General features: G+C 36.3%; 1 protein-coding gene across 1 annotated transcript; it reads left to right on the forward strand.

The window, feature by feature from the left end:
- Positions 1-14,189: 14,189 nt before the first annotated feature.
- LOC142343244 (uncharacterized) lies at positions 14,190-67,793 on the forward strand. The gene is made up of 15 exons (XM_075395020.1): positions 14,190-14,315; positions 14,659-14,741; positions 14,807-14,861; positions 31,637-31,711; positions 31,933-32,027; positions 32,366-32,434; positions 32,625-32,720; positions 34,978-35,104; positions 35,484-35,558; positions 40,673-40,803; positions 44,679-44,739; positions 45,144-45,197; positions 45,434-45,490; positions 49,109-49,321; positions 66,927-67,793. The coding sequence occupies exons 1-15, from the start codon at positions 14,232-14,234 to the stop codon at positions 67,026-67,028; spliced, it is 1,377 nt and encodes a 458-aa protein (XP_075251135.1). The 5' UTR covers positions 14,190-14,231; the 3' UTR covers positions 67,029-67,793.
- The last annotated feature ends 40,221 nt before the right edge of the window (positions 67,794-108,014 follow it).

Below are 108,014 nucleotides of genomic sequence, written 5' to 3' on the forward strand. Positions count from 1 at the left end.
TCATCTCGATGTTTCCGTAGCAATATGTAACTGGGTCTAGAACTGCCAGGTGCGGGTATGTCTCCTGAAGTGCTTTAATGTTAATGACATCGGCGCCTACATTCAAATTTTCCTTGACGTAAGGGCTTACTTTAAATGGTTCAAATGCTTGGTTGTCGCGTGGTGTTACAATTAGTTCAACTAACTTAGTGTCTACAACCTCCTCGGTATTTATACCCTTGACTGTCAGTTTCAATGCTGTACCGTGCAAACCAAGTCTATTTGCAAGATCATTGGACACCCAAGAGTTACTGCAAGCGGTATCGCACAAAACTAAAGCCGTGGTGTCTTTACCGGAAGGGCTCTTTAACTGTAATTCAGTCACCTGGAGGAGGCCTTTCACATTACTCACAGATGACAAAGTTGTGGTCTTACTCGATGATTGGACACTAGGAAGTTTACTTTGATTTGCGCCAGCATTAGAGTTACTGTTGTTGCCGTTTGAAGGGGATTTTGATGGATAAACCCTCTCAGCTCCATGGAGAAGTGTGTTATGGGAGCTGTTGCAACCGTCCTTCCTGCATTTCCTGGGATTTGGGCATTGCCTGAACATGTGCTTTTCTCTCAAACATGAGAAACACAGTTTTGCTTCAGCCACTACCTTTGCTCGCTGAGTGGGAGACTTTTCTTTAAATACCCTACACTCCTAGATGCGGTGGATACCTTTACACACAATGCAGCGAGGGGTTGCAGGCGTTGCCGATGTTGAGGCTGGTCTCTGAGTGCCCTTAGTTTGTGTATTAGCAGCAAAAGTTCTTGAGGCAACTTTGGTCTTTACTACTGAGTTGGTGTTATCCTCAGTTTTTGCTTTCGACGAAGTTTGTTTCATTAAATCATGTGCCTCGGCCTTCTCCTTCAACCAATCGTTGAAATCAAGGAGTGTTGGCTTAATCCAATGTTTCTTCACTGTGAAGAGTGACCAAGACTCTTTCAGATTGGGCGGCAATTTTTGCACAGCCGTATTGAGAAGTGAGGCGCTCTTAAGGTCTGCGTCATATGAAAGTGATTTAAAGACCCCAACAAGACTTGAAATTGTTGCAGAATAGTTTATGATGTTATCACTATTGTGCATCTTTAGTGGTGGAAAAGAGCTGAGTTTTTCTAAGTGTGCACTGACTACTGCCTGTGGTTGGCCAAATTTACGTTCGAGTGTCTTAAGTGCGTCCTTATACATTACACCACAGTATGCGAACTCAGCGATGGCGGTTTTAGCTTTTCCAGTTACAAGAGTTTTTAAGTATGTTAACTTGACATCATCAGTCAAGGACTGTGTGTCTATGGCGCTTTTAAATTGTCCGAACCTTTCGTGCCACTGCAGGGGATCACCTTTGTACTGTGACAACTTCCACTCGGGCAGTGGATTGTTCTTCTTACAAGTAATTGCGTCCGCCAACTGCTTTATCAAATCCGCAGAGTCCAAAGAAGGAGCCGAAGGTGTGGAATGCGGCGGGCCAAAGGTGGGGGCGGTACCTGTGGAAGAACTAAATGGATTCGCTTGCATGAAGTCTGATGTTACGTAATTTTGAGCGCCTGCTGCTGCTTGTGCATGAGGGGAGCGGTGCGATGTAGATATATGAGGGTTGATTAACGGGGCCGGTTGTGCGGTGTATAAATTTGTAGATGTACGTACAAGTGGTAATGCATTTGGTGGGACTGCTGCCGGAAAACGCCAGACATTTGGATCTGGAGGAGCAGGAGGTGCGTGGGTTATGGGCACAAAGTTTTGGGGCTGAAAATTCTTTTGTGGAGGTGCTGGATGATTTAATTGAGGTACGAAATTGTTTGCGGAGGAAATGAATGGTGCAGGCGGAGAATGGGGTAACAGATTGACATTATTCGCCACGGGGTTAGTGGCTTGCAGTGGGAGTGCTTGTGGCGGGGAAGGAGGAAAGCGGAATGCTGGTGAGATTAACGGAAAATGCGGTGGTGCGGGGTTTAGAACGGGGGATGGAGGGGCTGGTACATTTATGTGTGCTTGTTGCGGATTAAGTGCTAGCGGAGCATTAACAAGTGTGTTTAAAGGTAGTGAACGCGAAGGGCTGACTAAATTCAACTGTCCCGGCCTGCTCGACCTGCGAGGGAATTGATGATCTAACTGTAAACCATCGAAGTGCATTGTTGCTTGAGACAGTTGTCGGGCTGTGTTTGGGGCGTTTAGTTGAGTTGGCATACCAAAGTTTATTGGTGGTGATGGAGGCGTATATTGAGGCTGTCGCTGCTCTTGCATGATGTTGTTTGCAACATGTGCATCATTGGTTACATTGGTTCCACTACTTGGTTCATGGACAGGGAGGTTGATGTTGGCCTCAACTTGACCCTGTGTATTGAGATTGAAGTGTGAGTTAGGAAGTTGAGCTGAAGAAGGTCGTTGGACAATTGCTTGGTTGGATTGGGCGATGGAACCAGAAAAGTGCAAACTCGGTTCGTTTGCAACATCTGCCATGTTCCCGGCTGGTGACGAATTAACCCAATCTTGAACAAGTTTCTTGCTCTTCACTGAACTTCTTTCCGTAAAGAGCCCACTCATTTTGCCTGTACCAGACCCGTCCGCTGATGATTTTGTCATCAACTCAATTTCCTCAAGGGCTGCAGCAGCTACTTCCTTGCGATGATCTTCCTCAAGCTGTTCAATTTCTAATTCCCGCAATTTCGTTTGTTTTTCAATTTCAAGACGTTGTCTAGCAATGCGGAGTTTTGCCTCATGTTGTTTCTCAAGTTCCTCCCTTTAGAGTCTAGATAGTTCTAAGTCTCGATGACGCTGACTTGATCTTTTTGAGGAAGTCATATGTGAACCTGATCTTGATTGGTGAGAGGTATACAGCTCTGCTGTCTCTTTGTCATGGACCGAATTGATATACCCTCGAGCAGCAGCAATGAACTCATCAGTTTTCTTTGTTACAGTCTCTAACCATTTCTCAAGATTCTTACAGGCAGCGTCTGGATCTTCAGTCTTTTGTGCCAGATCAAAGAGCTCTTCATTCTTATCAACTACTCTAGTAAAAGCATCTTTGCACTTCACAATGAGACGTTCGAGCTTAACTTTCCTGTCTTGCTTATCAACAGCATTGTTAATTTCCCCATAGATGTTATTAAGTTCAGCCTCTAATTTTGCTCTTGCGCTATAAAGTTTGTTGAATTTGTCCTGCAATGTTGTCATGATCTTAAGAAAAACAGGAACCACAAGTTTAATTTGGTTCTAGTATAAAGTACACACACATATGCAACAACACAAATGGGTTATACCGAACCCTAGTGTGACGATTTGCCTAGCAAACCGCCAAAGAGCAAAGATGTTCGTCGAGTACAATAGTACCCGGCGAAAGAAAGAAAGAACGGTGCGCAGGAAGCGCGAAACGGGACAGGACGGGGGACGGGACGGACGGGAAGAGACGCCGAACGAATAACGCACGACGCAACGGGAAACCGGACGGACAAACGAGAGCGTCGGGCGAATGGCGCGCGACGAAACGGGAAAACGGCACGGGCGGGGCGGAAACGTCGGGCGGATGGCGCGCGACGAAACGGGAAAACGGCACGGGCGGGGCGGAAACGTCGGGCGGATGGCGCGCGACGAAACGAGAAAACTGGCACGGGCGGGTGCGGAAACGTCGGGCGGATGGCGCGCGACGAAACGGGAAAACTGGCACGGGCGGGGCGGAAACCACAAGCGAGGAGGCGGGAAGATCGATGCTAACAGACCACAGCAACAACTCAACCAAACAAGCTAGCCGTAACTCCAGAATAAACTTAAGTCACACCCTAGAAAGAAGGAGACGAGCTACTGCCAGGTACACTAGCACAAATCATTATGGGGCTTTAACAACGGCATCAAAACATTAAACATGAAACAATTTAGGGCAACAGTGTAGTATAACCAAAAGTCGAAAAGGTCAGGAACTTTACTAGCCGTAACTCCAGAACAAACTTAAGTCACACCCTAGCAAACCACCCTACCCAGACAACAAAAGTGCATACTACAAAATTAATAAAGGTACAACAAATTGCTAGCAAACAAGTGTGGTGAAAGTCACGAAACAAACCAGCCGTAACTCTAGAATGAACTTAAGTCACACCCTAGCAAGGAACGAGACTAAACAACAAACCAGCATACTAGCAAAAAGAAATTTTACTACAGCAAAACTCAACATACTACATCATACAACAAATAAAGGGGGAATAGAAAGAAACAAGAAGACACGGAAACAAAGAGGACGGAAACGGAAAATGAAACCAGATAACCTGCGGAAAACGAACGGTAGTGAATAACTCAAAATGGGGAGAGCGAAACGTGTAGTAAAGCGCTATTGGAAGGAATCAACCACAAACTAACCCGCGCAACAACGCAAGACTAAGAGACATTTAGGTTATTAAAGGCTTGAGTAAGTTCCGCCACCTCGTACGCATGGCGGTTGCGGAGCGTTTTTCGACGGCGCTTGGAAAGTTTTTTCGGTCGGGACCGTGTTATCAAGGACCGGAGGTTGTTCTTATGAGTTAAGACTATGGTCAGTGTTTTCAGCTCAAGCGCAGGCCTTTGGTGTAATGCTCTGTACTCTTTGAGTAAACTAAGATCTTTCTGTTTACGTCTAGACACAATGTCTTTCACTAAGTGTATGGTAACTAGAGTACTACGCTTGAGCTGATCAGAAATATCAGGAGTTCCCTCTCTGGGGCAATACACTATAGCTTCTATGCGCTCCTGATAGTTTTCAAGCACTGCAATAAGCTGTGAAGGTGTTAAAGGCTTATTGTTGTTGCTTCGATGACGTGAAAGCGAATTGTTCACTACATCATGCCATATAACTAGGCGCTTCTTATCATGAAAGAAATGACTCAACTGGAACTGCGCTGTTTTTCGGACTTTCAATGCGTTAGGGTTGAAACTTAAACCCGGTAATGCGTAAACGTTACGTTTGTAACGATTTTGTGTTACTTGAGGCGCAGTTTTTATGGCGTGATGAAGTGAACTCGCAGCTAATATAAAAACCATATAATGTTTTTACAACATAAATGATTTGAGCTTTGCTCAAACTCCGAACCTTGACGTTAAATGCACGATTTTCACGAGTTACCAAGAATAAGCGCTTAATTGAGAGAAAAAAAATCAGTTCCCTGATTCTTTTTTTCAAAATTTGAAAAAATTGACCAAACTCTAAATTGTACCCTTTTTTATACTACTGTTCGATCCGCAATCTATCGACGCTCTAAATGAAGTATTGCAAAATTTTCTCAAGTTTGGTTAATTTTTTCAGGTTTTTTTTTCGCTTTGCTTAAAAGTGTTATAGTCTTACCCAAGTACCAACCTTCACCCCGATTTGGTCAATTATAAATTTTGACCAAAAATTTTCAAAATTGATGTTTTTCAACAAAAGATGTGTATGGGTTGGGTTATCGGTGACCGGTGAACTCAAAAAATTTGTTATATGGGATAGGAAATGGGTTCTGTGGGCTAGATTTACCGGTTAGGGTTATCAAATTAACGGCTTTAAAGGAGTTTAATTCAGTTGAGTCTTACAAGTTTTTTTTCGTGTTGCTGCTACTCTGGAAGCCATCTCATTGGTATCTGACACTCTTTCTGTGGCTTGTTAAGGCTTGTTTTGTCGGTCATCCACGGTTTCTTTTTTTTTCTGAGTTTACTCTGTGCGGGTTGTTTCCGGATGCTGGAATGAGGAGGTTTGATCCCCCTGAATTGGGCTTCGGAGGTGGGTATCTATTCGATGGACCATTGGGTAATCTAGTTGGGGGGTTGGTTCCATAGCTAATTTGTTTTCTGCTTGATGAAAAGATGGCGATGTTTTCGATCATCACGGTGCAAAAGGTCACAAACAACGACATTCATTGCAACTGTACGGTGTAGTTACGTCAACTTCGGTTTGAGGTGTGGCCACCAACCCCAGGGTTTGATGCGTGAATCGGGGATCGGTTGGGTATCGCGGGAGGGGGAGAGAGAACCCTGGAAGAGATTTCAGATTGTGGACCCGCGCCTCCCCGCCCGCTACCACTCGCGTATTGGGATGTTGCAGTGACTGGTTTTTCCCTAAGTCCTGGGTATTCGAGCTCCCCCGTGGTGTTCGTTGGAATCCTGGATGACTCGTAGTTTCCGGTTGCCGAATTTTGGGAACCTGGGATCCGAGATAGGTCGAAGTTTCCAGACGTTGAGGATCCCGGGGTGATGTCCTGGAATCCTGATGCAGATGTATTTCTGGGATCCCGGGTCGCGGTACCAAAATAAAGCTGATAAAGCTCAGTCTTTCGCAACTTTTTTCAGTTCTATAAGCAAACCACGAATAACAACTGTCTTCTATCAACGTAAAAGGCCAAAGGCCTCTCTCAATGGCCCGGCAAATCTAGCTTGATCTTTTTTAGCAGGTATTTTGTCTGAGTCGATTTTCGACTCAGATTGGTCACCGATACGTTTTCGAAACATAAAAATATTAAGCCTAAAAAGAGCGCAATCGATTCAGTATATTAGTAGGCTCAACGAAAATTATGTTTAACGAACTTTTTCCGAGCTTTCTATGCCAAATAGAACGTATTTTGTGTGCATTTAATCTTTTTGTAAGGCTTACATGGTTAAGAGATATGACGTAATAAACTTTCTCGCTGGATAGATTGAATAGATTTCTCGCTTAGTTTTCTCGCTGCTTTATTTAAATAGCGCATTGTTCATTTACGCGGTAACAGTGTGAATAGCCGCATTTCTATAGGTGTGAAGAGACTTGAATTCGCTGAGACTAATCTCATTTTCTTCTCAGTTGGGTGTTGCTGTAGTAATGCTGCTCCTATGCCTGTGTTCGAAGCATCTGTTATTATGTAGAATGGTTTCGTAGTATCTGGCATTGTTAACTCTAAATTGTGTGTTATTGTTCTTTTCATTTGTTCGAAAATTGTTTGATGTTCTTTTGTCCATTTTAAGTCATTTTCTTTGTGCAGAAGGTTATATAAAGGTTGTAATATTGGTTGCATGCCGTACACATATTTTGCAAGAAAGTTTATTGTTCCGAGGTATCTTTGGAATGCTTTCATACTTGTTGGTGGTTCCAGTTTTTGGAGACCATCAATTCTTGAAGTTAGTGGTTTTACTTTCTTGTCTTCTATATTTTGTCCTTTTTTCAGCATGAAATATGTTTTATCAGGTGCTGCTTTAAGGTTTTCTTTCATTGTATTTTGTGATATTTTAACAGTGTTTCATACATCTGTTCGTATGAGTTGGTTTGGGTAAAAATGTCATCAACATAGGTGATCACTGTTCCTTTTCTGATTAAGGGGTAAAGAAAGTGTGTTAGTATTAATGCAAAGGCTGCGGGTTCTATTGATATTCCATAAAACAATCGTTTAAAGAAATATTGTTCATTGCCAATTGTGAAATGAGTGTATCTCATTGATTGTTCATCTAGTGGTATCTGGTTGTACGCACTATTGAGATCAGCTGTTGTAAATATTGTTCCGTTTATTCTTGTTAGTGCCACGTCAACAGGTTCAATGGGCCAATTGCCTTTGGATTTATCTATCATGCTTTTCAAGTATCGAGCGTCCAATACGATTTTTAAGGATTCTCCTTTTCGTAGTATTATTACGGGGTTTGTAAAGGTATTTCCCGTTGATAGTTAGTCTTTATTGACAGGTGCAATTATGTCATATTTTTCTATATTCGTCAAGTATTCTTTGAATTCCGTCTCGAAGGTGTATCGGTACTTTACTGATTCTTTGTTTTTTAAAGACTGCATCTTTTTTCATTGGTAGGTTCAGTTTTAATTTAGTTTTTCCGACGTCAAATTTTGTTGTTGCGTAAACTTGTTTGCATTCTAATATGATTGATACTACTTTTTCAGATCCTTCTTGTGTTAATCATGAGTGTTGGAAATCAAACATTTGGATGAACACCTTCTCTGTTTCCGTGTATTTGTTAATATTGAATTTGCATTTGAATTTAGATTTTCTTTCAAATGTTGCTACTTGTTCAATTGTTTCATTGTCTTGGATATTTAATATTTCATTGATATCGTTTTCTTTTTTGTATGTTAAATGGCATAATGCTGCAAATAATGCTTTTGAGTTTGTTTGGTACATTTCTTCGTTGTGTTTTCTAAAAGTGATGTTTTGATATATAAAGCCGAGTAATCCAGTGTTGATGGTTATTTTATGTCGATTTTTGTTGATTAGAAATATGTTGATAAAGTGTTTTTCTCTTGTGACAGATCTTTTATATCTGTGAATGATAAGTTGTGGTATTTGTTTATCGGTTCAAAAAAGTAGAATGATTTATTAATTGTTTTTCCACTTGATGTTTCCATTTCTTTGAAAATTGGTACTGGAAAGGTAATGCATTTGTGCCGGTTTTCCTCAATATACACTGGTTCTCTATTGAAGATTGGGTATAATCTAGAATAGTAGGGATATCCTTTTGTGCTTTTCATAAGAAAGTAATATCGTTATCTATAAATGTGTTAGTATTTATTGTTAGTTTATTTGTGTTCACATTAATGGTTTCTATATATTCTTTGAAGAACGGGTTCCAAGAATGTTATGATTGCTTTGTGTTATATGGAAATAGATATTAAAGTTTTGTTGAAGTTTATTTCTGCTGTTCGACGTTCGTTCTGGTGTTAAATTAAGTGTTACTGTCCCGAATGTTTCTATGGTGGTATTATCTGCTGCTGTAAGTGTTTTTTTAGCTTTTTCGAGTTGTATTTCTGGGTTGTTGTATTTTATTTCGTTCCATCTATCTTCGTTCAAGAGGTTTAATGTTGCTACAGAATCTAATAGGAAATCGATTTCGAGTATTGGTTTCTGCTTTCTAAAATCTTGTTCTAGTTTGTTATATGGGTACATCGGTAATATCCAGGTATGATTGCTTTCTAGTGTATTTATTACGGTATTGCATGTGTCTGTGTCTTCGTTTGCGTTGTAAAATTTATCTAATATTTCTTGGTCTTCATTAGATGATTCTAATGAGTACTCGTTCTCATCTATTCCAGGTGGATCATCATTTTGTGTTTGTCCTTCTATGTTGTCTATTCTGTTTTCATTGTAACTGCGATCTCTTGGTTGGTATCTATTGCTTTGTTCTCTATTTGATGAATTTGTTCTAATGTCTTTGTTTTTGTAAGAATAATGTCTATTGTTACTATAAGATCGTCGTCTTTATCTGTCACTTCTGTTTGAGTCTCTGCTATAGTTTCTTTGTCTGTTATATTTATTGTTGTTGTAATTATTGTTATTACTTCTGTTGTATGGTGAAATTTGTCTTGAAAAACTACGGTTCGAATATCTCGAGTTTGATCTACTATTGTTGTATCTGTTATAATTACTGTTTCTAATGTAGCTATTAGTTCTACTTCTATTATAATTGTTTCTATTATAGCTGCCACTTCTATCATTGTTAATTCTGTAAGAATTTGTGTATTTCTGTTATTTTTACTAATGGAATTATTGTAGTATCCATTTTGTGATTGTGATCTATATGGTGTTCTGCTTCGTGAATTGTTGTAGACCGGTGATTTTCATGGTAATTGTTGTCCATTAACATTGTTGGAATCAATTTTTCTATTTTGGTAGGTTCTGGTTGTTTCTCATTTGTCCATAGAATGACTTTTCTTTTAGTCGTGTAATGCTTTCTCGTCGTGGTCTTTTGAAACATCTGCCTTTTGTGTGTCCGTGCAAACTGCAATAGCTGCAAAATAGTGCAAACTTCGGTCTTGCTTTAAAGTTTTTTCTATCATATGTGTTGCTAATTCCGTTAAGAACCTTACAGATTGTTCCTTCAAACTGTTCCAAGTCATTCTGGTTTAGATCGTTAACAGTGTTACAAGCTGCGTTCATTTGTTTGAGATCTTCGGTGATATTTGATGTAGTTTGGTTGACTTCAAAAAATCTTTTATGATTACTTGTTTTTGTTCTTGTTATGTCCATTTGGTCAATTTTATCGACTAATGTTTTGAATGGCATTTCTGGTTCTCTTGGCGTTTGTTTATGGTTTGCATGTTTCTTCAAAGCTGATGTTTTTAATTCGTTGTCCAAGCATCTGATAAATGTTTGGTTCATTACATTATTTCTATAGTCCTCTGTTTAGAGTGAGTATGCTGTTTTTTTTAATGTTTCAATTCGTAATGCTAATGATCGTAGGGATTCTTTCGTATGTTTCTGTGGTTGTTGTATTACTATTTTTGCGTGTTGTTTTGATTTCTCTGAATCGAACATGTCTGAGAATTCTTTGCAGAATATTTCCCAGTCCAGTTTTGTTTCCCTTGGTAGAGTGGAGTACCACTTTTGAGCTGGTCCTTGTAGAGTATGTAAAATTAAAGCTGCTCTATTTACTTTCCAGTGGCGAGTTCCTGGTTTATTTACGGGTTCTATGCCACTACTAAGTATCATCGCTGCTACAATGCTATTTAAGTATTATTCAACAGTGTATGCTGGGTCTGTACCGTCGAAAGGTCTAATTGTTGTTGGTACTGAACCACTACTAATGTTCTGTTCTATTTGTGATTCTTCGTTTTTGCTCATTGATGTTAATTGTTTTCAGAATGGTAGAGGAGGTTCTACGACTGTTGTTTTTCTTTCTTCTGTTGTGATTGAATAAGTTCTTCGTGTACGATTTTCTTGTTGTCTATTATTTTGTATATTGTTATTTTCTGTGTTTCGGTTTTCTGTTCGTGGATTATTTTGTCTATTAATGTCATCTATGGTTCTTTCAATTCTGTTAAACACCATTTCCATTGCTTCTTCTTGTTTTCATTCTATGTTTTCATTTATTTGTCTAAATTTGTTTTCTAGGTTATCTATTACATTACTTGTATGATTTGTTACTTTTTCTGTTATTTCACATATAGTTCTTTATAATTGTGCATTTGTTGTTCCCAGTATAGTTTATGATTTTCACGGTTATCGTTTAATGAGCTATTGTATGTATTATTTCTATTATAATTATGTTGTGTTTGATACTGATTCTTCTTTCTACAGTTCTGATTTACTGATGGCGGTAGCCAGTTCCCAAATTGGAGATCTTTTTCATCTGAGTCAGAAATGTTTAATTCGTCTGCTATATTGTTTTGATGGCCAATTAAATTTGAGGTTAATGGTTTATCCGATTTTATTGTTGATTTTTAACTTGTATTTACCTGAACGTCTTTTGGTGTTGACGTTGATGTCAAACTTCTTGACAAATTAAATGAAGAAGAACATGCCTGTCTTTGGGATAATTTTACTAATCCTTTTATGTAATTCAAGCTGTCTGAACTTACTTTTAGTGTGCTTTCAAAGTGTGATGAATAGTTCTCACTGTTCCTGATGTGTTTGAGGTCGTCACATAAGTTTTCAATCTCTTCGTAAATTGTTTCTCCAAATTGTATTCTTTTGTCATTAATGTGTTCAAAATTATCTGACCAGAATAGGAATGTAAATTCTGAAATAATTTTTATTACATCTAATGTTGCTGTTTTTAATTCTGTTTTAAGTTCAATAATTTTTGTTAGCCAATTGTTGTAATTTATTATGTCAATTCGTAATTTATCATTTACTGTTTGTATTTGTTTTTGTTGTTCGGTTAAATATCCGGTTGTATTCAGTAGTATTTCGTTCATTGTGCTTGGTATTGCTCTTAGTTTTGTTCTATCTTGGGAATCTTCGTGTCTCCTCAAGCATTTTTGGAATATATCAGATAGTGTTGTTTCATTCTGGAAATCATAGAATATTTTTCTATTTCCTTTTTCATCTGTTAAGGTGAATGTGTAGTGTTTGTTAAGATGGTCTCTATCCATTAGTATTACTGGTAGATAATGAGCCAGATGATTTCTATGGATGTTAATTTGTTGTATATATTTTGTTTCTTTGAAGAGGTTATTCTTCGAATTTATTATTTTTCTGTAAACAATTTCACTGTTTTCTTGCGGCAATCGCTAGCAATTGTAAATGGTGTTAAGAAATGACTGTTAGAAATTTCATCGGGATTGGGTTTGCCAGTGATGGCTGTAATCAGTTCCGTTTTAATATGATTATCGATTGTGTCAAAATGTTGGTGCATATCTGGTGTTGTTCTGGACATGAATGTCAATTTACTTTGCAGGCCTTTGGTCAGACATGCGTAGGCAATCTGTGGTGATGTTTTGGGGAACTCTGCAAGTTTTTGTATCATGGTTATCATTTTCTCTGTGAAATCTTTCGTTTTCTCCGCGCAGGCTCTTCTTTCCCCATTTACTGATCCCAACAGACATTAAAAAAGCAAACAATTTGCATCCAAATTTGGAGTTCACCTTGGAAAAACTGAATTCAAAATGTGTGCCGATTTTCATCGATATTTCAGTCAACGAACAAAGAAAACTATCCTGTAAGTGGTACAATAAAATCCAACAGAAACGGGAGCAATTCTGAACTTCCGTAGCTGCACACCACTCCAGCAAAAATGAGTACAGGGTACTATCCATAAGCCTTTCGATCCACAAGCAACTGGCAATGCTTTCCTGCAGCCTTGAAATATATTGTGGAACAGTTTTTATCCCAAAAATTGGTCGTTGGGCATTGTAAATCAGACAATTGGGAAAGTTTTAAAAATATTCAGCGTCTCTAAAAACCCCTACAAAAACTGCTGAAGGAAGCAACTCGAAAGTTAGGCTAAACAGGAAGCAGATTCCCACTGTTCGTCTACAATATAGAAGGCGTTGTGTTTTCTCGACTTCGGTCGCAGGGTTCTTAGTTCCAGTCATCAAGTTTTAAAATATTCGCCACTTATTCCTACAGAAATGGCAATCACAGAACAGTTGGCATGTGCAAACGTTCTTTTCAGAGTAACTTTCCTCGACGAAACGCCACATTATTCTATTTTTCAGTCCGGCTTCGTTCTCAAATTCAACGTATTAGTCCACTCTATTCGCAAGTCGATAATTTTTGAAGACCCATTGCGACATTGCGACACCGACAAAGTCTACCTCCATGGATATCAAGTTTCACTTCTTACAACATGAAGAGACTACAAATCCAAAAACGACTCTTATCCGAAAAACCCACTAGTTATCGAAAACAAGAAGTTCTTAAACTTGAAAACCAATTGATAGAATCATCGGAACTGGACAGGATTGAATATCAGGAGAAAATCATGCGTGCAAGAAATACCGGTACAATCTTCAAACACATGAAAAGCCTGAAAAAATCACCCAGCCTTCCAAAATTACTAATCAAAGAAAATCAACAGAGCACAAAAATGCAAGAGCAAGTCGATGACCTAAAAATTCTTGCAGTGAAGAAAACGTTTTGGCAAGTTCAAAACGATCTCAATGGTATTGAACAGTGGGTAAACGAAAATAAAATGAAATTAGCCATGGACAAATGTGCAAAGCTGAGCATAAGAGGTCAAACACAAAATTAGGAGCTTATGGGCACTAAACTAGATTCATCCAAAGTCATCAAAGATCTCGGCATCTATGTTTCCCATGACCTGACGTGGAAGACACACATCGAAGAACGAATGAAAAAAGCGAACAAAGTACTCTACCTACTTCGACGAAACATAGCTCTTCAAGTAAGACAAGAGATCAAGCTCGGACTCTACAAGTCACTAATTTTGCCAGTACTCTTATATGGCTCTGCTTGCACAAATCCGAACCGAGGTGAGCTACAACAGCTTGAAAGATTTCAAAAGAAAGTAGTCAAATGGATCCTTGGACAAAAAGTCATGCCGTATCCAAATCAACTGAGACTTCTTAACATACTACCACTACCAATGTTCATGCAACTAAATGACATTCTACTTTTATCGAAATTGACAGAAGACGATAGCTTTTTACCAATGCTGAAACAAAATTCAGAAAAAGGGAGAACAAAAGAATTATTCAAGCTCCCGAAAACCAGAACTGAAAAGGCTAGAAATGACTTCTTTTTCCGTACATGCAGACTAGCAAATCGAATAGAAAAATACATTGAATTTAATACGAAAAAAGGCCTTAAAAATCGAGTTTTAATTTTCATGTGGAAGTTTGAAAACGAGCGATTCGACGAAAATAACATCTGTAGCTGGCATCTATGCTGTGACTGTCAGATCTGCAGAAATAATAGGACAATTTTCTAAGACGACGACTGGGACGAAAATCCCTTCAGTGAAAACTGTAAATCCCCAACAACAACAAAAATGTGATATTTCAGTTGTTAAATTATTTTTTTCCAGAAAATATGTTCTGTTCAAACTTGCTTAAAAAGCTGCTGTCATGGAGCTGACTCACCGAAATGGACACAGCAATGGCTCTGTGCCGTATCAAAACGGCAACTCCGTCCATTCTTCAAATGGAACAGTTAGTTGCGCATAGTGTGTTCTGGAATCTTAAATCTTGACCGGAACACTATTTTGATTGGATCTTCTGGGAGAATTTGTTGCATTGAAGTGTATTGTAAAGGGATTAAAGTGGGCAACATAAGTTTTCAAGTGATACTATGCAAAAAGTATTAAAAAGAATTGAATTGAACATTAGATATAGTTGCCATGGGTAGGTTGGGTAAATGTGCAATTTAATTAATGCCGAGTTGGAAAAGGTATCATTTGAGGTAATTATTTTAAAATTGGGTAACATAGCCGAATTTAAAATTTTTCCATGTTAAGCTATAACAGCGTTATTTCCATTTTAAAATTTGTTTTAGCTGGCGAACTACCGCATCGAGATTAGAACTACAAATATTACCTCTATCAACGACAACTGCATTCCTAGAGACATATATTTTAGGTGAGGAGAGCTTAAAGCTTTGGAAATCATAATCATGTCAGGTTTTCAAACTTTGAATTTTTCAGAATATTTTCCTTCCTGGACCTCACAAGTCTTTGTCGGTGTTCAGGGGTATGTCAGGTGAGTAGCTGTTATCAAGCGTAAGTTACCGAGCGAAAAGTACGAATTCATGGTTTTTTCATTGCCAGTTCCATTGTTGCACCAAACTTTGCGGTATTTGATTATATCCAAATAACTGACAAATGAAAGTCAGCAAAAATCGTTGGCAAATTGAACTTTGCTCAAAATGGATTTTAAAATTTTAAAGTTAGAGAGGAGTCACAGTGTTAAAATGACTTCCGTCAGTCTTTTTCTAAATGCTTGACTTTCATTACCTACTCACCTTCTTTTTTTTCTGTCACTGTAGCGGACATGTAAGCAAAAATTTTTCTCCGGAAAAATTGTGTTCAGAAGTTATGTCGCTGGTTAAGTTTATCCCACTCTGTATGGCAGCAATTTGATCAATTGCTACATTCAGTAAAACAAATGCATGGCGCGTCATATTCGGTTGCAGAAATTATAACATTAAAAAAAACACCGAAGTCTGAATGGTTGCAAAAGCTTGATGATCAAACTCTGAATTCTAATATACTCATACTATTACTGCTGTGCTGTAATAGCAAGATGAAGTACCTTGTCCTTGTGGTTTGCAGTTTAGAATAAACACTGGAGTTGAAATTGATAAGAATCAACAGAATTTGAAAAAAAGCTTATTGAATGGATTGATCCGCACTATTTTGAACCCCTATTTTAAGGTTGTCAATTTTATCAAGTCTTAGCTGGAAATTGACAACAGCTTACTTCTGTGTCGTATGAAAAAATTGAGCTTTTTAATTGCTCTAAATCACAGTAGCAATTGATAAAAATTGTTCATCGTTTACTTGAACGTTTTGAGTTCTGGCAGATCAATACGCATAAAACTTTTTACTAACTTACTACCAGAAATCGAAACGGTAGTGTTCACAGTGAACTATCCGAAAAGCAGAGATTTTCGAGTGGAGTTCACCAAGGCCAATTCGTCCTTGGGGCGACGCTTTGATATACATCAACGACCTCCTCAATGTCGTTTTTTGTCCATAACTCTACCTTTTGCCTAACAAGATTCGAAGATGCGCAATAGTAGTAGTAGGTCAGCAAGAGTGGGGGGGGGGGGGGGTAAAAGGACGTACCTATGTATAAAGATTACCTATAGCCTATTTTCATCAATTTTCCAAAGACGTACCTAAAAAAAGAGAGTGAGAACAATAGACCTGTCATCTTATCGTAATTACCCAGGGGTAATTATCTTAATTACCCCAGGGAAATGCATCCGCTCTAATGCACTTCAGCTAATCTTATCTACTTAACCTTTTTTGAAAGGAAATAATTATTTTTAAGTTTTTTTTATTTTTCTATTTTTCCACTTTTCAATTTTTGAAGTTTTTTATGTAAATTTTTTTATTTTAAATTTTTTTTTAAATTTAATTAAATCAATTTTGGTAGAAAAATGTCTTTTTTTTCGTAAGGTTTTTGATGAAAAATGCATAGTTTTCATTTTTTTTTCGAATTTTTGAGTTTAATTTAAAAAAATAATTATTTTTATAGAAATGATAATTTTTTTAGAACATTTTTTATTTAAAAAAAAGTTGTTTTTTACCTAAGGTTTGTAACAAAAAATGCAGATTTTTATGTTTTTTTATTTTTCTATTTTTCCATTTTTCAGCTTTTGAATTTTTTTATTTTATTTATTTTTGAAAAAGAAATCGTTTTTCTTAAAACATATTTCCTTCAAAAATGTCATTTTTTACATAAGATTTTTAACAAAAAATGCAGATTTTGATGTTTTTTACTTTTCTATTTTTTCAGTTTTTGAAGTTTTTTTTAATGGAATTTTTTTTTGAAAAATGTTTTACTATAATGAATTCTTTTAACCAATCATATCATTCGTATAATCTATGTTAAAATAAGCTAGGACCGAGAAACTCTGTTCATTTTGTGTTTAGTCTCAGTTGAATATCAGTGGCCTTAAAAAAATGCAAAATACTCCATCACTTCCTTTACTTCCTTCAACATCTTTTCTTTCGACATTTCATTCTGATTTAGATTTCGTTCCCAACAAAGAGGAATCGAAATTTAGAACAACAGTAACTGATAACAACATCGAATTATCCTTTGAGGTGGATTGCACAAGAGTAACAATAAAAACACAGACTACTAGCTTAACACTTCCGAAAGATTTGTGGAGAACTTTAGAGGCTGCTAGACATCATAACCTCCACATAGCAGAAGAAAAAGTCAACAATTCAGTACTTTCTCTTCCCACTTATTTCCAGGCCATTGAGAGAGTTCGAAAAGAACAAGGATTTCATCCACTGAAAGACTGCAAAGGTATTTTGTTCCCGTACTCTCGTGAAATAAATCACTACGGTGTATGGTGGGTAGAAGACATGTTCTCCAAACATGCTGATACAATTTCTACAAAATCAGAAACCTTCGATCTTCCCAATTTCCGAGATCTTATTCTTCCTCCTATCCAAGAAAATGACAATGATGAGAACCAATCACTTCATCAAAATGTTCCTTTCTCGAACTACAGGTGCTCTCCAATATAAGTCTTAATAGTTGCTTGTATTCTTTGCTAAATTCTCCCTCACGTGACAACATTTGTCACGTCACGTGATGTTACTAAAATTAGAAATGACATAACTATAACGTCATGATGAACACTCAAATCTCATTGGTTACGACTGCTTTTACGTGATCTCATTGGTTACGATGTCGCAATAATTCTCGTTCTTACTAAAATTTCATTGGTTCGATTTATGAAGCTCTTTCTTGAAGATAATTCATTCATTTGTTGCTTTTCGTTTTCAATATTCAGTTACCTTATTTATTCAATTCTTCCTTTCTTGCTTTAAAAACTCATCTTTTACTTACTTCACACGCCACAGATGGATCAAAGTTCAGTCTCAGCTGACTGCAAAAAACCCTACGCCTTCCCCTTCCGCAAACGAAACCATAAGGGAAAACCAGTTATTCCTTCCTCCCAGTTTGATTATCATAATGAAAGCATATATTCTTTGTTTACCGATACCAACGTGAAAGTTGAGGACACTGTTTGCAAACCAAATGAGGATCACCAAGGAAACAACAACCTTTGGTCTTTCCAAGAATACACTAACCGGAAATTTCAAATCAGCATCCCAGAGGAGACTATCAACACAACCTCGAATTGGACCCACTTGAAAGTCTTTCGCGAAAATGTCGAAGGTGAATTTGTTCTACATCAGTTTCTGATGCTGTCGGTCTGGGAATCGAAAATTTTCATTCAAAAACTACCTGAGATGTTGAAAGAAGCACTACAATTTGAACCCACAGAAGTTACTGCAAAATTGATGATTGACGAAACTTTGTTCCAGCCAACTGATGTGGAGGAAAAAGCAAAATTCGATGTGTTCTGGGAATTGAGTGAGACTGCTAGGCGAAAAGTATGTGTGACCAGAACATTTTACCAAGATGATCCGAATCGATGTTATTTCAGCATCAAGCTCTTCACTCGAGGGACTGAAAAGGACAGTTTTAGAAGGAAATGCTTCCTTTCTGTCAGAATTGGGGAGTTGCAGAAATTACATCGAATGAGCAATGAAATTATTTCAGTGCTGAACAAAGTCAAAAACCCGACAAAATCGCAAAGTGCATAGAAGTAATTGTAAATTTTTATAATGTAAGTGATGTCTGTATTTATTCACTTTTTGAATTAAATTCTTTCAGAACAGTTGCTTGATATGAATATTGAGGAAATTGTAGAGTTCGAAAAAGAAATCAGTCAACTTTTTGTTGGAAATACAAAAAGGAAAAATTATTTTTTGGCTGTCTGTCGAAGTTTTGACAAAAATGCAGATCTAGATAAAATTAACAGAGAAGCTCCCTTCGGAGGTCAAATAGGAGTTGGCGATTCAAAGTTAGAAAAACTTTTGAATTGGTCGAAAATTTTTCGTTTACATGCCACATTTCATGATGCAACGGGATACCTGAAAACAAATCTAAATATTGGTCCTGGGTACTGTTACATGGTTCCATTCCTTAATTCAAAATTTAACTTTTGTTTCTTGGGACATATAACAGGTCTAGCATATTGTTGTTTTCTGAAATTTTCACCACGATTCCATTCAATCAAAGTGTGAATCATTATTTCCTAAACACGAACAAAAATCAGTTGCACTCTAATGACAGATCATAACAATCACGCAGCTGACTTTATTTTCGATAATAACAATCAGGAGCGACCTCCTTGGAAAATTTGCGGACGCACTTGCTCTCGAACAGCTTTTTTGTCAATATTCCAGTGCTTAGTTGTTTTAATACTTCTTCTTTTTTCAATTATCAACCTTATTTTTGCTAGAACTTGTGACGAACGAACAGTTTGGATTGCTATTCTTTCAAGTGCTGTAGGTTACATACTTCCTAACCCCAGAGCATAAAATGAACAAGATTATATCAACAAAGGAACGCATTCTGATGTATCTTGTTGGGCCTTCCGGATCTGGGAAGACTGTTTTCATTAATGATATGCTGCAAATGAAAACTTTTCAACCCTCATTTGATCGAATTTTATACTTTTATAAGCACTTTCAGACAATTTACGATACAATGATGCAATCAATTGCAGGCATAGAATTCATTCAGGGTGTTGACTTTGAATTAATTGAGAACTTACCAGCTGACGGCACAAAATATTTACTTATATTCGATGACTCATTAGACATTCTTTCCAAGTCGGAAAAATTCAACGAAATTGCGACAGCCGGTAGACATCGAAATTTAAATTGTGTTTATATCAAACATAATCTCTTCCACAAAAATAAAACTGGACGTGACGCCGAGCTTCAGACTACTCACATTGTTTTGTTCAAATCACCCAGAGATGTTCAGCAAATTGATATATTGGGAAGACAACTGGGTCTGGGAAAACAACTAAAACAATGGTATAATGACGCAACACAAGAACCATATGGGCATCTTATGATAGATTTGAGACCATCTACACCTGATTTGTTAAGATATTGTTCAAATGTAACTTCATTTCCTTCAGAATTCTTCGTACCGAACAGTCGTGCTCGTATTAGTGATATTAATGATAAACGCACAGAATTATTATACTCTGAAGCTCTTTCAGAATCTCAACAAGAAATTTCAACCAGCTTTTCTTCTACATTGTCCTAAGGAATTCATCAGATTTCTCTGTGAGTGTATTGTAAACTTGATTAAAGGAAACCTCACAGGAGTAAGAAAAAAACAGTTTGTTCGCTTCCAAAAACAACTTAGAAAGCTCACTTCAAAATCAACAACTCTAAATTCCAGAAGACTTATATTGGGCTCGAAAGCTGGAATAACAATATTAAGTTACATATATCAACCTTGTATGAACAAATTTTCAACTTTCTTCAATGAGTGAGGTCAAAAAGTTTGTTCTTGTTCCAAAAGAACTGTGGGAGACCAGAAAACGGAAGTTACCGGAACCCTCCTGCGAGATCTATAAAAAGGAAGAAACTGTTTTTCCAGTTATCAAAAAAGCGAAAGAAGAAGTTAGTTCCGAAAAAACCGATCGTCCACCTAAAGAACTTAAGACAGATCTGGAGTTTCACTATAAGAACAGTCCTGAGACATTGAAAACTTTGAAAGAAGTTTACGAAAACAAACGGTTGAAAATTTCACTTTCCAATACAATTATTGTTGACAACGTTGACACAGGAGTTGATATAAAAACATTCCTTCATTCAATCAAATTGAAAAACGCTCCAGTTGATCCAAATTATTTCCTAATCCTTAAAGTTCTAAATCTGAGACCACATCTGGTTAAAAACAACATTTTGAGGACACAGTATGGCTCAGACTGGTTCAATTACAGTTTCAGATAGAATCAAATTGCAGAAGTTGTATAAAGGGAAGGGACCGACAGCTTTCGGTTCTATCAACAACCTAACAAAAGCAAGTGGAATCAGTCGCGAGAAAGTTACAGAATTTTTACAATCAAAAGACTCTTATACAAAATATAAAGGAATCAGACGAAAATTTCCCCGGCTAAATGCGCATGCTCGCTATATTGATGAGATTTGGTGCTTGGATCTTGCGCAAATGGATAAACTATCAAGATGGAATCGAGGTATCAACTTTTTACTCGTTACTGTAGATGTTTTTTCTCGATACCTGCGAGTAGAACCATTACGGAGAAAAGGAGCAGAGGCCGTGAAAGCAGCTTTTATCAAAATGTGTTCGAAAAAGAACGAACTCAATTTCCCAAAAAAATTATGGCTAGATCAGGGAAAAGAGTTTTTCGGAGATATGACCAATTTCTGCGAGGACGTGGGAATCAAATATTATCACACTTATAGTGAAACGAAAGTAGCTTTTGGCGAGAGAGCTATACGAACCCTGAAAGTTTTAATTTACCGCTACCTGGAAGAAAACGACACATTAACCTATATCAAAGAACTGCAAATGTTTGTTGACGTCATTAACTCAAGAATCAATCGGAATATTGGGTTGGCGCCCAAAGATGTAGTGAATGCTGACTTTTTGACTGTCATGTACAAGCGAATGAAGCTACGAAAAAATACAAAGCCCAAGTTTCAAGTAGGAGATAAAGTTAGGTTGGCATTAGCAGAGGGCAAATTTCAGAAAGGATATAAACCTCACTATACACATGAAATTTTCCTAGTTCGAAAAATAAATACTTCAGCGCCCTTCCCGACATATTTTGTTGTTGATCAGAAAGGAGAAAACATTGATGGAATCTTTTACGAACAAGAATTGTCAAAAGTTGCATAATCATTTTTCAATTAGTCGCGCTAGAAAATGGACGGTTACAATCTACCTTATTTTAAAGGAGTTCCTCGTCAGAGGGGGCGTGGCTTTGGAGCCTTGGCTAGAACAGTCGCTAGGACAACTCTTCCCATTCTCAAGAAATACGTTTTACCTGCAGCAAAAAAAATTGGACGAGATGTAATCGAGTCAGCCATTCCCGAAATTGGTGGTGTTTTATCAGGACAGACTTCGATTAAAAAAGCAGTAAAGAAGACTGCAAAATCAACAATACAGAAACAAGTTGGTGGTGGTATGAAAAAGAGGAAAAACACTAGACAAAGTGTCACTCGACAGAAAATTCGCAAAGACTTTTTGAAGAACCTTGACTAATCATTTTTCCAAACAAACGTCACACAGAACAGTCAAACATCATGGATTCGTTTTATCTAGAATTGGTATCCAACGCTTCCTCTCAAGTTTACCCTCAAAATGCAATGGCTTCGTTCACCAATTTTCTTCCCGACAAAATTGAACTGGATGGATCATGGGAAGTAGCTTTAGTCGAAGTATCATATCCCGGTATATGTTATAACATTGAAGGAGGATTGATGACATTTCACTATGATGAGAAATTTAAGCATGTATTCGCTATTCCACCAGCAGTTTTTAACTCTATGGACGAATTTGCGAAGAGTCTTACAGATATACCCAAAAAAGCACGTCATCCTAAAAACTTAGATCCTCAATTTTCTATCAACATCGACAAAAAAAGTCGAAGACTAACTTTTTGCAATAGAGGATCTCAAAATGTATCCTTCAGCAAAAGTTTGGCTGCTAACTTGGGCGTTGAAGCTGACAAACCTGTTATGCCACCTGATTCGAAAGGATCATACAACACCAAGTCCTGGGCAACGGCAGATCTCCCTTTTGATATTACTGGAACACATACAGTTTTACTCTACTTGGATATAGTTGAACCCAATTCAGTCGGTGATGTGAAATGTCCTCTTCTACGCTCGTTTCCGTTCAAACACCGAGAGTTCCATAATGATGAGATTTTTAAGAGATCGCAAGTTCTGAGTTATCGCAATTTCGAACACTTGAGATTCCATAAAGTAATCAAATCCAACTTCCACAGTATCCATGTAGAATTAAGAAACGCTGCTGGGCACCTTGTTCCCTTCTTCCCTATTGGTCAAGTTCAACTTACGTTATTATTCCAGAAAAAATCTTGATCATTTCCTCAATTGTCCTTATAAAAAACGGTCGGCTAAAATGCAAATGAACTCCTTGTCTCACTCTATGCTAGACTTTTTTGGGAAAGTTCCAATTCTAGACCCCATTCTTTGGTCCAATGAACAGCAAATATTTCCAACAAATTCCTTAAACGAGTCAACAATCGAATTTCAATTGGAAACTGATCGTAATATTTTTACTGACTTGCGCTCTACTCGATTATTCATCAGAGGAAGGGTTATTAAAGGAGATCGAACACGTTTAGATAATGCCGAAGAAACATTATTGGTAAACAACGCTCTTCATTCTCTTTTCTCTAATTGCGAAGTATATCTTAACAATGAACAAGTTCACAGTGCCAATTCTCTTTATGCTCATCAAGCTTTTGTCTCTGCTGAATTTTCAGGGACAAAAGGAACGAAGGAAAGCTTATCTCAATGCCAAGGATATCGATACGAGATTGAGCCGAACGATTTTACAAAAAGAGCATTTACAGATACTGTTTTTCAAAAAGATAAAGATGAATTTACTTTTTACGGTCCGTTGGCAATAGGTCTATTTGCTTGTGAAACTTTACTTCTCCCAAATGTCAACCTCAGACTGAAATTGATCCGATCATCTCCAGCGTTCTATATGATCGATACTGGTGGGCTGAACTCGGAAGCCTTAATTTTGGAAGCTTGCCTTTTTACTAGACAGGTAGCGATCTCAGATAACTGGATGAGAAGTTTTAAAAGTAGACTGCTGCGAGAACCTGCCATATTTTACTATAATGAAGAACTTCCAAAAACGTTTATCATTCCCGCAGGACAGAACCAGTTTATACAAGAAAATATATTTTCAAACAAACCAATTCGAATGATTGATAATGCTATGAATCTAAATAATGAGTTCAGTGGAACATACAACACTAATCCGTTCCATTTTCGTAAATTTGGTCTTCGACAAGTTAAAATTGTGCGTGGGAATCAAACTATTGTAAACTTGAAAACAGAAAATCACGTGAGAGCTTATGCTGAAACGATGAAAGCACTCAAATTTGATGATGACGGTCCTAACATTCAATACAAGGATTTTGAAAACCATTTTCATTTATTTTTCGATCTTACTTCAACACAGGAGGCCAATGTCGAAATGCATTTTCCTGATGTAGTTGGAGCAGGAATTCGTTTGGAGCTCTACTTTGCTAACAATTTGACCAATACTGTAGAATTATTTGTTAGTGGTGAACGTATAAGCTCAATTGCAATTGATAAGGAGGGATCAGTCACCAAAAATGGATAATCAACAACTCTTACATGTTGTCAACAGGTTCCCACACCTAAAGTTCAAATATCTCGGTTCCTTCCCAGCAGATCTTCGGCCAAAAAATTTACCTACAAACACGTTTTGTATAATCAACACAGATCCATCTACTCAACCGGGCTCCCACTGGATTTTGCTAGCCAATAAAAATGGAAAGTTGTTCTACGGTGATTCGATGGGAGAAGTTTTGGAAAAATATGGCATCAAGACGAAATCAAACTTTGGTTCATTAGTACAGGAAAAACTCCAAGATTCAGAATTGTGTGGTTTATATGCTATTTATTTTGCACATGTGTTATTTTCTAAAGTCTCGTCTAAATATTTAAATGATTTTCATATTTTGAAGTTCTTTGCTGATGTTTTGTAAGTTTTGACAACCAAAATCTTTAATTGTTTAAACATTAATCCGTAAAATGATGAAAATGGTTTTCAAAACTTTTTTTAAAAAAATTTGTAAATTTTGTACTTAATCATTTGTATGTGTATTTGTATCTAATTTAGTTATTTTATACAAGGATTTTTTTTCAAAAGAAATTTTGTGAGGTAAACAGTGAATTGAAAAAGATATAAAATGAAAGAAGGCTAAAAATTTACAAAATCTAAAGAAAATGACTTATATATCTAAAGGAGTAGTGTGAATTCCGTCTTCACAGACTTTACGCTTGGGATAAAAGTATGACAGTCCCACTTTTTTGAGTTCATATGTGCATACTTTCTGATTGTTGACTACGCGGAATCCCCTGTTCGTTGAATATACCCGCTCCTCATCAAACAATACTTTTCTGTATTTGGCTAAGGGTTCCTCGATGTTGTTTTTGTTGAGCCCCTTACTGGATAATTTTACAGTATCTGATTGCTCATCGTAGCAGCAATAAGTTTTTGAGCACAAAGCAATCATTTCTGAGCATCTAAATTCTTCTTTGAACAAGCCTGGAGTTCTCTTGTCAAAATTCGCATGCTTGTTGCAACATTCACGTGGGAAAAAGTTGCTGCTTGAGTTTGCTGCAAAATTATCACTGCAGTCGCTCTGTCTCATCCAGTACCACAATGATTGCATTTCTGGTCGAATGATTTTGTCAAGTTTTTCCTCACTAAGCGCCATGTACAAACTGTCGGTATCCATTTCAATGAGTTCGTACTTATTTTTGTCACAGAAAGTGGAGAAAAAATTGTACTTGAGTTGCAACATTGTAAGCTTAGCGTACTGCAGAATAAAAAAACCAACTATTATTGGTTCTTTATGAATGATACGTGTCTTGTTTAACTCCACTTCGTAAATCTCTTCTGGCAACTCATTTAGGGTCTTGAAAAATCTGTTGTTAATTAATTTATCCACTTGCGGTCCTTTGACATATTTTGTGTTTGTATGCCGACTACGGTCCATTATTTGATATCCGTAAGAACTGTTACCTATCAATTTCATGGTCTCCGCAACAACTGTTGAGTCTTTGTTTCGTTCTCCATTGCGGCGAGCATCAACAACGTTTTGCACAAAGGACTGGAAGCAGTGGCGGGGAGTGTATTGCAGGAACCAAAAAACGTCTCTTAGAATCACTCCTTTTTCCAGATAAAATAACAAAAGGGGAGTAATAATTGGTCCTCTGTCAAGCTTGAAACTAGAAATGAGCATTTTTCTTGGATTTGATAGTAACTTGTGTCGCTCAGCAAATTCTTTCATATGGTCCCCAATGTCGTCTCGTCCAACTTCACAATTCTTAAAAATAGGAGGAAAGTCTTCAAAGTAAGGGTACAAGTGCTCTGGGACTTCGAGGCTACAATCAACCACACCAAACAAATCGCCTCGTTTTATTTTTTCAATAAGAGCATTTTTGGAAAGGAATTGCTGAAATGGATATTTCTTGTTGACGAACTCTTTTACTCCATTTATGTTTTCCCTCCTCCACTTTTTCCACTGACATTCCCAAATTTCAACAACTGTGTATCCTAATCCCTGCAGATACTCTCTTCGGTCACTATCTCGTTCCCGTGTCTTTAATCCGTTCTCTATGTCTTCAAATAATAGAGGTTTTTCCTCCTGACAAGGACAAAAGTGAAAATAGCATCCCATTGCCTCAAACACTGTATTGCAATGAGAGCAGAAGCCATCGACGAGATAAGTTCCAATTCTTTTCTGTTTTTTGTGACTGAACTGTGACTGTATTAAACATTCTGGACGAGTGCTCTGCAAGTAATCGATTACCTGCTGCTCAAACAAACTCCTCCAATTCTTTTTTGGGTGAAACTTTGCAGTGTCATCATTGAACTCCCATTTTGTGTATAGTCCCGTAGGCATTTCCTTGGTCATTGAGAATGGGTAGAGTTGACTCGCATCAATGCCCACAATAGACTTGCACACATTTGCAGACTCTCTAATCTTCGTTTCGCCGACTTTTGCATATCGGGTGAAGATAATCGAGGGTCCTCCCGTCAGCCAATTTCTGATATAATTATCATATTCCTTGTCTTGCTCGCAGAATGGGAAAAATGCAGCATCTGTTGATGAATGGAGAAATCTGTTAGCCAAGTTGGGAAGCGTATAGCCCAGTTTCAACATATCAATTTGTTTTGAGTGGTAGAAATGAATCATCTTTGTCATCGCATCAAGAGTGGGCACGACGTCTTTGTTGTTATACCACTTGAGAAAATCATGGAATGTGTTCATGTTCTCCTTTTCCCAAATGTTTTGAAGTTCCCGGTAGTTCTCTTCTGCATTTTTGGGAACTGTTTTTAATTTCAGCTTCTTTAAAGCTTCCTTTTCTTCAATTCCCCTTTTTTTGCAATCCATGAACTTATCGTAATCGACTGACAAGACGTTATGGTTTTTCAACTTACTCCAGAAACTTTCAATTGGTGGCAGTTGGGTCTCATTCAACTTTTCAGCACTGTCAAACCACTCATAAGGGAAAAAACCCTTCTCTTCACTGGCTCCATACGCTTTCAGAAAATTATCCAGAGTTGTAGCTCCTCCCAGGAAATTCAAAATGTCGAGAAATTGCAAGCCAAGAAAGTTCATTCCAATATATTTGTTCCCCGTACGAATCACTTTGGGAACAACGTTTCTTTCTATTAACAGATGATGCAGAAGATATTCTTTAATCAGGTTTAAATCATACCGAGAGCTGTTGAAACCAAAAACGGGGATTGTACTGTAGTAGTTCTCGAAATCTTGTCTCAAACTCGATAGAATTTTGAGCTCTCTTCGCTCTCTTGTAGAATTGGAATCCTCTTCAACCTCCTCGCCAGTTTCTGCCTCATCATTGACGAGTCCTTCATTCTCTCGCACGGGAACTTTGTCTCGAGCCAGCCAATACTTTTCTTCAAGTCGAGAAATGAAGTGTTGCAATTTTTCTTTCATAAGGATTGCACTTTTTTGCGATATCAGCTCAAGGTTAGACACAAAATCTCGTATTAACTGGTTCGGATCTGAGTTGCAAAGGAAAATTGTCTCTTCAAGAAGGTTAGAAGATATCGACACACTAATGGGAACATGTTTCCCAATCCAAGAAGTCAATTCGGTGTTGTTGAGTGTCAAGTCAGTAACTGTTACTGACTCAAAATCGAAAACAATTAAGTGAGAAAATAATCTCAATTCTTCTGGAACCACAATATTGACGTCTTCCAGTCGATCGAAAACAGTCTCTGACAGCTGATAAGCTCCTGTGGGATACCTATGTTGTGTGTTTTCGGAACAATTCCTCAGATGGACCAACAAATTGTTTGATCTATCGAAAAAGTGATCACATATGTAGCAGCGGAATTTTTTGAGGAACTTGTTGATGTCCGCTGTCCCACAGATATGATTATCATATCTTAATAAAGATGTTGTCTGTGCTCGTTTTAAGCAGGATCGACGAGTAAGTTCAGCATACATTTCTGACTGATCGTCAACGAAAATAGTGTAAACTTGAATGCTTCGGTCAGTCAAGTCTTCAAGAATAGGAATATCATCTTCGTGTACTCCTGGAAAGCTTTTGCCATCTTTCCTTGTTGCTGAGAGAAACATCTGAGTCAATTTTTCTGTATTCTGCTGTAGATCAACGCTTCCATTTATTTCGTATGCCAACGCACGAAACATGCACAAGTTGTCTTGGTAAGGTTTCAGTTCGCAGTCGGATACAAAACATTTAACTAAAGGATTCCTAAGTAAAGATGGTGGAATTGATTGTTGAATGCAGCCAAGAGGAACTCCACTCAGGAGAAATACAAAAAAAGTGACATTTGTAACACAATAAAATTTCCATTTCGTATCTGGTCGCTGACTGATAAGATTAGGCAGAAACTCTTCACTTCTCAACCTCGATTTGATAAAATTGAGATCTGAGTCATCGGAGAGAACCATAGGATTTAAAAAAATGGGGTTGTTGTCTGCTGCGTAAAAGTATCGAAATTCGTCCGAGTTATGCACACTTTGAAGAACAAAACCAAAGGAAATGTTAATTTTCGCTGAACTGGGTAAGTCTTTGTAAACAAAATCCAATTTGTTCATTACTATTTCGTGGCTGAGTTCGACTAACTTGAAGTTATGCACTTTCTTTCTAGACAATTCAAGCACCGAGTCTTGTAAAAAGTGCTTGACGGTTTCGAGCTCACTATGAAGAGCGGAGGATTCTCCGTATATAGATAAGTCAACGTCATCGTAAGCCACTGGAGCAGAATGCTGGTGATTATTTCGTTTATGATGAATAAGTTGATAATACGTGGAGAACGATAGACTACAGCTTCTACATGAAAACTTCTTCTTTAGAATGAGAGGTGGTGCATGTTTAGAAGCAATGTGTTTCTGTAATTTGTATTCGTCAGGAAATGACTCGGTGCAATGTGGGCAAACTTTTGCGTGAAGCTTCTGATGTCTGCTCATATTGGATTTCAAAACGAGTTTGTCGCAAGACTTGCAAAGTTCTTTTTGGTCCGACTTTCGAGGCATCTCTGAAAATAAGTTGTAAGATTAGAAGTGAGAAAAGGAGGAGTAAAAAATGTTAAAATGGAAGTTGCAATGAAATTAAATAGTTGTCAGAAGTTGTAAAGATTATTGTAATCAACTGCACTCAATTCTGTAAATCAGGAAAATGAAAATAAACGGAAAGGAAAATTTCTTTGTTAAAAAACTTAATATGACGACATAATGACGTAATTGTGACGACATAATGAGGTAATCGTGACGTTATTATGACGTAATTATGACGACACTATGACGTAATTGTAAATTACAGTGACGTAATTGTAAAGTACTACGATGTAATCGTAATGTTATGAGTAATTGTGACGATAATAAAGTGACTAGTTGTCTAATCACGTGAGAGTTTTATGATTATTAATAGATGACGCACTAGATTTGTTATTAGGAGACTTCACAAAGCAGAGGTGATTTACCTCCAAACAAAAATAATGGAATCACGTGAGATTTCTTTATTACAATAAAGATTTTGAAACTTGTAAAGTTCTGAAATTACGAAATTGTGGGTCTAATGGGAGTAAATTAGAAAAATTTAAGAAAAATTTGAGTAAATTTCCTTGAATTTTGGGTAATTTTTCGAAATATGCTGATAAAACTAGTTATTTTCAGTTCAAACTGATTAACTTTTGTCAAGAATTGGGTATTTTTGCCAAGAATTGGGTATTTTTTGGGAAGAATTGGGTATTTTTTTGGGAAAAATTGGGTATTTTTTGCCAAGAATTGGGTATTTTTGGCCAGAATTGGGTATTTATTGGTCAGAATTGGCTATTTTTTGGGAAGAATTGGGTATTTTTTGCCAGGAATTGGGTATTTTTGGGAAGAATTGGGTATTTTTGCCAAGAATTGGGTATTTTTTGGGAAGAATTGGGTATTTTTTGGCCAGAATTGGGTATTTTTTGGCCAGAATTGGGTATTTTTTGGGAAGAATTGGGTATTTTCGTCAAGAATTGGGAATTTTTTGGGAAGAATTGGGCATTTTTGGGAAAAATTGGGTAGTTTTTGGGAAAAATTGGTTATTTTTTGGCAAGAATTGGGTATTTTTTGGTCAGAATTGGGTATTTTTTGGCAAGAATTGGGTATTTTTTGGTCAGAATTGGGTATTTTTTGGCAAAAAATGGTAAACTGGCAAAATTTACGTATATCAGCCCAAATCGGGTAAATTCTAGTAAAAATTGACTGAATTGCAATGAAAGATGATAAAATAATATTCTCCTTATGTAAATGAATGAAAAAAAGTTATAGTTGTAATAACTATGCGCGAATGAATAAAATGTGAAAATGATTAAAAGTAAAAGTTCTGCAGATATAATTTATTAAGTAGATAAGATTAGCTGAAGTGCATTAGAGCCGATGCATTTCCCTGGGGTAATTAAGATAATTACCCCTGGGTAATTACGATAAGATGACAGGTCTATTGTTCTCACTCTCTTTTTTTAGGTACGTCTTTGGAAAATTGATGAAAATAGGCTATAGGTAATCTTTATACATAGGTACGTCCTTTTACCCCCCCCCCACTCTTGCTGACCTACTACTACTCGCAATCCTTCTTCGGCACGGAGTGTCTAAGAAATGCAAGAAAAATTGTACACGTCGAAATATAAACGTTTCCACCAATGAATTTGCCCAAACATTTTCGACGGAGTGTCGAAGAACTTGCCTGGGATTTCTTAAATAAAAATGGAGTGAGAACAGACCTTGCACTTAAATTTCTCTGCTTTTTCGAAAATTGTCCGGTCAAGTCAAAACCAATATTGTAAGCTAGACAAGAATTTACCTTAGGTGATACCATTAAATTCATGAAGGTTTCATTTGCGTCAAGAAAGTTGTAAAAATTTTAGGGGAAAAACATTTTTAACCAATCAAATTAAGAATAGACCAATCAAAATAAACAAAAAATTGCTTTATGAAGTTTTTCGAAAAATACTAAGTCAAAGGCTCGAACTCCTCAACTTAAGTGATTAACGAGCAATATAATATCATCTTTTACTAAAACATTTAAACGATTCAATTGCTCAGTATGACGATGCTGAATTTTGATTGGTTGAAAAAGACTTTTGTAAACTTATACAGTACACTAGGCAACCCTGTTTATAATCATAAGACTAAAGGTTCGAAACCCATCGCCTCCGCTTTTTCTAAAGAGCCGTAATATGACGATGCTGAATTTTGATTTGTTGAAAAAGACTTTTGTAAACTTATACAGCACACATTTATTATCTTGAAATTCATACAGACGATTCTGCTCAGTACAGTTCAGTTGCTTACTAAATTACTTGAATTGAAAACTTGTAGCAGAAAAAGAGCGTTTTTACCGAACCCGCGCCCCGAATAGCACTTAGCAAAAACTTGCAATTAAAAGCCTTTATTAGAAAGGATACTGCAACGATAACTCTGTCTTCATACAATATAGCACTTGGCACTAGCACCTACACAGCCGCCTCTAAAAAGATAAAAAAGGAAGAAGCAAACTAAGAAGAGAGTTATCATACTCAGTTTAGTGTGCATGCTTTTCAAAGCTACGTTCAGTTCCTCGACAAAGATTAATGAAAATTTGTTGTTGAACATCATGATGTTCTAGAAATGGCGAGAGTTGGTGAAGGATGGTAAAAACTGGCAGTACCTGGACTTGTTCTCCTTTCAAGTGGCAGTCGAGGTCAGTACTCAATTACGATTTGGTTCCTCACTGGTGGAAGTTATAATAATCATATATTGTTGTCTGTAGCCAAGAATATTTAGAAGTATAGTACTCATTTATAAAATACACGTCAGCGACTATGTAGATATCAGAATTTGGTCATGCACCCGTTTTAAAGTGACTGGCAAAAGGATAATAATTGTCTACAAATTGAATTGGTTTTTGTGTTGTGATTGTAGAGTAATGTGATTGAGAACCTTTCTCGGAGAGCTGGACCATTCCTCAAGTCGCTCAATCTGAAAGGCTGCAAGAACATCGGCGATAATGCCATCAGGTTCTTTATTATCCATCTAATCTTCACATGCTTGACTCAGAAATTTTTATCTCCAGTTCATTATGGAGAAATACTAAGCATAGCTTAGGAATAATTCTAGTGTGCGAAATTAAAGGAATAAGAGCAAATATGGACACAAAAAAGAAATTAAATCGGGAATGAAATAGCAAAAAATGATGGCTAGATGTGATATGTGGTGTTTTATGATGATGGAGAATAAACTGAACATAGAGAATGTTGGAAAATTGGTTGTTGAATACGTTCGTGTTTTGGATGTGAAGAATCTAGTAAATTTTTTCCCGTACATATCAGATGCACAATAACTGTGACTGTTTCAGGATTTTTGCCAAACATTGCAATCAAATAGAAGAGCTCAATCTTCGAGAGTGCAGAGACATAACAGATGGGTCAGTTTCTCAAGTATCATCAAAACCAGTTTTGTTTTTTGAAAAGTTGGCAAAGTGTCCAATGTAAGAATATCACTTTTTAAGAGCCTCTGAGTGCACGATTGTTCTTTCTTTTATTCAAATTAACAAAGTGTTGATCTGTTTTTGATATATTAAAAAAGTAGGTTTGCAGAAGGGTTTTGTGTTTTAGTGCTTGTGCTGCTTTGGGCAAACATGCGAGGAACTTGAAAATACTAAATTTGGACTCTTGCGACAAACTAACCGACTATTCCTTAAACTCTGTCGGGTAAGTACTAACAGCCCATTTAATTTGAGCTATATCAATTTTTTCTGAACGATTTTTTCAGAGTGCTTATTTAAAAAGTGATTTCCTTCTATTGAATAAAACTGAAGATGAGGGAGAAGCGGAAGTGTTTTTGAATGACAGCGAGAAAAGTTGGTGTCAAAGTTTTTGCTAAGTGAGGAAATAATTTTGTTCACGTGCAGTTTCTACACCGCTGTTCATTTTTAACTTCAATTTGGGCTAAAGTTTTATTCTAGTAAGATAGAGCCTTAACCGACTCATCATCGGATTTTCATTCGAATTTACTTTGCTCTATTGTGTTGCACTTGGGTTTTTTAACAAATGCAAGAAATTGATTTGTTTTGTCGGCGCTGTCTTAAGGTTCGAAGCAGAATAATGGCTATTAGTTGCCCTCGAGCCAAGTTTGAACCTATAACTGTAGCCGTGTGTCTTGCAAAATTTTTGCTCAAATGATAAGTCGACTGAATTTTCTGCCCTTGACTTTAATTTAGATCACGCGACTTTGAGTTATGCGTGGTCTAAATTGGTGTCATATACTATTTAATGCCGCTGAACTCAATTGGCGGCAGTTTAAAACAAAACAATATAAAAAGTTTGCCGAAATTTAGTCTTTCGGTTCAAATCATTGCAGTGGCCCTTAATCTTAATGAACATCAAAGTAAGGGGCCACAAATTGCAAGGTCAAGAAATAAATCACACTGTTGCTGGTTTCAATGTTGAACCCAAGTTCAGTCAAACTGTTTGTTTATTAAATATAAATATGATTAATAGCCGCGTCAGCAATTCCAGGCGGCTATTACAGCGCTCCTATTTTTTTTACTTTGTCTAACAGATTTTTGTTGCGTCTTACCCTGACTTCTTAGAATTAACTTTTTCAATGACTTCAGTGACTTCTACTGCTTTGCAGTTAAAATTTGTTTTCGTGAGGTCATTTCTGCTTTTAGGTCAATTGCGTGACTTACCTCATTCAAAAAATGATTTTGAACGCACTTATGGAACTTTAAATTTTATGAACATTTACCAAATAAAGGTCAATAGTGTCCATCCAAGTAGTGCCAAACGTATATGCCCTAATTCCTGAGTAATAGAGTCTTGAGTTTTAATATCGACTATTATTTTTTAAAAAGCTTCATTAGGGCTTTTTCCTTGTAGAGCAAATGTGTCTCATAAAAATGACAGTCCGAATCTACCCAAAAGTCTAGTGGTCTTTTAAAAAGCTGGTGGTCGATCTGTCAATATTATTTCTTTAGTTGTTTCAATTCATGGTAGGCCACAAGCGTCTATCGCGGCTATATTCCGGCAATCTGCCGGCTATGTTTGAGTTACTGCACATGTCGGATCAGGTCCTGGCGAATTTTCAAAAAGATGTAAAGAGTTGATTCGGGTTTGAAAATAGATTAATAGCCGCACAGCGATAGCGTCACACATAACTGAAGTGCATGTGTGACGTCATGTGCGAGTTTTTTTCGTTCATTCGCGTGATTCGCGTAAATTTTTGGTCACATTTGTCTTACCCTCACTCTCAAAAATGACTTCCTCACTTTGAAATTGACTTTTATTTACTTTAATTCAAAGAGATAAGGTAAAATGGGTGTGTGTGTGTGTCACTCTAAATGAAGGTTATTTGAGAGCAACTAATAGAGGCAGCAAAAAATTGTACAGATTTTAATCAAAATATATATAACATATCAGCCTTCAATGAAAAGACGATTTTTTTTGGTCTGTCTTTTTTACTGTTTTTTTTGAGACTGCAGATCTACAAAGCTATTGCGGCTATTTTCTGGCAATCTGCCAGCTATGTTTTGATTTTTTGTTTCGTTTATTGTGAAAATGTAAATTATTAATTGCTCTCGAACAAAATTTGAAGCAATTATTTTAAATGAGTTGATCTTTTTAATGCAAATTGTTTGCTTGATCGTTCTGACTTTTGCGCCCAATACATTTCGTTTTGTTTGACCTAAATTTCGCTCTCATTCACAAGTGTCAGCAGCTGAACTCAAGTGGTGGCACTTCACTACTAAAAGTCAAATTAAAAGTGCGCCCAAATTGGTGCAATTTTTACTTTAATTTTTTATTGTGTTTAGTGGTATCTATTAACATCTATTGACGTCATTTGAAGCTCCCTTAGTGATTTTACTTAATACTTAAATTGATAAACCATGAAAGTGTCTTTGTGGCCTCATCTGTGCAGTATCATCTGTGCGAATTGAGTGTATGCATATAATTGGTTGTTGACTAGGAACGGCTGTAGCAATCTGGAAGATTTGGATGTGTCGTGGAACAAACACATAACACAGGATGGCTTTGCTGCTCTCACTGCCGGCTGTCCCAACATCCTCAGACTGAGATGCGCTGGGGTCGAAAAGGTACCCGACCACTTCACCCCATCCATTGCGCCCTTCTTTCTTATGCATTGCGTTGTTCTTCATCCAACCAACTAACTGGATATGTCTCCCGAAATGGATTCTGTTAACTCAATTCTGTTCCTAAAAATTTTGCCACAGGTTTTTTTGTATATTGGCTGTGTTACGTAACACATTTGTTAGTTATAGCATTGAAATATAACAGATTGTTTGCAAACAATTAAATCACTTAGATTCTATTGTCTGAAAATTTGGGCTCAAAGGGTTAGAAGTTGTATCAAGTGTTCAATTACTCTGGCGCTGGTATCCACGTGAATCTAAAATATCTTCAACCAGATAATTTTTTTAATTAGGATTTTCAATGGGTTCTTTGTTGTTTCAGTTCAACGATACGTGTCTGACGCTAATTGGACAGAGCCTAAACCGACTCATAGTCATCAACATTCTCAAGTGCTCTGTAAGTTTGGTTTCATTTTTAACGTCAAATTCCTTGCCCAAGAAGCAAAGTGAGAACTTGCATATTGATTCGACTTTGCTTTATTATAGCTGTGGAGAGGAAAGATGAGCGTGGCTCTATATTGTGGTATTCTTGGTTTTGACAATTAAAAGATTTGAATTAAAAGATTTGTTAGATTTGTATTGGGGCGGTGTCTTTACGATATCAAGAGGAGTACTAGTTACTAATTGCTCTCGAGCAAATTTTGAAGAAATTACTGTAGCCGAGTCTTCGCGAAATTTTGCATGACCAATTAATTTGACTTCTCAAATGACTTTTTGCGCATGCCTTTTTGAAAATGTTTTACACCGCTGGTCCACTACGCAGCTTGTTATCGTGGCTAGGCGTGATTTTGACACAAAACGTCAGACTAACTTACTTAGATATCCCGATGCCAAAAGACGAGCTTCATTTTTTCACTGTAAAAAAGATATTAAAACAACTTAAGAAATAATTCGCTGTTTCTGTTTCGAAGTTTGAACGGAAATGCAAATTTAATCAAAGTTGATCAAACAACGTAAATGAATAGCACAATTCGAGAAAACTTGCTTTTTAGTGTGAAAATGGCTGGGCTTCTTCCTTTTGACGATGAGATATCTCTTAAGTTTGATAGTTTTGCTTGAAAATCAATCTTAGCCAAGATCACTAGCGTAAGGGAATAGTGGTGAATTTTTTTCGTGAACCATTTGATTAAGTGGGGGCTATAAAGTGCAAATTTAGTTAGGGTGCTTAGTATAAGATCAATTGAAATCCCATAGTAAAGGTGAAACGCCCTTAAAATGAATATGCACTCGACTCTCCACCTGCCTCTAGCCATCTGCAAAGGAATTTAGCCCATGGTTGCCGTTCGAGAGTAATTCTTCCGACATGCGTTTATGTTCTATCTGTGCAATCTGCCGGCTTTGTTTTGAACTGCGAAAATTCAGAAATGAAGTCTTTTGCTAAAATAAAACCGATTTTGAGTTTAAACCATACGTAACAGGCGTTATAGAGTGGGTAATGTCGCGACGCTCATCCGAGATCATCCTAGTCAGAATTTTTTGCAACATAAAAGTTTCTCTCGTTTCGCCAGTTGTTCGAGAGCATTCGTCCGACCTTGGACGGTTTATGTATATAAAAAATTGCTTAAATTAAATCAACTTTGTCCGTCCTCACTTAAGATTAGCAAGAACCTTGCAAGTTAGACCTTACCCAACAAAATAGCTTCTGCACTTTGTACAACAAGTTCAGTTAAAAGTATTTTCAGGCCGATGAAATACTTTTGTCTAACAAAGGCCTATCGTGATAAGGTTTTGCGAGGATGATCTTCAACAAGTAAAATCCTTCTCTGTTAACCTTCTGTAAACAACATCGCTGGTTTCGTCAAACCAATTTTTGTGTTTATTAATCGTAACCGTTTCCTCTCAACTTTTATTATTTAGGCGAATATTTCTCCCTGAACCGGTTTTTTCTTGTGAATTTTTTCTCATAAAATCTAGGTTAATTTTTTGTCTGCCCGTATCTTCCTTATTTCTGTTGTCTTAGAAGTTTATCCCAATAATTTCAGGACCCATTGCTTGCTAATGAGGCCTACGGCAATCAAATTAATCGTATCAGCTCATAGCTAAATGTTTCTGTGACTTCAACACTTGTTGTTTTCAAAAAATGTTAGCGAATGTTTGGAGTTTGCCTGTATGCGTTGCTCACGTTGTTGTCTTCAATTGGACTTATTAAGGGCAGGTGTCATTGGTTGCGAATGAGGAACAAAGACCTAAATAATGTTTCAAGTGTTGAGCTAGTAGCTTTGACACTTTGTTTTTGAAAAAGGTTTAAGAACATTTGAATTTGTGAATTTTGTCTTATCAATTAATTTTATTAACGACACGTCTTACTGTTTGCTCCTGAGACATAAATATAATTACTTATTCAAATTTATACCAGTTGTTTTCATGACTTTAACACTCATTTTCTTATCAAAAAATGTTGGATTTTTGAGTTCTGCTGTTTATTGTTTTTCTTGCTGTCTCATCGTTTACTATCAATAATAACAGTTATCATCGTCCTTCTAGTGTCGTGTTGTTGTGTTCAATTAACCGACCTCGGTTCTTACAGATTATTTTTGATGGCTTAGTTATCAATTGATTTTGAATTGTTTGGTATTTTTTGAATTTTGCCTTCATTTGGTGTTCTCCTTTTTTCACCTAATTGAATTTTTAAAAAATACCGCAAATTTCTTCGTTCTGTTGTGGTGACTGATTTTTTTATATAGCTATACGGTTTTTTACTTTTGTGTCGCTATTTGCAAATGGACTGTGTTTTTTTTGCCAATTTTGGTTTTTGGGCTTTTGTCTATTTTTGGCATGGTTGTTCTTTAGTGCATGCATTCTAAGGATCATAATGTAAATAGTTAAATAAAGTGTTCTTTTGTCGTCGTTGCTTTTACCTCGCGTTGATTTGTCGTCGTTGCTTTTGCGTCGCTTTTTGGATAATTATGTTTTTAGTAGCCGCAGTGATAGCTGGGGCTATTATTGGCCTTCTCTTGGTTTTTTTATTGCTGTTAGTAGACCAGATTTTTGTTAGAGAAGATTTTTACGACCATATGACGTCACAACCATTTCGAATCTGCTTTTTGCTCATTCGATCATGCAATTTTAACTGAATTGCGCGCCTGACGTCATTTTCACCCTTATTGGCGCGAGTGTTTGTTCATTTGCTGAATTAAGATTTTGGTCACGCGTGACTTACCTCGCTCTCAAAAATGACTTCCTGACTCTGAAATATGACCTTTCTTTACTTTAATTCAAAGAGATAAGGTCATGTGAGTGCGTTTCAATGTAATGGAAGGTTATTTGAGAGCAGCTATTAGAAGCAGCAGTAAGTTTGACAGATTCTTAATCAAAATGTAACACCTGAGCATTTAATAAATTTTTCGTCTGTTTCTTTCATTTTTTCTTTTATTGAAACTGCAGATCTACAAAGCTATTGTGGCTATTTTCTGGCAATCTACCAGCTATGTTTAATTGCTCTGAAACGAAGTTTCTAGCAATTATATTGGTCCTGTCGGTCTTTTTTAATGCGATTTTCGCTCGACCGGTTGTTCGTCTGACACATTTGAATTTTCGTCCTCAAAAACAGGATAAATCGGTAGCTCCTAGCGGGCAATAAGTGCTCCTAGAGCTTTTCAGCTCTGTTTGAGCTCAAACTGTTTTGGAGACTTATAATTATGGTGTGAAGGGCGGTTCTTAGAGGTTGAAGACCCCCCGACTGTTGCCCCCACTCCCCCCGCTGTTGCTCCCCCCACTGTTATCCCACCCCCATCAGCACCCTGGCGAACCCACCCCCGTGGCTAGCTACTGACAAAGCCAACCGCTCATATAAGAGCAATTCGCCCGACGTTAGTCTGTTAAAGATTTAAAACATTTTGTCATTTTTTGCGCCTTCATTCATATGCTTTGTTGGCTGACAAAGTAACAACACTAATAATTGATGTTGCTATAAAATGGTTGATGTTAAGGTTATTCGTTGATTCTGTTCTGTAGATTGTGATGCAGGACTTGTCTTGCTGTTTTTTTCAATTTGCTTTACCTTTTTTCGTTTTACATAAGTCACCATTTTCACTTTTGACTCCTGACTTACCCCTCACTGTTTCAACTCAATGGATTTTAAATTTTTTCTTTTATTGAATTACGCAATTTTAGAGAAAACGGTCAAGGTCAAAAGAGCAAATGCAAATTCAAAAGAAACGGGATAAAGCACGGTAATATTGCTTTAGGTTATCGAAACTCAACAGAGCGATTGCTAGGTGGCATTACTATTAAGCTTAATAGCTTCCAGTTTAGCTGCTGGAAGTATTTTTTTGGCCTCTAATTGATACTGCAAACCAATTTAGAACTTTTTTGGACACTTAGAAGCAAATTAGAACACATTTTGTCAATTTTTCTGCTATTTGACGGCTATGTTACCCAAATTCGCACCTCTATTCGGAATTCTGTCGCTTTATTCTTTTTAGCAAAGTTTAGTATCCGTCGTTATATTGCAGGGGACTCTAAACCGGCTTTTGTCACTGATTTCCAGTTGATCCAATATTGGTTACTCTTATTATAGCTGCAAAGCTGTAACCTGAGCGGAGCTATATTGCGGTGCTCTTGGTTTTTTACAATTCAAGGAATTTGAATTGTATTGGCGTGCTGTCTTTTTTAAGATCTGTTCACACATTTTCATGATTTTTGGAGTCAAATTGGAGTTGTGATTTTGGTCACGCCGAAACAGGAAGTGGAGCGAAAAAGCGAGTGGTTTTGCGGCGTGAAATTTATCGCTCTAATTTTTAAGTAGAGTTAAAAAACGGTGTTTGAACAAAAATTCGCCTCCTCGGTTGTGGTTTTTGTTCTTGCGGCAATTTCACTTTGATTTTAACTGTTTTTTTTTCAATTTTTGGATCAATATTTTCAAAAGGTTTGCCCGATCCATTCATAGTTCATTCTAGGCCTAGTTTTTCATGTGAACCAAATTTCCATTTCTCGCTAGTGGTTTTTTGTTCACATGCCGCATTTTGACCTTGATTTTTTAAAATTTTTTTGATCTAATTGTTTTTCGAAATGGTTTTTCCAATTCACTCATAGTCTGTTCTAGGTCTACTTGTTTATTTAGTCAATGAAAATTCTTTGAACTGTACGTCAGGACTTGATTTTTTTGCGTGATTACATTTTGATCATACGTAACTTACCTCACGCAATGAAATGACTTTTGCACTTTAAAATTTTAGTTTTTTGAATTAGTTTAAGGTCAAAGGAACTCGTATGTGTGATAAAGGTCCCTAATTAAAAGGCTTCTGCGCAATGAATTTTAACAAGCTGTATTAATTTATCGCTGAATTTTTTACATAACTTTTTGAGCGGCGTCGATAACTTTTTCAACTTATATCTGTTTTGGTTTCTATCTCTATTATACGCCACGCAAGTCTATTCTTTGGCAGCTTATCCGGCAGTCTGCCGTCTATATATTTTTTTCAACTATTAGCCGATAGCTAAATTTAATTAAGTCTGGCAATTTTCCGGCGATCGCTGCTATTATCTATTCTATGGAATATTTTTTGCCAGAGAGTGACAGACGAGGGTGTGACACGAGTGTGTGAGGGCTGTCCTCAGCTGGAGACCGTCTGTCTCTCCCAGATCCCTGCCATCTCCGACCAGTCCCTCCTCGCGCTCGGCCAGAACTGTCTCAACATCAGGTCAGACCCAAAACCAATATCTCTACCAACACTACTTTAACGATCATTGTATCACTCACAAAGGAGTAGGAAACAGTTCTAGTGATACATGAAAGGAGTCTGTATTAATTATTTGGTTCTTGATGTTCCTTTAAATGCGTTTGGCTGTTTCATCGATTATTCTTCTGACCAATTTAACTATTCGACTTAAAACGGGATAAACTGATGAAGGTGTGGACATTAAGTCTCTACACAGCTGTCTTACAAGTTTAGTACGCTGGACGTGAACGGTTTGCGGAAGCCACTGATTGTAAACAAGTTTTTGAGGTCAATAATATTTTTTGCTTGCTGAATGTGAAGTGATTCACAATACTATTAATTGCTCTTGAACGAAGTTCATAGCAATTATTGTAAACGTGTCTTTTTTGTGCCAAATTTTTGCTTGACAATTTTGACTTTTCGAGTGACTTTTACGCCCCTGACTTTTTGCGTTTCGCGTGTTCTAAAATTCTTTCTCAATCACAATTTCAAGCAGCTAAACTCAATTGGCAGCAATTTAATACTAAAAGTCAAATTAAAAGTGCGCCGAAACTTGTGTCATTTTTTACTTTAAATCTTAATAGTGGTATATATTAACCTCTAATGTGGTTATTTGAAGCCCACTATTGAACTTCTTAGTCCCATTTAGGCTCCCCTCCCCCCCCCCCCCGACTGAAGCAGGCTGCAATTGATTAGAGCTCCCACTAGTCGTTCGAGAGCAATTCTTCCGACGTTTAGACGGTTATATTTAGTTAAGTTCATTTCTGTGTAACGATTTTGATTAGAATGGCGCCTTCAATTGCTCTCAGAAAAAGTTTATTGCATTTCGTGGGGTACTGTTGAATGTGACCAAATTTTCCTGATTGTGAGAACTTTTGTTCTAGTTTTATACTATCAATTTTCCAACTGATCGTTTTTTATTTGTCTCACCAATTGAATTTCCGTCCTCAAACATGGAATGAACTGGTATCGCCTGAGGACATTGATTTCTTTCAGATTGTTTCGGCTCACTCTTCTCTAAGCATGCAATTCACCAAAACTGTTTAAGAGACACAATTTCATGGTATTCCACTCCCCCTCGAACCTCTCCTCATGCTTCCCCCTTCAATTAACCTAAAGCTAGCCTCTCTAAGCCTCAGCTAACTAATGACCAAGCAAACAGATCGCCATTCGTTTGAGAGCTATACGTCCCACGTTGGTTGGTTTTTTATATGCGGTAGTTTTGAGCTTCGCTGGTATTTGGTGTTGATCGTGTTTAAATGCTCTTGAACGAAGTTCATAGCAATTATTGTAAACGTATGTTGTGTCTTTTTACGACTCGAAGAGGAGTATTGAGATTTACAGGTTTTTTTTAGCAAAAAGCAAGTTTGTTCATGATTTGAATTTTGACTTATTTCTGTTCGAGCATGTACCTCCGTTTTTGATTGTTGACTTCTGTTTTTCGAGCATTGGACTTTAATAGTAGCGTCGATTGTAATGTATTATAGTAATTAGGAACTGCTGATAATCTTCAAGGTGAAGAGGTCATTTTGGGATTTTTTTTCCTATATAAGTCACCCCTAATTTAAAAAAAAGACCGCACAAACCCCCCCCCCCCCGCAACCACCTATCTACCCCCAACACCTACCTACCCCCCCCCCCCCCACCTCCCCCGCACCCCCCCCCCCCAACTTACCCCCACCTACCCCTACCCCCTCCGTTCACCTAGCTACTCCCCCACCTAACCCCCCCCCCCCCCCCCCCCCCCTCCCAAACTACCCCAGCACTACCCTCCTCATCGACCTATCAAGCCACCCACCTACCTACACCCCCGCCCCAACTTACCCCCCCCCCCCCCCCACCTACCCCTACCCCCCTAACTACGCCCTCCCTTCACCTAAACTACCTCTCACCTACCCCCTCCCAACTACACCAGTACTACCCACCTCCCTAACCTATCTACCCGCCCACCCTACCAAGCTCCCCCGCACCTAAGAAAATTGCCGGCATTTTTAAAACACTTTAATGTGGTTTGTTGGGCTACTTTTGTTTTTTTTTCTCTCGTCAATTTTGATGTTCTGATTTCGGTAAGGTTTGGTTAGAGATTATGATGCACGACGATTCGAGTCGTTTCCGGGTATTCTACCGGCTATGTTTTTTTATGCCAAATTTTCGCTTGACAATTTAGACTTTTCGAGTGACTTCTACGCCGTTGACTTTTCGTTATGCGTGATCTAAAATTCTCTCTCAATCACTTTTTCAAGCAGCTGAAACTCAATTGGCGGCAATTCAATACTAAGGTCAAATGAAAAGTGCGCCGAAACTGGCGCCATTTCCACTTTAAATCTTAATAGTTGTATATGTTAGTCTCTAATGTGGTTATTTGAAGCCCACTATTGAACTTCTTAGACCCATTTAGGCTCCGTCCCCCGACTGAAGCAGGCTGCAATTGATTAGAGCTCCACTAGTCGTTCGAGAGCAATTCTTCTGACGTTTAGTTGGTTATGTTTTTCTAATTCGGTGCCTTTTTGGTTTTAGCTTGTAATCAGAGTTTTTTTTTTTAACTTCTTTGTTTAGTGATGTTTGATTGATATTACTATTTGATAGATATGGTATCCAATGGAAATTATTTTAGTTGCGTTTGATTCATTCTGACATTTCTTTTGAAACATTAGTAAAAATTGCTTTATAGGCAACTCTTATCTTTTGTCCGATGCGAAGCTAAGCTTATCTTCATTGTGGTATTCGTGGGTTTTGTATGCAGCTCATTTTAATCTGTTTCTCATCCTGACTTCATCTCGCTTTTTATTCACAAAATTTTGATTATACGTGACTTATATTACTCTATAATTTGACTCCTCAAAAGGATTGACTTAATGGATAGACTTTTAAAGAGACTCATTTGTGTAATGAAACTTCCTAATAGAAATGCTTCTCGTAAAATGAGAAAATCGTTTATTGCGCGCGTGAAGAAAGATTTATCCACCCTATACTAACAACAGACAACACCAATTACCTGCCCGCAGCTACGTCCCCAACCCACCCTAACCTACCTACCACTGAAAACTACCCAGCCCACCGCCGTGCCCCCAAGAAGACCCTCAACAGCAAACACTAAGCCCTCTTCACTGCACGCCACACCCCTCCTCATCCCTTACTCTACCTACACTGACCAGGACCCCTAAGCTATACGGTCTCTGTGTATTTTTAAAAAACGCTTTAAGTTTTATTGGGGTTTTGGTTTTTCTATATTTCTAATTAAGGCAAGTTTAGAATAATGATCATATTGCGCGACCGTTGAGTGGTTTTTGATACCGGTTGTGTTTTTAATGCAAAATTTTAGCTTGACTTTTTGAGTGATTTTACGCCCGTTACTTTTCCCTTTTGTGATCAAAATTTTGTTATTCACAGTTTTAAGCAGCTGAGCTCAATTGGCTGTAGTTAACTACTGAAAGCGAATTGAAAATTGCGCCGCAATTGGTCTCATTGTTTCACTTCAAGTCATTATATTGCTATATAAGAACCTGTAATGACGTCAATTGAAATTCTTGGTGGAATTCCCTTGTTTAGAAGTTTTTCAAGAAATTTTTCTGTAAAATTGTCTGGGTTGCGGAATATCACAATATATATCACATGCTGTTAGGCTCAATTACTTTGGAATGTAACGTTGATTGGTAATTTTTTGTCTCTTTTTTCACCAGAACTTTTCAACTATCTTTAAATTGATCAGTTAGCATTTTAGCTAATCAAGTTAGCAAGATTAGCATTTTAGCTAATTTTACTCAAGAGATTTTGTTATTAAGTGCACTAATCATAACTGTACGAATGATAAGCTACTATTATTCAGATTCATGTTTTACGCTTCCCTGTGTGTTCAGAAATCTGGAGCTGAACTCGTGTGCAGCAATCACAGATGCAGGCTTCAGTCACCTAACTCGAGTGAGCCGCTTTGCTTCTTTTAATTCAAACACACATACATACATTTGTTCAATCACTCCCTCAATGTTACCACCACGCCTCTGAAACGCGTGACGTCACAAACTATTCGCTCTGTTTGACCTCACCTGTTTATCTTCCTGTTTTGCTCAAATCACACTATTTATCCTTTAGCAATCACAGTACATAATGCAAGATTGCGTTTTTTCCCCAAGATTTTACAGTGCAGAATGTTCTGTCAACCTCATTAATAAGGCGTTCCTTAAAGTTTGAAAATTATAACGATGAAAAACATTTCTCTATTATTGCACTCACTGTTTTTAAAGTTTTTTTCTTGATTCTCCTAAACATGAATAATGAATCTATGTTGGAGATGAGTGAGATTGTTGTTGTTTGTGTTTGTGTAGCAGCGGACAGAGGAACACTACTTGGAGAAGCTGGACGTAGAAGAGTGCAATCAAGTAAGGAGACTTCTCACCTCTCACCCTAATTGGGATGAAATATACTGAAGGGTTTATGAATTGGCCAATAAAGCTGACCTAGTTTATTAGCACAAGCGTTTAAATTGCAATTGAGTGCCCATTATTTCAATGTGTTGTAGTGGTATGGCTCATCATATTTTGGGGGTGATATGTGGGTTAATTGTTCAAAAGCTTCCATTTTTCAAAATGCGTTCGAAACATTGCTCTTGTTTCAGTTGACGGATGCTACCTTGCAGAACTTTGCAGCCAACTGTCCTTTCATTAGAGAACTGGTAAGACGCTGGCTCAAAATTAGTGTCAAATGGTGGTCAAAGTACTTAACACTGAAGTTTTAATTACTTTCAAACGATGATCGTGGCTATTATTTGGGTCAGATTGAGCTTCTTGAGCTTTCACGTGTTTGCTTAATTAAATCTATATTAATTAATAGCCGCGCTCATCTTCTCAGCCGGCTATTATAGCTGCACTGATTATAACTCGAAGAGGAGTATGGGAAGCGTGTCTTTTTACCCACTAATTTTGGAGTGAATTGACTTCTGAACAAATTTGAAGAGTGGAGTGAAAAGGGAGTGGGTTTTTGTTTATACAGCTGTTTTTGAGAGCAAGAAAGTGACGTGAGAAAAAATTTCTCGAAGCGAGCGGCTTGTTCACCACGTGCGGCTTTTCGAAGCAGTTTTACGTTTTGACTAATTTTTGCCTATTTTTATCAATAGCAATAATGTTACGGTTGTTTTGAAAGTGTTTCAAAGGAGTCGGCTATTTTAATGAGTGTTTTTAATAGCCGCAAAGTGATAGCTGAGGCTCCTATTGGCCTTCTGCTTTTTTACAATTCGAAGAAAAGTATATTGGGGCGCTATCTTTTTTGTTCACATTTTCACCATTTTTGAAGTCAATTTTTTAAGCGATGATTTTGGTTACGCCGAAACAGGACGTGAAGCGAAAAAGCCAGCAGTTTTGCTGCCTGAATTCTTTGAACTGTAGGTCAAGACTTGTCCTGCTATATTTTTTATTAATTGCTCTTGAACGAAGTTCATAGCAATTATTGTAAAAGTGTGTCTTTTTATGCAAAATTTTCGCTTGACAATTTTGAGTTTTCGAGTGGCTTTTACGCCCTTGACTTTTTGAGTTTCGCGTGATCTAAAATTCTCTCTCAATCCCAATTTCAAGCAGCTGAACACAATTGGCGGCAATTTAATACTAAAAGTCAAATGAAAAGTGCGCCGAATCTGGTGCCATTTTTTAAAAATCTTAATAGTGGTATATGTTAACCTCTAATGTGGTTATTTGAAACCCACTATTGAACTTTTTAGTCCCCTTTAGGCTCCCCCCCCCCCCGACTGAAGCAGGCTGCAATTGATTAGAGCTCTCACTAGTGGTTCGAGAGCAATTCTTCCGACGTTTAGTCGGTTATGTTTTCGTCTAGATGTTTGTTACGACCGTATCACGTCACAATCACTTGGAATTTGCGTTTTGTTCACTCGTTCGTGCAATTTCAACTGATTTGCGTGCGCGACGTTATTTCTTAGCGGAGCGAGTTTTTCTGTTCATTCGAGTGAATAATTTTTTGGTCACACGTGACTTACATCACTCAAAAATGACTTCCTCACTCTGAAATTGACGCCTCTTTACAAAGAGATCAGGCCAAGTGAGTGTGTGTGTTTCTAATTGAAGGTTGTTGAGAGCAGATAATAGAAGCAGCTGTACGTTAGACAGATTCTTAATCAGAATCTAACATCTCAACGTTTAATGAAGAACTTTCGTTTTGGTCTGTTTTTTAAACTATCTTTTAAAGCTTAACAGGTCACGGATATTTTCTGCGAATCTGCCAGCTATTGTTGATTTGGATATTTTTTAGTTTTTTGGCCTCTAGGCTATTTTAGTTGTTTTTGCCCCTTGTTTCGATTTATTGCTTTTATTGGAAATTAAATAGAAGCTCAGAGACATTTGATTAATAATTTATTGCCGTTTTGGTGGTATAAATCAGACTCCTGTTGAGAAATTTCACAAAAATTTAAAGAACTTTAAATTGTTGTCATTTCAGTTATTAATTTTTCAGTTATTTAAAATCAGATAATTCTAGTAACCTGCTATTATTTGCTTAGCATCTAACCCTCAAATGTTTTGAAGTGCGTTAGAGAAAGAGTGTCGTTGTAATTTAAATGCTATCGACTGAGAAGCATTCATTATAAACGTGTGTGTTTTTATGCAAATTTCTTGCCTGACCGTTTTGCGCCTTTCTTCTTATATAATATTTGGCTTAAGTGACTTTTTCTTGATTTTTGAGTGATTTCAATTGCTCGCATTCCGAAATAAAGTTTTGTTGAAATAAAAGTGATCGTTAGAGAGTTCATAACAAGGCTCTAATAGCCGAGTGGATAACACCTACGTCGATGTAACGGAATCGGACTCAGGAGGTCGGGGTTCGAATCCTACCTTCGGCTGAAGTTTTTGCACCCATAAAGAAAAATTTATCTAGACTGCAGCCTCTGAATTAATTTGCGCCGCCTGTCATTCGAGAGCAGTTTTTCCGACGTCAGCCGGTTAATATTTTTCAGTTGTTTCATAAGAGTTATTTCAATATTTAATGCCGAGTCAGCAATTCCAGACGGCTATTATTGCGCTCCTAATTTTTTTTATCGTCTAATAACAGATTCTTGTTTCGTCTGACCCTGACATTTCGAATTATTAATTTTGAAAATAATCTCCATTAGGGCTTTTTCCTTCTAGAGAAAATGTGTCTCATAAAAATGACAGTCCGAATCTAACCCAAAAAGTCCAGTGGTCTAATAATAAGCTGGTGGTCGATCTTTCAATCTTATTTCTTTAGTTGTTATAGCTGCGAAGCTGTAAGCTGAGCGTAGCTATATTGTGGTGCTCTTGGTTTTTTTTTGTTTCGTCGTCTGACGCTCTTTTTTCGTTTTACATTTGTTCACACAGCAAAGCTGAAAAAGTCAAATTTTCTGAATGACTTCTTCCTCTCACTAACGGCATTTGCGCGCGTGACGTCATTTCTCACTCGCTTTAGCGAAAGTTTTTAGGTTATTTGCGTGATTAGATTTTGATCATACGTGACTTACCTCACTCAATAAAATGACTTTTGCACTTTAAAACTTAAGTTTAAATTGAATTTGTTTAAGGTCAAAGGAATTCATATGTGCAGTAAAGGTCCCTTAAAAAAGGCTTCTGTGGAATGAATTTTAACAAGATTTATTAATTTATAGCTGAATGCTTTTTAGCCTAGTTTTTTGAGCGGCGTCGATTTTTTTTTTCAATTTAGATCTGTATCTGTTTCTATCTCTATTATATGGCACACAGGTCTATTTTTTCGCAGCTATTCCGGCAATCTGCCGGCTATGTTTTCAATTCATGGTAGGCCACAAGCGTCTATCGCGGCTATTTTCCGGCAATCTGTTTTTCATCGTTATTTGAAGATCGCTTTTGATGATTAATTCTGTTTCTTTTTTATCTAATAGATGTTAGTTTTTAAAACGCTGGATTGTTCGCGATGATGACTCGTTGAGTCGATTCCGCAGTTCTTCCGCCTATACTTTGTCGAATAAAAATTGGTTTCAGTTTACGGCTTGATTACAGCTTGTTCAGCATTTTGCGTGAATTCTTTTTGACTTCTCTAGGCTAGTTATATTATTCGCTTACTCTGCTCTAATCCTTTCTAAACAGCAACGATATCAAGAATAGAAACGTTCTCAACCCATGAAGCCTAATTTTGGATGCCTGCTACTTGGACCATCTCTAACGCTTTTGGCATTGGTACTAGCCCCTGTGTCCCCTGTGATTTGAGCTATCGTCGACTTATTCAAAATATTGCGCAGTTATGTGATAATGGCTGGTAGAAAGAGAAACAAATAAATAAAGGTGATTGTGTTGTTTAGATTCTTTCGCACTGTGACCAGATAACAGACGAGGGAATGCGTGCACTGTGTGAGGGGAATGGGGCTCAGCAGCATTTAGAGAAGCTCAAGTTGGACAACTGTCCTCAAGTGTCCGATTCCTCCCTCGACTTCCTCTGTCTCTGTGTCCATCTGAAAGAGATAGACCTATTTGACTGTCAGCTCATCACAAGACAAGGCATCGCCTCACTGCGAGTAGGTTTTATTTGCTTTTGTTAAAATGTTAAGGTCATGGTCCTGAAAGTACAAAAGTATGCTTTGAGAAAAGGGTTTTTAAGTGCTCTGGAACAAAGTTTGACGCAATTATCGCCGATTTTCTGCTTCAACGTTTAATTTTCTGGACTGAATTCTTGACTTATGCACGATTTCAATTGCCCTCTCATTCGCCATTCTTAACAGCTGAAATCAATATAGCGGTCTCTATGTCTCTCGTTAACTCAATTGAACTCCCTTAGTACCACCCCAACAATTAGGTAAAATAGGATCAAGCCCCCGTCAGTCGTTGAAGAGCACTCCATATGATATAATCTAAAGGGTTATGTTAGCTATAGATGGACTGTTACTGAGGTACAATCTACCAGTGAACAAAATAACCTGCAAAAGCATTGAATAGATGATTAATAGCCGCGAAGCGATAGCGGCTATTATTGGGGACATCGTGGTTTTTTTACGACTCGAAGAGGAGCATTGGTTTTCTTGAGGTTTTTACGACTCGAAGAGGAGTATTGGAGAAGTGAATTTTTTTTAATCACTTTAGTTGGAGTGAATTTTGAAGCAGGAAATGAAACGCGTGAAAAATTTTAGAGTGGTTTGGGTGCTGAAGAAAATTGAAGAAGGGAGCGAAAAGAGAGTGGTTTTTTGTTCACTCCGCTGTTTTCGAGAGAGCGAGAAATTGAGATGTGAAAAAAATTTCTGTAAGCGAGCGAAATTTTGTGTTCACGTGCGGCTTTTTAAAGTTTTTTTGTTATTTTTTTGGTTTAGAAGTCTGATTATGATATTGTGTGATACTGAGGGTTGTTTTAATAGTGGTTCGTACGTTTCTGGTCATTAGTAAGAATTTTATACTATTTTGCTGGTTTTTCAGCTATTTTGCTGAATTTTAAGCGAATTTTAGCAATTTTTTGCCTTTTGTTTTGTTATAATGCTGTGTATGGGCTTTGAATAGACGCATGTTAGTTAGTGAGTCTTTAGATACCAAGTGATTACATTTTCTTAGGTTTTAAACGAATTTTTTGTTTAGAAAAATGACAATAAACTGAAAAATTTTTAATTATTTTTCTTAATTTTTTTGCTGTTTTTCGCTTTTTTCTAAACTTAGAGAATTTTTTCAGCCTATTCGACTTTCCTATTGTTTTAGAAGTCTTACAGTACTATATTCGCTCCAATTAACGTTTTTCGGGTCTATGTGCTCCCGTGAAATAAAAAAAAGCTCAATTTTTTCTATGATTTTTTTCAAGTTATTTTTTAATGCCCTTTGTGTTCTTCAATTTTTTATAGCATTTGGGAATGCCTATAGTTCAGATCAGTTGTTTTGATGCGTTTTCATGATTTTGATTTATTTTTAAGTCATTTTGTCAAGGATAATTGAGTAATTTTTATGAAGATTTCCGCAAATTTTTCCTGGTTTTTTTTGGAATTTTTGCTGAAATCTTCTGATTGTCTGCTTTTTGCTACTTTTTAGTGTTCTAACTTTTGACAGGAGCTTTTCTAGAGGTCTTGTTGGAATATATTTAGTGCACTTTTTAATGACAACTATAACTAACTTTTCTCAATCTCTAACTTTTTTTTCTATTTTTTTCGTTCTTCGTTTACTTTTATAGATAGACAATGATTTGGATTGGTGGACGCTTCACCAGATGTACTAAAAAATTTTTTTTTGAAATAATGATTTTAATTCAGCATAATGGTACTTGATTCATAATTTTTGGCCAATTTTTTTCTTTTTTTACAGAGAATATTTTTGGTTTTGTTTTTCATTTCCTTTCTTTTACCTTCGTTTATTCTACTTGAAAATTTGTGTTGGGTTTTTGTCTCAATTTGCTTTGATTCAATGAAATAAAACTAAACCTATTGCATGGGTTTTCGCCAATAGTTGTATTTTTGATGGCCGCCCTCATCTTCTCAGCCGGCTATTATAGCGGTCCAATTTTTTTTCACTTCGTCGAACTTTTTTTCGCTTTACCCATTTTGCCGCTTTTTCGACATTTTGCGTGAAATCTTTTTGACTTCTCTAGGCTAGTTTCACTCTACTGTCATTCTGCTCAAAGTCCTTTTAAACAGCAGCTGCTCAGCAAAGCAATTCAAAATGAAGAGAGTCAGTATTAAAAAAATCAAAGTCAGAAATAGAAACGGGATAAACCCATAAAGCCCATTTTTAGATGCCCGGTACTTGAACTTTGTTCTCATAATTTTTAGTTACTATCTATAATGCTTATTGGTATTTGATACTGGACCCTGTAGCCTCACACTGAGAGACAGGAGTATGTTCAATCACGAAATGACAAAATAAATCGCACTTAAAAATGTTTTTATACAAAAATCAGTTTTTGTTGATATTTTCTTCTCTTTCAATCCCAATAGAGTTATGAGAATCCATGGCGGCTATTTTCCGGCAGTCTGCCGGGTATGTTTAAACTTGCAACTCAATGTAAAATTTTTATCGCGTGCTTTATCGTCTTTTCTGTTCAGTTATTTTTCATTGTTCTTTTTCATTTTTTTTAAAGTGACAAGTGTTATTCAGTAGGATGAGCATTATGTTAGTTATTGTGGTCAATCAGTAGAATAAGTTTTATGTTTGTTAGGGGCGTTAGTTTTTTCCTTCGAGTCGTTTCCGGAATTCTTCCGGCTATGTTTTTTTTTACCGGAAGTACTATTCGTTCAGACGCTGTTTTGACCTAAAAGTGAAAATGAGTAAAATTGCCGTATGAACTAATTTTTTCTGAGCGAGAGAAGTTTTTTTATCATGCGCTGCGTTTAGTGAATGACTTTTTGACTTTGAAAAGTAGTTTTTGGCGGAATGGCACATAGATAACCGTTTTTAGCCGTTTTTTTCGTCGAAGTGGCCCAATTTTTTTGCTTGTAATTTGGTTTTTTGTAGAAATGATTTTTCTTCGATGCTATTTTGAAATGTAAACCTGGGAATTTAAAATCACCGTGCTTTGCAGAGCCTGAAAACGCGTTTCAAGTTCAAAATAGGCACCTATTTCTTTATTTTTTAATTTATTTTTGGCATTTTTCCTATTAATTTCTTCATTTTTGGATCTTTAGCCGTCTTTTTGTCAAAAATCGGTTAATATGGCAACTTCATGTTGAGAATTCATATGCTCAAAGCCTCTTTCTACCTCGATGTATTTTTGTTTTAATAAAATTTTACATATGCTAATCCGATTTTTGTAGCTGTTTTCTGTTTTTTGTCTGTATTTTTGTTGTAATAACAAGAATTAGTCTTTTTCTGCAACATGAGGGGATTCAATTTTGTTTCAGTAAAAACTTCAATCATTTTTAGCGTTAAATTTATGAAAAAAACAGTTTTTTATGAAATGCAGTCCTAAATATTTTTACAATAATTTTTCTGCAAAATGTTCCAATGTTTCGTATGTTTGCTTTCTGCTTTTTCTTTTTTAGTTCAATTCAGGGGGATGGATCTTTGTCTCGGATGGGTCACTGTCTTCTATGTCTCGAATGCTGAAAAATGAAATGTTCCGTTTTTCTTGTTTTTTTTAACTTTTATTTTTTTACGTTCAAAAATCAAGAATTAGTATTTGTTACTGTGTTCCCTACATTGTGTCTAAGTTCTTCACATTCTAGTTTGTTTCATTCCAGCTCTGTCTTGGCACCTGCATTTATATTGGTTATATTGATTTCTTCAGTTATTAAATAATTGAGTGATGTCAGCTTTTTCTTAGATTTTCGTAATTTCCTTGGTTTGCAATTTTTTCATTGAACATAAGGCAGCGCTGATAATTTGCTAGCAAGCATTTTCCGAAATTCCCACATCATTTTTTGTTGTCTTTTTTGTTCTGGCATTGGTTTTGTTCTTAAACGTTTTGTTGCCTTTGAATGTTATTTTGTCGCTTTTCTATGATTATTTTAATTCTTAAATTAGTTTGAAATCATGTTGTCTAGCATATATATGATAAGGAAGACTATATGTAGTTTTAGTGTTAATTGCATGGATCAGAAATCTTACTGTTGTAGTTTTCTGATTCTTAAGTTTATTATGATTCTTAAGCATTATTTTTTGAAAAATTTAACTTAATTTCTTTACTTAAAATATTATTATCTGCCGTTTGCTTTTTGAGATTATGATCATTAATTATTTGAGGGCAATTGATAGCCCTGTCAGCTTTTTCAGCCTATCAGTGTTTTGACCATCCTAATTATGTTGCACTTTTTCTAACGTTACCAAACGTTTTCAATATATTTTTGCTGCATTTTGTTTCTTTTAGTGACAGTGGTTTAAATTTCTCCAAATTTTAGATCAGACCGGGGGATGAGTTTATGGTTTGATACAAAAGGTACTGACTTCAGCTGCAATTTCGGTTTTTTAAGTTTTTAGCCTTCGGGTTGCTTCCGGAATTCTTCCGGCTATGTTTTTTAATTCGTCGTCTCCATCGATGATTCTTACGACCTGACTTCTTGGAACTGACTTCAGTGACTTCTATTGCGTTGCAGTTAAAATTTGTGTGCGTGACGTCATTTCTGCTTTTAGGTCAATTGCTTGACTTACCTCACTCAAAAAATGACTTCTGAACTCACTTATGGTATGAACATTTTATTTAAAGATCAATAGAGTGCATCTAAGTAGTGCCAAACTTATGTGCACTAATATTTGAGTTTTTGATTTCGAATATCAATTTTGAAAAAGCTCTCTGAACACTTTTTCCTTATAGACCGGTTGTGTCATAAAATTGACAGTCCGAATCTAACCCTAGTGGTCTATTAAAGGAGTTGTAGTCGATCTGTCTATCTTATTTCTTTGGTTGTTTCATTTCATGGAAGGCCACCAGCGTCTATCGCGGCTATTTTCCGGCAATCTGCCGGCTATGTTTTGACATGTTTTTTGAGTTGCTATTAACAAAAGATCAGATAAAACTTATAATTATTTTCGCTTATTTTTTTTTCGCTTATTTTTTGCATAATCTCTTTTATTCGAGTCAAATCTTTAACTGATTGATTTGTTTATATTGCAGCCAAGATGAACGCAGCTATATTGCGGTTCTTAGATTAGGGTAGAATGATAGAATATTGCTCACCTTATGTGATTAATAGCCGCCGTCAGCTCAACGGCCATTATTTAGGCGCTCTCCTTTTTACAATTAAAAGAATTTGATGGGGCGCTGTCTTTTGTAAGATCTGTTCACACATTTTCATGATTTTTGAAGTCAAATTGGAGTAGTGATTTTGGTGACACCGAAAAAGAAAACGGAGCGAGCGAGCGAGTGGTTTTGAGGCGTGAAAGTTTCTCACTCTAATTTTAAAGCAGAGAGAAAACGGTGTTTGAAAAAAAAAATTTGCTGTCCCGCTATGGTTTTTGTTGATACTTTGAGAATATGGTTTTAGCTGTTCTTTACAATTTTTTGATCTTATATTTTTCGAAATGGTTTTTCCAATCTATTCATGGTCCATTCTAGGTTTATTCTATTTTGGTTTAGTCAAACGAAGTTTGTAGCAATTATATTAGTCCTGTCGGTCTTTTTTATGCAATTTTTTGCTTGACAGATTTTTCGTCTGACGCTTTTGACTTTTCGTCCTCAAAAACGGGATAAAAAGGCAGCGCCCAGTGGGCATTAAGTGCTCTTAGAGCCTTTCAGCTTTGTTTCACAGCTCAAACTGTTTTGCAGACTTGTACTTATACTTATGGTGTGAAGGTCGGTTCTTAGAGGTTGATAAACCCCACCCCCCCCCTATTGCCTCCACCCCCACCGCGCTGTTACCCCCCCCCCGTGGCTAGCTACTGACGAAGCCAACCGCTCGCCGGTCGTTTGAGAGCAATTCGCCCGACGTTAGTCGGTTGTTTTTGAATTGTGGCTCAGGACTTGTCCTGCTATGTTTTTTATTCCATCTAGATTTTGGTTACGATCGTATTATGTCACAATCACTTATCTACTTTTTTCATTCGTTCATGCAGTTTCAACTGAATTGACGTTATTTCTCACTGTTAGTGGAGCGAGTTTTTTTCTGTTCATTCGCGTGAATAATTGTTTGGCCAGACGTTACTTACATCACTCTCAAAAATGACTTCCTCACTCTGAAATTGACGTCTTTTCTAACAAAGAAATATAGCCAGCTGAGTGTTTCTTGCTAATTGAAGGTTTGGTGGTATAAATCAGACTCCTGCTGAGAATTTTGACAAAAAAATATGAGAACTTCAAATTTTTGTTGTCTTTTTTCAGTTTTTTTTTTAAAATTTTCAGGTGTTTTTTTGAGACTGCAGATCTAAAGCTATTGCGGCTGTTTTCTGGCAGTCTGCCAGCTATGTTGTTTTTGTTTGAGTTTTTTTTCAATTTTTGTGTCAATGAATTTTTTTATCTGGAAGGTGGTTTACTAGATAGTTTCCATAGACCTAGAATTGGTTTTACACATTTAAAGGCCCCAATTTTTGACTTATTTTCAAAAAGTACAATTTTATCAATTTTCAAAATTGTTCATTTTCTGTACGAAAAGTACATTTTTTATGCTAAAGTTTTATGTTTTTTTCGTTGTTTATACCAACTTTAACAACAAAGTCAAAGCTTTTTTGCTAATTTCTTCGAATACTAAGTTTTTTGATTTTTTTTCGGTTTTTTGAGTTATTACAATTTTTTTCATTCTTGGCTTCTCTAGTAACTTTTTCCATGACTTGTTCTTGATCTTTGATTGATTTCAATTGCTCTCACTCCGAAATAGAACTTGTTGTTTAAATGAGACAGATTGTTAGAGATATAGCCACGTGGGTGTTTCTTGCTAATTGAAGGTCGTTTGAGAGCAGCTAATAGAAGCAGCATTGGGCGGAATCCTTATCCTAATCAGAATCTAACATATCAGCATTTAATAGAGAAATCTCGTTTTGGTCTTTCTTTTACTATCTTTTTAATCCAAAAAGGCATTGAGGCTATACTCTTTTGAAATCTTCCAGCTATGCTGGTGTTTTAGGAATTTTTTCATTGAGTGGATTTCTCGGCTATTTTAGTGCTTTTCACCCGTTTTTTGATTTATTGCTTTTATTGGAAAATAAATGGACGCTCAAGAGACAATTTGATTACCAGTTGATTGCAGTTTTGGCGGTATAAATCAGATTAATGCTGAGAATTTTGACAAAAAAATATGAGAAATTTAAACTTTTTGGTCATTTCTTCAGTTTTTAAATTTTCAGGTGTTTTTTTTGAGACTGCAGATCTACAAAGCTATTGCGGCTGTTTTCTGGCAGTCTGCCAGCTATGTTGTTTTTGTTTGAGTTGTTTTCGATTTTGGTGTCAATGAATTTTTTTAAATCTGAAGATGGTTTACTAGATAGTTTCTATAGACCTAGAATTGGTTTTACACATTTAAAGGCCCCAATTTTTGGCTTATTTTCAAAAATTACTATTTTATCAATTTTCAAAATCGGTCATTTTCTGTAAGAAAAGTAAAGTTTTTATGCTAAAGTTTTATGTTTTTTCGTTGTTTATGCCAACTTAAACAACAAAGTCAAACGTTTTTTGCTAATTTTTTCGTATACTAAGTTTTTTGATTTTTTTTGTGATTTTTGAGTTATTACAATTTTTTTCATTCTTGGCTTCTCTAGTAACTTTTTCCTTGACTTGTTCTTGATCTTTGATTGATTTCTTTTGCTCTCACTCCGAAATAAAACTTGTTGTTTAAATGAGACAGATTGTTAGAGATATAGCCAGGTAAGTGTTTCTTGCGAATTGAAGGTCGTTTGAGAGCAGCTAATAGAAGCAGCGTTAGGCGGAATCCTTATCCTAATCAAAATCTAACATATCAGCATTTAATAGAGAAATCTCGTTATGGTCTTTCTTTAACTATCTTTTTCATCTAAAAAGGCATTGAGGCTTTACTCTTGAGATCTTCCAACTATGTTGGTGTTTTAGGAACTTTTTCAGTGAGTGGATTTCTCGGCTATTTTAGTGTTTTTTGCCCCTTGTTTCGATTTAATGCTTTTATTGGAAAATAAATAGACGCTCAAGAGACATTTTGATTACCAGTTGAGTGCAGTTTTGGTGGTATAAATCAGACTCCTGTTGAGAATTCTGACAAAAAAATATGAGAACTTCAAATTTTTTTGTCTTTTTTCAGTTTTTTTAAAAATTTTCGGGTGTTTTTTTGAGACTGCAGATCTACAAAGCTATTGCGGCTGTTTTCTGGCAGTCTGCCAGCTATGTTGTTTTTGTTTGAGTTTTTTTTCAATTTTTGTGTCAATGAATTTTTTTTATCTGGAAGATGGTTTACTAGATAGTTTCTATAGACCTAGAATTGGTTTTACACATTTAAAGGCCCCAATTTTTGACTTATTTTCAAATAGTACAATTTTATCAATTTTCAAAATTGTTCATTTTCTGTACGAAAAGTACATTTTTTATGCTAAAGTTTTATGTTTTTTTCGTTGTTTATACCAACTTTAACAACAAAGTCAAAGCTTTTTTGCTAATTTCATCGAATACTAAGGTTTTTGATTTTTTTTTGTGATATTTGAGTTATTACAATTTTTTTTCATTCTTGGCTTCTCTAGTAACTTTTTCCTTGACTTGTTCTTGATCTTTGATTGATTTCATTTGCTCTCACTCCGAAATAAAATTAGTTGTTTAAATGAGACAGATTGTTAGAAATAGAGCCAGGTAAGTGTTTCTTGCTAATTGAAGGTCATTTGAGAGCAGCTAATAGAAGCAGCATTAGGCGGAATCCTTATCCTAATCAGAATCTAACATAGCATTTAATAGAGAAATCTCGTTTTGGTCTTTCTTTTACTATCTTTTTAATCCAAAAAGGCATTGAGGCTATACTCTTGAAATCTCCCAGCTATGCTGGTGTTTTAGGAATTTTTTCAGTGAGTGGATTTCTCGGCCATTTTAGTGCTTTTCGCCCATTGTTTTGATTTATTGCTTTTATTAGAAAATAAATGGACGCTAGAGAGACAATTTGATTACCAGTTGACTGCAGTTTTGGTGGTAGAAATCAGACTCATGCTGAGAATTTTGACAAAAAAATGTGAGAAATTCAAACTTTTTGGTCATTTTTTCAGTTTTTTTCAAATTTTCAGGTGTTTTTTTGAGACTGCAGATCTACAAAGCTATTGCGGCTGTTTTCTGGCAGTCTGCCAGCTATACTGTTTTTTTTTAGTTGTTTTCGATTTTTGTGTTAATGAAATTTTATCTGAAGATGGTTTACTAGATAGTTTTTATAGACCTAGAATTGGTTTTACACATTTAAAGGCCCCAATTTTTGGCTTATTTCCAAAAATTACTATTTTATCAATTTTCAAAATTGGTCATTTTCTGTAAGAAAAGTACAGTTTTTATGCTAAAGTTTTATATTTTTTTCGTTGTTTATGCCAACTTAAACAACAAAGTCAAAGCTTTTTTGCTAATTTTTTCGAATACTAAGTTCTTTGATTTTTTTGTTATTTTTGAGTTATTACAATTTTTTTCATTCTTGGCTTTTTCCTTGACTTGTTCTTGGTCTTTGATTGATTTCATTTGCTCTCACGCCGAAATAAAATTAGTTGTTTAAATGAGACAGATTGTTAGAGATAGAGCCAGGTGAGTGTTTCTTGCTAATTGAAGGTTGTTTGAGAGCAGCTTATAGAAGCAGCGTTAGGCGGAATCCTTGTCCTAATCAGAATCTAACATATCAGCATTTAATAGAGAAATGTCGTTTTGGTCTTTCTCTAACTATCTTTTTTATCTAAAAAGGCATTGAGGCTATACTCATGAAATCTTCCAGCTATGTTGGTGTTTTAGGAACTTTTTCAGTGAGTGGTCTCTCGGCTATTTTAGTGTTTTTCGTCCTTGTTTCGATTTATTGCTTTTATTGGAAAATAATTAGACGCTCAAGAGACAATTTGATTACCAGTTGATTGCAGTTTTGGTGGTATGAATCAGACTCATGCTGAGAATTTTGACAAAAAAATATTAGAAATTCAAACTTTTTGGTCATTTTTTCAGTTTTTTTTAAATTTTCAGGTGTTTTTTTTTGAGACTGCAGATCTAAAAAGCTATTGCGGCTGTTTTCTGGCAGTCTGCCAGCTATGCTGTTTTTGTTTGAGTTGTTTTCAATTTTTGTGTCAATGAATTTTTTTTTATCTGGAAGATGGTTTACTAGATAGTTTCTATAGACCTAGAATTGGTTTTACACATTTAAAGGCCCCAGTTTTTGGCTTATTTTCAAAAATTACAATTTTATTAATTTTCAAAATTGTTCATTTTCTGTTCGAAAAGTACATTTTTTATGCTAAAGTTTTATGTTTATTTCGTTGTTTATGCCAACTTTAACAACAAAGTCAAAGCTTTTCTGCTAATTTTTTCGAATACTAAGGTTTTTGATTTTTTTTTGTGATTTTTGAGTTATTACATTTTTTTCATTCTTGGCTTCTCTAGTAACTTTTTCCATGACTTGTTCTTGATCTTGGATTGATTTCAATTGCTCTCACTCCGAAATAAAACTTGTTGTTTGATTGAGACAGATTGTTAGAGATATAGCCAGGTGAGTGTTTCTTGCTAATTGAAGGTTGTTTGAGAGCAGCTAATAGAAGCAGCATTAGGCGGAATCCTTATCCTAATCAGAATCTAACATATCAGCATTTAATAGAGAAATCTCGTTTTGGTCTTTCTTTAACTATCTTTTTAATCTAAAAAGGCATTGAGGCTATACTCTTGAAATCTTCCAGCTATGCTGGTGTTTTAGGAACTTTTTCAGTGAGTGGATTTCTCAGCTATTTTAGTGCTTTTCCCCCATTGTTTTGATTTATTGCTTTTAGTGGAAAATAAATGGACTCTCAAGAGACAATTTGATTACCAGTTGATTGCAGTTTTGGTGGTATAAATCAGACTCATGCTGAGAATTTTGACAAAAAAATATGAGAAATTCAAACTTTTTGGTCATTTTTTTAGTTTTTTTTAATTTTCAGGTGTTTTTTTGAGACTGCAGATCTACAAATCTATTGCGGCTGTTTTCTGGCAGTCTGCCAGCTATATTGTTTTTGTTTGAGTTGTTTTCGATTTTTGTGTCAATGAAATTTTTTTATCTGAAGATGGTTTACTAGATAGTTTCTATAGACCTAGAATTGGTTTTACACATTTAAAGGCCCGAATTTTTGGCTTATTTTCAAAAATTACAGTTTTATCAATTTTCAAAATTGGTCATTTTCTGCTAAAGTTTTATATTTATTTCGTTGTTTATGCCAACTTAAACAACAAAGTGAAAGCTTTTTTGCTAATTTTTTCGAATACTAAGTTTTTTGATTTTTTTGTGATATTTGAGTTATTACAATTTTTTTTCATTCTTGGCTTCTCTAGTAACTTTTTCCTTGACTTGTTCTTGATCTTTGATTGATTTCATTTGCTCTCACTCCGAAATAAAATTAGTTGTTTAAATGAGACAGATTGTTAGAAATAGAGCCAGGTGATTGTTTCTTGCTAATTGAAGGTTGTTTGAGAGCAGCTAATAGAAGCAGCGTTAGGCGGAATCCTTATCCTAATCAGAATCTAACATATCAGCATTTAATAGAGAAATATCGTTTTGGTCTTTCTTTATTTATCTTTTTTTATCCAAAAAGGCATTGAGGCTATACTCTTGAAATCCTCCAGTTATGTTGGTGTTTTAGGAACTTTTTCAGTGAGTGGTCTCTCGGCTCTTTTAGTGTTTTTTGTCCTTGTTTCGATTTATTGCTTTTATTGGAAAATAATTAGACGCTCAAGAGACAATTTGATTACCAGTTGATTGCAGTTTTGGTGGTATAAATCAGACTCCTGTTGAGAATTTTGACAAAAAAATGAGATCTTCAACTTTTTTTGTCTTTTTTCAGTTTTTTTAAATTTTCAGGTGTTTTTTTTTGAGAATGCAGATCTACAAAGCTATTGCGGCTGTTTTCTGGCAGTCTGCCAGTTATGTTGTTTTTGTTTGAGTTCTTTTCGATTTTTGTGTCAATGAAATTTTTTTATCTGAAGATGGTTTACTAGATAGTTTCTATACACCTAGAATTGGTCTTACACATTTGAAGGCCTCAAATTTTGGCTTATTTTTTATCAATTTTCAAAATTGTTCATTTTCTGTAAGAAAAGTACAGTTTTTATGCTAAAGTTTTATGTTTATTTCGTTGTTTATGCCAACTTTAACAACAAAGTCAAAGCTTTTCTGCTAATTTTTTCGAATACTAAGGTTTTTGATTTTTTTTGTGATTTTTGAGTTATTACATTTTTTTCATTCTTGGCTTCTCTAGTAACTTCCATGACTTGTTCTTGATCTTGGATTGATTTCAATTGCTCTCACTCCGAAATAAAGTTTGTTGTTTAAATGAGACAGATTGTTAGAGATGGTATTTCGAGGCTCTAATAGCCGAGTGGATTATACCTCCGTCAAGGTGATGGAATTGGACTCAGGAGGTGGGTGTTCGAATGCAACCTTCGGCTGAAATTTTGGCACCCATAAAGAAAAGTTTATCTAGACTGCAGCCCCTGAATTAAATTGCGCCGCCTGTCGTTTGAGTGAAATTTTTCCGACGTTAGTCGGTTTATATATTTTTTATTGCAAAGTTATTTCAATATTTATAATTTTTGTACAATTTGGTTTTTACTAGATTTTCCATCGTTATTTGACGTAAGACCGCTTTTGATGATTAGTTCTGTTTCTTTCTGTCTAATAGATGATAGTTTTTTAAACGCTAGATGTTCTTGATGACTCTGATTCGGTTCCGCATTTCGTCCGTCTGTACTTCGTTTGGTTTTTTGTTCACATGCTGCAATTTCACTCTGATTTTTTCTGTTCAGTTTGTTGGATAACATTTTTTCTAAATGGTTTTTCCAATCCTTTCATTGTTCATTCTAGGCCTAGTTTTTTGAAACAAATACTATCTCTCGCTAGTGGTTTTTGTTCACATGCGTTATTTTGATCTTAATTTTCAATTTTTACTTTTTTATCTGATTTTTTTTGGAAATGGTTTTTCCCACTTCACTCATAGTTCGTTGTAGGTCTAGTTTTTGTTCAGTCATTGAAAGTTCTGTTAATTTCATGACAGGACTTGTCCTGCTATGTTTTTTAATTCGCTTTAACTTTTGACGATTTTCACGCTTGAGTTCTGACTTACCTCACTCACTGTTTCTACTGAGTGGGTTTTAAATTCTTTCACCCATCGAATTACGCAATATAGTGATTATGGTAAAAGTCAAAGGAGCAAAATCAGAAGATCAAAAAAACAGGGTAAACATGTAAAGCCCAGTGATTAAGTCATAGTGCTTTAGATTATCAAGGTTCATTAAAGCGATAGCTAGCTGGCATTAGTATTATGCTGAATAGCGTTGTGTTTAAAAGCTGAATTAAGTGCAGTTTTGAATTCGAACCGAATAGGCAGAATTTGCAAACCAAATGAAAATTTTTTGTCAAAATCTGTACTGTATCAAGACGGGAAGCATAGTCCATGATTAGGTTCAATTTCAGGTTGACAACGTGCCATATACATACAATACTGAATCCTGGTCAGGATATTGCCAGAAATACGAGTGGAACAATTCTAGTTTAAGTGGATTAGGAGACTTAAACTCAAAAAATTGCCCATAAGATTTCGAATTTTATACGTTAATGACCAATCAGTTTCTGAAGCTATCCCACAAATTAAATTTGAGTGCTGAATCGTATAGTGAGTTAAGAAAGAAGGAAGGAATCAATTTCTCCAAGTACTGATTATAAACAGATTTTAACAAATATCAATGTATAAAGAGAATCGGAGGAGTCAGACAAAGGGACAAATCGAGCTCAACACTCTGCGCTTCAAAACGTAAAATATGAGAATATTGTAAAGTTAAAGAATTTCCTATGACAAGGAAATACTTTAAGAAGTATATTTCTCATTTCCAGGTTCATTAAGGAAACTTGTGCCAGAAAATTGGTCCACGAAAGTTTCTTCTTCGTCTAAAGAAGCCGAGCTTTTTCTGACCGTGCTGTATCATGCACGTGAATGGTATTATAGATTAACCCTTACAGAACAAAGATGAGTTTTACAAGCTCTCTATTGTTGAGTATAGAAGAGTCTCTAAATTTGTGATTTAAAATATGTCATTGACAGTACAGTTTTCAAAAGTACTAATGAGATGCTGTTTTGCTAGCAGATTATTAATTTTTGCGGTGCGATATTCCTTTATCATTTTTTCTACAGAGTTTCCTTCAAAATATAAGAACAATTTCTTGTAGATCTTTTGTTCTCAAACAAATATATAACATATATATATATATATATATATATATATATATATTATAATAAACAAATTAAATCATTTAAATAATTTTCAGAATGCAATTGGTATATTGATCTCGGGACGAATTGGGCATTTCGTAGATACTTAGTTCAAATACTGACAATATATTGGTGCTTCTGAAATTTGTCATCACAATGATCACGGCGGTTGAAAAATTGAATGAACTTCAGTTTTTTTCTACAGAAAATAAGTTTTTTCCAACTTTGAATATTTTGTGCAACCATATATCAAAATACCGTATTGTATTTTTGGAATTACATTGCTTTTATTGTAGCGAATTGGCAACTGCATTGGAACGTAGTGTCTTAAGTTGCACATAATTCACACAGTTTACCGAGTCTCTTCCTAACATAATATGAAACTTGAACGTCGGTTTATAGTTTAAATTCAAACCAGGGTACTTACACGTTTGTTTAATAGCCACGGAACAATTGTTCATACTGCGCTGATGTCTATAAGCAATAGCACTTAGATTTAATTGAACTGTTTTTATCTAATTAAGGGGATATTTAATTTGGTAAAAGCCAGCCAACTGCCGATTTTTTTGAAATCGGTTTTAAGACCCTCAGGTTTACATCCAACCGATGATATTTTTGTCTCATCTGCGAGCAGAATATTTTGTGAATTTGCAGCATGTGGTTATATCATTAACATGAATAATAGCTAATAGAGGTCAAAAAATTGATCCTTGTGGTACACCAGTTTAAATTTCTCCAGTTTGATATTCATCAATTGACTTGAGCTCTTTGATACCTAGTCGTTAAATGCGAACCAAACCACTTGTGACAGTTGCCGCCGACAGCAAAGCATTCTAACTCATGCTCCAAATTTTGATGATCTATCGTGTCAAACGCCTCCTTAGGAACAACAAAATTCACTATAAACTTGTTTGTGCAAGTTAAAATCCTTTCAATAATTTCGACCATGATCAACCGTAATGTGTTTCGGCGTAATCCACATTTTTTATTCCTAAACAGGTTATGCTCGAAAAATTTGTTCAATGAATTTTGCATCGTTCTTCTGGAAATGTGACCTCAAGTTTTAATCAGTGATTTTGGTCTGTAATTGTTTTCATTGCTCTTATCACCATCCTTATGCAAAGGAATAGCTTCGGCTTAAGTATGGAACAGTAACCTCTGAGCTGATTTCCACCAGAGTGTTGTCGATATCGTCAAGCCCGGAAAAAGACTTATTGTCTGTTTCATGTATAGTTTTTTGTTTTTCATTATCTTATGTTGGATAGAACATCGACTTGTCTTGCGAAGGTATAGTCTGGAGAGGATTATAAGGCAACTTATGTAAAATATTTATCCCAATACCAGCAACAAATAAGAACGCTTTTGCAATCTCACTTTCATTAGGACTTTCAAAACCCCAGTTCCTTAAAATGTGAATGTTTTTATTTTCCCTGATTTTACAACTTAGATCATTTAAAAGTTTATAGACCTGTCTCGAGTCTCCCATGCGTGATTCAGAAACATTTGAGTAATACCTTTTCTTATTCGTTTTCACTAGGTTCTCAATTTTGTTGCGCAAGAGTTTAAATTTTTCGAGATGATTTTTTCCTTGTTTTCTTCCATTTGCAGTGAGCGAGATTTTGTGGTTCTTAAATTGTTAATTTCAATCGAGATCCATGTGGGATTTGGACTGGAACATCCTAAAAGGGACAAACTCATCAGTGTTTTCCTAGAACAAACAGTTCAATCTATTGAAAGCTTCATCAGCATCAGCTGCTTCAACAATATAACTTATGAAAGATCTAAGATTTTCATGTAATGAGACCGTATCTTGTGCAATTGTTGCAGGGCTTTATTAGGAAAGATGTATCACGGTATGTGTTTACATTTGAATCTTTTTGCGGGGTTTTCATTTCAATTTTCAGGGGGATAATAATCAGAATAACTTTGATGTTCAAGAACAAATTTTGGGCGAAACACAATTCGGCTGTAAGTTATGATCAATGCAAGACATGGAAGACATTGTTACTTGAGTAGGCGATGTCCAAACTTTTTCAAAACCAACCGAATGGATCACTTTTTTAAATCCTTAGTCAGCTGGTTATCTTTTAGAATATAAATGCTAAGATCTCCGCAGACAAAAGGTGTTTCAAATGATTACTTTTTTTTCAAGGATTGTATATAACTTCTCTACAAAAATTTATAAATAGTTAGTGAAACAGTTAGGATTTTGAACCTTTTCCTGCGTTAGAAATTTCAGCAAACCGAGCTTCCTCAAAATCTGTTTTAGTTTCTTTGATTTTGCTCAAGTCGTTTCTCACTTGAATCATCACACCTCCGCCTCTTGAAGGTCTATATTATGTTAGATACTGAGAGTAACCGTGTTGTAAGAAACACTTTGGGTCAACATTTAAGTAATCTTTGGGTCATCTTTTAAGTCACCTCACCTGTGATCAAACTCAACACAATTGATCTAAAAAGGTTGTTGCTAATTTGAAGCAAATCGAACCCAATTTTGACAGATTACTGTAACAAGCACTCTAAGTCAGCTTCACTTGAATTCAAAGGCCTGAATTGTGTCAAAAACTTTTTAAAAGTCTGCAATAGGAAGCAAAAATGAACTTTGATTCAGAACAATTAAAAATAGATTTTAATTAGCAGAAATCACGACAAAACTGTATTTCAGATCAGTCTGAGAGAAAGTGAAAACTCGATAGTTTATTAGGATTGTTTTATGAGTTTTTGAGGATATTTTTTTTTGATGTTACGGACAAAATGAGCTAAAAATAGCTGGTTATAATCCAATAAATAAGCTAAAATATCCCCAAGAAATATGACAGATCTGTAATTCAGAATAATCTGATGGATGGCGGAAGCCCAATTAGCCCGGAGTTTTTGTGTGGTCAATTTACTCAGAATGAGTGAAATCAGCTAGAATGATTTCAAAATCACAGAATGATTTTCCAACCAAAATCACTTTATTTTTCATAAAAACATTTAACCTCGTTAACTCTTCGAAATAGACCATCCAGAAGGTCATCCAATTAATATGCTCAACGCTCGGTGGGCTTTTTAATGATGTTTCTGTGTCAAATATATCGATCAGGCAAAATTGACTGAACAGAAGAAAAACTCAGTTGAGCATACAGTTCCTCCTAAACTGAAGTTGGTCGGAAAAATTTACTAACAATTTGTTAATCGGAATTCATGGAACTCTCAACTTGAACTAAAACGCACGTTATGGAGATTGTGCTCAACAATTGTTCTTGAATAATCTGTGGTTTAATGAAAAGCTATATAAAAATAGGCGAAAACGAAATTTTCATTCACGAAAAGTAATCATTAACTATTCGCTATATTGTAAAGTGTTGATTTGGTAACTGAGTGGTCTGGTTTCAGGCTCGTCTGCCACATATCAACGTGCACGCCTACTTTGCGCCATCGACACCTCCTCTGCCCATTGTGAGAGGGAGACGAAAGTGCTGTTGCTGCATCCTATAGTGTCCCCCCTCCCCATGAACACCCTCCCGCCTCTCTGCACACCTACCGCGCACTCGACCTTCAGTCTCTTTATCTCCACCCGACTCCTCTTTTCTTTCTATTCCAACCTCTTCCAATTGAGTTGTTGCTCCCATTCCATGGTCTAACCAATTCCTCGGGTGTTCAATCACCTTTTTTTTAGCCGGGCAGACTGTTGATTTGCGCATGGATTGTGTTGACTAGCTAAATTAAATGAATTCTCTAGATCTGGAAGGAGCCCGGACAGTTATAGCCGCAAGATTTGCACGGTCGATATTCATTTTTGCATACGAATAGCAGCATCGCAAATAAATGAATGTCAATATCTCCATTGCACTTCAGAAGGGATCCAATGGATAGTATGTAATCTGGGGATGGAACTGGAAATAGCGGTTGATGGCGACAGGTTTCCATAATTCCCGACTAGTACTTCACCTGCACAATATGCTACAGTTTTTTACTCTGAAGTGTGGGAACCAGAATAGCTTTTAGATTATTTCGATTGTGGTCCATTTTGAACAGTTGTGACGCAAAAGAGGAGGAGTTAGATTACCACGTGATCCTTTCAGTCTATCTTGATCTATTCTTCAAATGATGTGTGGTATATTTTCGATTAATCGGGAATTAATAAATCATTAAGTGTTTCATTTGTCAGATATGCTAAGCATGTAAAATTTAATTATACATCGCCTGTAGTTTAGAGATCCTTGCAATTACTGGACCTGTTTCCTCCCTTCTAGTTTTTATATCAAGCCTAAAAGTATATTTCCACCTAGTAATTCTGTCCTGAAGGGCTAGCGAAATTGTTAAAGCGGAGAGGAAGCAGTCTTTGTTCAATCCTAAGGTCTTTCTTCGAAAGTTAAGTGCAATTAAAGTTAGTTATTGATGCATCGCTTTCGTCTGTGTCTCAAAAACAGAAATAAATTTGTCAACAGCACTGCAAGATGCTTTTAAGCAAGAGACTAATGAGAGTCATATAAGTGTAATTTTTTCATGGGATCACTATAAAAGTCAATTTTGATCATGTTTTTTGACGGATGGGGAATCAAGGCTCGTTTTCAAAAGACTTTTGTTGCTAAGCTAATACAGCTTTTGGTGATCTGTAAAGTCTAGGGAGTCATCCAGGTATCTACTTGGAAAGCACGCAATTTAAAAAAATTGAGAAAATATCAAAAAGAAGAATTTTTTGCGATAAGTTTCAACTCAACTGTATGACGACCTTTCATAGGTAGGAAAATTGCTTTGAAACTTGATAATTAGCTTGACGTGAAAAATCAGTTTGAGTTTTAAGCAAGAATGCAGTGCTGTTAAGAATATAGGTTTAAATATTTCAATATCGGGATTATTCTTCAATGTTGATGCCATTCTGCTAAAAATTTCATTCTATCTCTGTTAGTTTTTTTTTTTCATTATATAGTTAGAGGCTTAGTTATCTCATTAGGATATTCATTCTCATGCGTTTGTGAGCGTAATTTTGATGCGCCCTTCTTCTATCCTCCAATTTATTACAAATTTTCTCATGTGTCTGTTTGTTTGTTTTGGGACTATTTTTCATGTTGCAATGAGTAATCATTTAATTTATAATCTAGTTAGAAAAATTGTCCAGCTGAAGCTTGCTGAAATTATTGATCAACCAAACTATTTTATATTTCTGACCACTTTTTTCTCTCAAAATTGTGAATGTTTTCAGCAAGCTTCAGAACTTTGGAAAAGCCGTGTAGATTCGACAGAAAGCGTGAGACTTTCTATAAAATTCATAATTTTGCTGTTTAGATAGAGATGTTTCTGTTATGGAAATTATAATTAGTTAGAGTGAAAACATATAATTAATATTAAAATTGAGAAGATGAGCGACAACAGGTGTATAGTGAAATCAGCTTCTTTTCACAAATGTTTCTTATGGTGCTAACATCTTAGTCTCTTACTCGAAAAATGTTCGAAACTGAAGTTTTCGTATAAAAAGTACAATACTTTATTTCAAAATTAAAGGTTAAAAATATTGCGTTTTCCCATTATAGCCCACCCTGGAAATTTATCCGCTGTGCTATGGATGCTATGATTACCATGATGTGGGGTATACATTTTACGTCGACTAAACGGGGGTGGGGGTATAATGGGAGACACTTAAATTTTAGTTGAAGTGGCCTGAAATAGTTGTTGCATTTTTGTCTAAATACAATTGCTATTGAATGTTAATTGCAAGCAAATTCTCCTCGTTAACTTACTGTACTGTGATGTGCTATGAGCTGCTGATTGCAACATGCCTGGCTTTTATGTCCACTTTACAACAACTGATTGTGGATCTAGCTAACAAAGGCCGTCTTTGAAAGCCCGAACAGCGTTTAGACTTAACGAATGGACGCCGGCTTCTTAACAACAAGCTCCTGTCAAGTTAGATTTTTTTCGCCAATTAAATGGAAAATGCTCAATTGGACTTACTTTATGGCCGTCAATAAGTTTACCAAGACGGTAATAAATTGAAATGTTGAATGGAATCGAACGAGCTGCAGAATATTGGTGGGGCTACGTAAAAGTGATTCACTTCTCTGTGCAGTGAGCCGTATTCCTGGGGTATGTTTTGAAGAGTTAACAGAAAAATAAAGTTATCCCTAGTTGAGAAATCTTCGGTTTTTAAACACAAGAAATCGTCGGTAGAGTTGTCTTATTCGCCCCAAATCCACAAATATCTTTGATTTTTTCAGCAGTATTGTCGTTGGTGTTCGTTATTTTAAATAAGATTTTTTTTATCGAAGATACCGAATCTGCATTGCGTTGAAAAAACGACAACATCGAATCTGTCTTGCGTTTAAAAATCACAATACCAAATCTGTCTTACGTATGAAAGACAGATTCAGTATCGCGGGTTTTAAACGTACGACAAAAAAGTGGGTTTTATTCGGTATTGTCGTTTTCTCAACGTTACGGAGAATTTTTTAATCCTAAGGGAGCATCCAAAGGAAGCCTCTTTTTTTAACCTAAGGAGGCATCGGTATCGTCGTTTTTAATTGTAAGACAATTGGTATTATTGCTTTCTAAACGCAAGAATGCACCGGCATCGAGGTACGTTCGTCTGGTAATGGTGATCATAAGTCCTCTCCGGGCGCACAAAAATATGATCAGAAGTAGTTTCGGCCGGCGTATTCTCTGATCAAAGGGCTTTTGAGCGCGCAATAGTTTAATCATTGAGATTTTTTAGAGCAAGATTTCAGGAGGATGATATAACATATTGCCTGAAAATTATCTCAAGTTGACTCAAAAAACGAGCTTTCAATTTTTTTTTTATTTTCTGGTGGTATAGTGGAGAAAACAGGAATTTCATTCGAAGTGGCCTGAAATAGTTGATGAATCTTGGTCTAAATACAATTTCTATTGCATGTGAATTGCAAGCAAATTCTTCTCGTTAACTTACTCTGATGGGCTATGAGCTACAGATTGTTACATGCCTGGCTTTTCTGTCCATTTTACAACTGATTGTACTTCTAGCTATTAAAGGCTCTCTTTGAAAGACCGAACTGCGTTTAGTCATATAAAGAATGGACGCTGACTTTCAACAATCTCCTGTCAAGTTCAGATTTTATTTACAATTTTTGTAGAAAAATGGATAATTGGACTTACTTTTTGGCCGTCAAAAAATTCATCAAGACGGTAAGAAATTAAGTTATTGAATGCAATCTAACGAGCTGAGGAATATTGGTTGGGCGACGTAAAGTGATTCACTTCTTTTTGCAGTGAGCCGTTTTCCTGGGGTTCGCGTTGAGAGTTAACACAAAAAGGAAGTTATCCCTAAATGCAAAATTTTAGTTTTCAAATACAGGAAATCGTCGGTAACGTTGTCTTTGTCTAGCGAATTAACAACGAATGATTTCCTTGCGTTGAAAAAACGATGACATCGAATCTGTCTTACTTTTAAAAATCACAATACCGAATCTGTCTTTGGTTTGAAAGACAGATTTGGTATCGTGGTTTTTAAACATGAGACGGGATCGGTTTTGTCGTTTAGGGTCCTAAACAAGGTGTGATTCTGAGAATGGTGTGACCAGAATCACACCTGATAGGAATTTTCAGCGGTCTCAGAATCACACCCCAGCATCACACCTTGATCTACTAACTCAGAATCACACCTTTTGATGACCAAAATCACACTTCTGCCGCCCAGAATCACACCTGCACCTTAGGGCTAGGGGAAACCCAGAATCACACCCCCGTGTAGTTAGCCCTAAATGCCCAGAATCACACACTAATAAAATATTTTGGCCCTAAACATCTAAAATTGTCCAGAAAACACCCAGTGTGCCCCGAAAAGTTCAGAAATCAACGGCATCGGCACCTATCACACCAAATGGCCCGTTAAGCCACCAAAAGTGTCCAAGTTGCTCAAAATCAACCAAATCACCCAAATTGCCCCGAAAACTTCAAAATTCATCGCCTATGCCTCTTTTTGCCTCAAATTACCTAGAAAGCTAGAAAGTGTCCCAGTTGCGCGAAATATCTGGCAGTCCCCGAAACACAAAAACGCAAAATTGCGTGAAAAGACCATAAAAAACGCCCTAAAAACATTGAAAACACCCAAACTGCCACAAAAAAATTTTAAGAAATCACTCCAAAGAACCAATTGATGTTTGTTATGGTGTCTCTCCTCCTTTCTCAGCCTGGACTTGGGACCAGGCAATGGCGGAGTTACCACCTTTTGTTTTGTGAATTGTTTTGTTGTCCCTCCTCCTTTCTCATCCTGGACTTGGGACCAGGCAATGGCGGAGTTACCACCAACCGACATTTTTGGCGGTGTCAGTTATTTTGACAAGTGACGTCCATTTTTGGATATGGATGTCGGGTGGCCTGCCATTGTTCGACTGAGGCAGTTTTTTCTAAAATGTTGCATTTTCTTGCTGCTCTGCATATCGCTATCGTTATCGTTGCTGTCTATGTTGTTTCTACTGTCATTTTTGCTGTCATTACTGTTGATGTTGTCTTCGTTTGTCGTTGTTGTCGATTTAATTGCAACCGTTAGCGTTGGGTTGTTTACCTTGATATCTCTGTGCCTCTCGTTGATGTCGACATCGGTGTCGCTGCTGCTGTTTTCGTTACTTTATGCTGCTGTCGCTGTCGATGTTTTCCTTGGAAAATCTGTCGTCGTTGTTGTCTTCGTATGTCGTTGTTTTGTTCTCGTCGTGTTTATCATTGTGTTGCTATCGTTGTCATTGCTGACAGATTCGTTACTGTTGTTGGCGATGCTGTCATTTTTGTTCCTGTCGTCACCATACATGTTGTTGTTTTCGCCGTCGTAACTGTTGACGATCGTTGTACATGCTGCCGTCGTTGTTGTTGTCATTGTCGTTGTTTTCGTCGTCCTTTCTGTTGTTGCCGCTGTCGTCATTGATGTCCTTGTCGTTGATGTTGTCGCTGTAGTTGCAATCTTTTTTGTTTGTTTTGGTGCCCCTCCTGCTTTCTCGCCCTGGACTTGGGACCAGGCAATGGCGGAGTTACCACCCATCGACATTTTTTGGCGATGTGATATTATACACCAAGACATCCCTATTTAGCGAAGGATGTCGGGTGGCCTGCCTTCATTTGACAAAGGCAGTTACAGTCATTTGAACCAATTGGTGGATTCAGACAACTCCTGAGACCACAACCAGCGTTGTGATATTTTACTCAGCTGACATCCATTTATGGCGATGGATTTCGGGTGGCCTACCTCTTTGACAGAGGCAGGTTCTCTTTCTTCGTACCCCGCCTACCTCCGTATCACGCCTACCTCGTTTACCTTGCACATAAGCGTGCGCTGCATTCATTGATGTTCGCCAAAAATGAAGTTAATCTGCACCGCCCAAAATCTCCTGCTTTTGATGTTCGCCCAAATAGAAGTTGATCTGCACTGCCCAATAACTCCAGATCATTTCTTCTCCGTTCGCATTCAGGACTTGGGATCTGTCAAGTGTTTCATTACGGTCTTTATGGTTGCTGTTCATGTTGCTGCCGTCGTCGTTGTTGTTGTCTTGTCTTTGAAGAGATCACATATCTTCACGGGAGTCCCTCCTTATCTCATGCTGCACTTGGGAACAGGCAATGGCGGAGTTCCCTCCTTTCCTCACATTTTTTTTGGTTTTTTTTCTTTTCCAGATTTTTATTTTCTTTTGTGGGTTCTCCTTTTTCCCTTTTTCTCTTTTGGATTTTCTTTTCCCCCTTTCTTATTTCTTTTTTTTGTGGTTTCTCTTTTTCCCTTTCTTTCTTTTCGTTTTTTGAGATTGACAATTGAGTTGACAAAGAAATAAAACAATTTATACATTACTGCTGCATGACAGAACTCGTCACTTAAAACAAAGGGTAATAGATCTTCAAAAAGATCGAAATTTGATAAATGATAAGTAAAGTCAGTTAAAGTAAACAAAATCATAAGTCAAATAAAGTAAAAAGTGAGTAAACATTTTTGTTCACTTCGTAAAAAATCATATTATGATACTGATCTTCTTGTGGAGTTATTGCCATTGGTTCCAATTACAATAAGTACAATAGCAAAATTCAAAGTTCAAATAACAAAGTTTGTAAACATGAAGATTGTTTCAGTTTTTTGTTTTCATTGCATTTGGACGTTTCGTTCCTTATCCACGTTGAAATGTTTATCTACTGATTTAGAGAGGGTCTAAAGTGCGTCCAAGTTCACAGGCAGACCTGCGTATCTGAAAAACTGCGAGAAATTATTTCGAATTGAACTTAAAATACCACTCTCGACATATTTTGTAGTCCTCATCTGCAGGCTGGTACTTTTGTTGACTTGACCTTTGTTTTCTCGTTTTCAAGAAACGTGCAATTGCTTCTACTGTTAACTCATCGTGCGAAGAATCTTAGTCGCTTCTCTTTTCCTCGATTTGTGCATCTAATTCAGTTTTATTAGGTGATCCTCCTTCTTATGTGTCGCTATCATAATGAAAGTCATTTGTTTCTAAGCTGGGTCCGGCGCTAGCTGCTTGTTCGATTGCGCGTTGCAGGTCAAGTGCTTGCTTACCTCCTTTTTCAAGGATATTATCAATGATTTCAGTGTTGAAGGCAGCATTCATTGCTTTATTTCTTTCGAGATTTTAATGATCTTGGGCCGTGTCCTCCCAGTGTTCGACGTGACCGTGAACTGCAAGTCTCCTTTGCGGGTCAACAATATTTTCACAAACCTCAGTAGTGATTAGTTTGCGATAGACTGTTGAATAGAATATAACACCTCTGAAACCATGCTGGTTCAGTATGATCGAATGATATCGTTGGCAAAAAATTTTCTGCTCATCGAATGTTATTCCTGCTTTCGCCACATTTGATGCAAAAAGAAACGCATGCTGTAAACCCATTTTTTTCCCTGATGTCTTCAAACCGTAGCAAAATTTTCATTTCCTCTTCCTTAACGACCTGAAACCGTATTCCATTGCAAAAGAAATTTCGTGGGATTTTTCAAGCAATGTCAAAATCTTTTGCAATCGTTCTCGTTCCCCGGGACCTTTTCTAGCATTGATAACGCTTTTGGGTGCAAATTGGATTGCAACTCTGTCAGATTCTAAGGCATAAGTTAGATTTTCGGCGTCGATGTATTCAGTGCGCATTGTGGTAATTGTACCACTTCTGGAAGCATTTCTGAGAATCATCATTCCCACAAGGTTGATGATGACAAGTATACCTGTGTTTCCTGATGACCAGTTTCGTCAGTCAGTTTTGGTTTCAAGTACGACAACACACAATTTTTGAGATAATTCATTCGGTTCGTTGTCGGAAGCATATTTGCCGTTGCCTTCTTGGTTAGCTGATGGCGGGCCTTCTTACTTTTTGTTTCTCTTCTCATCATTTGGTCGATCTGCCCAGTAAAAAACTTGGAAATTAACAAGAGATGAATTTCCAGCCATAGCTCGACATAGATATTCATTAAGAAACATTTTGCGGAGATTCAAATTGTTCCGGCGTGTTGCTGCTGACCGAATCTGAGGGTAAGAGTTTAGCCAAGGTGTCAACTTAGTTGCATTCAGGAGTCCTTTGGTTGCAACAATTGCATCGCGAAATCTGCTGATTCTCCCTTTCAAGTTTGACATCTTCCAGTCGTGACGCTGACCGCTTGATATCTCATTAATTTTGTCCTTTTCGAAGTCCTCCAAAATTTGGTTGAAGTTTACTTTTCTAAATCCATTGCTTATTTTCATAAAACGACTTTCCTTATGGTCTCCGTTGGGATCTTATGTTTTCACTTGTTCCAGTAAATGATTGGGCAAATCACTGAGTTTGACTATTGCAGTCGGATACCACTTTGCTTGATGACTTTTAGGCGCTGTATTGTAAGTGTGGCGGTAGTTCCTATCAAACAAGTCGTTGCACTCAAGTCAAAGGAAATATCTGTTTTCTTTAAGATTTTTGTCTTTCAGAAGGTAAACTTTTTGAATCAATTTCAGAACTCCTTTGTCCGATATTTTGTGTATGTTTTGAAAATGACGTTTAAGAGCAAATGTTGTGCTAGTTTTTTGCTGAGAATTGACAATTGTAATTGTCGGTGTCATCCAATTGGTTATTAGCTTCTTTGACAGTTGTATACGGCACGCATTCATCTTGGGTTTCAATATCTGATGATTGAGAACTTGAGCTTTGTTGACATGCTTGTCTAAATTGTCTTCTTTGTCGTGCAATTAAACAAATGCTAGAAGATTCGTTTCTCCTACGTGACGTTGAAGGCTGGTTTTCGGTTCTCCCAGTTTGCTGGTAGACATTGGAGCTGTTAGTTGACTTTGCTGAAAGGCTTCTTGAGGCTCTGAGCTAATTGTGTAGACGAAATAATCTGTACCTGGTTCTGATTCCTTAATTTCATGGTTCTCTTGTAGATGATGTCGCATACCGCAGAATTTGTTTTTGTTACACACTCTTAGGCAATGCATACAGCTATGTAGAAAGTGCAGTGGTTTTCCATCTCTAAACAAACGAGGCTTTAAAATTTGGACAAGAGGCCTGATGGTCAATGTACTCTTCGATATAATTGATAGGCATTTCGCAGTAAAGACAAAAGCCGTCCAAACCTCCATTTAGATCTGCTACTGAATTTTTTGCTTGTTTGATCTGATTATTTGACTGAACGTTTTCTTGTTGATTAGTAGACGAAATTGTCTCGTGTTGATTATAGGATAGACTGTTCTGTTGTTGATAATTTAAATCTTGTTGTCGTTGTTTCGATGTTTTATCCATCTTCTTCGGTTTCCGTTTGCTCTTGCCAGAGCTGCTGGGTTCGTAATCGGAATCACTGTCTCTTATCTCTCCAATCTTTACGTATCCTCTTTGATTTGTTTTTGAGATCAAAATCTATTAGAATATGGCCCTCCTCGTCGCATTTTGGCATCTTCCAATTGATAACGCTACTGCTTGGTATTGTTTGCATGACGGTGGTATTTTTTTCTGTTGTTGCTAAAGATGAAACATCAGTTGTGCACACCGTTGATAGCTTCTTCACAAGTTCAGGAATACTGATAGTGTCGCTGTTAACTACCGAGGCTGGTTTTGGTTTGAGAATTGGTAGTTTTGTAGCATCGGCTGAGTTGCTTTTTACGGCAAGGTCTCTTCCATGAGCTCCACCGTAGTTATAAACTAGTTCGTCGTCTTTAGCTATGTCTATTAGAGCAATAATTTCTATATGGCGTTGTTTCTTTTTGTCGGTGTGAATACGAGGCACGATGTTCGGCCTGCTTCCGTTGCCGCAGTCATTGATCAATTGGGTAATACCAGTCGAGTTTTTTCCATCAATGTAGTTTTTCCAGCTCTGATTATAGAACACATACTCTACATCAACCTGTTCGCTTAAACTTTGCATAAATTTTTTTTAGTAGATCTTGCTCCAGTCTCTCAAGTATTCTATGTATTCTGTCATCCTGTGGGGTATAAATAGGCGTCCAATGTGTATAAAAATTTTATTTTAAAACTCCCCTGATATAGGAGATAACATAAAATTAATAAATTTGTTTTTTCCTTTTCTAATCTTTTGCTCTGGGAAGCAAAAATACCCGGAGAAACAAACTAACTTCAAGTATTCTATGTATTCTGTCATCCTGTGGGGGTATAAATAGGCGTCCAATGTGTATAAAACTTATATTTTTAAAACTCACGTAATATCGGAGATTACATCAAATTAATAAATTCACACTTTTCTTATCTAAACTTTTGCTCTAGGAAGCAAAAATACGGAGAAACGAAATACTTGCTTGTATTCTATGTATTCCGTCATCATGAGGGGTATCAATAGTCGTCAAATGCGTACCAAAATATATCTTTGAACTCTCCTAATATAAGAGACCACAAAAAACTAATAAATTTGCACATTTCTTTTCTAACTTTTGTTCTAGGAAGCCAAAATACCTGGAGAAACGAAATACTTTCAAGCATTCTATGTGTTCTCTCATCCTGAGGGTTATAAATATGAGTTCAATGTGTATAAAAAATATATTTTTGACCTCCCCGAATATTGGAGATTACATATAATTAACAAATTTTCACTCTCCTTTTGTAAACTTTTGCTCTAGGAAGCAAAAATACCTGCAGAAACGAAATACTTTCAAGTGTTCTATGTGTTCTGTCATCCTGAGGGGTACAAATGTGAGTGCGATGTGTATGAAAATTATGTTTTCACAACTCCTTGATATAGGGGATTACATCAAATCTATAAATTTGCGCTATCCTTATCTAAAAGTTTGCTCTAGGAAGCAAAAATGGTACCTGGAGTACATAGGTCGAAGGTAATAAATATTGGCTCAAATTGTTTAATATAGCTCTTTTAAGGCTCATTTAATACGCTTTGCAGCCATGTATATTACTCAATATAGATAGGGGCTGGAAATATCTCTAAAATGGCATCAAACTTAAAAAAAATCAGGTCAATTATGACTTTGTAATAGGTGACGAATTTTAAGAATGGTGCTATAGCCCTATATAAAATTTTCAAAATCGTCTGTATATGCAATTGTGCGAGGATTAAAAAACGGATGCCACTTGTGTTTGTTTTATTCAAATGTTAACAAATATTGGCTCAAATTGCTTTATATTTTGCTCATTTTAAAGCTCGTTTAATAAGCTTTACAACCATGTATATTACTCTATATCAATGTTTGTTTTAAAGGTGCCTAAAACGGCATGAAACAAAACAAAAATCGAGTCAATTTGGACTTGGTAAGCAGTGGCTAATTCCGCCCACTTAAGAAAAATACAATAGCCCCACATAAAGTTTTGAAGGGCTCTTCTATAGACAATTGGGCGAGGATCAAAAACGGACAATTTTTGACCGTTTAGGGGTGTTTATGCCTCCTAAAAGCACCTGTCACCTAGTTGAAAGTTGGATTTGTATTTGATGTACAATTTCTCCCCGAATCTTCTACCTCTTCTGTGCAGTAATATAACTTTCAAGATCTTGGGGTAGATGTAACTATCACTTTTTAGCAAAAACGTCAACTTTCAAATCTCGCCCTTAAAATTTTTCAGCTCACCAGTTGGTTTAACCACCTCACCAGGATATTTTAGTAACAAAACATATATGGTTGCAAAGCTTCTGAGCCGTAGTTCACGTAGATAAAAAATTGACCGAAAACGCCCCGGAACTATTTCAAACCTAGGCCAGAACCCATATGTCATTTTGAAATGGTGACTTTGTCTTTGGTGGCACAGTTTGTTAACAAATATTGGCCTAGGGACAATATATAGCTCATTTTAAATCTTGGGAAATATAATTTACGCTCATGCAATGAAACACTATCTTAATAAGCTTTTTTGCGGACTTCTGACTCAGGGAGCTGTTTGCAATGTTTGACACATAACTACAGCAACTTTTTCGTCCTACACCATTTTTTTTGGCAATTATAATGTAGTAATGACCTAGAGGGCAGCAAATTTAGAATTTTTCCTGACCAGGACCGTTGTCCGTTTATCAAAAAAAGCTCTAGAAGTTGTTTTATGGTTCATTGTTACAAAGGTGAAAAATTTTCTAAATTATTTAATAATCTGTGACATTATCAGTCATCAAATACTGAGGCGATTTTGATATCTATATTGTCGTAAAGCTCAGTTCAAATGCTACGCGTGGTTTAAAGGGAATCCTTCTAGCTTAGCAGGAAGGTATGTTAATGAGCCACAATATCCCGAAACATAATATTTTTCCCTACCAGAATCAAACCTTTGTTGGGTAATGTTCCCCTAAACACCCAAAAGTCATACTTCTAGTCCGAATTCAGTCTTCTAACCTATTTTATTTGGAATCCACGTCGAAAAATAGGCCGGTATGCTAAGTGATCTGAATGGTCACATTGTAACTTGGGATTTTTGAGATTACGGAGGACATGAATTTTTTAGGGCAACAGATTTTATGTTATATATATGGCTGTAAAGCTCTGCCCAAATGAAGAACAGCCATTTAATTTTTTTTTTTTTGGAATCCGTTGGGTATATTTCGAGAAATTGCCAAACAAAATCCGAACCTTAACCCCTTCGGGGCAACGTTTTTCACCAACTTCTCGTGGGAGTTTGGCGATAAAACTTATATGCCTGAACTCCTCTCAAGCAACTGAGTAAAGCCAGCCGAAAAAACAGTTGGGTTTCTATGTTAGTTTTGGAGAAAAACGTTTCCCTAAACTACCCAGAATCACACCTTAGAAAAATTTGGTCTCTAAAAACAGCTTTCTCTGCACCGTTTTTGTTAGGGTTTTCGGGTGTGGGCTTGCTACTCAACTCTAAGCTGTTTGCCAAAGTTTCAGAGCTCTAGCTCTGCACAGTTCCGATCGCTAAAGGTACCCCCACTCATATTGGACCCTACTCAGAATCACACCGGGATTAGGATTTCTCATTTCAACGAAGTTTTGGTATTGTCGTTTTTTAAACGCAAAAAAGCATCGGAATCGTCATATTTTTAGGACAGTTTCGGATTTTCGCAAATTAAGCGCCAAAAAGCAACGGCCTTGAGGTATGTTGGTCTTGTAATTGTCTGATCATAGGTCCTCTTCGGGCGCACACTAATCTAATCAGAGGGGTTTTTGAACTTAAGATTTTAGGATAATGGTGATATCACATATTACCTGAAACTTATCTCAAATTGATTCACAAACCCAAATTTTGAGATTTTCTTTTATTTTCTGGTGTTTCTCTCCTCCTCTTTCATCCGCGCGGAGCTACAAACAAACAATTATGGTAGAATTGAGTCCTAGCAAACGGTAAAAAACGCGACCTAAGAATCACCGCAACCAAAACAAATTAAAAACCATATACATAATATATCTAATCTACTGTCATCTCAAGTTGATTTTTTTAAAACCCGGAGTCAAAGTGGGCCATGTGATCCACCATGCTCATGTATTTTGGATCTGGAACTTTCTTAGAATTGACTGCGTTCTGAGATAGGGGTGATGGCTTTTAGCATTCATTTTAAAATCTGTGGTGCTGATGGAAACTCTTCTTAAAAAAAGATTGAACTGAGAAGATGCACAACGTACAAAAAGTCGCGTCCAATTAGTTGTGCGAACTCAATGTGTTTCTTTTTAAATTGTTTGAGCAGTTGGCTGTTCATTTTCTATATAACGGCTAAGTTGTTCAAGCGTGGAGCAGTGTCCTAGTAGTGTAAGTTGGTTGTTTTGTTTGCAGTAGTTATGGATATCCTTTCAATAATGAAAACTTGCTGCATTGTCAAATCTGCAGGTGTTTTGACATCTCTTGGGCAGATTTAGTTGCCTCCAATCATAGTTATTACGTAATCCTTGCAGCTCATTTTCCTAGTCTCTACAATGTTTGGCTCTGCAAAGGCCTCGACCAATTGTAAAGAATTTCTCTGGCAACGGTAGTCTCCGCACATGACTATATCCGAATATGACTATTCATTTTTGGGTATAATTATTTGTGTTAATTTCTCTCACGATAAAAAAGTCTGAATAATCAGTATAGAAAACCTAACTTTTCAGCAAGTTATTCCAACAATTCTTGATGTTTTTGACTACCCATACATAGGTGATCTCTGAGTATGAGTTTGGTTTGATTTGAATAACTACTTGGTCCGGTTATATTTACTGAAAAACAATAAAAAAAATATCTAAATCTCGAAATGTTGAGGACTTTTGAAGAGACAGAAGTAGTAACAGCGTGAATTTGAATGAAATATTTAGATTTATCAGAGAGACTGGAAAGAAACTGTGAATTTATTGTAGAACCAAACCACGCAGTTTGCTCACATCCAGTATTTGAAATATAGCCAAACAAGACAAGCTTGGGTTGAGAAATTGAACTGTAATTTAACACAATCTGTACAATCGAGAGGTTAGAAATCACGATAAAAAGCGTTGTTTCTGAAACCAGTATTAAACACGGGCAGGTTAGAACTTTAAAATGGGTTTTGAACAAAAATTGAGCCATTTTTAACAGAAATACAAAATTAGCAAGGAATGAAGGAAAAATTACAAATATTCAAATCTTTTCAATTATTTTAGAGACCATACAATTAAGTGGGGATATTTTGAGATTGTGTTAAAAGCACTGAATAGTTTTAATTGAAATAAGAAACATAAGACAATGCTTAACAGTTACAGACATAAAACTAAGGCTGAAAATTGTTGATTTGTACGTGCGTTGTCCCCTTTCACACGGTGGTATTACTTCTTCCCCCTCCGAATCGATTACTTCACCTCCCTCGTCAGATTCAACAGCTTCATAATTTCTGAATGGACATTTGGATGGCGATTATTCGTCAGTTGATGTCTCGAAATCGACATTATCTTCACTATTCAAGTCCGATTCGTTTATAATTCTGTTGAATCCAGGATCGGGTGGCTGCCAACTTTCAGTTGGGAGCGTGCTGTCCGACTCGTTGTCACCTTCCCATTCTTCCTCAAACAGGTCCTCAATTTCATTTTGATTCGGTGCATCCCACTCTGGATCGGTTTCAAAATCAGTGGCCTCAATTGCGTCGGCATAGCCGAACGGCAAGTTTTTATACCGACCTCAAGAATGAAACGTTTGTTATGGAAGGGACTAAGAGACAGCTTATTGATTCAAACGGCGTGTAGAACGTGACGGTCTGACACAATTGTTGTTCGGAGTGTGGAGGAAAGGAACAGAGCGTCTTTGTATTTCTTCTGAGTTGTTTGCGTGCAGCTTTGGTAACACCTTCTGCATATTTTTGGAGTTTCAATACAAAAAATTACAAGATAGCGTGAAAATTTTATCAATTTTTCCTCAGAATAGTTTTCGAAAGAAATCTTTAGCAATGCTTGCTTCTCTGAAAGTTTAGTTTAAAAAACGGATACTTTTTGACCGTTTAGGGGCGTTTATGCCCCCTAGAAGCACTGGTCACCTAGTTGAAAGTTGGATTTGTATTTGATGTACAATTTCTCCCCGAATATTCAATCTCTTCTTTGCAGTAATATAACTTTCAAGATCTTAGATGTAACTATCAATTTTTAGCAAAAACGTCAACTTTCAAATCTCGCCCTTAAAATTAGGGTAGATGTAACTATCAATTTTTAGCAAAAACGTCATTTTTCAAATCTCGCCCTTAAAATTTTTCAGCTCACCAGTTGGTTTAACCACCTCACCAGGATATTTTAGTAACAAAACATATATGGTTGCAAAGCTTCTGAGCCGTAGTTCACGTAGATAAAAAATTGACCGAAAACGCCCCGGAACTATTTCAAATCTAGGCCAGAACCCATATGTCATTTTGAAATGGTGACTTTGTCTTTGGTGGCACAGTTTGTTAACAAATATTGGCCTAGGGACAATATATAGCTCATTTTAAATCTTGGGAAATATAATTTACGCTCATGCAATGAAACACTATTTTAATAAGCTTTTTTGCTCAGGGAGCTGTTTGACTTTTCACTCAGGGAGCTGTTTGCAATGTTTGACACATAACTACAGCAACTTTTTCGTCCTACACCATTTTTTTTGGCAATTATAATGTAGTAATGACCTAGAGGGCAGCAAATTTAGAATTTTTCCTGACCAGGACCGTTGTCCGTTTATCAAAAAAAGCTCTAGAAGTTGTTTTATGGTTCATTCTTACAAAGGTGAAAATTTTCCCCAAATTATTTAATAATCTGTGACATCATAAGTCAACAAATACTGAACCGATTTTGATATTTAGATTGTCGTAAAGCTCAGTTCAAATGCTACGCGTGGTTTAAAGGAAATCCTCCTAGCTTAGCGGGAAGGTATGTTAATGAGCCACAATATCCAGAAACATAAAGTTTTTCCCTACCAGAATCAAACCTTTGTTGGGTAATGTTCCCCTAAACACCCAAAAGTCATACTTCTAGTCCGAATTGAGTCTTCTAATCTATTTTTTTGGAATCCCCGTCAAAAAATAGGCCGTTACGCTAAGTTTCACTATATAGCAATAGTTTTATCTACTGATTGGTCACTTTGACCAATAAGGTCAAGACGATATTGTAACTTGGGATTATTGAGATTACGGAGGACTTGAATTTTTTAGGGCAACAGATATTATGTTATATATATATAATATATATATATATATATATATATATATATATATATATGGCTGTAAAGCTCTGCTCAAATGAAGAACAGCCATTTAATTTTTTTCGGAATCCGTTGGGTATATTTTGAGAAATTGCCAAACAAAATCCGAACCTTAACCCCTTCGGGGCAACGTTTTTCACCAACTTCTCGTGGGAGTTTGGCGATAAAACTTATATGCCTGAACTCCTCTCAAGCAACTGAGTAAAGCCAGCCGAAAAAACAGTTGGGTTTCTATGTTAGTTTAAGAGAAAAACGTTTCCCTAAACTACCCAGAATCACACCTTAGAAAAATTTGGTCTCTAAAAACAGCTTTCTCTGCACCGTTTTTGTTAGGGTTTTCGGGTGTGGGCTTGCTACTCAACTCTAAGCTGTTTGCCAAAGTTTCAGAGCTCTAGCTCTGCACAGTTCCGATCGCTAAAGGTACCCCCACTCATATTGGACCCTACTCAGAATCACACCGGGATTAGGATTTCTCAATTCAACGAAGTTTTGGTATTGTCGTTTTTTAAACGCAAAAAAAGCATCGGAATCGTCATATTTTTAGGGCAGTTTCGGATTCTCGCAAATTAAGCGCAAAAAAGAAACGGCCTTGAGGTATGTTCGTCTTGTAATTGTCTGATCATAGGTCCTCTTCGGGCGCACACTAATCTAATCAGAGGGGTTTTGAACTTAAGATTTTAGGATGATGATGATATCACATATTACCTGAAACTTATCTCAAATTGATTCACAAACCCAAATTTTGAGATTTTCTTTTATTTTCTGGTCTTGTTTCCCTCCTCTCTCATCCGCGCGGAGCTACAAACAAACAATTATGGTAGAATTGAGTCCTAGCAAACGGTAAAAAACGCGACCTAAGAATCACTGCAACCAAAACAAATTAAAAACCATATACTTAATATATATCTAATCTACTGTCATCTCAAGTTGATTTTTTTTAAAACCCGGAGTCAAAGTGGGCCATGTGATCCACCATGCCTATGTATTTTGGACCTGGAACTTTCTTAGAATTGACTGCGTTCTGAGATAGGGGTGATGGCTTTTAGCATTCATTTTAAAATCTGTGGTGCTGATGGAAACTCTTCATTCTTAAAAAAAAGATTGAACTGAGAAGATGCACACGTCCAATTAGTTGTGCGAACTCAATGTGTTTCTTTTTAAATTGTTTGAGCAGTTGGCTGTTCATTTTCTATATAACGGCTAAGTTGTTCAACAGTGTCCTAGTATTGTAAGTTGGTTGTTTTGTTTGCAGTAGTTATGGATATCCTTTCAATAATGAAAACTTGCTGCATTGTCAAATCTGCAGGTGTTTTGACATCTCTTGGGCAGATTTAGTTGCCTCCAATCATAATTTTTATGTATCTTTGCAGCGCATTTTCCTAGTCTCTACAATGTTTGGCTCTGCAACAGCCTCGACCAATTGTAAAGAATTTCTCTGGCAACGGTAGTCTCCGCACATGACTTTATCCGAATATGACTATTCATATTTGGGAATAATTATTTGTGTTAATTTCTCTCACGATAAAAAAGTCTGAATAATCAGTATAGAAAACCGAACTTTTTTCCCCAGCAAATTATTCCAAAAATTCTTGGTGTTTTTGACTACCCATACATAGGTGATCTGTGAGTATGAGTTTGGTTTGATTTGAATAACTACTTGGTCCGATTAAATTTACTGAAAAACAATTAAAAATATCTAAATCTCGAATTGTTGAGGACTTTTGAAGAGACAGTAGTAACAGCGTGAAATTGAATGAAATATTTAGATTTATCAGAGAGACTGGAAACAAACTGTGAATTTATTGTAGAACCAAACCACGTAGTTTGCTCACATCCAGTATTTTAAATATAGCTAAACAAGACAAGCTTGGGTTGAGAAATTGATCTGTAATTTAACACAAAATCTGTACAATCGAGAGGTTAGAAATCACGATAAAAAGCTTTGTTTCTGAAACCAGTATTAAACACGGGCAGGTTAGAACTTTAAAATGGGTTTTGAACAAAAATTGAGCCATTTTTAACAAAAAAAAACAAAATTAGCAAATGAAGGAAAAATTACAAATATTCAAATCTTTTCAATTATTTTAGAGACTATACAATTAAGTGGGGATATCTTGAGATTGTGTTAAAAGCACTGAATAGTTTTTTTTTGAATTAAGAAACAACAACAAAAGACACAATACTTAACAGTTACAGACATAAAAGTAAGGCTGAAAATTGTTGTTTTGTACGTGTGTTGTCCCCTTTCACACGGTGGTATTACTTCTTCCCCCTCCGAATCGATTACTTCACCTCCCTCGTCAGATTCAACAGCTTCATAATTTCTGAATGGACATTTGGATGGCGATTATTCGTCAGTTGATGTCTCGAAATCGACATTATCTTCACTATTCAAGTCCGATTCGTTTATGATTCTGTTGAATCCAGGATCGGGTGGCTGCCAACTTTCAGTTGGGAGCGTGCTGTCCGACTCGTTATCACCTTCCCATTCTTCCTCAAACAGGTCCTCAATTTCATTTTGATTCGGTGCATCCCACTCTGGATCGGTTTCAAAATCAGTGGCCTCAATTGCGTCGGCATAGCCGAACGGCAAGTTTTTATACCGACCTCAAGAATGAAACGTTTGTTATGGAAGGGACTAAGTGACAGCTTATTGATTCAAACGGCGTGCAGAACGTGACGGTCTGACACAATTGTTGTTCGGAGTGTGGAGGAAAGGAACAGAGCGTCTTTGTATTTCTTCTGAGTTGTTTGCGTGCAGCTTTGGTAACACCTTCTGCATATTTTTGGAGTTTCAATACAAAAAATTAAAAGAAAGCGTGAAAAATTTACCAATTTTTCCTCAATGGTTTTCGCAAGAAATCTTTAGCAATGCTTGCTTCTCTGAAAGTTTAGTGTAATGTTTGTGTGGTAAGGACTAACCGTAATAACGTCAACTTTATAAATGAACATAAACCTGTTTTACCTGTCGAAGTTATGGAATATAACTTAGACATCTCCGAAACAAACTAGTTGATGACTTTTCCAGAGAATTCATCCTTATATTTAAGAGCGATGAGTTTTTGTTGTTGAAAAGCTGATGCTCCTTAGGGTAATATGAAAAATCAAACCGACAAAATATTGGGTTTTGCTGCTAATTCCTTCTAGAAATCGTCAGATCTGATTTTATATAACAGACTGTTGTGTCAGAGTATGGCAGGCGACAATCAAAATGCGGATTCTTTATGGTATAGTGAAACCTATGGATCTGAAATTTAGCTAATTCTAGAATTGTCGCGCCAACAATTGTTGGCTTGTCCTATTAGATTCTCTTTGGGTCGTGCGTGATGGCAGCTAAGTTCTCGACAAAAGTTTTGAATTTCTTAAAGGTTAAGCGTTAGACATTATGAAGCCTTCTTGATCTGCATTCTGCGCTAAGGTGTTTCATTCTCCTTCTTTTTGACTCACAGGTTTTACCATCAGCGCTGTTATTCATAAATTTGAACAATTTTTCTGCAAATTTGTTCTTCGCGGTCTGTCTCTTTTATGTGTTCTGTCTATTAATTGGCTCCATCCAGTTTTCTTGCAAAAATTGGAGCACGCGATGTTTTTCAACTATCAGACCAAAATGCACTTAAAGTTGAAAATTCCGGTAATGAAGCGTGTAATGTTATTTTGTCCGAAACGGTTTGTAGTAACTGAGGGACAGTTGACCGCGGCATGTTGACATTGAACTTCAACTCTTTGGTAAGTGCTCAACCACTCATCTACTAATTATTTCCTTGGTTGGAGAGCGAAATAACGCTGGAGGTCTCGTATATTGCGTAGATATGTCAAATCTACTTCAAGGCTTTAACCTATTGGAGGATCGATTGATGTATTGAGTACCTGCTCAAGTGTCACTTCCACCAGCATTAAGTCACCAAGGGTAGGTGTTCTGTTTTCATGACACCATACAGGTTGTTGGCATCTACCATGGAGCAAAAGTCGACTTGAGCGCACTGTCATTATTCTCCATGTATTTGGTGTTCGCCTTCAAGTGGCGTTCATCGTACACCGATGCGAGACCTCCTGGAATCATGTTTTCAACAATTTTCAGATGTTCTCTTTTTGTCAACAATTGAATGTTGGCCTGGAAAATTTTTAAAAGCATCACCAGCGAGGTTTGAGGCACTGTAGTGATGTGCACAGTCCAGTCCATATGCGTTCATTAAAAATCTCCGAAATTCTTCAATCACGCACGCAAGCAGAAGTGTGTCGCGCTTCAGATACATGTTATGATAGTCTTCAAGGTTACGACATTAGAACGTATCGAAAACAGTGTTTGCTTTTTGTAGTTCTTTCTCTGTTATTTGCTATTTTCCATTGTCTGAGCTGTTTTTCCAGTATTCAAGTGGAAGAAGTTCTGTTTTTGTGAACTTTTTTGTGATCGGTCAGTCATGTATGAATCGGGGTATATTTCTTTCTCTTTAATCAAAGTTAGATTTTCAGCTGACTGTCACAATCAAACTTTGAATAGAAAATTGCGAAATCCGAAGCGGGTAGTTTGACAACTAACTCTTCTAAGGATTTAGTTAAAAAATTGAAAGAGTCGATGAAACGTAAATATTTGTAAGTTTTTCTGACTTTTCCATCTCTCCCCGTGACTGATTTGATTAGGTGACTGTTTTGATTAAGACACCGAACGTCATCGATATGTACTTATATGTAGATGGGAAGACGTTATTGTTGTTGATGGTTCAATTTCCCGAACTGCTAAGCATACGTGAAGGTCGAAGTTTGCGATCTTTTGACCAATTACGGGAGTGAAGTTGATTGTGCGTCTTATCCAGCTACACTTTCCATGTGGAAAAACCAAGGAAATGACCGCAGTGTTGGCGATGTCCAAATTTTTTGTATCCTTGTGTCCGAAAAGTTCTGTAAAAATTCAACACTAATTTATACTATGTAATTATGTAATTATTTGTGTAATTATGTATTTGATGTCCCAAATATACTGGAAGGTGTCTCTTGCATAATATACTTCTCGCGCCATCTCATCGAGTTTTTCTAATAAAGTTTTTCATAGTTTTTGGAGCTGTCGATAACAAGTACTTTTGGTGTCGAAAAACAGCTATCAACCAAGCTAATGCAAAACTAGAGGGTATGTGTTTTTCGATAACAACAGTTAACGATGCGCCCGAGTTAGCTGGACAAGATGATAATGGCATTAGAAACGACTCAAATTCGAATTAAATAGTAAAGGGAGCAAACCATCGAGCTTTAAAATTTTTGAGCTGAAAAGAGTTTTTATCATCGCCGGGCAGCTTTATTGTCGCTGGTGCATGGTTTCGACATGCATCATCGTTCACTTGATGCTTCTGTGCGGAGTGGAAAAATGCAAAGGAGTTCCTGCAAAGACACAAACTGTTTCTGTACTGTTTTTGCTTCGCAGTGCATACCAGTTTGATGATATTGATAAAAACGTAATGATGTACGTCTTCGTTAAACAGAAATAGTCATTTCAGAATTGGCATAGATATCAATATCCGAAGCTTCTACGCTGTCCCGCGCCTCTTTATGAAATGATAGTTCTGCGCTGAAGTGAACTTTTTGTGAACCTTCTTTCATGTGTTTTGTTCTTTTATGTCATTGATTTTATTCCTCTGAGCAGTCGAGAAGGCCAACGGTATTACTATCTACAATACGATAAGACTGGAGACTCCTTCTAAAAGCCGACTCTGTGAGGATACCTCGTTGCTCTTGTTCTTGTTCTTGTGGAGGCGCAGTTGTGTTGACAACTCTCGAGTGGTCAAGAACAGGTGACACATGTTGTGTTCGTTTAACTAGTTTTTGTCGTTGAAAGCAAGATTACAAAATTGACCAAGGTTTGTAAATCTGTTATGACAGTCGGAGAGGTGACTTCGAATTTCCGGTAATTCACAGCGAGTAACTGAAAAAATTGAGCAGCGGTATACAGGTATCTTTTCTCGTCAGCATGAACACTGCTTTCATGACCAGCACGGTTACTTTTGTTGCTATAAACGTTGTAACACTTTTCTGTTTTTTCCATATAAATTTGAACAAACGGTTTATCAATGCAGAGTTTTCAAATATGGTTGATTTCGAACTTGTTTTACTGTTATGCTATGCAAAATTTGAACGTTTACGCGCGCAAATTCGATTTTGAAATTAGCAAATCAAATTGAAGTAAACTTGAAAGCGCGCCAAAATTCACACTTAAAATTGGTTTAAAGGAGAGACAGACGCCGTTAGTTTGAATCTTTACACATAGAGAAACATTAGAATACTTGAAAGTGATAAACAAGTTGCGCACTATGCCTTTCACTTCCACTAAAGATACAGAATTTGGAAATTGCCATTTTGCCTTTTCCAAAACCGATAAGCTTTTAATCAGGGCAATGCTAAAAACTTATGAAAGGACAGGATTATATGTGTTGCTGAAACTGTTCAAAAAGGCAGCAGAAGAATACTTGTTTGAGCAGAGAAATTCGCAGAATCGGCAAGAATTTGGGTGCTTTGTCAATACGTTACAGAAGATACTTGAATCAGTAGTTCAAGAAAAGTCAGCAAAAGACTGTTCTGCTAAACTGTCGCCGAAAAGGCCTAAATTCCAAAACGAAATACTCCGCAAGGATGGTGGAAGCAATGTATCAACATTTTCCGAGTTACTTCAAACATTTTCAGAATCTATTTAGATTCAAAACTGTTGATCAAAAGCCAACAGACAAAAGGAGTTTGATTTTTTATGCAATTTTGAGTCGTAGTTTTGCCAAGTGGCAACTAACCATGTTCACCTCCTGATTGATAGTTCAACTGTTATTGGGTCTACAAAGCAAAGCAAATCATTTGCCGTCCCCTGTCTTTTCACATTTTTCAAACACCTTTTTTCAAATTCTTTAACGAAAGATATATAACTTTAAACGAAAGATATATTTACAAAGCTAAAATTAGCCGTTGACTTCAATGCCATAACAGGAGAAAGAATTGACTCAGCGATGGTTAACAAGCGTCTTTCAATTTCCTCCTCAGCAACAGCAAAGACAAATACGTTGACGACGACAAAAACGACAGCCACGAAAACATCAACTAGAGGAATTGCACAAAAAACAATCCATGATGCCATCTCAACCGCAACCGGACATGAGCAAACTCAAACTGACCAAAATTGTACGTAAACTTTAAAACGAGTTGAACAGATTTCTCAGTGTGCTGCATTTTGTAAAGTTTTGGATATATTTTTGAGTGGTTATGTAAAATAAGATATTGATTCTGAGTTACTCTTTGTTCGTCTTTTATTTCAAGAAAAAATTATATTTTGAAAAGTGATTTATTCAAAAGGTATTATAGTTATAACATCATATGAAGTGAAAAGCAAAGCAATTGAATGTCATTTACTTTTACAATTTGTCTTTCACAAAATATAACATGCGCAATATAAATACAAAAAATTCCATACGGTTCTAGTCCGTTGGTTGACACTGCAGTGAGAGCAGTGAATGCAGCACATTTTTGCAAAAGTATGGAGCGTCAGTTTTAGTCACATCTGCAGCAGCGTCTGCACCGTCATATTTTGATTTTGCTTGGGACGAATAACAAAACTTTAGTGTCACCCACATACTGATACTCGATAATGATCGTTTAAAATTGATATTAGGCGCTTTACCGTGCAGAGATCAATAGGGAACTCTTCAAGGTGCGCTTTTGTCTCATCACTTCTCATTTGGTATAACTGTGCCCTTTTTGTCATCAATGTATAATCAATCCATCTGGAATTCCTGTACAGCCCATAATGCTTGGTATTTCCTCTCTAGTAAAAGTGATTCCTTCTTATTTACCAAAAAATATTTTCCAATACTCTTGATTTCTCGAAACGAAAAATTGGGTAGTCCAACTGTTCGCTTGATTGTACCTAGAAGTTTATTAACAATGTCAAAGTTTTTTAGTCATGAAGGACAGTTTTCCATTTTGAGGCCGAGATATGACATTAGCATCCGACAAAATTTACGGGTCTTCGTATCCCTTAAGACTGTATGCTATCAAACCTCCATTCACGACGTGCTCAATTTTTGTCGTAAAAATTATTTCACTGAACTACCCTCCAGTCGCCACAAAGTTCAATTTCATCATTGAAATAATTGAAAAGAATCCTGAGTGTCTTAACCAAATATTTGCATAAAAGTTAATGAAATAACATGCACAGTGAACTCATTGTCAAAGCGGTTTCTACTCATTTTCTTCTTTCCGTTCACGACCAAGCTGAAATTCTGATTGAGAAAATTTTTGTATTTGTTCTTTTTCGCTTAAATCGGGGAGTATGATGGAGGTAAAAAGTCGGAATATCGTTTATCTTAAAAACTTAGTGAGTAAACGATTGTTCGTAGCCCTTTTTGAAAGCTTTGTCTTTTTTGACAACTGACAAAAGCTCCAACAAAGAAGCTAGATTTTTGAGAAACTCTTTTGCAACTTTTTTTGGTGCAAGCTTAGTTAGCCGGTTAACACTTGAGTGAATTGTTTTTAGAATGCCGTCTAATTTGTCATTGTAGGAGTAAGTCCATTTTTCCTCAAGGTACCAATGGATAATATTTTTCAGTGAACGAATATTCCGTTCGGTAAAAACAATTTCTTCACAAAAAGTGCTATACAAATGAATTGCTTTTTAATTTGCAGTCTTTTGAAAACTCCGAGAAATTCTGTTTCGTCATCAACCCATACTTTTTCGGGTTGTTTATCTTTGACCATTTTTTAGTGCATCAGCTGCTTCTGCTGCATAAATTGTTTTCATTGGCTCTGCTCTACGGTATCGTGACAGACAACTAACTGCTGTCAAAAGGTACTTAACATCGCGATTGTATTTTTCAAGGCTGTCAACATATGCTAAATCCAATGACCAAACTTTATTGATATCTTCACAATCACTCTAAGTCCGGGAAATTGCATCCGAATCGAGCGGTCTTGTGGAGGACGGCTTGGTTTGTTGCTTTGTTTTTTTTCTGTTGAGCTATGTTTTGGGTTACCGCGTCCTGTTCGGGAACTGGGTTGCGTAGGGAAAAATTCTTCTTCGCTTTCCTAGCTTTTCAATATTTGCATGGCGTAAGTGTTTGTGGCGAGATCAGGCTCAAGTTGAAGAACTAACTCGATTCTCGATTCTTGAATATGCTTCTTGATCATTTTTGGTTGGTTGTTGAAATTATAGGGTTGGAAGCGCTTTGGGTTTGGAAGCGCGTAGCCAACTGTGCAAGAGAGAAGCGAACACCAAAATGTTGACTCCTCGCAATCTGATTGGAAAAACACCATTTTGATAAGAGATACTGCAGTAAGAAAAACTTCAATGAGGATTTGAGTTATATGAACATCTGATCGTGGCACTCCTGAATTGCAAAATCTTCAAGATATCCTTTCCTGTTGATTATCATCAAAACCTAATTCAGTTATGCCACACCCGAATCTAACCTATCCGTATTTTTGTCCGCTTTTTTGTAAGCATTTTTATAGCTAGCATCATGCCTTGCTCGATCCCGTAATACGTAACTGAATCCACACGTCCTTTTTCTACAAGCTGCCTATTTTCGGCAGTTAGATTTTCATCGTTCAGAGGCACTTGCACTGGAACTGACTGCTTGGGCATGGGTAAAGGGTTTAGGTTGATTTTTTGCATTTTCTCTTTCATAGAGATGATACTGTTGAAAACATTCTAAAAGTGGAAGACATTTTTTGAAGGATTCTATTTCGGCTCCAGTGCCAACAACTTGTTGTTTCCTCAATACAGTTTGTCCCCGACTGTCATTTTTTCCTCCTTGATTAGTGTTACAGTCAATTGATTTTCAACTTTTAAGCAACTGTAAACGATCGAATTTGGAGACAAATTCACTTGGAGTGCAAACGGTGCTGTCTTTCTAATCGACGGTTGTTCATGGATCAGCCAGTACTAGAACCATTGGGCGTTCTTCCTCGCACAATGTATGTTTTTCTGTCGCTTTAGACAAGTTGTTGAATGCAAGTCAGAAAGTGGGCTCTCACGATAGAAACTAAAATATTCAATTTTGGTGCACAACTCAAGGTTTAACTTTTTTGTGAAGCAGTTTTTGCAACGTGTCAGTTTTTTCTGTACCCTTGGCACAAAAATCTGTTAGAGAAAATCGAATCAGTACACTCTAGAATTAGTTGCAGATAGCAATATGGGTAATTTCCCCCTTTCAATCCAAACCATGAAGATATTTTAAACACACTGATAAAAATTTTTGTTCACTCAAAGTAGAGATTTGAATAATTGCGGAGGTGAGAATGAAATTGTGTCAGTGTAGTTATTGCAAATTACTGCCAACTCTTTCACAATAAAATTATTTTTGCTTCGGAGGCCTTCAAAATTAAGAACAGCCACTCTTGCACTCAGCATTCCAATCGATTGAATAAACGGTTTTTGAAAAATTTTAAGTTCGAACAAAGAGCAATACCAGTCACATGACGCACATATTCATTTGTGACTGGAGAGGGTAAAACATATGAATGACGGAGTCCCTTTTCCCTATACTCTTAATCAAAACGACAAGCGTCAAGAAGTATAGCGTGCAAACTCAAAATTTAAAAAAATTGAAATAAGTATCTAACGAATAATTGTCGATCCCAATCAATCCGCCATACGGTCTCAATTTCAATGCAATTTCCAAATCAAGGTCCGGATCAAAATATAAACAATTTGCTAAAAAAATACAAAAATCTTCTGCCGTAATGTGAATATTCTTTTCTCACTTTCTTGTATATCTCATGAATCCTAACCAAATCCACCGTAGAAATTGTCATTGCGCACTGTTTCAAAAATGGTAATTTCTAAACTAATCCAATCGCATTGATCCCTTTCAGTCAAGTCTTAGTAATATTCCTCAAAAGAAGAAAGGGGAAATGGAGGGGGGAGTATCTGGATGATAATTCGAGTTAAACTGGTAGGAAGCTGTCGCTGCATGTTTGTCCTATCCCATGCAAAAGGTAGGGTTGCCCTGTCGCATATAAAGAATTGGGTTGTCCTATCCAATGTAAAATGTTGGGTTGTCCTCCTATCTGTTGCGTGGGAGGACAACCCAAATACCTTAAAAACGTGTCAAATGCCAGTTTTGCATCAATCTACATTTTCTCTATCAGGTCGGCAAAAAGTAAAAAAAAATAAGGCTCAAAGTTCTCAAATGGATTTCTTTTTAAAAACCCAATTTTTCTCCCATTTTTTTATTTCGTGGAAACACAAATCACACTGTTGGTGCAAGTTGCGAACCACAAAATCAACGAAAAAAAATAAAAATACCTAATCTAAATCTCGAATAGTCAAAACTTGAGATTTATTTTTGAGAAAAGAGAAGTTATCCTGAACTGGACCCAACTAAACAGCAACTCTCGTTCTGTTTGTAATAGAAGACGTCTTCTCGTAACTAACTGGTTGTGAACGTCTCAGTTCCTAACGATAATCAACTTTGATGGAAATTTACGAAAATAGATGCTCTATTTTGGACGAACAAGTAGACCTTCTAACTACAATATCGTAGGAAAAGGAACAGCCCTTCTTTCTACCTGAACGGCTATGTCCGACAAAAAATTGAGAACGTGGGTTGAAACGGTTTTGCGTCAGAAACTCATATTTTTTCTATCAGTTCGGGAAAACGTAAAATGAGGTAAAATTTCTGAAAAAGGATTTTCTCGCCTAATTTCTGAAAAAAAGAGACAGACTTGAAACATAGGCAGCCGAATGATAATTTGTGTTTTTTAATTTTGAAAAATATACCTGGTGTCGGTTTTTGGGTTATCTATATTAAAAATTTTTCAATTTTAAGATTGAAAACTGATCTGCCCTTCCATCAATTTTATTTTATTAGTCCACAGGAAGATGTTTCTTTTCTTCTCCTGGTCCAAGATACCTCAAACAAGACTGAAACTGTTTTAATGGTTTAAGGGAAATTCAGTAAATGTTACAACAGATGGAGGGAAAGTTTATTTTGCACAAATATTTAAGTCAAGGATAAAACTTCCTTTGAGCGCATAATTATAAATAGTTTGCAGCTTAAACTTACGAAGCTTATGTCTTTGGGTGTATTTACCCTCTGAAATGGCATTGCGTCAGAACATTATCTACGAAACGGGCCAGGAACATTTGAAGCACTGTTGTTTGAGATCTGGGTTTCACCATTCAAAATACCTCTTTTAATTTCTTTTCTACTGAGAAAATTAGGACTGACTTGAAACACAATTGCGTGGACCCGCAAAAACACCGGTCAAAAACTGACCCGCGATTCAAAAATAACTGAAAAAGCCCGAAAAAATCTGTCAACGATTAGATTTGTGTCTGATCATAGTCGCAAGTTGAACGAGCTTTTTCGAATCACTCGCATTAATTCATACAAGTTCAAATTATGGCCAAATTTTTGTCTTGATCACTCGGTTCATATTTCAGAAACAAGCAACGGAAAACGACAATACTGAATCTTTGTTGCGTTGAAAAATTTACGATGCCGAAACTTACTGACATTAAAAAACAACGATTGCGAATCTTTCTTACGTTCGGAACCGACAATAGCGATCTCACGTTTGAACCCGAATATGCCGAAAATTTGTTGCAAATGTTTTGTCATTATTGTTCGGTCCTCTCAACTAGGGATAGATTATCTGAGAATCTGAGGTCATTGATTTCCGGCACTTAATTTTTAGGGTTCTGCGGCAAATGTGTTTGTACAATACCAGTTGAAATGAGTTAGTTTCACATGAATGTTCCCTTCTGACATAATTTGAAAAATGTTTATGAAAATGTTGCGCGAAACCCTATGGCTCATTAAAGTTATGCATAGCTGAATCCCCCGAATCATATAACTAACGGGAGCAAAGCTTGTCGTTTTGTGAACAGTGTTAAATGGAGTTCAAGTACAGAGTTTTTTGTATGCTAGACCCGCAATCATAGCAAGTCCGGGCTTGAGCTTCTTTCGCGGGGCGATATGAAAAATTATCAATCAAGTATATATTGCAGTAAGTAATTATAGGTTTGTATAAATGTATAGATTACATGAGATTTAGTGTTAGATTGTGATCAAATTTCATTGTTTTACAACCATTCTTTTGAACTATTTCAGGACATGAAGAATCTAGCTGATTTAAAAGTTGCGTCTTAATGGATCCCGAGGAGTTCAGGTTCCTCTTTTCAAACCGATTGATGCCTTATGAATTCGATACTAGATGTGTCGTTATAAAATAAAGCGGATATTATGAGGGTTTGTTTTGATTAACAGGTGTCAACAAAAAATGTTTGTTTTTCCTCTGATACTAGTAAGAGCTGAGAATATTTATTGCAATTTATACATAGCATTATAGAGGGTGTGAAGATATCATTCAGGGAGGGATATAGTCTAAGTTCAGTGACTTCTCTAATAGCGGACAAGCTCTGAATTGTAAGCAGTATTGCTAAGCATAGATTCCCACTGTGCTGCATCAATAACCAACTGGTCATATCGCGATCTCGGGCATCTTCTCTTTTTAATCAGGCTTGTTCCTTGGGGCATCTTCTCAGTAGCCATTTTTAGCATAAAACAAGGAGAGCGTATTCGTAAGCTTATCTTGTACACAGTTAACAGGTAGTTCTACTGCAATCAAAGAGCTCTTCAATTTCCCATGAGACATCTTGTCTACAATTATACGATTAATGTTGATCTTCTTTTTATAATAAGAATTTCTTCCTTTTCATTTATCTGAATAGCCCAAGTTTTGAACTGTTTTACTCAATTGCGCACGGTGTTACCATTTAAACTGTATTAATAGTTTTCAATGCTCATTTTGAAAGATTAATTGCTCTAGAAAGAAATGCGAAGCAATTATTGTAAACGTTTTCATCTTTTCATGCGACCGTTTCCTTCTTGATCTTTTTGGATATCACTTCTCGGGTGACTTTTTCACGCTTGAATTTTCAATTTTTTGAGAGATTGAAATTTCATCCATTGTAGATTCTGTAGTCTATACTGCCCTCTAAATTACATTGCCGCGACAGTCGATCGAGAGCATTGAGTTCGACATCTTTCGGTTTGTGTTTCTTGCTGCAACCATCGAGAAATCATTTTAATTTGTAGAATGTAAGATCATGTATCTTCACAGCTTTAGCTTCAAAAGGGATAGCACCAAACAAGCTAGGCTAGTTTGGTGCTATCCCACTCTGTTCGAAGATTCTCTAGCAATCAAATTACACGCTCTCAAGTCGGCACAGCGAAAGTATCTTTATATTGCGCTTTGATTATTGTTTTTAAAAAGTATTATCTGATCAAATGGTTGCTGGATTGGCATGTAATTTGTTGGAAAGGTGATATGGACCTTTTCTTGAAACTAACTAATTGCTCTCTAACGAAGTTTGTAGCAATTATTGTAAACGTGTGTCTTATGTAAAAGTTTGTCTTGACAGTTTGTGCGGTTTTGTTCTAGACATTTTGATTAATGTCTTTCATGTTTCAGATCTTCCTGTTTGAGTGATCCAATTTGCTCTCATTCTGAGATAAAGTTTGTTCCTATTATGAAAGCGATTCTTAGAGAAAGAGAATCAAAGCCACTCTAGCTTATTGATTAAGATGTAAGTCTGACATCTTGGAGGTTCGAACCCTTGTCGAAAATTCGACGCCATTACCCCTATAAATTTAAGTGCCCCCTGTTGTTTGAGAGCAATTCATCCAAAGTTAGTTGGTCCAAACGGCAGCTTTATTTAGCTTCTTTGATTTTGTCGCTCAGTTACTGAACTTGATTTGATAGCGTCTTTTTCTGATGCCTTTTAGCGTGTTCTCTTGCAAACGATTTTTACCATAGACGACTTACCTGACTCACAGCATTGAATTTGTCTCTATTTGAAATGAAGTTTGTATTTTGGGGCAAAATTGATGCTCAATGGAGTGCAACCTAAATAAGCATTTTGTTTTTTTTTTCTAGGGCTCTTTGTAAAAAGAAGTTGTGGTTTAGCCTTTCACATTTTAATAATTTTCCTTCGTTGCTTAGCAACAGTTCTGAAACTTCTAGTTAGAGGCAATTTGTTGCCAATCAAGCGCCGATATGCATTTTATTTTTTTGGAATTACTAAGTTCGCAATGTACTCAAATCATCAGGCTTCGTATATTTAACAGAAAAATCTTGAATCTTGCTATTATTCGATTTTGTCTGTCGTTTTATTTCCTTTTGAGCTAGAGTGCGTTTAGATTTCACGAAAAGTGGCGCTGTTTTGAAAAAAACGGTTATTCATAATTGAGGCCGGCTTTATTGGGAACCTGGGAGTGTTCAAATTAGTGATTGCTGTTTTTAATAAGGACGCGTCAATCTTGTTACTCATTGCTCTCTAAAAATGTGCTCATCATTCCATACTAGAAACTCAAGCATCAAGCATACATGTATATCCCATGTATTTCATGCATTGAGATTTGAGACTTTTTTAAGATCTATATGTCAATAAAAAGTTGGTGTTTAAATTTTTATGAAATCTTTAGCTTAATTTTTTGAGGTGGTGCGGCGCACTTGTGTATCGATTGTTTTTAATATTCATGAAACGAGAAAGTAAAGTAACGACTTTTCTTCGTTCGCAGACAATACATGTATTATTAACAACCTCAGTTGCCAAAACATTGATCACAGCAAAAAATAAACAGTTTTGAAATGCAAATCGAAAAGGTGGTCATCAAAGTTTTAACACTAACTGTGCAATTAATGCGTTGAAAAGTTTCTTGAAAACCATTGCAATTGACAAATAATTGAATAGATTTTCTTGAAGAGTGTAGTTTAAGCTTGCTGAATACATCTGTGTACAGCATCCATTGTCAAAATCTCATATGAAAAAAAGGTTATTAAAATACTCCCCTCAGCCATGAAGTGTCTCCCTTTTTGCAAGGGTATATAGAGAAAATCTTAGAGGTGAAGATCTTAAAAGCGAGGCAACAAAATATATATTTCAATCTAAGTTCTGAATTAAACTTCAATCGACGCATCATCATCAGAAGTTTTATAGTTCTAAGTTTGTGAAAACTGACAAGCCTCCCTTCCGAAAAAAAATCCAGATAGGAGTTTGCCAGTTTTACGTTAGTAGCGGTAATCTGAATCTCACGTGAAATATCTGCAGCTTGATTAATTTAAGCGTGTATTTGACTTATGATTTAAATAATTTTAACGTGGAGCTCAGATGATAGCTGCTTAGGGCAAACTGGTACATTTCTATCTGGATTTTCTCCTTAAAATTTTTCTTAATTTCTCTTGGACTTGATTTGATGATTTGATTTTTAAATTTTGCTAATGATTATGTATATTCGTTTGTGCCATGATCCGGTAAAGTTACACACGAGTTCTGTGATTTCAGAGGCTAAATAGTTTACTAATTTTCAAATACTGTCGAAACAATTTTTCTGTGAAAGTTGTGACGACAGGGGGTTTTAAGATGTGACCATGGTTAGATAATCGCTGCGGTGTTTTTTAAACGTTTTTCTCAGAAAGATTATCTCAACAGTTTTGCATTTAAAATCAGCTAAACAGACATCTCAAAAATGTTTAGCTTTGATTCTCATTAATTGAATTCTGCATATGACTGTTTAATTTTGCTAACGAGTTTATATGTTTCTTGGTGCGGTGATCTTCAGAAATTTCTTTCTTTTTGTGTGAATTCACGGCCGAAATATGTAGTTTGAAACCTCTTTGAAAACATTTTCAAGTATGAAATGGAACTTTTCGAGAGAAATTCGCCTTCCATCAGTCGGTTTATGTTTCTCGCTGCAATCATCGAGAAATCATTTTATATTGTAGATTCTAAGATCATTAATCTTCACAACTGTAGCTCCAAAATGGGGCCGAATTGGTCTATGGATTTGGAGTTCGTTCTCTAAGTATGATTTCACCTTTTCGCCACATTTTCTCAAGCACCTTTATATCATAGCTTCCCATTCTTTGCAATAATATGCTCTTTTTGGCATCTGTAGGCTAGTTTGCTGCTATCCCAATCTGTTCGAAAACTATCTAAGAAGCATTGGATCAGCAAAGCAATCAAAATTACACTCTCATAGAACACAGCAAAACATAGAACACAGCAAAACATGAACAGTTTTGAAATGCAAATCGAAAAGGTGATCATCAAAGTTTTAACACTAACTGTGCAATTACTGCGTTGAAAAAGTTCTTGAAAACCATTGCAATTAACAAATAATTGTATAGATTTTCTTGAAGAGTGTAGTTTAAGCTCTCTGAATACATCTGTGTACAGCATTCGAGACATCCATTGTCAAAATCTCATATGAAAAAAAGGTTATTAAAATACTCCCCTCAGCCATGAAGTGTCTCCCTTTTTGCAAGGGTATATAGAGAAAATCTTAGAGGTGAAGATCTTAAAAGCGAGGCAACAAAATATATATTTCAATCTAAGTTCTGAATTAAACTTCAATCGACGCATCGTCATCAGAAGTTTTATAGTTCTAAGTTTGTGAAAACTGACAAGCCTCCCTTCCGAAAAAAATCCAGATAGGAGTTTGCCAGTTTTACGTTAGTAGCCGTAATCTGAATCTGACGTGAAATATCTGCAGCTTGATTAATTTAAGCGTGTATTTGACTTATGATTTAAATAATTTTAACGTGGAACCTTAGATGCTTAGGGCAAACTGGTACATTTCTATCTGGATTTTCTCCTTAAAATTTTTCTTAATTTCTCTTGGACTTGATTTGATGATTTGATTTTTAAATTTTGCTAATGACTATGTATATTCGTTTGTGCCATGATCCGGTAAAGTTACACACGAGTTCTGTGATTTCAGAGGCTAAATAGTTTGCTAATTTTCAAATACTGTCGAAACAATTTTTCTGTGAAAGTTGTGACGACAGGGGGTTTTAAGATGTGACCATGGTTAGATAATCGCTGCGGTGTTTTTTAAACGTTTTTCTCAGAAAGATTATCTCAACGGTTTTGCATTTAAAATCAACTAAACAGACATCTCAAAAATGTTTAGCTTTGATTCTCATTAATTGAATTCTGCATATGACTGTTTAATTTTGCTAACGAGTTTATATGTTTCTTGGTGCGGTGATCTGCTGAAATTTCTTTCTTTTTGTGTGAATTCACTGCCGAAATCTGTAGTTTGGAACCTCTTTGAAAACATTTTCAAGTATGAAATGGAACTTTTCGAGAGAAATTCGCCTTTCATCAGTTGGTTTATGTTTCTCGCTGCAATCATCGAGAAATCATTTTATATTGTGGATTCTAAGATCATTTATCTTCACAACTGTAGCTCCAAAATGGGGCCGAATTGGTCTATGGATTTGAAGTTCGTTCTCTAAGTATGATTTCACCTTTTCGCCACTTTTTCTTAAACACCTTTATATCGTAGCCTCCCATTCTTTGCAATAATATGGTCTTTTTGGCATCGGTAGGCTAGTTTGCTGCTATCCCAATCTGTTCGAAAACTATCTAAGAAGCATTGGATCAGCAAAGCAATCAAAATTACACTCTCATAGAACACAGCAAAACATAGAACACAGCAAAACATGAACAGTTTTGAAATGCAAATCGAAAAGGTGGTCATCAAAGTTTTAACACTAACTGTGCAATTACTGCGTTGAAAAAGTTCTTGAAAACCATTGCAATTCACAAATAATTGTATAGATTTTCTTGAAGAGTGTAGTTTAAGCTTGCTGAATATATCTGTGTACAGCATTCGAGACATCCATTGTCAAAATCTCATATGAAAAAAAGGTTATTAAAATACTCCCCTCAGCCATGAAGTGTCTCCCTTTTTGCAAGGGTATATAGAGAAAATCTTAGAGGTGAAGATCTTAAAAGCGAGGCAACAGAATATATATTTCAATCTAAGTTCTGAATTAAACTTCAATCGACGCATCATCATCAGAAGTTTTATAGTTCTAAGTTTGTGAAAACTGACAAGCCTCCCTTCCGAAAAAAAATCCAGATAGGAGTTTGCCAGTTTTACGTTAGTAGCCGTAATCTGAATCTGACGTGAAATATTTGCAGCTTGATTAATTTAAGCGTGTATTTGACTTATGATTTAAATAATTTTAACGTGGAACCTTAGATGCTTAGGGCAAACTGGTACATTTCTATCTGGATTTTCTCCTTCAAATTTTTCTTAATTTCTCTTGGACTTGATTTGATGATTTGATTTTTAAATTTTGCTAATGATTATGTATATTCGTTTGTGCCATGATCCGGTAAAGTTACACACGAGTTCTGTGATTTCAGAGGCTAAATAGTTTGCTAATTTTCAAATACTGTCGAAACAATTTTTCTGTGAAAGTTGTGACGACAGGGGGTTTTAAGATGTGACCATGGTTAGATAATCGCTGCGGTGTTTTTTAAACGTTTTTCTCAGAAAGATTATCTCAACGGTTTTGCATTTAAAATCAACTAAACAGACATCTCAAAAATGTTTAGCTTTGATTCTCATTAATTGAATTCTGCATATGACTGTTTAATTTTGCTAACGAGTTTATATGTTTCTTGGTGCGGTGATCTGCTGAAATTTCTTTCTTTTTGTGTGAATTCACTGCCGAAATCTGTAGTTTGGAACCTCTTTGAAAACATTTTCAAGTATGAAATGGAACTTTTCGAGAGAAATTCGCCTTCCATCAGTTGGTTTGTTTCTCGCTGCAATCATCGAGAAATCATTTTATATTGTGGATTCTAAGATCATTTATCTTCACAACTGTAGCTCCAAAATGGGGCCGAATTGGTCTATGGATTTGAAGTCCGTTCTCTAAGTATGATTTCACCTTTTCGCCACTTTTTCTTAAACACCTTTATATCGTAGCTTCCCATTCTTTGCAATAATATGCTCTTTTTGGCATCGGTAGGATAGTTTGCTGCTATCCCAATCTGTTCGAAAACTATCTAAGAAGCATTGGATCAGCAAAGCAATCAAAATTACACTCTCATAGAACACAGCAAAACATAGAACACAGCAAAACATGAACAGTTTTGAAATGCAAATTGAAAAGGTGGTCATCAAAGTTTTAACACTAACTGTGCAATTACTGCGTTGAAAAAGTTCTTGAAAACCATTGCAATTCACAAATAATTGAATAGATTTTCTTGAAGAGTGTAGTTTAAGCTTGCTGAATACATCTGTGTACAGCATTCGAGACATCCATTGTCAAAATCTCATATGAAAAAAAGGTTATTAAAATACTCCCCTCAGCCATGAAGTGACTCCCTTTTTGCAAGGGTATATAGAGAAAATCTTAGAGGTGAAGATCTTAAAAGCGAGGCAACAAAATATATATTTCAATCTAAGTTCTGAATTAAACTTCAATCGACGCATCGTCATCAGAAGTTTTATAGTTCTAAGTTTGTGAAAACTGACAAGCCTCCCTTCCGAAAAAAAATCCAGATAGGAGTTTGCCAGTTTTACGTTAGTAGCGGTAATCTGATTCTCACGTGAAATATCTGCAGCTTGATTAATTTAAGCGTGTATTTGACTTATGATTTAAATAATTTTAACGTGGAACTCAGATGATAGCTGCTTAGGGCAAACTGGTACATTTCTATCGGAATTTTTTCCGTAAAATTCTTCTAATTTCTCTTGGACTTGGAGCAATTACAAATCTCGTAAAGTTTAAAGAAACTAAGATATCGTAATGAAACGCTCTTCAAAAACACCTTTGAATGCAGTTTCATGATTTGATTTTTAAATTTTGCTAATGATTATGTATATTCGTTCGTGCCATGATCCGGTGAAGTTACACACGAGTTCTGTGATTTCAGAGGCTAATTAGTTTGCTAATTTTCAAATACTGTCGAAACATGTATTCTGTGAAAGTTGTGACGACAGGGGGTTTTAAGATGTGACCATGGTTAGATAATCGCTGCGGTGTTTTTTAAACGTTTTTCTGAGAAAGATTATCTCAACAATTTTGCATTTAAAATCAACTAAACAGACATCTCAAAAATGTTTTGCTTTTATTCTCATTAATTGAATTCTGCATATGACTGTTTAATTTTGCTAACGAGTTTATATGTTTCTTGGTGCGGTGATCTGTAGAAATTTCTTTCTTTTTGTGTGAATTCACTGCCGAAATCTGTAGTTTGAAACCTCTTTGAAAGCATTTTCAAGTATGAAATGTAACTTTTCGAGAGAAATTCGCCTTCCATCAGTCGGTTTATGTTTCGCGCTGCAATCATCGCGAAATCATTTTATATTGTATATTCTAAGATCATGTATCTTCACAACTGTAGCTCCAAAATGGGGCCGAATTGGTCTATGAATTTGGAGTTCGTTCTCTAAGTATGATTTCACATTTTCGCAACATTTTCTCAAGCACCTTTATATCGTAGCTTTCCATTCTTTGCAATAATATGCTCTTTTTGGCATCGGTAAACTAGTTTGCTGCTATCCCAATCTGTTCGAAAACTATCTAAGAAGCATTGGATCAATAAAGCAATCAAAATACACTCTCATAGAACACAGCAAAACATGAACAGTTTTGAAATGCAAATCGAAAAGGTGGTCATCAAAGTTTTAACACTAACTGTGCAATTACTGCGTTGAAAAAGTTCTTGAAAACCATTGCAATTCACAAATAATTGAATAGATTTTCTTGAAGAGTGTAGTTTAAGCTTGCTGAATACATCTGTGTACAGCATTCGAGACATCCATTGTCAAAATCTCATATGAAAAAAAGGTTATTAAAATACTCCCCTCAGCCATGAAGTGACTCCCTTTTTGCAAGGGTATATAGAGAAAATCTTAGAGGTGAAGATCTTAAAAGCGAGGCAACAAAATATATATTTCAATCTAAGTTCTGAATTAAACTTCAATCGACGCATCGTCATCAGAAGTTTTATAGTTCTAAGTTTGTGAAAACTGACAAGCCTCCCTTCCGAAAAAAAATCCAGATAGGAGTTTGCCAGTTTTACGTTAGTAGCGGTAATCTGATTCTCACGTGAAATATCTGCAGCTTGATTAATTTAAGCGTGTATTTGACTTATGATTTAAATAATTTTAACGTGGAGCTCAGATGATAGCTGCTTAGGGCAAACTGGTACATTTCTATCGGAATTTTTTCCGTAAAATTCTTCTAATTTCTCTTGGACTTGGAGCAATTACAAATCTCGTAAAGTTTAAAGAAACTAAGATATCGTAATGAAACGCTCTTCAAAAACACCTTTGAATGCAGTTTCATGATTTGATTTTTAAATTTTGCTAATGATTATGTATATTCGTTCGTGCCATGGTCCGGTGAAGTTACACACGAGTTCTGTGATTTCAGAGGCTAATTAGTTTGCTAATTTTCAAATACTGTCGAAACATGTATTCTGTGAAAGTTGTGACGACAGGGGGTTTTAAGATGTGACCATGGTTAGATAATCGCTGCGGTGTTTTTGAAACGTTTTTCTGAGAAAGATTATCTCAACAATTTTGCATTTAAAATCAACTAAACAGACATCTCAAAAATGTTTTGCTTTTATTCTCATTAATTGAATTCTGCATATGACTGTTTAATTTTGCTAACGAGTTTATATGTTTCTTGGTGCGGTGATCTGCAGAAATTTCTTTCTTTTTGTGTGAATTCACTGCCGAAATCTGTAGTTTGAAACCTCTTTGAAAGCATTTTCAAGTATGAAATGTAACTTTTCGAGAGAAATTCGCCTTCCATCAGTCGGTTTATGTTTCGCGCTGCAATCATCGCGAAATCATTTTATATTGTATATTCTAAGATCATGTATCTTCACAACTGTAGCTCCAAAATGGGGCCGAATTGGTCTATGAATTTGGAGTTCGTTCTCTAAGTATGATTTCACATTTTCGCAACATTTTCTCAAGCACCTTTATATCGTAGCTTTCCATTCTTTGCAATAATATGCTCTTTTTGGCATCGGTAAACTAGTTTGCTGCTATCCCAATCTGTTCGAAAACTATCTAAGAAGCATTGGATCAATAAAGCAATCAAAATACACTCTCATAGAACACAGCAAAACATGAACAGTTTTGAAATGCAAATCGAAAAGGTGGTCATCAAAGTTTTAACACTAACTGTGCAATTACTGCGTTGAAAAAGTTCTTGAAAACCATTGCAATTCACAAATAATTGAATAGATTTTCTTGAAGAGTGTAGTTTAAGCTTGCTGAATACATCTGTGTACAGCATTCGAGACATCCATTGTCAAAATCTCATATGAAAAAAAGGTTATTAAAATACTCCCCTCAGCCATGAAGTGACTCCCTTTTTGCAAGGGTATATAGAGAAAATCTTAGAGGTGAAGATCTTAAAAGCGAGGCAACAAAATATATATTTCAATCTAAGTTCTGAATTAAACTTCAATCGACGCATCGTCATCAGAAGTTTTATAGTTCTAAGTTTGTGAAAACTGACAAGCCTCCCTTCCGAAAAAAAATCCAGATAGGAGTTTGCCAGTTTTACGTTAGTAGCGGTAATCTGATTCTCACGTGAAATATCTGCAGCTTGATTAATTTAAGCGTGTATTTGACTTATGATTTAAATAATTTTAACGTGGAACTCAGATGATAGCTGCTTAGGGCAAACTGGTACATTTCTATCGGAATTTTTTCCGTAAAATTCTTCTAATTTCTCTTGGACTTGGAGCAATTACAAATCTCGTAAAGTTTAAAGAAACTAAGATATCGTAATGAAACGCTCTTCAAAAACACCTTTGAATGCAGTTTCATGATTTGGTTTTTAAATTTTGCTAATGATTATGTATATTCGTTCGTGCCATGATCCGGTGAAGTTACACACGAGTTCTGTGATTTCAGAGGCTAATTAGTTTGCTAATTTTCAAATACTGTCGAAACATGTATTCTGTGAAAGTTGTGACGACAGGGGGTTTTAAGATGTGACCATGGTTAGATAATCGCTGCGGTGTTTTTTAAACGTTTTTCTGAGAAAGATTATCTCAACAATTTTGCATTTAAAATCAACTAAACAGACATCTCAAAAATGTTTTGCTTTTATTCTCATTAATTGAATTCTGCATATGACTGTTTAATTTTGCTAACGAGTTTATATGTTTCTTGGTGCGGTGATCTGCAGAAATTTCTTTCTTTTTGTGTGAATTCACTGCCGAAATCTGTAGTTTGAAACCTCTTTGAAAGCATTTTCAAGTATGAAATGTAACTTTTCGAGAGAAATTCGCCTTCCATCAGTCGGTTTATGTTTCGCGCTGCAATCATCGCGAAATCATTTTATATTGTATATTCTAAGATCATGTATCTTCACAACTGTAGCTCCAAAATGGGGCCGAATTGGTCTATGAATTTGGAGTTCGTTCTCTAAGTATGATTTCACATTTTCGCAACATTTTCTCAAGCACCTTTATATCGTAGCTTTCCATTCTTTGCAATAATATGCTCTTTTTGGCATCGGTAAACTAGTTTGCTGCTATCCCAATCTGTTCGAAAACTATCTAAGAAGCATTGGATCAATAAAGCAATCAAAATACACTCTCATAGAACACAGCAAAACATGAACAGTTTTGAAATGCAAATC

Source organism: Convolutriloba macropyga, chromosome 7 (assembly GCF_964194025.1).
Source record: "Convolutriloba macropyga chromosome 7, txConMacr16.3, whole genome shotgun sequence".
NCBI classification, from domain to species: domain Eukaryota; kingdom Metazoa; phylum Xenacoelomorpha; order Acoela; family Convolutidae; genus Convolutriloba; species Convolutriloba macropyga.

Bases quoted from the DNA above. Each gene is read 5' to 3' on its own strand.
- LOC142343244 (XM_075395020.1), top strand. From the start codon at position 14,232: ATGGAGCTGACTCACCGAAATGGACACAGCAATGGCTCTGTGCCGTAT. The intron at 14,316-14,658 runs GTTAGTTGCGCA...AATTTGTTTTAG, and splicing joins TCCATTCTTCAAATGGAACA to CTGGCGAACTACCGCATCGA. The intron at 49,322-66,926 runs GTAGGTTTTATT...GTCTGGTTTCAG, and splicing joins AAGGCATCGCCTCACTGCGA to GCTCGTCTGCCACATATCAA.